This window comes from Delphinus delphis, chromosome 13 (genome assembly GCF_949987515.2).
Source record: "Delphinus delphis chromosome 13, mDelDel1.2, whole genome shotgun sequence".
NCBI classification, from domain to species: Eukaryota; Metazoa; Chordata; class Mammalia; order Artiodactyla; family Delphinidae; genus Delphinus; species Delphinus delphis.
Window position 1 is genome coordinate 79,023,415 of NC_082695.1, and position 144,179 is coordinate 79,167,593.

The 144,179-nt window shown below is 34.0% G+C and overlaps 1 protein-coding gene, 1 long non-coding RNA gene and 1 pseudogene across 2 annotated transcripts; 1 reads left to right on the forward strand and 2 right to left on the reverse strand.

The window, feature by feature from the left end:
* Positions 1 to 1,005: 1,005 nt before the first annotated feature.
* On the reverse strand, positions 1,006 to 81,731 carry CDH19 (cadherin 19). Its single transcript, XM_060029565.1, has 13 exons — positions 81,651 to 81,731; positions 73,214 to 73,263; positions 51,282 to 51,581; positions 47,764 to 48,058; positions 41,106 to 41,225; positions 37,894 to 38,058; positions 36,003 to 36,184; positions 34,996 to 35,249; positions 29,912 to 30,033; positions 27,012 to 27,133; positions 7,880 to 7,994; positions 5,361 to 5,612; positions 1,006 to 2,453 (listed from the first exon to the last, which is right to left on the reverse strand). Exons 3-13 carry the CDS (start codon positions 51,474 to 51,476, stop codon positions 1,963 to 1,965), a joined length of 2,313 nt encoding a protein of 770 aa, XP_059885548.1. The 5' UTR covers positions 51,477 to 51,581; positions 73,214 to 73,263; positions 81,651 to 81,731; the 3' UTR covers positions 1,006 to 1,962.
* Positions 63,020 to 63,419, reverse strand: LOC132435774 (cytochrome b-c1 complex subunit 7 pseudogene; annotated as a pseudogene).
* Positions 81,732 to 121,685: 39,954 nt separating the features above from the next.
* Positions 121,686 to 140,468, forward strand: LOC132436660 (uncharacterized). The gene is made up of 3 exons (XR_009521828.1): positions 121,686 to 121,751; positions 137,876 to 137,946; positions 140,456 to 140,468. It is a non-coding gene; the product is annotated as an uncharacterized lncRNA (long non-coding RNA).
* The last annotated feature ends 3,711 nt before the right edge of the window (positions 140,469 to 144,179 follow it).

Sequence of the window (144,179 nt, forward strand, 5' to 3'; positions counted from 1 at the left end):
AGCACTATTTTCTAAATACAGGGTACAGCCATTCATGGAATAATTCATGAAAATTTCCCTAACTATACTCTTTCAATTTTTATGTCCATATGATAGGAATATAAATGTTCTCTCAACCCATACATTTTTTTACCTGCAAGTTTTTACTTTGTTTTTGAATTTTGTTTTGTTTACTGTTCCTACTTTTCCCTAAGTAAATAACGATGTGAATATACCAGGAGTTACTACAGCTTATGTCCTCTCTACTACATTTAATATCTTCCTAAATTGTTGTATTTCAAGTCTGATTTTCTCAGGCTTTCGTAAAATGGTGATATCTGTGTTGCTGACATAATGGTACCTGATTGATACTGATGAAAGAATTCTCTTCTATTACATGGTATGGATGGTATTGTCTTAAAGTACAGAGAAAAAATATATTGTAGCTATTGAACTACTCCAACTTTAGCTCAAAATTATTTGAAGTACTTGATTAGAACATATATGGTCAATTTGGTTCAGCTCAGTTTCACATGCTATTAATAAAAAATGAACAGATAAAGCTATTTTGAGGACACAGTATTCACTACTTTCTTTCTGTTCAACCTGTGAATTTTGAATTCCACTTTGATTTGGATAGAATAATTGAGAATCATTCTTACAAGGTTGATTAAAATTAAAGTGTTTTATTATCTTACTATCTAATGTTACCTTAAAGCTTTATGTCCAGCAGCTTAGCATACTTCCTTCATAATGTTACCATAAAAGTAACTATTGTACCTAATTTTATATTCCATAATAAAAAAAATGACACAGAAGAATCAGTTATAGTCTAATCTCTTAATAAAAAAGGAAATGCTGAGAATTTTATCATGTTTTATTTTATGCATGGTAAGAGCAGGGCAGCTGATCGTAACATTTAGGATGAATAATAACTCCAGTTTGAATCCAGTACTCCTTTCATTTATATTATTTTTAGTAGCAAAATTAGAAATCAAAAACTAAAATTTAACAAATTTCACACTTTCTACCATTTTCTTAAAGTTCAAATTTAATGTTCAGTAAATGTTGATATATGTTTTATCATAGTATTGTGACATGATAAAGATGTATTTTGGATACATAAGAAAATAACATATGAAAATCTCCTAAACAAAGTCTATGTCTCTTTTTTTATATAAAGCTGTAATATCAAAGAGAATACAAATTTACACTATATCTTTGAGTAATTAACAGATACAAAGCATCTGTCTAAATTTGAAATCAGTTTTAAAATGTGGTCTTGATGACATTTTTAAAATATCAAACTAGAATGAATCATAGACTCTCAGTCAGAAGCTTGCTTATTCATAGAAAAGAAACAGTTTTTAAAAGATATATATATCTTTTAAAAGATATATATATATTTTAAAAGATATATATACTTTTTTTTAAAGATATATATATACTTTTTCTTTAAAGATATATATATCTTTTAAAAGATATATATAGTGATATATATATATATATCAGTATATAACCACTGAGATTCTCCTAGGTGTTTATCTCTGTAGAGTATCGGGAGCTTAACACACATAAACTCTTCACTCTTACTTTGTAAGATTTTAAAAATAGATAAATGAAATAATATTAAGACAATCTAGATCAGGGCCCTTTTCACATTAAACTTTCAAAAATTTTGAGAATTTGTATTGGATGGTATTGGAAAAATGTCAGAGGAGTATTTCAGGGGCACACTAGAGCTGGCCTGCCTAGACACCCGAGAGCTGACTGTTAGCTTCACTGCCCCATACCTGCAGTCAGTGACAATGGATGGGTAGCTTGAAATAACCATGGGATACTTACCCCAAGAATATCAGAAAACATTATAAATTGGGTCTTTTCCTTTTTCCCAAGAACCGGAGTATACAACTCTTTACCAAGAGACTACCAGTTTGCCCAAATACACATTAGCATTTAAAAAAATTTATTAATAAAAAAGCCCTAATTATTTGACTGCATAGCCGAACCAAACATGCATGCTAATCTTTTAAAGCGAGGTCCCAATTCATTAAGGTAATCATAGTTTTCATCCTCATCAAAGACTGCTGACCCTAAAGAGCTCAGGGATCCAGCTAAGGACCCTGTCCCCTCAAAAGCATAGGTCTGGAGGGAGTCAAAAGGAGGGGCACTGGGATCAGTGTTAGCCTCTTCGAGCTTTTCTAGAATGAATTTCCTGAATACGGCACTATCTGGGCCAACCTGCAAAGACTGCCTGTACAGGCTCCGAATCTCTACCCTGGTGGCTCTCCGAGTCTTGCGTTCCCGCATGACTGTGCCACCCTGCAGCTCCACTATGTCAAATGCCTCTGTATCCTCCTCTCCGCCACCTTCATCATCATATCTGAATATATTCTCTCTGAAATCTTCACCTTTCTCAGGAAATAGAGTCTGTTTCCTTCGTTGTTTCAGACCTAGGTTCAAAAAAATAAACCCTGTCAAAGAGAGCATACAAGAACATTAATTAACACAAATATAATACAATATTATATATTATAAATACATATGCTTCATATTACCAGTAATATTACTATTATATTATAAATATATAATAAATATCATATATTAGTATGTTATATATTTATACTAAACACATTATTAAATATTGTATGTTACAATATTTTATATTATATATTATACATAAAAATATAATGTACTATTTAATAAATATTATGTCATAATATATAAGATATTGTTAAATATTGTTATTTATAATAAACTATATAATTCTTGCTTCTGTTACAAGCTCAAGACATAAGCTTCGATTTTCTGATTATAAGACAAAAAGATATATTTGCTATTGAAAATTTACTGAAGGGACTTGCAGAATGACAAGGAAGTATAACAATCTTTCTGGCTGATGGTTTAAAGTAGAAAAACATCATAAAAATATAGTGAATTGGGCTTCCCTGGTGGCGCAGTGGTTGAGAGTCCACCTGCTGGTGCAGGGGGCGCGGGTTCGTGCCCCGGTCCGGGAGGATCCCGCGTGCCGCGGAGCGGCTGGGCCCGTGAGCCGTGGCCACTAGGCCTGCGCGTCCGGAGCCTGTGCTCCGCGACGGGAGAGGTCGCGGCGGTGAGAGGCCCGTGTACCGCAAAAAAAAAAAATAATAATAATAATAATAATATATATATATATATAGTGAATTGTTTATGATGATCAATTTAAGATTAAAAATTTTATATTTTTCTTATATATTGAAAACGGAACAAAGCAGAATCTATATGCATCTGCCAATCTCAGTAACCAATGATCCATGTTAGTGGAAGTTAAGCACACAGAACTGATTTGTTTTTCGCCATTGAGACAAATTCTGTGGCATAATTATTTTCTAAGTTAATATTTATCGACTACAAAGTATGTACCAGTCATTTTTCTGAAAGCTTTACATTTATTCATTGATTAGTTATGATACCCGTATTTTATTATAATTCTCTATTAAAGATAAGGAAACTGAAGTGCAGAGAGATTAAGTCACATACCCAGAGTCACACAGCTAGGAAACAAAAAGCTGGCATTCAAAACCAGAAAGTTGGTTCAGAATCCGTGCTTTGTTATACCATATTAATTTCAGAAATTCCAAACCTATCAGGTTTCTGAATCATAACACTGGTATGTCCACATCGATCAATTATATAAGATAATTTTAGCATTGTGTAGAAATAGAACAATTTCAGAATGTCTTTTTAAATTTTTAAATTTTAAAGAAAAGTGCGTGTGTATATGTGTGTGTTTGTGTGTGTTTCATGGATAGCCAATCCTTACACAATCTTGGATCTTATGTAGCTGTTCAGCATTTCATCTATAAGAATTGAAACAGGAAGTAATGTTATTAATATTATCACAAAGAGAAATACATTAGAATATATTTTATATAAATTTTACATTTAAAGAAATTGAAATAGTGTTCTTGAAATAAGGCCATCGTGTTTGAATCCTGGCACTGTACTTTAATACAGCAGAGGTATATGGTTGAAATAGAAAGGAATCTAATAAATAATTTTTCAATCTATGAAAATTGAAGAGCGTATTCTTGAAACTTTCACAGGAAACTGCTGACTACTGGTTTACCCTGATTTCCCACCTTCTCAGTATTACTCGTGCCCTTGACTGTGAGGCTGCCCTTGGTATTTACCTGCAGGGTTTCGGGACTAGGTTTAGCTCTGTACCAGTGAGTAACTTAGTACTTGCATCCTGCAAACATTGTACTGTTTTTACTACTTCTTGCTTCTGATATCTAGCTATGTAGCTCTAAATTCAGTTTTGTGATCAAAGATCATTAAAAATAATTTTGAAAAACTGAAGCTAGGTAGAAATGAAGGGTAACTTTGAATGGTAAAAGAGGAAAGCTTTGAGACAGACGAGAAGAGTGAAGGCAAAGCAAATCCTGAAACATTTTGTATGTCCCTTTGAGCAGTGAGTTTGGGATTCCAGAACCCATGGCTGATACTATTGCTGTCAACACTCTGTAAAGTTGTGTTGGCTTTGATATGAAGCTATGAGGGAAAGCAAGAGAAGGGTTTAGATTATATATACTGGTATGTTAAAGAAAGGGAAAATGTTTTGCTAGATGCGTGTAGTTTTGAAAGCCTGGCTAAAACATTTGGGGCCTCATTTGCCTCATCCGTAAAATGAGAATAACTTATCTCCTTGTGAAAACAACAGCAGCAACAAAAACAAACAAAAACAGGTGGAGCTATTTTACTATTTCTTTTGTGTTTAGCACTTTAAGTAAGACCCTCTCTTTTACATTTTTTCATCTTAACATTTACTTCCTCAATGATCCTAGGCTTCAGTGAGCTGCAGTATCAGGTTGGATAGAGGTGTGTTATGGAATATTAGCACTTCATTTACTAGCTGCATGACCCTTTGTAAACCATATAACTCTTGGAATTTCACTTTCTTCATCTACACAATGAAGGTGATAATAGTCGCCACTTCTTAAGGTTATCTTGAGGATCAAACTGCATAATTTCTGTAAAGCACTTAGGACAGTCTCCTGGAGTATAATAAGCACTCAATGGAATCTCACCATTATTATTACTAATTTTTATATTGCTACATATGTTACAATGTGTGTGTCCAAAACACTCTTAAAAGGATGGGCACAAGTATACTCATATACTCATAGAATTCAAGGATCATCTATTTTCAACCTGAAGTGCATATTCACTCTATTTTTCATTCAGTCCACTTGATTTTAGAATTGTACCACATTAAGAAGAGCAATTAAATGCAGACACACACACAAGCCCACACATACCATTATAATGGAATTAACTCTTTTCTATATTTATCATGTTACTGTCAATAAATGAAGATATGCTCAGTTCACACAACTTACCACATATTATCATAATGCATATCAGAATAGCAATTATGACTTCTGTCTTGAATCCCATGGAAAGCATAAGATCCTTATTATTGCAGGTCTGCGTGCTACCAGTGTCATCACAGGCACAGACGTGTATGGTAAGGGTGTTTGTGCTTGTAAGTGATGGGATTCCATTGTCAGCAATTAGGATGGATACGTAGAAGACAGGCTCTTCTTGAAGGCTGAAACCAGTTCTATTAGTCAAAATTACAGCTGTGTTATCTAAAACAAAAATCCATGTGCATGATTTTTTCAATAATACAAAAGAAATTCATACCAGTTAAATGTACTAGAGGCAGCAGTGTAGAGATCAAATAAGTTCAAATAGGGAAGAGCAAATTTCTGATAAAAAAGACAAGAGATCAACTCAAAAAGTCATTATTGATTTTGACATTGCCTAAATCCCAATTTAAAAATTAGATAAAGTATATGAATCAGTTCCACAATGTTTTTTGATAAATATATGAAATGTACATGTGGAACACAGAAAAGAAAACAGCATTTTAATTAGATATCAATAGTAAATAGGGGGTACTAGCATTAAATTTATAATGACAGTATCAGTTTCATTTGGGTTAAATACTCATGACAGTGCTTTTTCTAGTAGAAACTCATTATTTTCACAAATACTATAAATACACGAGATTTTCAAGTCATCTCCTTATCACAGCAAGTGATCTCAAATAATGTATTTACTAATAAGACAAAAGAATTCATTTTACTTGGTGTAAAAGATTCTATTAGAATGTTTCATTTCACTTTGACATTATTAACCCATTTTCTACTTAAATTTCAGAGAATCGTTAAACCTTGGTAGTACTGATTAATTCACCTAGACAGAAGATTCAAAAAATTAACAAAAATAAACAATATATACTTCAACACATTTGAAATTGCTTTTCCCTCAATCCCAAATTATTCTAAATAGTCTTTTCCAGGGCAGTTTATTGTGTCTCAGTACTAGTGTTTCCCCCCGACTTGACTTTGATTTTTTTTTTTTTTTTTTTTCGGTACGTGGGCCTCTCACTGTTCTGGCCTCTCCCGTTGCGGAGCACAGGCTCCGGACGCGCAGGCTCAGTGGCCATGGCTCACGGGCCCAGCCGCTCCGCGGCATGTGGGATCTTCCCGGACCGGGGCACGAACCCGTGTCCCCTGCATCGGCAGGCGGACTCTCAACCACTGCACCACCAGGGAAGCCCTTGACTTTGATTTTTGGTATTGGCATTCCCTGAAATATTTTCTGTGGCAATCAAACAAATTTTAGAAGACACAAACAAATAAATGGAAATATATAAATGGAAGACTTTGAAACAGGCAAATGCAAATAAATGGAAGTCTTTTGAAATGTGTGCCTACTTATGACTTTTCCCAAATCACCTTTTAAAAACTAATTCTCCATCATGCACTTGAAGTCTATAAAACTCTTGTGATTTTATTCACTAGGCAGATTGAAGAGGTGAGAGAGTTTATATATTTTTGGTATGTATTTCATTAAATTCCTTGTAATCGCAAACATTAAATCAAATCAATTATTCTCTTTATGTTTCAATATATTTATTTTGTCCCACTAACTTATTTTATATTTACATAAACAAATCTAACCCACAGCTTACTTCTTATATTGATATTTGCATTTTTTTAAATCCTAAATCTATTTGAGTTTCCTTCACTGGGGAATTTGACAAAGGCAAAAGGAAAAGAACGTGTCTGCATTTATTCTCCCATAACAGATCTCCCCTCATATGGAGCTTAAACTCAGTTGTAAGGAAGGACAGCTGCAGGTGTTTGGTTATAGATGCTTGAGTAATGAATCCTATGGTGTTTCATATCTTTGAGATATGAAGCAAAATTAGAATAGAAATCCATGTAGTGACAAAAAAATATTTTACTGAAGTGAAGGAAAAAAGAACAGAGTGGCTTTGTAAAAAGTTATTTCCCTTCTATATGGAAGGAAAAGGAATTCTGTCCCTCTGTACAAAATCCTTTAGAACATTTTGTTCTCAGGCTGATATAATCACTTCGTTTTGAAGGAAAAAGCATAGTCTTAAGCCAATTCCAAATATTTATAGCTCCTAATTAATGACTCCAAATATCTTTCAATCAATCAAGCTAACATGATTATATATCATTTTCTTCCCCAGACATGGGTTGAAGTTTGAGTTATGTGAAGGCGTGAAAGGAACCATGGTGTCAGAACTGCAATTATATTTGCAAGGTCATTCAGACTTTACAGGGGCCTATAGCCAATAATGACTTGAAAAAGTGCTTCTAATTTAAAGAAATCCAGTGGGAAATGGGGAAATGATATTCCTAGGACACTACTTTGAGTTTTGTTTCCAATTTCCATTGCCACTCCTTACCTTGCTTTATTTCTCAACATTATCATATTTCAGGTATAGTATAAAAAGTAATGTTACAAATTTCCTTAAAATTAAACAAGATTCTCGAAGAAGAATGGATAGAAAGTTATTATGAGTGAATGGCATTACCTTGATTATCTATGATTGTAAAACTTGAGTTATTTTCTACCACAGATACATTAAAGTAAAAGTGGTGATCTTCTATGGATTCATCTCTATCCACTGCACTGATGGTCTGAATCACCTAGAAAAAAATAGGGATAAGTTTTTTATATTATTATTCAGAAAAATGATCATTATCATTATTATATTCTTCTTATTATTAGCTTTTATTAAAATTGCTTTACCAAAATCTTTATGGATATTGCAGAGGATATCTCAAACTGGTGGAGAATATGAAAATATTTTTTCAAGTTAAAAATATGTTTACTTGGGGCTTCCCTGGTGGCGAAGTGATTGAGAGTCCGCCAGCCGATGCAGGGCACATGGGTTCGTGCCCCGGTCCGGGAAGACCCCACATGCCGCGGAGCGGCTGGGCCCGTGAGCCATGGCCGCTGAGCCTGCGCATCAACGTGAGAGGCCACAGCAGTGAGAGGCCCGCGTACAGAAAAAAAAAAAAAAATATATATATATATATGTTTACTTGCTCCTTTCAAAAGAACATTTTAATATTACATAATAAATAAACTCTTGTTAACAGAGGAGAAGATTTCCATAAGCTAAGTTCGTTAGAAAACATCCTCCCATCCTTCCTGCCTGGATTTCTCCCTTCCTTCCTTTTTTCCTTCTCCCTTTCTTATCTGAATACCAACCATTATGATTTGCTGAAGTTATATATTTCCTGCTTATATTGACAGCATAGCTGTGGTAAGCTTATTGTCTTACTAGAGTATTTGCTAAAGTAATGAGCTTTTAAATTGATTTGAGGAAGTAACGCATTTAAAGCTTAGGGGCAATGTACATGATTTCCTTGACCCACAAAGATTATAGGAAAAATGTTCCACGTCAAATAAATCCCTCTCTGTATCTCAGATCATAAAAAAGTGAAATAATGCAACTATGAACAAACGACAATTAGTTCTTTGCTTTCAAGACATGAAAGTGTCAGTCAAGTAGTTAATTATTGTCAAAAAAGAGATGTGCTGTCAAGATCAAATAATGAGATTGTGATTAATTCTGGAAATTAAAGTAAATTGACTATAGAAGTTATTGTTTTGAATTTTCTAGAATGAAAGTGCTTTTAACAATGTGTCAAACAAAAATATCCTTAGTTACAAGATGACAGACTCATAATTTATAACGTTACACTTCAAAGGGTATCTCCCCACATGCATAAAGAACCTTGTGAAACTAATGCAATTTGTACATTATTTCTCTACATTGATTTATCTTTTCCCTCATAACACGTTCTTAATTAAATCATAATCATGTAATGTTAATTAAATAATCTAATAAAAGAAAACATTTTTATTCAATTCATGCCTACAATAATAAATGTTCATCGTATGAGGATAATTATTTTATTCTGGGTTATTATAAGATTTTGTATAGCCAGGGCGAAGGGCAAGGACTTGGAAGTCTGATACTCTGAATTCTGCCTTTACCACTTAATTTTCTAAGCTTAAAAACTGGAGATACTTTTTTTTTTTAACTTTTTAATTTTTTTGTCCGCATTGCACGGCTTGCATGTGGGATCTTAGATCGCTAACCAGGGATCGAACCTGTGCCCCCTCCACTGGAAGCACAAATTCTTAACCACTGGACCGCCAGACAATTCACTTTGCTGTACACCTGAAACTAACACAACATTGTAAATCAACTATGCTCCAATAACATTTTTTTTTAAATGGAGATACTAATACTTAACTTTTAGGATTCATTTTTAGGATTCAATGTCTTAGCTTGTCAAAGTGCTTGTCATATAAGCAGTACACATTTTTACGTGTTTTCTTCGGGAAAACATTGTCTTGTTGGGATTTGCATAGGATAGTGTCCTGAATACTGTGAGTAATCTTGTTATATATATATTTGCTCAATTAAGATGGATAGCAAATTGTAAAAAAAGTCACGTTTATCTTGTTGGCATATGCAGCCTTGATGTTTAGACAAGGAATAATTTATCTTACTACCTGACTTTCTGTTTTAGACACATGCCTCTGACTAAATGTTGAAAATGTTTTCCTTTCCTGTATGAAGGCTCAAGAACACTAGAGAGATTTTGACTTTGTATATATTTTAAAATACTTTAAAAACCAAACTACCAGGGTGAGCTGTGACAAAGCGAGAGAGAGGCATGGACATATATACACTACCAAACATAAGGTAGATAGCTAGTGGGAAGCAGCCGCATAACACAGGGAGATCAGCTCAGTGCTTTGTGACCGCTTGGAGGGGTGGGATAGGGAGGGTGGGAGGGAGGGAGACGCAAGAGGGAAGAGATATGGGAACATATGTATATGTATAACTGATTCACTTTCTTATAAAGCAGAAACTAACACACCATTGTAAAGCAATTATACTCCAATAAAGATGTTAAAAAAAACACCAAACTACCCTATACATATGTATAGGTAAATGGAATATGTACAGGTTTCTCCTGCCTTTTTCAATGAACATACCTCCACTTATAAATTGCTTTGTAAACTGGGTTTCCATATGTTTTATTGGGTTCCACCACTTTACAAAAATAGGAACCTACTGACATAATAGAATCAGTCACATAGTGGGTATCATTAATTCTATTGAACCAACCTCGAACACGTATATTTTTCTTGAAAACGCAAATCTCTAAAAAGGGGTCAACATTAATATACCTTCAAGTCTTTTTTTTTTTTGCGGTACACGGGCCTCTCACTGCTGTGGCCTCTCCCGTTGTGGAGCATAGGCTCCGGACGCACAGGCTTAGCAGCCATGGCTCACGGGCCCAGCCACTCCGTGGCATGTGGGATCTTCCCGGACCGGGGCATGAACCCATGTCCCCTGCATCGGCAGGCGGACTCTCAACCACTGCACCATCAGGGAAGCCCTACCTTCAAGCCTTGAGTGAGGATATTGATTTTTTATTTTAATATAACAATGGAAAGTTTTTCATTTTAATTTTCAAATAAAATTCTAAGAAAAATCCCTATTTGTTGCATTGGTTAGATTTCTAAACTATATACTTATATCTACTTACCTGGAGCCTATCTCTGGCCTTATACATTTATGAGAGAAGCAAAGAAATCAAAATGCAAAGCTCATACAAAGAACAGCTGTGTTTGACAAATTCTGAAACTGTAGCTTTTTCATTTCTCTTTGCTCTCTGGGCAGAATTTTGTCCAATTTCCCTCTGACACAGTACATGTGATTTCCTGTCTATACTACTTTGAAGTCTACAATGGAAATATATTTTGTAAGCATAGAGAACCTAACAATAACCACCTTTCACTGAGAACTTACCTATTGGCCGGGGTTTGTTCTATATATTACCATAGCTGATCTTTGCAACAATCTTGTGGAATAAACCTTATCATTGTCCCAACTTTATATTTTCTTATATTAAGCTTCAAGTCAGTTATATATCTTAGGTAGGTAAAATTGCAGGGTCAGAATTTGAATGTAAGCTGATGCAACAGCTGGTGTGAAATATGAGTAGTATATGTGCCCCCCAGAGCCCTTTTTTCAACTTTATTTAGATATAATTGACAAATAAAATTGTAAGATATTTAAAGATAATCAAGGAAGACATATAACTATTTTCCTTCTATTAATTACCTTTCATTACGGCTTTTTTTTTTAAAGAGGCACCCATGGACCAGCTTACTAAAATGTCATTCCCAGATTAAATAGCCTGATTTTAAATCAGTCCAATACTCATTTCTCCACAAACTATAGGTATGGCCTTTGTTAAACATGCAATTTTTTGAAAGCTAGTCAATAAGCAAGTGTTATATACTGTGATTTGGAGCAAACAACTCAATTGACTCTGTTCCCTTATCTCTAATGGCAGATATCAGTGAAATCTACTTCCAAGGTTAGTTGAGGAACACATTTTTGAATTATTATGAACTATAAATTGAATTATAAACTATAAATCAATACACAGGTATTGAGTATCAATTGATGTAAATTATTAATTCCCTGAAATGTGCTTAATAAATAATTTCTCTCAATGCAAGCTATATTAATTAACCAAAAAATGGGAGTTGCAGTAAAGGAATATGTGGAAGGATTTTTAAAAATCTTATCAAAATTGCTTATCTAGTTAAGACCGTCACTTCTTATAGTACTTCCAAATCAGATTCCAAATCAGATCTGTTTGACAAAATAAATCTATGGAATTCAAAAAGGTTGTTGAACACCTGTTCAAAGGGTCAAAGTGCTAATTAATAAAATAATAGAGCCACAAGATAACTGAGTCTGTAGTCTGTTTTCTTTCTTTGTTTAGAATGTTTTTAGGGGAAAAATGTTGAGATGCTCATGATATTCTAATATTTTGGTCCTAGACAGAGGCAGAGCTACTCTGTTTTAAAAAAATAAGTTTTCACAAAATTTTATTAGATGTATTTAAAAGCCGTAGATATTGCAATGTTTTGCCATTAACTTGTAGAAATCTACCCATATTCTGTTATAAATTATACATTATTAGATTTTTATCTCAATATATTTATTTTTTATTTTCCTTTGACAAATTAAATTTTAATCATTCTTTATAAATTCACATAACATCATATATAAATTAAAAGTTAAATTATAAAAATATCTAATTAATATCCCAAATGTATCCATTTAACAAATATTTCATTGACACTTGGAACATGCCATGTCATCTCAGGTCTGGGTGTCCCATGGTGGCTGGGGTCAAGAGTGTCTCTCTCACCACTGTTTACATTCTAGTGGAATAGAGGTAGAAGCAGGACTGCAAACTTAGAGTGTTGAGTAAGGACCTAATACCTAAAGTACAGAATAAAAGCATATAATAAAACACCTAAAGTACATAATACTTAAACTTTTGGGGTCAGAGGACCTGGCATCTAAACTGAAATTAGATTTTACTTCAGAGTTGATTGGTGGCCACACAAACATTTATTTAAGGAGGGCATTTTACAGAGTTTGGACTTCACACCAATGGCCACTCACAAGTTTTAAACTGGGAAAGACAAAAGTATTTTTATTTAGAATCCCAAATTATTGGGGGAAGTTTTGCATTTTAAAAGGCTCATTCTATGGACATCCTTAGTGTGGGTATGAAAATAGAAGACCTAGTTAGCAAGCTTGGGAGCAACCGGTTGGTAAACAAAACTCCTGGATGTGCTATACAAAAAGACAGCAACAATCAGTGATAGGATGTAAGTTATTTTAAATGAGAAAGTACATATGAATTACTGAAGTGTTTGCATAAACTGAAGATGGTACAACATGCTTCCAGATGGAGATACAGTTTCCCAGGTGCCCAATTTTCTCTAAGGGTAGGTCGATGTCACCAAAGTAAGGTCTTTTTATCATTTCTAAGAAGGCACACAATATATTCTTCTGACCATTGCCGCAAAACTTAAAACTGACTGTCATAGAAGCGGTTTACGTGCCTACAGGCTTACCTAACGATAACTAATGAACAACCGTAGTATATCTCTGCATGTCGGCTGTGAGATCGGGTAATTCAACATTTGATTTTACAGGAACGTCCCTCAGCAGAGCTAAGGTTCACTGCGCAAGTGTTGCTGGCCCTTGTGAGCTTAGTAAGAGTGGGGATAGGGTACGATGACAGATGACAGAAAAATTTAGGAGATGGAATCAACTGAACTTAATGATTGATTGGATATAAAGAATAAAAGCCTAGAAAGAATTAACGATAATATCCATTTGTCTTTCTTGCACGACTTGGTGAACTGTAGTAATTTTGCTGGGGACACTGTAAAAAAAAGGCGGGAACAAATCTGGTGTGACCATAGGACACCCGAGTATTTTATCTAATTAGTTGGACCTATAGCTTAAAATACAAGAGAAAGAACTGGCATAAAGATCTAGAAGTCACTTGAATATGAACTGTATTTAAGACATATTTGTGGAGGATAGCAGGAAGAGTGAGTCTGAAAAAAATGAAAAGTATAGGACACAAGAGAGAAAGGAAGATGAAGAGAAACCAGGGATCACACTGTGGGATCACAGAAATTTAGTCAAAAGAATACTTTTACATGGAAACAATGTAAATGTTTTTACATTAGACAGTGTATTGGTATGAAAGAATCTAAAAATCACTGCTATTACACTTTACTTCTGGAAAAGAGATTTGGTATAAGTCAAGATAATGGGAATCATTAATTTGAAAAATAACTATTTACACCAAACAGAAAAGACAAATTGCCCTAATGTCAGCTCATTTATTATATTCACATTTTGCAAACCAATGAAAAATTTTCTCCTTCCTCTCCTCCCCATTCTGGCCATTTACACACTAAGAAGAGAAATAAAACTTCTGTTTACCCACATAGGTCATTAAGGAAATGTCTGATTTCCTCCAGAATACAGTGCAGCTATTCTGGTATTTTGATTTTCTATAATGAATGTTATTATCTACCCAAAGCAGATAGATATAGGAGACCTTTTAACTTGTCATCTTGTCCAGCTGTTTGAGCCCGTGGGAAATGGGATGGGAGTGATTTTCATAGTATGAGAAAACATATAAAATATATCCCTTTTGATTTTTAATTCATTACATGTGAAAATCACAATATTCTGTATATATTGTGTCAAATAAATATTAAAATTAATTTCATCAGTTTCTCTTTGACATACTAAAAACTTTACTTGTGATAAGAGCACTTGACATGAGATCGACCCTCTTAACACATTTTTAAGTATCGCTAACTACAGAGACAATGTCGCATGCAGATTTCTAGAGCTTATTCACCCAGCTTAATGGAAACCTTATGCCTGTTGGATAGCAACCTCTCCTCTTTTAAAAATATTTTTAAATGTGCCTTTAAGAAAATTTAAAATTCTGTCATATTTATTTGTCAGTATTTCACTAGATAATCTTATCTTCTCAAATAAATTTTCTTCTTTCCAGTAACTCTGTTTTGTATGTATTTTATATATTATTGTGTGGACCTAAGCTTCAGAACACTATGCATTGATAGTGTGGAAAGCAGGAATTCCTTTCTCATTACTGTTTTAAATTATGCTACCATGTGTGTTTCAGTATTAAGTGAGATTTTGACTATTGATTTGAGTACACTATTTCATTCTTACTATTTATATTATGTCTGCATTTTGATTCATTTTATTTGTAATCCAAAATTTAAGTTTTTCTCAAAGGACTTCTTAGCATCAAATGAAAAGTTTACACATATTTTTACATTACGTGTATACTATATCACTATATCTAAGGAAAATATTAATAGGTTTTAAAATATTGTTTTGTTATTCTCCTAAAAATACTGAATATGTTTTCTCTTATGGATTGGGCTTTTGGTGACATATTTAAGAACTCTTTGCGTAGCCATAGAAGAGAATTTCTTCTCCTCTGCTTCTAAAAGTTTTGTTGCTTTAGGTTGACATTTAAATATATGATACATTTTGAAATAATCTTTGTATAAGGTGTGAGGTTAAGGTAGAGTTTTCCATTTCCTCCCTATGAATACCCATTTGCAACAGTAAAATTTGTTGAAAAGACTTGAGAATTTAAATGTATTTGTGTATCTTCTCCCCAATACTGCTCATATCATCCAGATTTTCAAATTATTTGAACACACAAATATCATATTATAAAACAGGGATTTAATTTTTACTCCTATTTATCTAATTATTCTTTCTTTTTCTTGATTTGCATTCTCAAAGGTATCATTTCATTGTCTTTCAAACAATAGTTTTGAAATAAAATAATTTGGTAAACAAATATTAACTTAAAGAAAGAAAAATGATAAATGCAATTTATTGAATTATTACTCCAGAGATTTAAAAAAAGCTTAATGTTTCAAACCAATCAAAATAAATCAAGAATCTGACCAAAAAAACTCCAAAAAAAAAAAAAAACCAACATCAATAATATGTTTATATTGGTTTTTGTAACTTTCAATTTTTATTTTATAAGTAATGGTTTCCTTTAAGCATTGAATGAGAGACATTGACCTGCTTCCACCCTCATCTGCATACACAGTGACAGTGTTGTTTCTATGCACTATCCAGTGTGCACAGACGACTCATAGCTCATCAGAATCTCTTTAGAAGGTATGGGCCCCATGTTAAGAACTTGTAATGTATGACACTACTCTTAAATGTTTGCTGCTGTTAGTATTTACAAAATTACTTTGAATAAAGTTCAATCCTACCAATTTTCTCATTTAATAGTATTTTTAAAGTATTTTATCTTTACTAACCCTTTTGTAGAGCAAAAGTTGTATCATTCTTTTTCATATGAGGAGACCAGTATTCAGCATGGTTAGATTATCACTGAAATCAGTTAGTGTGGATGAGTTTAGTCAAGTTCTCTTGCTATCACGCCAGGCAATCTTTCTATTATTGCTGCTTAACTGTCGTTATTGATGTTTCATTCCCACAGGAGGGGAAACATATTTGAATTACATAACTGATTTTTAGACAATAAAAAATACCAATCAGTCCATACCATGCCCCAAATTAACACTAGAAAACAAACGTTCATTGCAATCCTCTCTAAAGGACCACTTTGTCTCTCAAAAACATGAAACAAAACAAGACACAACAAATAAAAAACAAAGGACAACAGGTAGAGAATAAAGGGAAGAAAAATTATTTTGCTATCCTTTTCATTTTTTCTCAAATGCTAAGAGAAGCAAATCCATCAAACTTACACAAATACACACAGTTATCATTGGAAAGCTGTGTACATGTATTGCTTAAGACTAAATTAAAAGTGTAGTAGAGGGCTTCCCTGGTGGTGCAGTGGTTGGGAGTCCGCCGGCCGGTGCGGGGAACGTTGGTTCGTGCCCCAGTCCGGGAGGATCCCACATGCCGCGGAGCGGCTGGGCCCGTGGGCCATGGCCTCTGGGCCTGCGTGTCCGGAGCCTGTGCTCCGCAACAGGAGAGGCCGCAGCGGTGGGAGGCCCGTGTACCGAAAAAAACAAAAAAAATGTAGTAGACAATGCCACTCAAAAAAAAGAAAAAAAACCTAGAGAAGCCTGAGTTAATAAATACTTCTTTTTTTGACTCTGTGGTCACTTTGATGCCAAGAATGATAATTAGCTGGAAAGAAAATGGCTTGTTGTTTCGTTTTCTGACGTTCTAGCACAGTTAAGCAATCTTCAGTATCTCAAAATAAATTCATTAACAAATTACCAATGTTTGTAAAACAATCAAATCCCGATTTGAGATAATCAAGAAAATATTGTATATATAATAGAACATGGTTTTAAGAAATAGATATATTGGTTGAAATTTGTTTGGAAAATTTTTAATAATTTTAAAATGCGATACTTTTGCCCTTCCTACCTATTCATAGATCTGCACTACAAAAAACGAACCAGCAAAGCTCATGGAAAATCTCATGAATTCTTATACACATAGTCACATTATAAGCTTTAAAAAACAAGTTTCACAATTCAAAGCATTTTTCCCTAATTGTTTTTGAACCCAAGTTTTAAAAATTTGATAATCTTGATGTCAAAATAAAGATAAGGGAAAATGTTGCTTTTACAGGATGACACTGATTGTTCTGGAATCTAATTGTTTCAAATTGTGCTACTTCAAGACTCATTAGTCTGGTTGTTCTAATAATCTAAGAGCTAATTAGAACGAATGCTTTTCTTTTATTGCTTTTAAGGTGATTTATTAGGTAATTGGTATTCCAAAACATCTTTCATTTTGTTTGTTTTTCCTAAATTAAGTAAAATTATCTATATGCTTAAATTATATTTTATACTCATTTTTATATACTCACTTGGTATTTCTATAGTCATAAGTAATTTACAAATATGTTTTCTATAAATCAATTTATTAAAAATGTTCACTTCCTATGAATATTAGTAGTAGATTCTATTATAAAAGACTATACAGTAAAATGTGGTTTTGATAAAAATGAAAAATAGATTAATTTATAGTAATACATATTATAGAAAATGATTTGGATAAACTTCAATAGGACCACTATATTCTAGAGAAAACATTCACATTGACAAATCATTAACATGTCATCTGTTTTGGATACAAAGTACCTGGATATTTATTTATTGACAAATTTATTCATAGTATTTCCAAAAGACAGTTACTACAGCAGTATCAAGGAACCAGCTTTTAATAAGAAGATTTCTTATCAATCAGCATGCCCTCTTATATGTTAATAACAGAAGCACTTTTTTTTTCAGTTTTTGCAAATAATTATTTTCCCTCTATCTTTTGCCTTTATTTTTAATTAAAATTTATTGATATACCAAAAATGTATAGGATTTGTGAATATATTTACTTGTAATGGAAAACATTTACTAAATTTGACACTGTTTTCAATCATTTTATTTTTTAAATAGAATTTGCTTCTTCATCCTTTGTCTTTTAAGTTTCTGAGAGTGTGTGTTATGCAAAATTGATTTTTTATCTTTTGGGTATCATCATCTTATAATATTTTTCATATTAATTCTATTACATTTAAGAATAGAGAGTCTTGTACTAGTCCTAGGATTCAAGTCTCTATTAGACATTTAGATGAAGTATTTTGGTCAAAAAGCCCACGTTATTTGCCATAGCTGTATACATATATATTGTACACACATTTATGGCAGAACTATCCTAACTAGTGCTGAAATATAAGTGGGATTATCTTTTGCAATTTGAGAAAAAATTATTTACCTCTAAATATTTATAAGTGTTCTAATTAAAGAGGACCTCTGAAAATTATCATACGTATCTTTCTCTAAAATATATTAATTGTACATAACTGAAGAAAATAAAGAAACTTGCAAAGAAATAACAAAATGAGATGGAGTTTTCCTTACAGTGGTCTTCAATACTATTAAAAATATGAGAGAGAGAGAAGGAGAGCTAAGATAGTAGGGTAAGAGAAAGAGAGAGCAGGGTTTTCCTTGGTTTACATGGACAGATATCCCAATTTTATTTAGATATTGCATCTACATTTTCTATAATTCTCCACTAAAAATATCACAGAATCTTGGAAAAATAACTGATTTGAGATCTTGAACAGGAAATATAAAATGATCCTATGTATCAGTCTATTTCCAATTGAGAGAGACAGTAATTTAAATGAAGGAAGTTTACTATAAAGAATTATTAAGCTATAATAGGGGAGTAACTATAAAGATGTAATGAGAACTCCAAAGGGTACTCTGGGGTTCAGTGAGATCACCTAAGGACAGAAAAATGTGGAAGGGAGACAAGCTTCAGATGTCCTTGGAGGAGGTGTGGTTGCGGCATCTTGCACGCAGGGCAAAGGAATTTACTGGGCTAGAACCAGTCCACATTCTCCAGGCAAACATGGATAATCCTCCAGGGTACAAGTGGGCTGGTGGTTGGAAATGTAGAGGGAATTGGGAGACCACTGCAGGTGCAAGGCCTGGAGCACACAGTGACGACACTGGCAGGGCTGTAAGACCTCCTCTGGCCTGGGCTGGAGTCCTACGGTTGCCAAGGGAATGTACATTTGGGACTTTGGGAACCATACTTGTGGCTAGGCAAAGCAATACATGTATTTCCACACATCCAGTTAGCTGGTCAACCGTTCAGCATGAGAAAGGGAAAAGCAAAAATGCTACACACATAGAACCAGGAAGAGGAGCCCTTTTCCTCCTGCAATGTGCATTCAGTGCCCTTTATTGACAAGACTCAACCTTGCACTCACAATAAAAGATGCTCTAATGGGCCAATCCATTATCATAGTTTCACAGTGCCAGTTCTTTTTAAGCAGGTAGTGAAGGATGAATGTGCAGCTAGGAAGCAATAAATTGGTAAGTGGCAGAGCCTAGAACATATTGCTGTACCAAAAACGATGAAAGCAATCAAAGACTAATAGGTCGTGTCTAAAGTACACAGAAACGGATACAAATTCTCAAGATAAATTTTTCTTAACATTGCCCATTTATAAATCTGTGATATAGATTGCTTACATTCTTTTCTTTTGTTTTTACTTGAGTGTATGTATGTGTACCCATGCAAACACACATGTATTTATTTTTTAAACTAGCATGGCTCTGGGTTTTTTGAACATCAAAGAGGACTTTTCTTTGTGTGTGTGGTGTGGGGAAGGAGAGTGTGTGGGAGAAAAAAGAGTGAACTTCACTTTGGGATTCTTAGTATAAACAAATTCACACCAAGTCTATTGTCCTTGGCACAAAGTCTCCCCTCAGATTTTACTATTAAGAAGTTTTATGTTTCTTACTCCAATATTTTCTAAATTACATATTCTCTATATTTTATTCTTAGCAATTAACTTTGGGGAACCTCAGGCTGAGAGGTGTATTGCAAAAGGTTCCTCTTTCTCATTACATTCCCTTTCTCAACTGCAATCAAAAGGTGAGATTCTTTCCTCTCTGCTTTCACCACCCAATGTTTGCCATCTGGGGAAGTATATGCTGTTTCTTCATCTTCTCTCGGCTTAAGCCAGAATTTACACTATGTGACATGTACAGTTCTCATTTTATGTTTTGATGGTGCAGCCACTTCCTTATTTTATTGATTATTTATTCTTTATTTTTAATAAAAAAAAATTCCCTCTGAAAAATTTTAAACAGAATGCTCTTAACAATATTTCACTTATCAGCACCATTTGGTTTTGTTGTCAAGATTATGATAAACAAGTAACTTTTACTACCCTTTGTAATGTTTTTATGAAACTTATTTATATAGATATAAAACTTAAACTAATTATGGTTTCTACATAAAAACCATTCAGTTACACAAGATATGCTTTACTATCTTTTAAAGCAAATATTTTCTGAGAGCTTAATCCATTAAGTTTTAACATTCACACATTACTATCAAACTTTTAGGAATGAGTAAGAAATTAACAGCACTTTTGAAAGTTTGTATTGGTACCCTGGGAGGTATGTATTAATATTTGGTGCTTTGTTTTAGTTGTACTTGAAGGAAGCCTACCCAGTAAATTTCAGACCAGAAATATGAGTGTAAGTTAGTCTGATTCCACATGTAACATCTAAGAAAACATGGGGGAAACCGTGACAATCCAGGAGCCATGATAGCCCTAATGCCCATAGTATTTTTTCTTTTTCCATGTTATTAAAATAAGGTCATTGCCATGTGCTAGGAAGAAAGTACGTATGGTAATGTTGCACATATTGGCAGAACTCAAATTGTCCGTCCATTGAACTGATTTCAATTCATAAATCATAGTGTATGTAGCAGTGCCAGTGGGAATTTTTGGAGTCCATTTGAATTTGAGTGGAAGAACATTATAGGTACCCATGCTATGTACCATTCTTTCAGGTACATATAGACCTGGGAAAAACTCCTAGGTTTGACAGTGACATCTATGAGCCCTCTAAGAACTATTTGATGATTTCTGGCCTTCCTCCTTAAAGGAAACTGATTGTAATATAGGGCTGATCAATGTGACTTATTCTGAATTTGAGCAGTACACATTCCAGGAAGGAGGTGAGGATCAGCTGTATTGACCTTATTTTAATTTTTGTCCTTAAACTTGTAAATGTAATTACTTATGAGTACAGAAAGAGAAAAACGTTTTTCCTATTTCTCTTTGGATTGAGCAAGTAATCTAAGGATAGCTAGTCTTTATGATTAGAAGGGCATAGTTAAAATGAGCATCATTCTTGGAGATTGACACAAATAATTCCTGCTTAACCACTTATAAGCTATATGATGCTGAAAGAGTTACCTAAATTTTTGAAGCATAATATACACATCTCTAAAATTATAAAAATATAGAATTTCATAGATCTTCAATGTTGGTTTACATGTAAACTCTTAGCAAGTCACAAGAGAACTCTATGCCACTGCATCCAATGGACATTTTTCCTCCACAGCAGAGTTTAACTCTCAGTATAGTTTTAGAGTTCATTGAACCAAAAATTAGTATTTGTGTTACTTTTTGAGCAGTTTTACTTATTTCTAAACATTGGTATTTCATTTTTTTAATTCTTAGAAGTGTCCAAATAATAAAGAAATATCAATTTATCTTTAAATAAATAAATTAACCCTATCTTCAATTACTGAATGGTCACACTGGATACTTTTATAGATCTAGGATACATTATAAGAACTTAGTGATATGATTCTTTTTATGCCTATTTCATCATCCTACAAATTTCACCATTACTCATAAAGTCTTCCCAATGTGCTTTTCAAAACTTATATAAAACTTGTATGATGAATGGTCTAGAAGGTTGATGCAACAGTAAAATAAATTTTCCCATTGCACCATTCTTTTCTTTGTAAATGTATTGCTCAAAGTATTGCATCATCTTTCAAAAAAGATATAAAAGCAATGATACACTAACTTTTTAGTCTGATATTGTTCTTCATTAAAAACAGTAGAAAATTCAAATTTAAAATTTTACATCCATAATGACAAAGAAAATAAAATTGCCAGAGGAAGATATTTCACAGTTCTTAGGTGAATTAGAAGATGAATACCAAAAGCAGAAGCCAGCACTATAGACTCAAGAAGATGGTGAAACTGATCATGTAAACAAAGCTTTAGACTGTGAGTCCTCAGATGAAGACAGAACACATGAATATTTTCAAAATCAAGAATCAATGAGTGAACAATATGATTCTAAGGATAAAGTAATCATCCTTTTAGTCATTCAATAGGAAGGACTTCCTTACAGAATATTTTTTAATGAGAATCTGGGCTGTTCTGTTTTGCTAAAATTAAATGTGACAGTGTTTTTTCATCTATATAAAAATTTTGCAGCAAAATATATTTGATTTATCCTGAAAATTGGTGAAGACAGAATGTATCCAAATGTAACTGGAAGGAAAACGATGCAATAGAATATTTCTTTTTAAGTAGATTGATTATGCTATTTGCTTTCTATAAATCTAAAGATTAAATGCTCTGCAATCATGGAACAAAGAAGATAGCCATTCTCCAGCAAAAATATGAGCTGTAAAAGATTTTTTAAAACTTCTCAAAGTATTATATATTGACAAATATGTATTTGCCATGTTTGCATTTTATTAACATTTGATCAGGAGGGTCATAACATTCCCCTCAGCTTGACTCAGTTTCAGACAAATTTCTTCCTGACTAGAGACTCCTGATGTACATTTTCTTAGAACAATTACACTAGAAAACTTCTAATCACAAAACCTTTCTCTGTCCCTTTGGAATAGAGATAAATCTTCTCCCAGCCTTTTCTCACTTTATAATGCCAGATGGTCTTTCTCAAGGACCTGGAAACCACTCCTCTGAAATGTAATCATCAAGAAAGACAGGGCCCCTATCTCCCGGTCTCTATGGGAGATCGGGAGCCTAACTTCTGCAAGAGTCAATCAGCAAACGTAGATGGTCTAATCACATTGACCAACCTCTCTGCTGACGTGCCCTCCAGGACGTATTCACTAGCTCACACCAGTGTTTAAAAACTCTCCTGCTTTTGGTTTCAATAGATTTAAGTTCTCTCTCCCCTACTGCAATAGTCTCAACCTTTTGTAATAATCTTGAATAACATCTTCCTTGGCATCCTTAACAAGCGTCCGGTTCAATTTTGGTTTGCCACATTTTAATAAAGTTGTTTGGCACTGTCTCTTTATATAGCTGTGAATTGTTTATAAAATACATTTTTTTAAGTAAATGACCAAATGGTGAACTGTGAGAGCTGTTTTTTCCCCTGAAATAGTGGGAATGGAGGCTATTGATACTTCTTCCTTCAAAAACTATCACCTCTATGCATGTCCACATCAAAAATCTTTTTGTTTCCTTTTTACCTCACTGGTCACACCTACTTAGTATCTTTTGCAGGCTTCTCTTCCTTTAGCAAATCCTTAAATATTGCTGTTCCCAAAGGCTCTGCCCTATGTTCTTTCATATTCTCACTTTATATTTTCTTCCTGGGTGACATCATATACTTTCTTACCTACAAATATTCTAGTAAGTCCCAAATTGTTGAATTCGAATGGACCTTTTCTTTTTCTGCTTTTACCTGACTGTAAGCAGTAAATAAAAAAGGTAATAACTCCCTCCACCTTGGAACACTTTCTTTATTTGGTTTCTAGGCTCCCATACTCTCCTGGTTTGCTTCTTACAACTCCCAGTACTTACTACGGAGTATCTGGGTCTCAGTCTTTAGACTTAGTCTTTTCTCTGTCTACCCTCTCTCCTTAAGGGATCTCAACACACTAAAAGTTTTAAATATCACAAATAGGCTAATAAATTCAAATGTATATCTACAGAGAATTGTAGAGAAAAATACCGTATCATTGTTTCAAGAAACATAGTCTTCATGCTCTGTTCATATATTCAGCTAATTATTATTATCAAGAATATCAAAATAAACTTGCTCATTTATCACAAATATCTTATAATCTAGAAAACATGCAAAACTAGAGACAACTTGTTTGACAAATGTATAAGATCTATTCAAACTAGGTATAGATAGGGAGCAAAAACATGATGGCGAAATGCGTGGATTCTGATGCCAGCACTTGTTATAAAATATCTCTCTGTTTTTTCTTAGGAAGTAACTTCTCTGGGCCTCAGTTTCTTCACCTGGAAAATGAGGCATGTAATATATTTTCCTCATATATTTCTTGAGAATTAAATGGGTTAATGCTATAGTGTTTGCTAGAATCATGTGTGGGACATTGTCAACATTATTTATTTGTTTAAAATTGGTTAGATTGCTTATGGTAAATTTGAGTTCAGTTTGCAATATAGTTAAAATTTAAACAGAATTAGATAAAGACATTTCAGAAAGGAGAGTTGATATGAACAAAACTACAAATTAGAAAGTGTTATCTATGCTTTAAAAAACAAGCAGTTCAGAGTATGAACAAGATTTTTTTTTTAAATCAAGGTAGATCAAATTGTGACCAAATCAAAGACAGTGATAAATATGAGGCCAGGGAGTTTTGCACTTTTATGTGCTAGTTTTGGAAAAACCACTGAAGTTTTTTTTAACACTGAAGTCAGAAAACTGTGCTGTAGGAAATTTCATCTCTCTGCCTTCTGCCATTATTTCCTCTGTACCTAATGTCCAAAGATTCTTATGATCATGCTTTCACTGTCAGTGAGCAATGAGTAGAAAAAACAAACACTCATTTCTCAAAAAAGGTGATTATTCTGCTATATTATAAATGTACTGACTTCTGAGTTCTTGCCTAAGAGTCAGGGTCTGTGAAAAGAATGAAAGGTCCACTGAGTCAGTAAATACATGAATGGATTCTAATGCAATAGTGAAGGGAGCTAGCTCCTACTAGGAATGTATATCTCCATCTTGCCACATGATGAAAAGTTGCAAAAGGTTATTATAAACATTTTAAATTATGATTGTTATTATAAATGACAATTGAGGAGTTAGGATAAAAGTTCCAGTGTAGTCATTGGACATAGGTAGCATTATTCTAGAAGCATTTATCACCATGAGCTAGAGCTCTGGTCTAAGTCTTTCACTGTGTAAATCATGTTGCATTCCCAAATCTTCTGCCCAACTCAGCCTGGTCAAGACTACTGAACATGCAATTTTGTTGGGTAAGTGGACTTACCACCAAGGACATTTACAGAAAGAAATGTATAGCGTATGAAGTAAATTAAGCCTATTTTTTTTTAAGTTTAAGTCTACATTGTCCCATCAATGGGGTACTCTGAATATATTCATATTTACGTAAAGTATGTAAAACAACAAACCACACTAGTTTTATACTTTAAATTTGACATATACAACTATAAAATATAGTACTACTTATAATAATTGTAAAAATATAATTTACCTGACATATGTAAAGATGTATAGGTTAGAAAATTGTAAGATAAATTGACTATTCCCCAAATTATGTGACTTTTAAGGAAACTGAGTTACTACATTTAAAGTATCATTTATTAGATTTACATGAATTATTTACGTGATTTTTTTAAAAAGTTGCCTATTTGTTGATGTGTCCAGGTAACCAGGTATGTTTGAAATGCTTGAGAAACTTAGATATATCAAATTTTTAAGCATAGATCTATTTGTAACACCAAGTTTAAAGAGATGTCTAAGCCCAGTGTCTATAGAAGCGATGGGTCCCAGTTCACTTGCATTCTGTTTTTGAATCTTTCTATCCTATGTTGTATGTTCACAGGTTTCTAAATCAGTTTGCTTTTGGATCTAGAGGACAGTGTGCTGCATTGTGGAGAGTCTCTGAAAGTTTTATGTTAACCTTTCACTTTATCAAAAACCCTGGGTACAAATCCATTTAAAATAGTTATTTTAAGTTTAAATTCATTTGTATATTTATAATCATTTTTTATTATTTTTAAAAATATTTAGGAAATACTTATAGGCAAGATTTGAAAATTCTTTCCAGAATAAAATGTATTCTAGCATAAACTTAGCTGAATAAATTTCACAAGACATTTTAAGACCCATGTAAAATCCAAATTGTCTTCAGCTAGCTTTATTGATAAATTCAAGCCTACTTAGAATAATTAATTTTATAGTATATATACTTATTCAGTATTTTGAAAACTAGTTTATAAGTTTTTAAAATGTTTTATGACATTTAATAGGATACCTAAAAAAATGTAAAGTTATTGTGTACTGGAACTGAGACACTCAAAGAAGAATCTAATTTAAACTCTACATTTTACAAATGAAAAAAGGGAAGCTCCACATGAGAAAATGTGTGGAAAAAATTGTGAAGTAATGATAATTTATTTCAAAATGAGTATGCTTTCATAAGTCTTTACATACTTAGTAATTCATTTGAAACTGAGTTTCATTTGTGTTGATGTCTGATATATTTTATATATCATTTTATCTTTATCTTCATGATGAATGGAAAAATAAAAGTTAAGTAAAATTATTTATTCTATGGAATCACAAAAAATAATTTTTCTTTATTGAACTGACAAAGTACAAAGGATTTACTCTTGAATCCTGACTGTTAGCAGATTTTTCAAACATTTGAGGAATTTGGAAGTAGAAAATGTGAAGTTTACATATTTTTTTAAAAGAAAGAAATTTAAATTATACAGAATTTACAGCATTAAAGCATGAAATTAATATAGCTAAATAACGCTTATTTTTATCATTTCAAAGTGGGAGGAATACATAGCAAAAGTTATTCTATATAATACAAGGCAATGTTTTGACGCCGGCAATTTATTATGGATTCTTACCTGACCAGAGACTGCATTTTCACAAACGTAAGTCTCATAGTATTCGGAGAACTCAGGAGCATGATCATTGATATCGAGAACTTGCACATACACAGGGACTGCAGAACTCTGTTCTATACTGTCTGCAAATTGAATAAACGGAATGAAAATAAAGAATGTTATTGCTGTCTTTAGGGGAAAAATGGTCATGAAAACTGCATTAGAGGCTACGTGGTACATTTTTATTTTACTTGAATAAAAGCTGAGGACAGGATAGGTATATAATTCATCTATTTATCAACAATACGGCCTAGAAAAAATGTTCTCGACACATTCAGCTCAACCAGTGTTAATCCGATGCCTTGTATCTGCCATGGACTGTAGGAGCTGTTGAGGAAAAGTAGTAAAAGTAAAGGAGATAGTCAGGTACATGAGCACCCTCCACTCTAGTTGTGATGATCTAAATTGTCTTCAGACATGGTCAAATGTACTAGGAGGCAAAAGTGCCTGCAGTTGAGATGTGTTGCTCTATCATAACTTTCACAAAGGCGCTTGCTCACCAGAAATGAGGAGAATGATGATTTAGTCCTTGTGTTAAATATGAAACACAGAGCCAGTGATGGTGGAAGGATTAAAAATAGTGGGATGTTAGCTCTTTCTAGAACCTAATCTGGCAATGGATAGTAAAAGTTAAACTACACATATCTTTGACCCAGTCATTAGTTTGGGAAACCTATGCTACAGTCCAAGGCACCAATACATAAGATTATGTAATCCAATTTATTTATTCCAGAATTGTTTGCATCCCAACCAAACAACTGGAAGTAACCCAAAAGGGATTGGGGAAATAAATTACCACCAAACTATGAAATTGTGTATGCTTATTAAAAATGAATGCATCAATGTAACACATGTAGTAATATCATGAACTTTAAAAATGTATTTTAATCTTGGTTCTCAATGTGAGAAAAATGCTTACCACTGTTTGTCTCAGTTGGTTTTCTGTAAAATGGAAATGATACTAGTAACAAGCTTATAGAGCTGTTATAAAGATTAAATGAATTAATACATATGAAACATTTAGAAGATCACTTATATAAATAAGCAATAAACACTAAATACTATTATTTTATTTATCTACTAACTAGAAATGATATACATGATGTTTTGTGAAGTGCTAAAAAACAATTTGCAGCATAAGGTATTGTATATTTGTATATCATTATTTTAAATCTTTCTTTTTTATTTTAAAAAGCCATGGGAAGGTACATACATTGAAGAGTGGGGAGAGGGAGTTTCTTTTGTTGGTCTCAGTGTTTTTATTTATAATCTTACATGCTCTTTCCTTTAAAATCACAAAGCATTATATTTGCAATTGTAATTCATAAGGGCAAATACAAACTTAAAAAAAAAAGAGGCTTAACTCTACCTGTTGAAAATTAGGGAAAAGTCTTTCCTTCCTTCCTCTTAGAGAAGAGGACACAATATTTATGTCTAACAATACAAATAACACATTTTAAAGACTCTGCTTTTTAATAACTTAAATTGTAGTACTTCTAATTTAACAGAAGTTAATGATATAGTCTTACAAAAAATTCCCCTTATATATAAAATAAGATTACAGTGGCTAATTATTTACATAAATTCATTAAAACATGCTCTTTCAATAGTTGAAGGCTACTTTACATAGAAACACATTTTTCAAAGATGTCCAGTCCTCCTTTGAACTGATTTGAATTCCTTTCTCAGCAGTCTTGTAAGTAATGATATAAATAATTTGTTCTCAGAAATATGCAATGAATAAAAGTTTCTTGCTTTTAGACAAACATCTTTGTGTTTTCTGACACCAAAAGCCTTGGCGTTTCTTCTGTGCAGCAGGCATTTACTCCCCTGCAACATTTGCTCCCCATCATTTATCGTTTAGTTAAACAGAAAATTCAAAACCCAGACCCAGTCCTTCTGCAGTTTCCAAAGAGCTATTCAATGTATGACAAAAAGTATGCAAGAGATGCTTTGTACTCCACCGTCTCATCAGCCTACTGCTCAATAAGGTGAGTAGTAAGATATATGTTCAAAGACTTTCAAAGAACAAGCCAAGAAAGTAAACATGATTAATAAAATTCTATGCAAAATCAGTTTTGAAAGGATGCAATCTAAAACATTGAAAACTCACAAATTGAATCCTTTACTGTACTATATTAAAACCATTGACTAAGTAATAGGGAAGATTTTGATAATCCTTTCCATTGTGTTCTATCTATTCTTTTGAGCCTGAATGAATATGGTTGATCTAATTCTGATTGAGAATTCTGAAGACACAATCTAAGTGTTAAACTGGGATGATTTTATCTATGTTTTGCAACCTGAAAATGGAATCATCTGCTTCTCTGTGAAAAAAAACTGGTCACTACTGATTATTAAAGATGTGACTATCAGCACTGCTGACACAATGAGTTTAATTTGAACACATTTTACTGGGCAATATTTTATATGTCCAGTTAGAAAAAACTTACAAAATTTATATTCAATTTTTAAAAATTGACTTAAAAATGCATTCATGAAAAATATGGTAAGAACATATAATTATATAATTAAAAGTTCTTAGAATTTCAAGGGATTTTTTGTTTATTTCTTGTGTTTTTCTGAATTTTCCATGATTTATTTCTTGCATTAAACATTATTTATTGCCATAATAAAAAATGAAGATATTTAGTGGTAAGTATATAAATAAGATGTAGTAAGAATCTGCAGACATTTTGAATTTAAAATAATAAATTAAATACACATGTATGAATTGACATATAAAATACCATTTAATTCTAATTTCAGCAACACTTTAGCTTTTGTCTCTATGTTTAGAGATTACTGAATGGTTTAAAAAATATGGGGAACCAATATATGGTTCCCAAATGAGTACTTACATTTTTCTGTGGCTGTAACACTTAGGTTATACCAAGCACTAATCTCTCGATCAAGAGGGTTAGTTGTGAAGACTGTACCATTGTCATCAATACTGAACACTTTGCTTCTGGTAATAGAATACCTGCACACACAAAAATAATTCCTTAATTTAATTATTTTCCCCATATAATACTCTTTAAAGAGTGTATAACACTCTTTTTAAGCAATAAAATATTATCAGGTCCACACTCTACACAGCTAATGCAATGCTGAACAATTTTCAGAAAGGTACATTCTACATTTAAGATTCAACTCAATGGAGACAGAAACAAAAAACACCAAAAACCTAAAACAGTTCTAGATTTCAATTGACACGTGTGAGATCTAGACACATGTCACTCATTCTTATTCCCAGAAGAGAATTTTCATAAGTGAATGACTTGGTTAAAAAGAAATGGCAAATGTCTTTTGCAAAATGAAGAGAAGTACAAATAAACGGGGGTAAAAATGAGAGCTTGTGAACCTATTTTTTCCCGTGAAGCAATGTAAAACAAATTCTCAGTTTAGGCTGCTGAGTCTCCTTGTTACACCACATAGTTACTTTCTAAATCTGTGCATCATATTATAGTTAATTGATTGCTGACATATGAGAAATGTTTGTTTTTATTTAAGGAAATAATTAGATAATATCTAATAAATATAAAGTATGTATTTATTACATATATTTATATACGTATATATGTGTGTGTATACACATATAAACATATCTATATATATACATATATAAACATATATACATATATAAACATATCTCCTAAAAGTGAGGAAGTAAGGATAGTAGGTGTAATGTGCTATTATTAGATCATGCATGGAAAGAAGCCAGATAATAGAATTCTCTCATGCAAAAGCCCGGAAAATAATCTCAAATTCCACAATGAAAGAAGACTTTGAAGTACTCAGCATGTCTTATCTGCTTGCAAATGATCAATAATTAAAATTAAAGAAGAGTAATAACTAGGGTTCAGTGATGCCTTCTCATTGCATATATATTCCTAAAGATTTTGATAAGACATCAATGAGATTTACCATAATTATGTGGCAAAAGATGAGAATATTTTAATCTTGAATTGACAGTTCTCTAAAAATATCACACTAATTTGTAGGTTGGTGTTGAGGGGAAAATTAAAACAGAAACTACAAAGAATTAAGCTTTAAAAGAATTCAGTTTTAGCTCTACTCATTTTTAAACCTTTATAAGCAATTTGCTTACATATCCACAAGTGGTCACATTTCCTACTTAGATTTGTTGACAAAACGAAACAGTAGTTTAATATTTTGTAGTAAGGGTACAGAATATTCTGTTTCTATAATACACCATTCCAAATAAAACCAACCAAAAGTTTGAGATTATTTCCTTATAAAAGCTTTTAAAAATTATGACCCTGAGTCATCAGTAACATTTAAAATAATAGTGAATACACACCATTTAAGAAAGGAAAGAAGTGTGTAATACATATTAGAAAGAGCTTGAACTAAAAAGCTTAAAAAATAAAGTTTTAATCTTTGGTTTGCTTCACAGTTCCTTTTTTAAAGACTCTTCATTCCTCTAAAAATGTTGAGTGAATAGAATGTGGCTATGTAATGTTTTCTCATTGCTAAGAGCTCTTGACAGAATGATAGAAACAAAAGATTCTTCCATACATATAAGGATGTCTTTATATCAGGTTCTTAATCTTTGTACGCCTCTACTATTCCCACTTCCCAGAAGAAAAACTGAGGCACATAATAGCCAAGCCCATATACAAAGCCTAGAGATTCCCAAGTAGGTGCAACTCCACCAGATCTTTCAAGAATTTTTAAGTACTTTTATAATGCACTGGTGAAAGATGTTTAAAGACAGCCTCTTCCACTTGTGAAAGATGCCATGATACTATACATAGAGAATCCTAAAGATGTCACCAGAAAACTACTAGAGCTAGTCAATGAATTTGGTAAAGTTGCAGGATACAAAATTAATGCACAGAAATCTCTGGCATTCCTATACACTAATGATGAAAAATCTGAGAGAGAAATTAAGGAAACACTCCCATTTACCATTGCAACAAAAAGAATCAAATACCTAGGAATAAACCTACCTAGGGAGACCAAAGACCTGTATGCACAAAACTATAAGACACTGATGAAAGAAACTAAAGATGATACCAGTAGATGGAGAGATATACCATGTTCTTGCATTGGAAGAATCAATATTGTGAAAATGACTATACTACCCAGAGCAATCTACAGATTCAATGCTATCCCTATCAAATTACCAATGGCATTTTTCACAGAACTAGAACAAAAAATCTTAAAATCTGTATGTAGACACAAAAGACCCTGAAAAGCCAAAGCTGTATTGAGGCAAGAAAACGGAGCTGGAGGAATCAGACTCCCTGACTTCAGAGTATACTACAAATCTACAGTAATCAAGACAATATGGTACTGGCACAAAAACAGAAATATAGATCAATAGAACAAGATAGAAAGCCAAGAGGTAAACCCACACACCTATGGTCAACTAATCTATGACAAAGGAGGCAAGGATATACAGTGGAGAAAAGACAGTCTGTTCAGTAAGTGGTGCTGGGAAAACTGGACAGCTACATGTAAAAGAATGAAATTAGAACAGTCCCTAACACCATACACAAAAATAAACTCAAAATGGATTAGAGACCTAAATGTGAGATCAGGCACTATAAAACTCTTAGAGGAAAACATAGGAAGAACACTCTTTGACATAAATCACAGCAAGATCTTTTTTGATCCACCTCCTAGAGTAATGGAAATAAAAACAAAAATAAACAAATGGGACCTAAAGAAACTTCAAAGCTTTTGCACAGCAAAGGAAACCGTAAAAAAACAAAAAGACAACCCTCAGAATTGGAGAAAATATTTGCAAATGAATCAACAGACAAAGGATTAATCTCCAAAATATATAAACAGCTCATGCAGCTCAATATTAAAAAAACAAACAACCCATTCCATAAATGGGCAGAAGACCTAAATAGAAATTTCTCCAAAGAAGACATACATATGGCCAAGAAGCACATGAAAAGCTGCTCAACATCACTAGTTATTAGAGAAATGCAAATCAAAACTACAATGAGGTATCACCTCACACTGCTTAGAATGGGCATCATCAGAAAATCTACAAACAACAAATGCTGGAGAGGATGTGGAGAAAAGGGAACCCTCTTGCACTGTTGGTGGGAATGTAAATTGATACAGCCAGTATGGAGAACAGTAAGGAGGTTCCTTAAAAAACTGAAAATAGAATTACCGTATGACCCAGCAATCCCACTACTGGGCATATACCCAGAGAAAACCACAATTCAAAAAGACACAGGCACCCCAATGTTCATTGCAGCACTATTTACAATAGCCAGGTCATGGAAACAACCTAAATGCCCATCAACAGACGAATGGATAAAGAATATGTGGTACATATATACAATGGAATATTACTCAGCCATAAAAAGGAATGAAACTGGGTCATTTGTAGAGATGCGGATGGACATAGAGACTGTCATACAGAGTGAAGTAAGTCAGAAAGAGAAAAACAAATATCGTATATTAACGCATGTATGTGGAACCTAGAAAAATGGTACAGATGAACCAGTTTGTAGGGCAGAAATTGAGACACAGATGTAGAGAACAAACATATGGACACCAAGGAGGGAAAGTGGCGGGCAGGTGGCTGTGGTGGTGTGATGAATTGGGAGATTGGGATTGACATGTATACACTGATGTGTATAAAATTGATGATTAATAAGAACCTGCTGTATAAAAAATAAATTAAATTTAAAAAAAACAAAACCAAAAAAACACCACCTCTGTTAATATTTGCGTGTGCTCACTTATTTTTCTCATTTATTTTACATAATATTTTACTTGTAGTAAACATACAACTCTGATGATTTTGTATTATTATTATTATTTTTGATTTTGTATTATTTTTAAAGAATCATGCCATGTATTTATGTTCATAAGCATCATTAGAAAGCATTCATCATTCATTACCTTATTTACACCACTGAGATTAGATATTTAAATTGTTTCTACAATTTTATTATTATAAAGAATAATATAATGAAAGATTCAATCATGAAAGCATTTTTTTTACAATTATGTATTCTTTAGTATTGTCAGAAAAACAAACAGGTTAATATACTCTTTAAAATCTAAACAATTAATTTACTGACTTGTATATACACACACATATATACTTATATTCATTATTGAAGTTCCTGCTAATAAATAGGAACTGTATCTACATATTAGAAGGCAGCATTTTATAATTAGGAATTACAGGGGAAAAGTGGGAGCATCGTCTCTCTCAGAAATTTAAAGAAGCTCTTCTTTGTGTCAGTAGCCCTTCCAAAGAGCAAAGCAGTACCCAGCACCTTAATAAATATATGGAAGTTTGTGTAAGTCCCTGGTCTGTAAAGTATGGAAAATGGATGAGCAAGGGAAGGTGGTGGAAGGAAACATGTAAAAGGTTTTGCTTTTATTTTTAACCAGAACTATGATGCAAATACAAAAAGAACAGAAAGAAAATATACTACCTGAATATAACAGACTAATTTAATAGATGGTAAATATTGTTTAATTGCAACACAGAAATTTATTTCTAAGTGACTGGACTTACTTCATTTTTACTCCTTTAGCAGTACCCTATAAAAGCTTAGTTTATTTTTGAATATCATTTTAATTAAACAGTGTTTAGATGAACCACATTGTGATCAGCTTTGTTTCTGCTCTGATTTGGCATAATCAAGGGTTTCTTTTCCCTCACCCTCTTACCCCAATTAATAGAGAGATGACTGTATCTAATTTTAGTTGGTGATTGCCTCTTTCTTGCACGTTTTCAAGTTCTTATTTCACTGCATCTTAACCAATAGTGAGGCTTCCTGTTTCAACTTGTTTAAACTGTTGCAAATTTTATAAGTACCTTAGAGAGAAATACAGATCTAGATATATCCTTGTTACATTAATATGAAATTTTATTTTCAAGCTAATCTGTGTTCCCTCATTTACTAATGCAAAGCTGGCCTTCCAGACATACCTGATAGGAGATTTCCTCTGATCTGGATCTGTGGCAGAAACGGTGCCTACAAATGATCCGTACGGGCTTCCTTCAAAGATTTCAAATAAGTAATACGGGAGGAGGAAAACAGGAGGTTCATCAACATCTTCCACCTGGATCTTGATGAAAGTGGTGGAAGCTTCAGTATGGTATTTCCTGAGCTGCTCATCAACTCGGCGGTTTTTAACTTTTGCTCTAATACGATAGTGGTTCTGGTGCTCAAAGTCTACTCTCTGCAAAGAAATGCAGTGTACACAGAAAACTGGTATCAGTGACCCGAGGAATTACTTAAGAAAAAAAAGTTTTTGTTGTTAAATTAAGTCTCAGTTGCTTTCCAGTTAGGTTTTACTATTTATGTTCTTGGATCCCTCTGATATTTTCATTAAGTAGTTGTGTAGCAAATCCCTATGTGTATTTTGTTATTTATGTCTATTATAAAATGTTTTGGGTTAATAATTATATTTTTTATCTAGGATTAAAAGTATACTTTTCTGAGTGTAAATATGGAGTTGAGAATTAATTTCCTGTTATTTAAGATAATTTCAAAAAGTTTCTCCTGTGTATTAAAATCTTTTAAAAAAAACTACTCTACAATATAATTCAAAAGATCTCGGTAACAATTAACTCTCTCATCAATTATATTTGAAATATATAGATATAAAATATAAATAACTGAGCTTTTTTCTTTATGTTTTCAGAAGTATCTTGCATAAAACAGATAATTAGCTATTTGTATATTATTATTTGTAATTAATACTAAAATGTAGGTAATAATCATATATGTTAATATTCTAAAAAATGAAATATCTTAGAATTTTTTGTAAAAGCACATATAATATATCTTTTCTTTTGCTCCCTAAACTAAATCACAGGGTCTTATTTTAATTACGTAACAAAGCAAAAACTAACTGGTTACACAAAATATATATGTATTTCTGATTTGATTTTGCATTATTATGCAAAACAAATAATTTTAATGCATCTACCTTTTTTAATATAATTATTCCTTCTTGGGTCTCATTATTAGTAATGACATCGAACGTTTTTGAATCATCTTCTATGCTGTAATCCATTTCTGCATTCTCTCCTATGTCATTATCATATGCCATGATTTTTCCAATTGACATCCCAACAGATGCAGATTCAGAGACAGTCAAGCGATATAAACCTTTAAAAACAAAATTCAGGATATTTTGCACAGATAATTAACATAAAAAACTCCTAAATATAACACCCTCCCTTTATTATGGGCTGTCGGGAAAACCATACCCACCCTTTTCACCAATTACTTGTTCTAAATACCTCTCTCTGTTGCTCTCTCTCTCCCTTTATTATTTTGCAATCTGAACATTTCCCTCATATCTTTTTGAGTATCTATTATTTTCTCTTAAATATATCTTAGGAAGTCCTTTCACCAGTACATATAATTTCCAAATTTCTATTCATATGTATACCTTCTCAATATTCTTAGGTTTATTTTTATTGTATCCTTCCACCATGCCAAATTAAATTTAATTAAAAGAGTTTTTCAATTTCACTCAAGAATTCTCTGATACCTAAAATAACCAATAAATATTGAGTTGGCCAAAAGGTTCGTTTGGGTTTTTCCATAAGATGTTACAAAAAAGCCTGAACGAACTTTTTGGCCAACCCAATATAAGTATGAATTAAAGATGGTAGAGTCCAAAAACAAATAGTTGAGTTCTAAGGGTAACAGTTTGACTTTGAGAATCTGAGCCTGGATTGCATTAATTCCATTCCATTAGTGGAAATGGAAAAGAAAGATATGGAATATTATGCAACCATAAAAAAGAATGAAATAATGCCATTTGCAGCAACATGGATGAACCTAGAGATTATCATACTAACTGAAGTAACTCAGAAAGAGAAAGACAAATACCATAAGATATCACTTATATGTGGAATTTAAAATGTGACACAAATGAACTTACCTATGAAACAGAAACAGACTCAGAGACATAGAGAACAGACTTGTGGTTGTCAGGAGGATGGGGGTGGGGGAGGGATGGATTGGGAGTTTGAGGCTAGCTGATGCAAACTATTGTATATAGAATGGATAAACAACAATGTCCTACTGAATAGTACAGGGAACTATATTCAGTATCCTCTGATAAACCATAAAGGAAAAGAATATCAAAAAGAATTATATATATGTATAACTCAATCACTTTTCTGTACAGTAGAAATTAACACAACATTGTAAATTGACTATATCTCAATAAAATAAATTTTAAAAAGAGAGAAAGATGAAGTCAGATGACCCCATTGTTTTGGTCACAAGAAAATACTGGCAGTTATATTTGAAATACATAGATATAAATATAAATAAGGTTTTTTCTCTTTACTTTTCAGAAGTAACTTGCATAAAACTTACAAAGAACTAGTCATTCATATATCATTTGTAATTTATGCTAAAATGTACAAAATAATCACAGGTGTTAATATCCTAAAGAATAAATCTTTTTAGAATTAAAAAAAGGAGCATGTTCAGTATAATTTTTCTTTAAAGGGATTCTTGACTTCCTTAGTAGCATATAGCAGGTCATTCCACAGACTGCTTTGTGAGATTTTCCTTTTTTAAGTGGGAGAAATATTACTTTAAAGTTGGTAATATTTTGCTGTTTTCAGGAAGTAATAGTGTAACTGTGCTACTGTGTCTCTTTCATTGTGGGAAAATTAAAAGAACCGTTCATTTGATTGTACAAATTAAAAATTGCCAACAAGTTAATCTGGAGGAAAGAGTGACACTACCCTAAATCTGAAAGCAGATGCTTTAAGCACTTTGCTAAATCAAGACTTAGTTTGTGCTATTTCCCATACTTTCAAAAATTATTTATTAGAATCCTTTTTACTTACTGTCTTTAAATATAGGCTTATTGTCATTAACATCAGAAAGTTTGATTAATACACTCGTTGTTCCAGACAGTGCTCCAGGCAGACCAATCATGTCTTTGGCTTGAATAATCACCCAATACTCATCTTGCAGTTCTCTATCCATTTTAGAAGATATTCTTATGACTCCTTTAAAGACATAATAAACTATAATTATTATTTCATTATTAACCATGGCATCTTCCTAATTAATTTCTTAAGAATTCAAACATAAAATCATTCTTTTGACACATTTTGAACGACTACAATGTGCTAGATGCTGCCCTGGAGAAAAAAATACAACAATAATCAGTCAGTCACCACCTCTGCCTAAAGTTTAGAGTGGCCATCACAATACTAATAGTAGTGGAATCTTAATAAAATACTATGTTAAGATAAACCACAGGGAGAGAAGAAGAATGTCTTATCTTTACCTCAACTTATTTTCTGCTTTCTTCTCTAACATAATATTAGGGCTCTACAATTAACTTTTCCCCTAAACTTAGAAGAAGTTAGTTTATTATGGATACATGTAAAACTATAATACCAAATTTATGCAAAAATATTGTGCACCTGTGATGTTAAGTTTATTTTGAGTCATAATATATGAAGAAGAGCTGATTTTTGACTCACAGTTATTCATAATCCACCAATAGAGATATTCATATACATATTGGACCATGGAAATGTTGTAATAAGTGTCCACTTTCTATAAAATTATTTAGTAAAAAGTTAATCATCACTGAAAACAACCTAGGAAAAATTTAAGGTGGTGAATAGAAGGGTTGTAATCCTAAAGATTTGGGGAACACATAATACAAATATAAGAAAGAGAATGGCTAATCTTCAAATATGTCTGGGGAAAAAGTGTTAATTAAAAAATTGTGATACCTGTAAAAAAATAAAAGAAGGACAAATTGGACCACATTATGATGAGATTTTAATTGTGGACTGAAGTGTTTCACAACTATATTATATGAATCAGTATGGAAACCATGGAATATATGAAACACATGCTCCTAATATCTCCCTGTGTGTGACTCAACAGAGAATTGTGTTTCCTATTAGCAAAGGAGAATAGTATTAGAGTATTAGGTGTAGAGATTAGTCAGCGAGTGAGACGAACACAGAGGCCTTCACTTCTCATGTATGGAGGCTTCAATTAACTTTGCTGACTTTATTTTCAACCTGTCTTCTTACCTTCAGAATGGATAAAGGACATATATTCCTAGATCCTCTTACACACTCGAAAACTTACCACTTCTGTGCTTCGGCTTCCAATTGTCTTGCTCTCTTGCTGTCGGCTCTACTGCTCCTCCATTAATACAATTAATTGCTTTAGCTAATTTGCTCAATATGTTCAGCTAATTTGCTCAGCCCTCCAGTGAGGGCTGGAGGAACAGACAGTGATCAAAATGGTTGTGAAGATCCAGTGTCACCCAGCACACATCTACTACACAGATAGCCCATTTTCTAGTCTCCTCCTCGGTGCTTTTTCACATTGGTGTCTAGTTAGTCTAAGAGCTTAAACACTCTCCTTTCTCAGGAATTTCCTATACATTCTTCCCATAACCTAGAATGCCTTCCATGCTCTCCTCACCTTGGTCACGTCACAGCTCAGCATTCTGGTTTCAGTGTATTCTGCCTTGGCCACACAATATGAAGGAGTTCTTACTTTCTTCTATTGAACCTTGTTTATTTCACTTCATAATATTCACAAACTTAGTGCATGTATTTATTAATACACAAATGTTTAATATTTATTTGTAAGTTCCAAGAGAAAAGAGTCCCTGTTGCTTTCCTTTTATTATTATTATTATTTGTTTTTGTTTTTTGCGGTACGCGGGCCTCTCACTGTTGTGGCCTCTCCCATTGCGGAGCACAGGCTCTGGACGCGCAGGCTCAGCGGCCATGGCCCACGGGCCCAGCCGCTCCGTGGCATGTGGGATCTTCTCGGACCGGAGCACGAACCCGTGTCCCCTGCATCGGCAGGCGGACTCTCAACGACTGTGCCACCAGGGAAGCCCTATTATTATTTTTTTAATGTTGCAATGGTGTCCTGCTGTAAACCTAGTATACTGTACAATGCTTGTTGCATATTCAACCCTTCTCAACCAAAATTGTGTAAGGGAATGTCTTAAGGCATCCATTGCATGTATTAAAATAACTTTAATCTGTACTTTCAGAATAATAGAAACTAGGTATTATCCTGGGGAGAATTAAGAATATAGTCACTCAAATCATATTTTTCAGAATCTGATTCTCAAAAGAAACTTGACTGATAAAGGCTGACCTATTTAATACTTGCTAAATGAACGAATCAATAACAAATGCTTAAAGACCCAACACATGCTTTAATTTTTTAAAGCTTTTCATGTCATCAAGATGGAAATAATATTTGTCTCATTAACAATCACAGAATTTTATTGCTTTTGGAACTTGCCACATTCTTTGTTGGTTAGTCAGGTATTTTTTTTTTCTCATCTTTAGAGACTATAAATAAGCTCATTTATATGGGTTTAATCTTTGTAGTGACCAAAGCAATCAATATTTGTCCATCAATCAATGGCACATAATTCTTAACTGTTTAATAGATGTAAATAAATAAGAGCAATTTTAAAATTTATTTTATAAAGTATTCAATTGATTAACAGAAATTGGAGAAGGACAGAAAAAGCAAATGTTGTATTCATGTGAATCAAAAAGACATACAATACAGAACTTTTTTTTTAAGTTCCTACACCCAGCCATAAACTCAGCTTAATCTCATTCTGGCTGGGTGTACAGGTGGAACTCTGTGATTTTAATTTGCATTTCCATGATGACTAATGAGGTTGAGCAATTTTAATATGCTTGCAGGCTTTTTGTTTGTCGATTTTTTGCCAATTGTTTGTAAATGTCTTTTCCCCATATATTTAAATTGGGTTGTCTGTAGTTCTGTAATTAATTTGTAATAATCCTTAAGTATGTTTTATATCCCATACACAAATCATTTGTGGTATGGGTGAGAAAAATCCAATCTCCCAACCTTAGAAAAACCAGCTAAAAGATTAAAAATAATTAAATGCTTAACATTACAACCCATTTATTTATTGAAACATCACGTCTACTTTACAACATGTTTGTAGGCAGAGAACTTTTGCTCTGACTTTGCCTTAGAATCATGTTGAATTGCACTTCGTTTCTTCCAGGAATACCTGTTGTTGGTTCAATGGAGAAATATGGTTGGCCTTGTCGTAAGCTGTACAGGAGACGAGCATTATTGCCACTTGAAGGATCATCAGCATCACTTGCTGTCACCTGGATGACAAATGTTCCTGAAGAGAAAATACATAGTTACAAGAAATTAAGTCTATGGTCTTCTTGAAAAATGGATTCCAGTTCTGTAAGGTATTCTTTCTTTAGCAAGAAGGATGATGATATGCAATAAAAGACTAGTCCTCCCTGTCCTGAATTATAAAACAAGTATCTTTCTGTATAGACAAGAAAATAAAACCTTATACAAAATAACCCTAATTTCCATACACCATATAGAGTTTTAAATATGTGAATCCATGATCTAATGAAATATAACTATTAACCCGTTACAATACGTAATTAAGGATCATTTAAAGATGTGTTATTAGCAGAGGAATCAAAGGGAAATTAGAAACAGTTTTCTTCAAAAAACTATGTTGTGACCTGTACCTCAAAAAATTACAGAATATTAGTAAAATATTAATAAAGATTATTGAAATGATCTCGACATAGTGTGAAGATAAGCATAATTATTTGGCTTGCTTCATCCCCTTCTGTAAAATGCCTACTTTCTTTAAAGATTTTTTTTTAAGTGCAAAACAAAATCTACCAGATTGATAACGTAAGTATTCTCATTAAAATTCAGTAACAATCAATAAAACTCATGGGAAATAAGTATTTGTATGTTTAAAATTAATGGTCAAATTAAAAATATTTCTTTAATGAGCTTTTAAATTATTTTTATGTAAACATGGAATCTAGCATTATGGGTCTTGCTGGAAATCCACATCTTTTGAAACACTATGTTCTATGTCAATAAGAATGGCAACACAAATGGCACTAAATCAAATAGGCTTGTGATTTTATATGAAATTAGCATTATGAAGTTTTTCATTACAATCTAATTTTATAAACTGACACATTCTAACATGAAGCCATTCTATGCTTCAGTAATAAAAATGTTGAAACTTTTACTGTGGTCCTCAATTGCATGTATTGATAGTATTTGCTGTTTTGTTTTAGAATTGTTATGTTAGTTATTTAACGCTTGTTTTATACGGTCCTCCACTCAACATGTAGACACTCATTAGTTTCAGGTGTTTTATATACATTCCTGCCATTTGAGACAACATGGTTGGACCTTGAGGGCATTATGCTAAGTCAAAGGCAGAGTATGCAATGAATTATATGAGGAATCTTAAAAAAAAAAAAAAAAAAAGCAGAACTTACAGAGACAGTGGATTACTGGTTACCAGGGTCTTGGTTGTAGGGGAATTGGGATGTTTGTCAAAGGGTACAAACTTACAGTTAGAATATGAATAAGCTCTGGGGAGATTATGTACCTTATAGTGATTATAGTCAGCAATACTGTATTATATACTTCAAAGTTGCTAAGAGACTAGATCTGAAATGTTTTCACCACGGAAATGATAATCATGTGACATGATGGAAATGATAGCTAAGGCTATAGTGGTAACCACATTGCAATATATAAATGTATGAAATCAGCACATTGTATGCCTTAAACTTACACAATATTATCAATTATATCACAATAATACAAATACTAAATAAATGAATAGATAGATATATCCCTGTAGGAATCGTAAAGAATTATTCCAACAAAAGGCTTCTTAGAGACCATTTCTATCAGTTTGTAATAGGGAAGTCTTGTTCTTTTAACTATGCTTCTATGCACTCATCCATTTCCTTCCCCTACATTTCCTCATGATGTCTCCATTTCATTTATTTCTATCAGGGTTTCCTGTCTCTAGTTTGCAGAACTAGACCACCTGTATTTGGCTTCAGTAACAATAGTCAAAATCATTGTACTGTTAGTTGTTGACCAAGAGAAATTCTTAATTAGGACTTTAGATTTCTTAGTACCGTACAAATAAGAATCAGGAAGACCAAGAAAATGCACTGACTCATAGACCACCCATACTTCATTTCTAGAGACAAGAGCTATGGAGTTAGGTTGTTCTTCCCAGTTCAGTTTATTTTAAAGCCCATTTTAATCAACGCTTCATTTACTTCTAACCAAAACATACCTCTTCAATGTCCTAATATGTCATGACCTTTTTCTCTACTAAATGGAAAACTTAATGTAATATATTAATGTCACAAAAAATAATTTCTTTGCGTGTGGGGTAAGTCCAAAAAAGTCAAACTCAGAAAATTTAGTGGATAAAAATATGATATTATAAATATTCAGAATAACTCTCTCATGTGAATTTGTTAGGGAGTTCAATTTCTAGGAAAATAATTATTGTTCTCCCATATAAGACTCACTGCACTTTTAAATTAAAAGTAGCAATCCTACAGAACTGGCATAATTCTACAATGTTTCAATGTTTCAAACAGTGCTTGATAATGAACGATTGATGACTAACCAGTGATTCACTTTTTATGTTTGTGAGTGAGTGAGTGTGTGTGTGCGTGCGTGTGTGTGTGAAATCATGTGTCTGTGAATCTTACTATAAACTTACCATGGAAAAAAGAAATGTAAAATAAATTAAGATGATACAAATATGCAGCAGAATTTCCAAAAGTTCATTGCATAAAGTCTTGCTTTATTTTTACGCATAATTTGTAAATGTCGCCTATTAAGTTCAGAAGGACTTTAGCAATGTTCAACTCTTACATCACTCTGATGATCTGATTTTATTTTCTTCAGTTGTTTCAGTCTTTCCTTTTTTCCTGTTTCAGTTTTATTGACATTACAATTCATTAAATACAGATTAAGCAACTTTAAACCCTCTAAATATTTTCTAAATGTTTTTTCTAAAAAAGTCAATAGAGAGAAGTAAGCCTGTATACTTTCCTAATCAGTAATTTAAATACTGTAGAAATCTTCAAAAAATAGTCAAACGTAAATAAATAGTAATAATAAATAAACATCAAAGCAATTAAGAAATACAAAAATATTTGATAATATTTTGTATATTTATGTTTTCCATGAGGACTTGCTATGTGTAAGAGGAATTGTGCATTCACTCGCAGTTAGGTATGCTATACTATAGTGCATACAAAGTTGAAAAAATCACTATGAGGCCAATAATGTGTCTTTCATGGAAATAATCAATAATTGTTTCACAGTACCCCCTTCCTTGTGTCACCAGTTAAATAAAGGCAACAGACACTTAGTTGTTGCGTATCATCTTTAATGTGCATTACTGACTCGATCAATGTATGAAGCATGGTACATGTCACATATATAATCTAACCTGTTTAGTCTCTCTTTATTCATTTTACTGTGCTCTCACTAAAAGTGACAAAGTTGGGTTTATTACATTAATGGATCAAAAATTAAATTCTCTCTAAATTATATTAGAAATAAATGTATTTCTAAAGGATAAATGGTCTATATGTACATTAATGAAAGATATCTTATGCAGACTATTTTAACCTGAAATATATCATCAGAAGGATATTCTTCATACATATTTACATTATTTAATAGGTTTCTTAGCTTAACTGTGTTTTATCATATAGTGTACTGGGTTATAACTAGCCCTCTTTCAGATTTAACCATGTCTTAAAACAACTTTATTCACTGCCCACATGTCTCACACACTTTTTCTCACACACCATGAAAGAAACTGCAACTAAAGAAAGTAGATGTCTACCAAATTAACTCTGGCTTGTTGTAATGCAGATACTAATAAAATTTTTAAAAAATTAAAAATCAGGGACAAATGCTTCTAGGACAAGATGCCAGAAAAAAGAAAAATAGGGTTTAGTAGGGCTGTCATAGGTAGAACTGGAAATCTGATCGCCCTACTTTAGAACACCGGTGACAATGCAAAATGATCACAATGATTATGTGTAAAGGGAAGGGCCAATAACCCAGAACGAATATGTGTATACTGAATCCTCTCACCCTTAACTCCTATTATTCCACCTTAAGACACCATCCTGTAATTAGAATTGAATAACTAACGGCAACTCCTAAAAATTTAAATTGACTAGATTCATGAAATTGAATTAGCAAGGAATGTAGACCAGAGAGTGGGAAAAGCCTTCTCTTGGTGACTGAAGGATCCAAAGGTCATTGTGAGCCTCTGAGTTGAGTCAGCATAGCTTGATCACAGATGGCCTAACTATTTGGAAATGCAAAGAGCCAGTGATGGACTCTTGCAGCCTGAAGATCTCTTAAATCAGTTGGTATGTACCCTGTTAAGTGAACAAAAGTTTAATTCTAAAAAATTATTGTCTCAGAATTAGATTTTAATAAAAGTAGTTTCTCAGTTTACTTGTTCCTATAATAAACTTCAACATAATATGTTGTAATATATCAATTCTGCATTCTATCCATTACATTGATAGTTGATATTGTTTGCCTATATTACCCTTGAGAGATTTTCTTCAAACATGCAAAATTTAAATCAGTTGTGTCTTTCTAGACAGCTTTCTAGAATCTTAAATCTAGTTTTTGCAAAGGACTTTATAAAAATAAATTTAAGACGATATTTGACTATGCCCACTTTATCAGACATATCATATTGCAAAAACTTATTTTACATAGGTGATGCAGCATGTAAACTTGTACCAAATGCTTGAGAAATAATAACGTTGATTTTATTCAACCTCAAAGCAGCTTCCACAGAGTTGGAGGATCTCTTCTTGTGCAACGTCTCTCCTCGTGTCTTTCTTTGCTTACATGACTGACCAATCTCATTGATTCTAATTCAGCAGTCAACTAAGTTCTAACACTTTGGTCACCCTGTATGTTTGCCTTTTCTCTACCTAAATTCTCTACTTAGGGGATCTCATCCTTTGTCATGCCCTCCATGCCAGCAATATGCCAATAACTCCAATACTGATATATGCAATTCTCCTCACCCTGCAATGGAATTTTTTTTTTCCCAGAACATGGCATGGCTGGCCCCTTTGTATCATTTCCTTCAAATGTCACCTCCTAAATGTCCCCATTTCCTCCAGTCAATTAATCATCATCATACTTTACCCATACTTAACACTTTAATAACATACAATGTCAAATATTACCTGGCTTATTTAAAAGAGTTATTTACTGTTCGTGTGCTATAACTATAAGTTCCATACTAGCTGTTACTTCATATATTTCCTTTACAACTGAATCCCCAGTCTTACAAAAAGTTCCTAGAACATGTGAGGCCCATAACATATGCTAGTTGAAGAAGAAGGAGGAAGAGGAGGAGAGAAAGGAGGAGGAGGAGAAGAATGGAAAGGGGAAAAAGAAATATCACTGCAGGACTTCCCTGTGGCTCAGTGGTTAAGAACCCGCCTGCCAATGCATGGGACACGGGTTCAAGCCCTGGTCCGGGAAGATCCCACATGCCGCGGAGCAACTAAGCACGTGTGCCACAACTACTGAGCCTGTGCTCTAGAACCCGTGAGCCACAACTACTGAGGCTGTGTGCCACAACTACTGAAGCCCATGCACCTAAAGCCTGTGCTCTGCAACAAGAGAAGCCACCGCAATGAGAAACCTGCACACCCCAATGAAGAACGGTCCCCGCTTGCCACAGCTAGAGAAAGCCTGCGCACAGCAAAGAAGACCCAGTGCAGCCAAAAATAAATAAATAAATAAATTTATTTTAAAAAAGAAGAAATATATCACTGCCTAGCTATAGGACAATATTAATGTGTCAATTATATCTAAGGACAGTTTGTCTTGATACATGCTACACAGCTAAATTTGTTTAGGCTGTTGTTAAAAACCTATGTTCTGAATACATGTAGAAATAGGTCTTTAAATTGTTACCTGGAATGTTAAAAAAAATGAAGAATCAGGAAAATATATAATGGAATATACATTTTCAGACTTCCTGGCTAATGAATCAAATGTTTAAGTGAGGCAGTTTTAAAGCACATTAGCATAATTTAAAAATGGCAATTATTAAATCACATTGAAGTTTATCATACTTAAGTAAATTTTGTGAATTAAATTTTACTATCTGTTGTATTATTAAACTTTTCTGACAAAGAATGAGTGGACAAATTTTGTATAACCATACCATGATTTTCCCCCTATTGGAAAGACATGTCTGATTTACATCTCATGGAAAGCATTCTCTTCTACAAGTATTATATTTAAAATATTTATTAAAGTGACATTGGGTTTGAAAAAGAACTTAAAAATGGATATGGCTAAACAGAGGTCTGCAACCATTTTGTTCTGTTTTTAGTTTTCATGTTCCGTTGTTTAGATGCATCTAGGATTCTAGTCTTATAAATTGGTTTCTCCTGTTTTTATGTGTGACTCTTTCAGGATGATCTTATGTATTTTTTGAGATACAAAAGGATAGTTTGTTTTGGAAACTAAATTATTTTATTGAAGAAACCAATAAGTGAACAAGCTAAAGAATTTTATGTATACTCAAATAAACGTTTCTTTCTATTGAAGACTGAAATTATATTTTAACAAGACAAATTACTTATTAATATATAGTATGATTATTTACAAGATTTTAATCATTAGTCTAATTTTTCAAATATTTTACTTAACACATTTGCAGAAGGAAGTACCCGTGTAGAACGGTAAATAATTCATTTCCAAAACATATGTTCGAAATTTTAAATCTGCTTTCATTGTTAATAGGTACATCTTTGACGTAAATTAATATGCAATACCTTCTGGAGACATCTCTGGTACAATGGCCTCATAAGGTTCATCTAGGAATTTTGGTTCATTGTCATTGATATCCGACACTCTGATGACAAACTCAGACTCAGGTTCCATAGCCCTTCCAGTAGTGGTGTCTATTACCTGGGCTCTTAGAGTGTAGAGGGACCGTTCCTCTCTATCAAGCTTCTGTACAGCATATATGTCACCTGTTCTTTCATCAATGACAAAAATACTTCCAGCTCCAGCTCCCAAAAGCTTGTACTGGAAAGAGTTGTTTCCATTGTCTAAATCAGATCTTAGCTGCAAGTGCAAAGAGAGATAATTTACTTTCCAAACATGTTAAGACAAATTTTAATCATTGCATCTTCATGTCTGTTCATTATTCCCTAAGTTAAAAATTCCATATAATTCCCATATTATATTAAGTGAGGTAAAATGTTAAGTTTAAGATTAAAATCTATCACCAGGCAGAGAAGTCTTTGAATTTTCAACGTAAAGCGCTATACAAATTTCATTACTCTAAACAGATGATTCTAATTAGAAACTATAATGATTGAAAAACAAAGCCCCTTTTATACATTATGCACAAAAAAGTTGGTTTGTGTTTACTCTATATGATTACATTTTTAGTCACTAAAACCATACTTTCAAATATTTATATTAGATGGGGGCCTAGAGACAGAGAGATAATGATCTAAAATAAATTTAAACAGTGATGTTCTATCTCTAGGCTAAAAACACATAGAAAACATGGAAATATTAGTGAGAAAATTAGGGAGCATGTTGAGAAGATGATAATAATCTCAATCATCCATAAAATCTACAAATTGCTTTATATTAGTTTTCTCAATTAATCCTCATGCATTCATTGTAAAATACACATAATTGATATAATAAATTCTTTCAATAGAGAAGGAAAATGAGACTGAAAATTTTAAAAACTTTCACAGCGTCACATGGTTTTGGGGTAGAATTATGATTTACAACAAAAGGCCTGTTTGATCTCAGATCCTCCCCTGCAAACCAGTACCTAACATGGTCTTTTAGTCCTTGAGTTTTAGCCAAATTAACCCTAACTCTTCCTTTCCAACATAGGTCACTCAGTTATCAAATGTACTTCTTTTGTCCTCACTATTTTATTTATTTAAGAGCAAAGTAAATTTGTTCATTATTCATAGTGTGAATGGAATTTTGAATTTTATATATAAAAAAGATGTCATGATATAGGTAACATTGTATGATTTTTCATATCCAACTTATTTTTACATAAAGAAAGGAAGCATTAGAGAATAATCTCTTAATTATTGTGAATCCATGGTTTTCTTGATTCACCATTTATGAATATACCCTTCTGCAAAGTAAGAGCTTCTCTGAAAATTTACAAAGTTAGCCAAAAAATACAACCTTAATTTCATAATTTTTCTGATAGCTTGAAGTACAATATATTATTCTGGACTAATTAATAATTTTTTCTATGTGATTGTGGAGAATATCTAAAGATATCTAAAACAACTAATTTTAATAATGTGTTGAACATCACTGCTCTACAATGAAAGAACCAAATTGGAGATAATAAAAAGATAATAAAAAAGAGTTACAGCTTTTAAAATTTGAAAGTCCTTCATTACTCATAAAAGTGAAATCCCCATGCCCCAGTGATAAGAAATTGTGGAAAACAAATGTATTCTCCAATAAGTATACCAAATGAAAGCAATGCATAGCCCCTGGTTTCCAAATATTATTTCAATGTAGTTTGAAAATTTGAATGTTAGAATGAAGACAAGTCAAATTCAGTCATGAATAAATGTATTTCAAGTACATTCATGTTAATTTTCATAGATCAGTGACCTTGATCTTTTTAAGGACCCATATTTAATTAAAAAAAAATTGAACATCTTCCTCTTGTCACAAAATGCATAAGTTAAACACATTTCAATTTTGTGGATTCTAGTGTTATAAAATTTTCTGTATTTCCATTCAAAAATATTTTTTCAATTACATAGTTACTATCAATTTGGCAAATCAATATGACTAAATTTTTACCTAATTGTGCTTTCCAAATTTAATCTCTTTTAACAAACAGATCAAAAAGAAAGTTATTTTGGACACATCAACTACATTTTATTTTTACCAGCTCTATTACTATAAGCATGTACGTATTCATTATTACTCTATTTTAAACCAGTTACCTGCATGTGGTTTAAGCTTAATGAGGCTGTTTAGAGGAAACGAATCTGTTAGAATATTTTCATAAATATTTTTACAGAATGAAAAAGAAGCAAAATAAACCGCTATATGAAAGGAGGTAATGGGAGATATGTGTAGGGAGCAGAAAAACAAAACCCAGAAAATGTGAGTTATTCAGTGACTAGTCCCTGTTCTGACTGCATTGATGCACTTCCCTGTAGAGCCTTACCACTAACATTCGCCTGCCAATAGTAGCATATCTCCTTATTCAGTGGTGGGAGAGCCTATGGGGGTCTGTGGAGTCCACTGTAAATATGGCTAGAGACTCAGGTAACTAGCAGACACTTAACAACGGACCTCACACTGTTCTGCCTGTGCTTTACCTGGAGTTATCTTAGAAAATAAAAAGGGATGAGAAATATTACTTATAGCAGGCAGGCACACGCGCGTGCGGGTGCATACGCGCGCGCGCAATTGAAATCTGTTTGCCTAAAACCCTAATCTAGGCCTTTGGATGAATGTACTCATATATTTGGCTGATGGGACAGATGAACCCATATGGAATCCAGACAACACACTAACACTGCAGCTCTCCTAAAAGGGCTAGAAAAAGAGAGTTAATAAATTTTGAGTGTTTCACACTTTGGGCCCAATTAAATTTTAGTGTCAGTTAATTAGTGGTTAAACTTATTTCAGTACATTCATCCAGAGAAAGAGCCTTACAGAGAAGGACATGATATTATAACTACCTCTGTTTGAAGAAAATCAAATAATAGTAAAACCCAAAAACATAAATAGGAAATGTTTTGTCTCATTAAGGAAATTTTCTTAAAATGTATTCTTATAAGAAAATGAAATAATTATTTGTTTTACGTCAACTTCACTAATCAAATGAAGTGTGTAGGCTCTTGAAGCTACATAACTGTAAAAGGACTTGGTATTAATCTGCTTCATTAAAAATTAATGAGGGGTAAATCAACACCTACTTAGCATAATGGAAAATCAAGCTAAATACCGTTGGTAAACATTACTGTTCTCCGTGTGGTGGCTTTGATCCATTACCAAAAACAACATCATCACATTTCCAGATGTTGATAAATGCTGCAATTTTGTATGAGGTTAAAGTGAAATTTAAAAACCAGAGCTTTCCCTCTTCTTCAAGTTTTTGCGACTATTTTAGGTGCTTGCAAATATAACAATCAATTATGCTGGTGTTTGAAGCTTTCTAATGGTTCCACTAAGAAAAACGGAGAATTCATCAAATACCAAAGCCTCCTCCATTCTTCCGATCAGATTTACAAGGTTATTTCCTGTAGCACTTTCAGAAAATCAGTACCTGGCCAATGTGATGTCTAGTCTTATTCATTTCTTCTGGTACAAAAAACTGGTTCCACATCCAGCCCCGCCTCACTCTCAAATGAGATCCCGCTGGGTGCTTAACTTCCTCTGTTTTAGAGTTTTCTGTTGCTATAAGGCAAGGCAATAGGAGAGGAATTCCCAACATAAAAGGCAGCAATAAGCAGCAATTCATTCTGATCTTGATTCCAACTGGTACTCTTCAGAGAAACAGTATGTTGCAAACAAAAATCTTATGTTCCCTTGTAAGATTTTTAACTCTTAGGTATCTTTCATATTCCTAGAGAACAAAAAACAAAACAAAATTCTCGACATTTAAAAAATAACATTTTCTCGCATAATTGTTAAAGACATGAAACAACTTTTGCATCTGTAAAAATGGAACAGAAATACACACTCATCTTCCAGTTAAGCTACTTAATTATGTTTTGTAACTCAGCAATAATTTGAATGGCACAGTTACAAATTTCTGCTCATTGTAGTCATATATTTGCCTGACGGTTGAAAAGTTGCTCTAGCAATCTCCTTGATTGATAACTGACACTGAGATATTTTTAAAAATTTAACCTGCTTACTTCTTCCTTTCTATCTCAGTAAAATTCAAACTATCCAATTAAATCAACCATCAAGCCAGGGAAAAATGTGACATTTTTCCTCTTTTTCAATAGATACGCTTTGGCATCCAGTTTCCCATGTTATGGTATTTTACATAGCTAATTAAATAGACAAAATGGCAATTCAACTTAAAACCTGGGGGATTTAAACATTTACACCGATTTATACTGATGTTATACAACATCATGTGAATAGAAATCCTGTTAAGATATTTTTATATTGCAAAAGATATGAAAGAAATGTTTTTCATCTTAACAAAGAAATAAAGCGATTTTAAAAAAAATAAATGAAAAATTACAGTGCTTGGGTAAAATGGCTGAATGTTTATAATACGTAAAATGGAGATGAAAGGTATCTTTTAGTATGTAAATATTAAGACAAAAAACTCAAGCTACTGACTTTTCCATTTAAAATTTTCCATTAACCTGATACTGATCATACCAGCTCTCCATGATATGATTCGTAATTCTCACCCTTATATGAAACTGAATAACTTTGCAATTTCCACATCTATATAGAGCCTCCTTATAACCAAATTGGATTTGTTTGTTTGGGATTAATAAAGAAAAATAATTTTGTCCAATCTACAATGCCATAATCAGCAGAAAAGTCATAGAATCTCTTTCTGCTAGGAGTTTTTCATATGACCTTGTTTTGAATTTTCTCCACATATTTTTGATTGTCCCTGACAGGTTTTTTAGGTCTTCGGTTCGTTAGGAAGAGTTGTTAAAAACACCTAATTAAGAAAGAACACATTGTCATAAACGGGGATCCTGTGGTCCCGCTGTAATTCTTTCAAGCAGATGTATTCTTTGTTATAAGTTTACTTAATGAAAGTCATGAAGAAATTCAGCTGAGGTGAAAATTAAAGATGAATTTCACCCTATGTTAAATATTTGAAATTCTTATGTCTGTTGCTTAGAAATAGCTAAAATATATATTTTGATAGCTAGTGAATAATGAAGACATTTGGAACAAGTACAGTTTTCTTTATGAGAAGATATTTTATATACATTTGTAAAACTATCACTAACAGTGATATGAATTATGCTTAAAATGTTGGGTAAATAACATCTATGTTAACTTTATATTATGGTATCTTCATACATCTAAACAGAGTATAATGAACACCTATATACCATTACTTAGGTTCAAAATTATCAAAACACGGTCAGTCTTGTTTAATCTATATACATATCCACTTCCTGATATTAAAACAAATTTTAAATGTCGTTATCATTTTAACCATTCATTACACACACACACACACACACACACACACACACACAAACACACTTGGGCACAAATGCTACATGACCTTTTTAAAGATCAAAATTGAATACTAAAAATTAAGAGTAAGTCTTCAATATAATCAAATATCCAACCAATACTCAAATTAAAATTCTTTAGACATCTTTGAGTCAGGATTCAGCTATGTCCACACAATGCAGTTTGTTGAGACATTCGTTAAGTCTCAGTTAATCCACAAGATTCATGACTCTAAATTTAATTTTTCTTTCCATTTATGTCTTGAACAAACAAGGTCATTGATCCTATAGAGTTTCCCACGTTATGGACTTTTCTGACTGCATGCCCATAGTGTGGTTTAATATAGTTCTTTATTCCCTTTAAATTAGTAGAGTCTTGATTAGATACAATTTTAAATATTTGTCAACAATACTCATAGCTGATGCTGTATATTTCATATTCCATGATATCTGGAGGCACAAAATACTTAGTTTTGTCACATTTTGTTTCCTGTCCTGAAGTTGTTGCTCTTGTTCCTAAGATTCATTAGGAATTCATTCATTCATCACTGTCATTTGAATCATTTATTATGAATTTCCTAGTCATTCTTTCTTTTAAAGTTTTACCAGTTATTGATGACAATTGTCTAAATCAAATATTTCAGTGACCATGTGATGAAACACAGCAAAAAAAGAAAAACTCAAAAAATGAAACTCCTAGAACTGAATGATATAATATCTGAAATCCAAAATTGTTTTATCAAAAGGTTGAACATTACAGAAGAAAATGTCATTGGCTTAAAGATTGCTTTATGGAAATGATTCAAATTAAAGTAGAAAGATAACATCGACAGTAGAAAAAATAATTTTTTAAAATAGAGAGAATTTCAATAATTATGGGACAATCTCAAATAGTATAACATATATATATATAACTGGAACCCCAAAAAGAAAGAAGAGAAAATAATAGTGGCCAATGGTTTTTCAAACGTGCAGAACAATTACTCACCCAAAAAGACACTCAACAAACACTAAGCAAGAATAAAACAAAACAAACAAAAATCATGTTATTGTAAAATTACTAAAAATAAAATATAAAGAAAAAATATTAAACACTAACCAGAGGAAAAAGGGAAATAATAAGAATATCCATTAAATGTTCATCAGAAATAATGTAAGACTGATGGCAATAGAATGACATGCATAAAGTTCTGAGACAAAAACTTTTAACATGTAATTACATATCCTTCAAAACAAGAGTAATATAAAGCAAATTAGAAGAATTAATCAATAGCACAATTGCACTATAAAAATATTAAGTAGAAACTCTTCAGAATGAAGGACATATGACCCAACATAAAGTAATGAAATTAGAAGGCAATATTAAATATATAGATAAATATAGATATATTAAATATATAGATAAAAGGCTTTTTTATTAATATTTTAAAAATACTTTACTATTTATAAATTAATAACAATATTATGGGATATATAACATGCAGAATATAATGGCACAAATAATGGGATGTGGGAAATTAAACTATCTGGTGGTCAGCTTCTTATATTATAGATAAAGTGATATAGCAATTATTCAAGTAGACTGCTGTGAGAAGTGAAGGATGCACATCGAAATCACTAGAGCACTCACTGAAAACAAACAAAAGGCCATATTAAGTGACTAAGAAAGGGAAAAAAGATTCCAAAAATTACCTGCTATTAGTACAATAATAAACAGGAGAATAAGGGGGAAGAAGTAAACTCAAGAGTGTATAGCAAATTTAACCAAATGAATCATTGCATTAAAAAGAGATTAATAAAACACAACAACTAATATGCACTGTTTGTCAGTTTTGGATTTAAAAACTTAACCCAACTATGTACTAAAGAAATCATTTAATTATAAATACACACATAGGTTGTAAGGACAAGGATGAGAAAAGATATACCATAAAATAATAATCATAAGTTAGCTGAAATGCTGTATTAATATCTCAGAAACAAGACCTCAAGACAAGAAGTATTACCTGCCATAACAAGTACATTTATAAAGATAAAAAAGTAAATTGATCAAAAAGGCCTAACAGTCCTATGTGACTGAAGTTAATATCAGAGCTTTAGAATACATGAAATAAATATCAACAGCGCTAAGAAGAAGTAGACAGTTACTTCTACTGGAGTGGAGTAGGTAACAATGGTCTCCTCTATTGAAATGCCAATAGGACAAAAAAAATCACTGACGTATAACAAATGTTAAAAGTACCATCAATCAACATAAAATAATTAAGACTATAGATTGCTGCACCAAATGGAATATAGTTTCTTTTCATGCACTGCTGGTGGGAATGGAACCCGGCACAACCATTGTAGAAAACAGATGCGGAGTTTGTTAAAAACTTAAACATATGCTGACCGTATGATCCAGCCATTCTGTTCTCAGATATTTGCCCTAGAGAAATAAAATTATTTGCCCATACAAAGACGTTTACAAGAATGTTTAAAGCAACTTTATTTATAATAGCCCAAACTGGATACAAATCAAATACCCACCAACAAGTTAATGTATTAACAAAGTGTGGTATGTCCATGTGGTGTAATAATGCTCAGTAGTAAAAAGAAATGAACTATTGATGCACAAAGTGACATCTCCAATAGTTATGCTGAGTGAAAGAAGCTTGACAAAAAGTAGTTCAGATTGCATGTTTCCATTTATATGTAATTCTAGAAAATTCAAAGCTATTACAGTGACAGAAAACAGATAAGTTCTTGAGAGAGAATAGAGATGGAGAGGAGTAGGAAGAAGGTATTACCAAGGGTCACAAGAGAAAATTTGGGGGTGATGGCTATGTTCATTATCTTGATTGTGATGATGGTCTTACAGAAGTATAAGTATGTCCAAAAAATGAAACCAAAATAACCAAAGAAGTCCAAATTGTTAATCTTTCTATGGATTTTCTACCCACCTTGTGATCTGTGGAACAGCAGCATCTTATTAAAAATGCTGAATCTTGAGCTACTCCAGATATACTGACACTGAATTTGCATTTATCACACTATGTGTGAGATCGTATACACAATGAATTTTAAATAGCATTTGTCTGTCAAAAAACTGATATAGTTTCTTCATGTCAGTAGTTTGAGAAAAAAAGTGAGGGGTTTTAAAGAAGATAATATACTAGATTAAAAGATGTTTAAGACACAAAACAAGTGTAAAATGGAGATATTATCTAGATCTTGATATGTATAAGCCTATTTTTATCTTTACATTTTTATGAATCTGTAATATTTAATATAAGTTGGTTATTAGATGATAAAGAGAAAATATTGTTAATTTTGTTAGTTATAAAAGTTTCTTTGTGGTCATACTGGTAATTAATATCCTTGAAATTGGTTAATAAGTATTTGCACAGCTATTTTTTTATTCTTCACTTGTGTTTAAAACATATATATTCAACAACAACAAAAATAAAAATGATTTATTTTTCATTTTTAAAATCACTATGATGGACCAAAATTATTAAATATTTTAGTACCAGCCATTGATGAAAATATACAGAAAATAGAACTCCTATACAATGTTAAGGAAGCTGAAAATTTGGACAATCATTGTGGAGATAATTTGTCCAAATTTAGTATATTTAAAAGTGAGCTTAATCTATAAACTAAGAGCTTCTTTTTTACTGCTTTACACCTAGAAAAATTTATCCACTTAGAGGCAAATGTCAATTGGATTAACTAGAAAAAATGTATATAAAAAAAGTTCAAATTAGGGCACCACGTGATACCAGATAAAAATGTTTCAGAGTTGTAAGATGATGCCATATGAGACTATTCTCATAAGTTGATTTTGTAAAATAAGCTTAGGAAAAGAAAAACAACACACAAAATTTATTATGGTAATTAACATGATAGGAGAAAGAGAAACTGGTTTGAAGTTTAGAAGTATCTGTCACATTTTCCTCCCTCTAAAATAATCTAAAGGTGTCAAATCATAATATTCATTAAACCTGGGTAATTTTTCTACCATATGTTATTTTTTTTCAGTTTAAGTGTATGATTGAAATATTTAAAAATTAAACTATCACTATTTCATATTCCTATATCATAACAAAACAGATATGAATACCCTTTCATTTGAACCTCAATATAAAAATAGAGGAATGAAACGGTGGCAGTAAGCATGCCCAAATGATGATCTATTGTGACTTCGTTTACACTCTTGCATATTCCAAATATTCTATAATGGTCATACATTTCAGGGGAAGGGAAAAACGTTTCAAATAATAGTCCACTTCTGATTGAAGAGTGTTGACAGCTGTCAGCAGTGCCAGACTGAGAAATATTCAGGGCTGAGTTCAGGCTAATAAGGAAAACTGTTATCAGTTAGTATGTCTGAAATGGGCCCTAGAGAATCTATTCAGAAATTTTAAGTGACCTGCATAGTACCAAATAGAGGTAGGACTGGAAATCTAATTTTAAGGGCATGGAGTGTACAATATATATTGTGTTTTACTGAATGGAAGAAAGAAAATGCATATATATCTAACACTGTGTATGACATCTTTTGCTGATAGTTCATGTTATTGAAGTTGAATAAAGATCTATAAATTGCATTTTAACATTTGGACCAGTCTTGAACTAGATATAATAAAATGTTTTCTATTATCTCCTTTTGGACCGTCATTTTCTCTCTTACTCTAAAGATTCTTGGGGTCACAAAAAAAACAAAGGGAAAGAATAAGTCAGAATGATGGATTTGGTGGCTGTGTGTGGGGAGATAAAAGTTGGAGCTGGGGAAATGTGGATGGGATAAATATAGAAACTTAATCCTATTTGTGATCTCAAAAATCAAGGGAAACTTGGCAGTCTCTTATAGTGATATTATAAATAAAGGCTTTTACATGGCTTTCTTAGAACTGCTAATAAGAATATAACAAGAAATGAGTGGATATAGCTTGCAGATATAAGTGAGAAGGAAGAAAGACAATTTTTGAACCAAAAATTATAATTAACCATGTGCTAGTTCTTTATTAATAAATCTAGAATGTTAAAGACCTTTTCTTTGTCCCATTTATAAACTCTCGTTAGACTTACATTTTGAGTATTTACTGTGGAATTAAAAGAGTATGCCACACATGAAGCAATATAGTGTCAGAACACCTGTATGAGAATCTCCTAAGCCCTCTTTGAACTTACAGCCTTCCCCATTCACTATGTGTGTAGTGTCCTAAAATATGGAGTCGTTCCATTCCTGGTCTGGCTGTTGTGAACTCTGTTCTGGAGTAGTGGGGAGGGCTGTGGATTAATGAGCCCCATATTTGGAGTGCTATGTGTTGACAAGATTGAACCTGACCATGCAAAATATTCTAGAATGAGAAGAGACAGATTCCAGTTGATGAAATACACACTGGCAAAATCTCATTTTTAAAAGTCTCATATTCTACCTTTTATTCCCCTTCCACAAGCTACCAAAATATGATTTATTCTTATAATTTCAAGGCTAAATCTTGGTATGCTTCTGAGCTGAAGATTGGCCTAAACTACTTTTGGACTATATTCCTCACTACATGTTGCCAATGCAATTAATATGTAAAGAACTTAATTATGTCTTTACTATTTTTGTAATCTAATTTTAATTTAGCCATTGCATGTCCATAGGCTATTTCTCACACTTATTTTCTTGTGTGACTGCTGTGAAAATACTTTCTGTTTTTGAAATCTTTTAATGTTCTTGTGAAAGTATATAACATGGACAAATAAAACAGTGCTTTATTTCTAACACCTAAGAAGGTATTCTAATATATTATTTCTGGAGGTAAACCCATATGTATTTGTCTATATTTTTCTATCATTGTATAATTTTAAAACACTGGAAAATCACTGAATACCCTATATATCATTTGGAGAAGATATACAAAATTGCTCTCAGAGTTGACAAAGAAACAACTGAATAAAAACAAATTTCAAAATTCATGTTAACATAATGTTATTCAGTTATTATGTTGCTGTAAAGGTTGTGCTGTAAAGTCATTTAATGAAACAGAAATATGCTGCTACACTTTTTTAGGTGAAAGAAATAAATTAAATACACAGAAAATGATTCCATTAATTTGACAATAAATGTAGACAAATTCAGAGAAGAAAGCCTGGAAGACTATGCCCTCAAATGCAGATAGAAATTAACTGTGAATTGAGGAATTATAAATGGAGTAAAATTAATATGTATTTCTATTTTTTAGTTTTAATATTTATTTCATTAATACATATATACACAGAGCTTTATAATGAATTATATAACTATTTTACATAGATTAAGGTTATGTAGCACCATAATGAAGATCAAGAGTTTACTATTTACTGACTGAAGTTATTCTGTTCTAAAGGCTGCTTGATGGAGTGAAGAGCGCCACCTGTGGGGCAAGTATGACTATTACTAGACCAGCCCCACCAACCAATAACTGTGTGACTTTGGGCAACTGGCTTAACCTCTGGGTGCCTCAGTTTTGTCACATGAAAAATGAGGATGATAATAGGGCCTATCCCTTTAGGTTGTTATCTTGATTATATGAGTTGATGTACCCAGAATATTATCTGACACATTGTATGTGCTATGTATTTTATTTATTTTTAAAAAATTTTTCCATGACATTAAAATTTTATTTTTTTAACTTTTTATTTTATATTGGAGTATAGTTGATTAACAATGTTGTGATAATTTCAGGTGTACAGCAAAGTGATTCAGTTATACATATATATATATATATATATATATATTTCAAATTATTTTCCCATTTAGGTTGTTACATAATATTGAGCAGAGTTCCCTGTGCTATATGTGTTATGTAAGTATTTTAAACTAGCTCTATAAGAATAGCTACCTATACATGGGTAATAAAGATCTAATGATTTCTTTATTTCTAAACTTTGAAGTAGTCAGCTATTGTGATTTCTGCAAACTTCATGCACATATAAAAATTTTATATATGACTATTGCAAACATAGTGTAGGATATATTGTCCCTAATGTATATGCTCTGCATGTATTTTCAAAGGATTTGAATGTCATTATATTTTTTCCAAGCATGCTAAGTGACTATGACAAATAAACATTGTCATGCTTGAAGAAATATGTGATATAGCATGGACATATATAGGCTGAAAATGATCCCAGTGTGACTCAAAACAATTATGTTTTCAAAGAAGACTAATTATGACTTAAGGGATGAAAAATATTATAATATATGCACTTACACAGTTTGTAACTGAATCTAATTAGAAATTGTCTTTTCTATGCCCTCTTCTTGGTTACATAAAGATAATTATTCCATCTGTGAAAACTTATAAAAATACAATGTATTCTGAAAGGCTTGTGGAAGGCTGAAACTAAGCTCAACTAAGCCAGCTTCTCATAGAGAAAAGCAGATGGCAATTAATATAATGTCTCTGTCTTCAGAAAACCATTGAGTAGGCTTGGCAAAATAATATATCAAAAGACACATTTTGCAATGATCAGGAAGTTCCAAAGCTCAAAAAAATCTGAAAATCATGGTTTCTAAAATACTACTTCAAAAATAAGATAAAATGTTTCTCTTTATCAGTTTAAAGAAGCATGTCTAACTTCTTATACTGGGATCTAAATGTTTGAAGAAAGTAAATTTTATAAAACCTCAGTGTGAAACTAATAGTAAAATGAGGCTCTTGGGGCTGTGAGTGGTAATATTACCAGAGAAGAAGTAGTTAGAGATTATTTTCCTTTTTCTATTTTAATTTGACTGATTATTTGTGAAAGAAAAGAAAATGAATGCCTCTTAACAGTCCCCCTTATTCCATAAGCATCTTTATAATTCTTTATAGAGTAGTAACATAGGTGGTTGGGGGAAGGTTATGGACTGCACCTTGAAGTTTACTTTTTTTATGTTGTATACACTGCCTCAACATTCATTTCAAAAAAGATACTCTATATTTGTGTGAATCTATTTAAAACCTTATCTACTTACTTAAATGCAGAAGCAAGGATATTAATAATAGAAAAATGTTAAGTTCTTGAACAGTTCTAGCTGAAATATCTTGGGGACTCTATTGCTTACATTTCCCATCTCAATGTCTACCTTCATATTTCATTTATATTTATTTTTATTTTAAACATTAGTTAATATGATGTTAGTTTTCAATGAAATAATTTGAATTTTCTAATCAGTGCTAAAAAAGCATCTGCAATTCTAGGACTTTGAAATGGTTGTTCTGTTTCTCCCATCTATTGTAACAGTTTATTGCCCACTTGAAGGTTCCAGTGCATCCCAGCACTCAGATTAATCACGGTGCCCAGAAAGGGATAATATGAGTAACAGCAGCAATGTATAATATGGAAACAGAATTGACAAAACTTGATGGCTAATTGGATTTCAAGAGAGATTTCCTGTGTAGGGGATGTCAAAGGTAGGTTTGGAAATACTGAGGTTGAGATACCTGCAAAAATTACAGGCGAAGATTCCAAGTGGGCACTTGGTGATTCCAGACGCAGCAAAACCTGTAATTGTTATCATGGTATCTTCTCTTCCACCCAACTGCTCTAAGAAAAGCCTAGCTTTAATTCTGTAGGATTTCATTAACTATCTCTAACTTCTGGATAATTAGTAAGCTGAAATGACTGTGACTGGGATATGACATAAGAGAGTAAAAAAGGAACTAAAATCTTTTGACCACTGTGGTAGACATATCATGGTTTACCAATAACCCTACTACAACTGGGAAGGGTTATGAGATTAATTTTTTTAATGAAATATAAGTAAAAGTTATATGCCTATTTTTTCAGACCAGAAGCAGTAAAAGACCTGTGAATAATTCTTTTATCTTTCTTTTTTTAGGCAACCAGATGCTGTAGTTATGAGATGGTGGAGTCTCAATCAAGCTTGAGTCACTGAGGGACTGCATCCCCACTGACTCTTAAGTATTTGTGGTATGAGATTGCTGAGAACTTGGTTCATAAATTAGCACCCTGATAAAATCACCAAATTTATTCTTGACACTATAGTAGGTCGTCCATGTATTTTCCTGTTAATCTTCCTTGTAATTCAAGGAGATATTAATTATTAACTTCCATTTAAAAAAAGAAGAAAGATCGAAGTGAGCTTATATAAACTAATGAGAGAAAGGGGATCACAAAGCCCAGCTATAGATAACAGCTGAAATAAAGACTTGTCAGAGTAATAGAAGAGATAAAAATGCCTAACCTGAAAGAATACAAGAAGTCGAATAGGGTCAGAGTTGGGGAGAAATATGATGTGCCCAAGGACAAGTACATTTGCATATTAATTTCAAAAACATTATTTCAAACAGCTGCCCAAGTTAAGTATTTTCAAGTTAAGATATGAAGCATGGTTTAATAGGCTACAAATCTCTGTAGATTGTATAATTCAGTTAACTTTTTCTTGTGTATATGTCAAGTCTTGGTTTCTCTAGTTCAATTCAGTCCTGATTTTTCTGGGATATTTTCTCCACAATATTAGGTACTGAATTATTTCTTCTGCCATTTCTGCAGTATTTTTAAAGCAAATGGTTAAAATCTTTTATCTTGAGTTTTATTTTTCTTTGTGATTTCCTCATTTGTTGGGTACATTCAATTTTGGGTACATTTCTCAAGCATTTAATACCAGGATATTCTACATGCATGTCAACAATCTATGAAATACTAAAATCAGTTTTGGATACGACACTAAAAATAAAAACTTGAAAGAAATCTTCATTTCATCAGAGTTATAATGAACAACTTTTATTTATTTATTTTTAAAATTATAATAGAGATTTATTTAAAGTAATACATTTACAGCCCAGATAGTTCTACATTGTACATTTCAGGTTTAACCAACTTCATAAAAATACTTTACGATAGCTGCATCCAGATTTAGAATACATGATTTTTTTTTTGCCCATTCTTCTCTCTCTTTTCTTTCCCGAATAACCTCTTTCAGATGTGGTTCAAGGTAGAATTTATCCTCCTCATATTTTGTCCACTGCTCTTTAGGCAAGATCTGCTGCCTCACGGTCAAGTCCAGGGCTCTCTTAATGCGAAACACCCTGTCATTATAAAGGTTCTCAGGAAGTCTTCTTATGGCTTCTTTTACATCGTCATTCTCATATATTGTATCATCTCGCATTAAGCCCAGTTTATTGAACCTGGCAGCATTGTAATACCATTTTCGAATACCCTGCAGCCATTTGCTTGATGCTGCAACGGCAGGCCTACCCGCCATTTTAACCCGAGACAGGAGCGTTGCCTGCTGGGTAAGTCCTAGAGGTCACGCAAGGCACAATGCGCAGGCGTGTTAAGTCAACGTCGCGAGGAGGGGCGGGGGTTGGAGGGAGAGAGGGAGAGAGAGAGAGAGAGAGAGAGAGAGAACGAGAGAACGTGCAGGTGCAATTCTGGCGGCCGGCATGAACAACTTTTAAAATTAAGGTTAGCTGGGATAATGAATTTCCTGGAAAATAACCGATTTTAATCCTTCCCCTCCACCAAGGTGCATAACCTATTTCTTTTCTTTCTCAGGTAATTAGTTAAGGTATTAATTTTTTTGTTTGGAGTTATGCTTGAACATAGATAGATAGACCTTCAATCTGGTAGCATTCCCATGACTTGAGGTGGCAAGCATAAAATATTTTTATGTTAGCTGTTTTTAGTCTGTGGTGTTATTTAAAATTTAAAACAATAGCACTTAATAGTTCGAAAAAAGAAAAGTAGATGTTAAATTTTTACTGTAAATAAAGAAATGCTTTACTATATTTTTATCCAAATTATTTAATTTATTTTTTTAACATCTTTATTGGAGTATAATAGCTTTACAATGGTGTGTTGGTTTCTGCTTTATAACAAAGTGAATCAGTTATACATATGTTACCATATCTCTTCCCTCTTGCGTCTCCCTCCCTCCCACCCTCCCTATACCACCCCTCTAGGTGGTCACAAACCACAGAGCTGATCTCTGTGTGCTATGCGGCTGCTTCCCACTAGCTACCTATTTTACGTTTGGTAGTGTATATATGTCCAAGCCACTCTCTCACTTTGTCACAGCTTACCCTTTCCCCTCCCCATATCCTCAAGTCCATTCTCTAGTAGGTCTGTGTCTTTATTCCCGTCTTACCCCTAGGTTATTCATTTTATTTTGCTTAGATTCCATATATATGTGTTAGCATATGGTATTTGTCTTTCTCATTCTGACTTACTTCACTCTGTATGACAGACTCTAGATCCATCCACCTCACTACAAATAACTCAATTTCGTTTCTTTATATGGCTGAGTAATATTCCATTGTATATATGTGCCACATCTTCTTTATCCATTCTTCCGATGATGGACACTTAGGTTGTTTCCATCTTCGGGCTATTATAAATAGAGCTGCAATGAACATTTTGGTACATGACTCTTTTTGAATTATGGTTTTCTCAGGGTATATGCCCAGTAGTGGGATTGCTGGGTCATATGGTAGTTCTATTTGTAGTTTTTTAAGGAACCTCCATACTGTTCTCCACAGTGGCTGTATCAATTTACATTCCCACCAACAGTGCAAGAGGGTTTCCTTTTCTGCACACCCTCTCCAGCATTTATTATTTCTAGATTTTTTGATGATGGCAATTCTGACTGGTGTGAGATGATATCTCATTGTAGTTTTGATTTGCATTTCTCTAACGATTAATGATGTTGAGCATTCTTTCATGTGTTTGTTGGCAATCTGTATATCTTCTTTGGAGAAATGTCTATTTAGGTCTTCTGCCCATTTTTGGATTGGGTTGTTTGATTTTTTGTTATTGAGCTGCATGAGCAGCACGTAAATTTTGGAGATTAATCTTTGTCAGTTGCTTCATTTACAAATATTTTCTCCCATTCTGAGGGTTGTCTTTTGGTCTTGTTTATGGTTTCCTTTGCTGTGCAAAAGCTTTGAAGCTTCATTAAGTCCCATTTGTTTATTTTTGTTTTTATTTCCATTTCTCTAGGAGTAGGTCAAAAAGGATCTTGCTGTGATTTATGTCATAGTGTTCTGCCTATGTTTTCCTCTAAGAGTTTGATAGTTTCTGGCCTTACATTTAGGTTTTAATACATTTTGAGCTTATTTTTGTGTATGGTGTTAGGGAATGTTCTAATCTCATAATTTTACATGTACTTGTCCAGTTTTCCCAGTACCACTTATTGAAGAGGCTGTCTTTTCTCCACTGTGTATTCTTGCCTCCTTTATCAAAGATAAGGTGACCATATGTGTGTGAGTTTACCTCTGGGTTTTCTATCCTGTTCCATTGATCTATATTTCTGTTTTTGTGCCAGTACCATACTGTCTTGATTACTGTAGCTTTGTAGTATAGTCTGAAGTCAGGGAGTCTGATTCCTCCAGCTCCGTTTTTCATTCTCAAGATTGCTTTGGCTATTCGGGGTGTTTTGTGTTTCCATACAAATTGTGAAATTTTTTGTTCTAGTCCTGTGAAAAATGCCAGTGGTAGTTTGATAGGGATTGCATTGAATATGTAGATTGCTTTGGGTAGTAGAGTCATTTTCACAATGTTGATTCTTCCAATCCAAGAACATGGTATATCTCTCCATCTATTTGTATCATCTTGAATTTCTTTCATCAGTGTCTTATAATTTTCTGCATACAGGTCTTTTGTCTCCTTAGGAAGATTTATTCCTAGATATTTTATTCTTTTTGTTGCAATGGTAAATGGGAGTGTTTTCTTGATTTCACTTTCAGATTTTTTGTCATTAGTGTATAGGAATGCCAGAGATTTCTGTGCATTGATTTTGTATCCTGCTACTTTACCAACTTCATTGATTAGCTCTAGTAGTTTTCTGGTAGCATCCTTAGGATTCTCTATGTATAGTATCATGTCATCTGCAAACAGTGACAGCTTTACTTCTCCTTTTCTGATTTGGATTCCTTTTATTTCCTTTTCTTCTCTGATTGCTGTGGCTAAAATTTCCAAAACTATGTTGAATAAGAGTGGTCAGAGTGGGCAACCTTGTCTTGTTGCTATAAACTTCCCCCTTAGAACTGCTTTTGCTGCATCCCATAGGTTTTGGGTCATCGTGTCTCCATTGTCATTTGTTTCTAGGTATTTTTTGATTTCCTCTTTGATTTCTTCAGTGATCACTTCATTATTAAGTAGTGTATTGTTTAGCCTCCATGTGTTTGTATTTTTACAGATCTTTTCCTGTAATTGATATCTAGTCTCATGGCGTTGTGGTCAGAAAAGATACTTGATAAAATTTCAATTTTCTTAAATTTACCAAGGGTTGATTTGTGACCCAAGATATGATCTATCCTGGAGAATGTTCCATGAGCACTTGAGAAAAATGTGTGTTCTGTTGTTTTTGGATGGAATGTCTTATAAATATCAATTAAGTCCATCTTGTTTAGTGTATCATTTAAAGCTTGTGTTTCCTTATTTATTTTCATTTTGGATGATCTGTCCATTGGTGAAAGTGGGGTGTTAAAGTCCCCTACTATGAATGCGTTACACTTTTTTTTTGTTTTTTTGCTTTACACGGGCCACTCACACTTGTGGCCTCTCCCGTTGTGGAGCACAGGCTCTGGACGCGCAGGATCAGGGGCCATGGCTCACGGGCCCAGCCACTCCACGGCATGTGGGATCTTCCCAGATTGGGGCACGAACCCATGTCCCCTGCATCAGCAGGTCGACTCTCAACCACTGCGCCACCAGGAAAGCCCTGTGTTACACTTTTTTGGTCTATTTCCCCTTTTATGGCTGTTATTTCCCTTTTTATGGCTGTTAGTATTTGCCATATATATTTTTTTCTTTTCTTTTTTTTTTTTTTTTTTGCGGTGCGCGGGCCTCTCACTGTTGTGGCCTCTCCCATTGCAGAGCACAGGCTCTGGACGTGCAGGCTCAGTGGCCATGGCTCACAGACCCAATTGCTCCGTGGCATGTGGGATCCTCCCGGACCGGAGCACAAACCCGTGTCCCCAGCATCGGCAGGCATACTCTCAACCAATGCACCACCAGGGAAGCCCCTGCCTTATATATTGAGGTGCTCCTATGTTGGGTGCATAAATGTTTACAGTTGTTATATCTTCTTCTTGGATCGATCCCTTGATCATTATGTAGTGTCCTTCTTTGTCTCTTGTAATAGTCTATTTTAAAGTCTATTTCATCTGATATAAGAATTACTATTCCAGCTTCCTTTTGATTTCCATTTGCATGGAATATCTTTTTCCACCCCGTCACTTCAGTCTGTATGTGTCCCTAGGTCTGAAGTGGGTGTCTTGTGCACAGCATATATATGGGTCTTGTTTTTGTATCCATTCAGACAGTCTGTGTCTTTTATGGGAGCATTTAATCCATTTACATTTAAGGTAGTTTTCGATATGTATGTTCCTATTCCCATTTTCTTAATTGTTTTGGGTTCGTTATTGTAGGTCTTTTCCTTCTCTTGTGTTTCTTGCCTTGAGAAGTTCCTTTAGCAGTTGTTGTAAAGCTGGTTTGGTGGTGCTGAACTCTCTCAACTTTTGCTTGTCTGTAAAGCTTTTAATTTATCCATCAAATCTGAATGAGATCCTGCTGGGTAGAATAATCTTGGTTGTAGGTTTTCTCCTTCATCACTTTAAATATGTCCTGTCAGTCCCTTCTGGCTTGCAGAGTTTCTGCTGAAAGATCAGCTGCTAACCTTATGGGGATTCCCTTGTGTGTTATTTGTTGTTTTTCCCTTGCTGCTTTTAATATGTTTTCTTTGTATTTATCTTTTGATAGTTGGATTAATATGTGTCTTGGCGTATTTCTCCTTGGATTTATCCTGTATGGGACTCTCTGTACTTCCTGGACTTGATTAACTATTTCCTTTCCCATATTAGGAAAGTTTTCAACTATAATCTCTTCAAATATTTTCTCAGTCCCTTTCTTTTTCTCTTCTTCTTCTTCTTCTGGGACCCCTATAATTCTAATGTTGGTGTGTTTAATGTTGTCTCAGAGGTCTCTGAGACTGTCCTCAGTTCTTTTCATTCTTTTTTCTTTATTCTGCCCTACAGTAGTTATTTCCACTATTCTATCTTCTAGGTAACTTATCTGTTCTTCTGCCTTAGTTATTCTGCTATTGATCCCTTCTAGAGTGTTTTTAATTTCATTTATTGTGTTGCTCATAGTTGCTTGTTTCCTCTTTAGTTCTTCTAGGTCCTTGTTAAATGTTTCTTGCATTTTGTCTATTCTATTTCCAAGATTTTGGATCATCTTTACTATCATTATTCTGAATTCTTTGCGGCTCGCAGGCTGTAGAGTGCAGGCTCAGTAGTGGCGCAAGGGCTTAGTTGCTCTGCAGCATGTGGGATCTTCCCAGACCAGGCCTTGAGCCTGTGTCCCCTGCTTTGGCAGGTGGATTCTTAACCACTGCACAAGCAGGGAAGTCCCGGCCTCATTTATTTTTGCTAAATTTTAATTGCTTGTCTTTTTCTAACTGATTTTTAAGCATTATTTACAGAAGCTAAAAAAAATTTAAAAATTGCTGGTTAGGCACATACATTTAAAATTTCTTCCAATTTAGGGATGTTTTTCACTTTCTTTATGGTGCTTTTTCTCATGCAGAAAATTTTTGAATTTTTACAAGAGTCTAAATTGTCAGGTTTTTCCTTATCAGTTGCCATTTCTATGCTATTTTAAAGAAATCCTTTCCTACTCAAACATTTTAAACATTTTCTACTCTATGTTTCTGAAAAAAAGTCCTGTTTTGTGTCTCACACTTAGTACTTTTCATTAATTCACATGGAAATTTTTATTTTTGTTTTATTTGAGTTAAGGAATCAACTTTACCTTTGATCATATAAATGGTAATTCTCAGAACATTATTTTTGTTAACCGATAATTGCCTAATAAATTTATAATGTCACATTTGTTATGGACTAAGTTAAAGGCTCTCTTTTCTTTGTAGACTAATGACACTTTTAAATATTATATTTATATGTATTACTATATTATATCTATCTAGATCTACTGGTACTAATATTTTTTTTTCTTCAAATGGTTCTTTAGCATTTTGTATACACTTTAAAATTAGCTTCTAAAGTTATATGAAAAAATCTGAATATGTGGTTGAAATTTTCTTGATTTTATAGATTCATTAAGGAAAAGTTTGTCTCTATCTTTTACATGTTGAATATTTTCTCCATTTTTAAGCAACTCATCATTTATTCAGGTTTTTAAAAAATATTTCAATACGGTTTTTCTTTTATATTTTTCCATTAAGACTTTGACCATTTATATGATAGTCATTCCTTAATACTTTAGAGTTTCTTTTGCCATTTAGGTTACACCAATTTAACAATTAACCTTTTTGGCCTGATGATAATATTTTTCTTCTTTTGAATCTAGCATATTTTTTGAACTCTCCTATTAGTTTTAATTGTTCTTTTATTCTGTATGAGTAATAGTAATGCTATTTCTTCCTTTCTAACCACACTTCCTCTGAGCACTAACCCAACTCCTAAATCATAACCTCCTAATGATTACCTTACTGATGGATTCAATTCAGCTTATTTGGTTCAAAAAGAATGAGTAGAATTATTATGAATGGACACTTGTATGTTCAGTCCTATAGATTTCCACTTTCAATTTCAATCCCAGAGCCTGTAACCACATGCTTAAGTTGAGTGCAGGAGAGGAAAATTTAAAAAATTAGGGCCACACAGGATGCAATGGGCAGCAAAGGCTCACCTATTTCAACAATGCCAAATAAGAAATAATTTAAAAGTATGTAACATGCACACATACACACAGACACAAAATTCTCACTTTTTTCCCTGTCTTCACATGGGAAAGCTGTTAGTGTTTAAACATTAAGTGGTTATATATTGTTGAATTTGTTGTATATATCTTAGAAGGCTAAATAAGTTACTTTCCATTTCTATTTTTCAAAGAAATTTTGTTATGAATATGCATCTTTTTAAAATTGAGATTATGAATTGAGATTAACACATGGTTTCTTTCTTTTAGTCTGATCTGATAATTCACAGAATAAATAGATTCAGTAATATTGAGGCACTCTTGTATCGCTAATATATACAAACAACTTTGTATATATATGTGTATATTTATAATATATATAGAAAGCAATATGTAATGTAAATTTGTATTATATAAAATATTATACATGACAATATTATGTACTGTAGGTAGTATAAATATTTTATATAGAATATACATTAAAAGATATATAGGATATATAGCATATGATATTTTCCAGGTAATATCATATGCAAAATTATTCTATTTCTTCTCTAGACAGTCCTGGTTTGGTATTGGAATATCTTATCTATATAAATTGAGGAACTCTTATGATTTGGATGACTATCTTAGGTTGTTTGAGAGTGGACTTGTTAATTGGTCCCAAGTAGACACTCTCTTTACAATTCTTTGGATTTAACTGATTTTTCATTTTTATGACTAGAACTAATCAAAGTTGCATTACGCACACACACACACAAATTGTATCTAAACAAATAGAACGTTGTGTTTATTGCCAGGCTCCAGCTGTGTGTGTGTGTGTGTGTGTGTGTGTGTCTGCATGTGTGTATGGAATTTATACAGGGTGAAAACTAAAGTGTAATGCATGCAGATAAACCACTGAAATATTGATTAGAAAATATAACATATATTCCAGGTTTCCTTTATTATCTAATCCTAATGAATTCACAGCTTTCAGATAGTATATAACTAACAAAGAGTGATTTTCAATGCTAAGAAAAACTAAAAGACAAATTTAGAAAAGTAAAAATTTTAAACAACCATTGATGAATAAGGTACACTTTTGAAGATTTCATGAACCATGAAATAAATCATAGCAGTTTTACAAAACCATCAGTTAACATATATTTTGAGTCAAAAATTCCACAATCTTAGAATGACACAAAGTTATTGTTTTAGGCATTTTTCACCTAAAACATTGTTTTGCATGATTATAAAACATTATCAGTTAATTATTTTCATCACATAAATGATATCTGTTAAATTGAACATATATGTCACTATAAAGAAAAGACAAAGGAAAAAAATATTTTTCTTCTTACGAACAATATATTCTACTCTCCAAAGAATTTGTTACAGTTATTTATTTTGTCCTCAATTTCCATTATAAAGATATTATTTTGGTTTTCACTTGTTGAAAATCTTTTTAGCCACTTCTTATTATAGTATTGTAAATAAAGACACAGTTGTACTCTATTTGACAATTTTTGCTGATGTTGTATTAGTAGCTCAATAAAGCCTAGTCAAATATATCCAAAAATGTTTCTTTCTCCAATTATCAATTGTTTTCAGTACATCTTTACAACTACAATATCTATAAATTTATTCTACCATCAAAAGCAATACTTCGTAAGCACCACTTCTAAATGGTGTGGAAAATATGATTCTGTTATTGAAAAAGGCATAATATAAACATGATTTTTTTAAAGGCCCAAATCATAGTGAATGAAAAAAAGAGTTTAAAGTCATATACCCTGTATTTTGCTTGTGTGAGTGTGTCTGTGTGTGTCTCTGTGTGTATAGGATCAATGCAAAATTTTAAAATTCATAAAATAGTATCATAGAATCATATAGTGTCAGATTCTCAGGAACTGGGTGAAATATTAAAAGCATTTCAGCAAAAACACTTTTTTGACAATAGTAGTAATAATGATTAGTTTAAACTCTGAACACGTGACAATACTGTTATTATTTTATGTTGGAGCTGATTACATTTTTTCTACTTTAAAATTTTTACTATGCATGAAGAGAATCCCTTGATCCTTAAATGTATAAAGTAAACAGTAACTTGGTTAGTTCCATCCCTCTATTTGTGGGAAATGATTTACACATCTTATTCTACTCTGGATAAAATGTAGATTTTCCACTCCATAGCTTCTGATTCACCAGTTAGGTATTTTTAACAAGCACTATAGGTGATTCTAAGGCAAATAGTCTGAGGACACTACCATCATCATTATCATTATCATCATCATCATCATCTTGTCTAACAAGTATTGAGGACTTACTCCATGATTATAACTATACAAAGAGTATGCCATTCTTTAATTAATTTGTCTTACAACAATTCTATGGTATATTTTCTTTTAATGTTGCTATTTTATAAATGCAGACAATGAACATATGTAGGTTAACTAGCTTTGCTTAGCCATGTAATAATTGGTGGGATTGGAGTTAAATCCAGAGAGCTTGTTTCTTTCTGAGTGGGTACATTTAACCAATGTGGTTGCAGGATTCTGGAATATGGATGTTATTTTGGAAATGAAATATGTGTGCAGATATTGGCCAAGATTTATTTTTAGAGCAGTGGTTTCTGAACTTTAATATTTTATACTCCTATCAGAAAAAAATTGCTGAAGGTGGACTCCAATATTTGTTGTATATTTATATACTAATCATTTACTTCTACAACTTTTACCACTATATAGATATTTTATAAATCACACTGAAAATTGAAATGCAAAAGAATGAGATAAAACATCAATACAAATAGAATTTCTTATATTTTCCCACAGCTCAGTTGACGGTCTTGTGTATGCCCTATGTTACATAAACACCTATTTGGAGACTGTTCTGTAAGGTAGAGGAGCACCAAATGGCCATGTTGGATGTTCCAAATCCACATCCCCCACTTTATCCTGCTTCCCTTCTCTTCAAGAGAATAGTCTGCTCTGGTTCTCAGACTGACTTTTACCGTAAAGCCCTGATCATGTAGTAGTAACTTTCTGGTTGCCAAATTATATCTAGAATGGATGGTTATTATAAATAATAAAGGTTGAGGATACATAATAGTACATAAATGTATGACATGAAGTAAAGAATTAAATCAAATAAACCATATAATATCCATCTGGTTCTTTTTCTTAATTATATTACTTATTTAAGTCTTCATTTAATATTAAATTAATGCTAACTATTAAGGAAAATCTGTATAAAATGTAAAGATTTGTACATATATAGATACAAGAGTTGCATGGTACTAATCAGGGTGCTTAAACACTCTCAGATTGAGTTTCTCCAATTGTAAAATGAGATAACATACCTGACTTCTATGTATGTTGTGATGTCATTTAAAAAGAACTGGAACTGCACCTGGAACATATTAAATGTGCAATAAAATTAGTTATTATTATGCCATAAACATGGCATTTATTTAAATGTTTATAATCACAGATTTCTTCATAACCCTCTAATTAATCCATCCTTAGGGTGCATAAGAGAATCACTAGTAAGTCCCCATTACCACAGGAATAAAAAATCAAAGGAGTAACTGTCAACATTAATGTTGTTTAAATCATAGAGGAAAGAACTCCTTTCAAGACAGGGCAACAAAAAATAGGAAATATTTGCTGCAGACTGTATACAAATGATTTCAGGTTTATACACCCAAAGCTAACGAATGCAGTTTCTATTATGTGAAAAGTCAGGTTTTGAAGTAGAAACGTACTATAAATAGTGACAAGACCTAACACACTTTAGAGATAGAATCAGAAGGCTAAAACCATCACCTTATAGTACCATTGTCACATCTAAATATAGATTTAGAAAAGTTGATTCCATGAACTTGTAAACTGAAATCTATCTACTTACCTATCAACTTTCTTTAATAAAGAAACATATATCCTCAAGTACAAAGCTGTAATGATAGTTGGGGATATCTAAATCAATCACCTGAGTCATTGCCAAAAAAATCTAGTGAAATCCAATTTCATGACTAGTTTTTTAAAAGGTGGAGGGTGGTTAAAAGATAAATTTGAGAAAATCTCTTAGGAAGTAGAATAACAAGGCATAGATCTAGAAACTTGGATAGAAAAGATCAGGAAATTAGAGGGTTAATTCAAAAGGCACAGCATCCACAAGTAAATCTCAAAGAAAATGGAGGGGAAATACTATTACAGGATAAATGTCCATTTACTGTCTTCATGGTCTCTCATTCAGTCTACAGAAAAATGCAGTCTGTTTTTTTCCGCCAATACTACTGTACAATGCAACCAATCCACTGAGGTCAAAAGGGATCACCTTTATTTCTTTCTATAAATTTAATAAATACTTTTATTTATTTTTTTTAAATTAACTTCACAGTGGCATGGCACATTGTTGCCTGCACCATAACCACACATCCTTTTCAAAAATCTCCCTTTTTTTGGTTTGCAAAACTCCATACACGTTTGTGGTTCTCTTTTGTCTGAGGAATCTCTATTTCATTTTACTGTCCTATTTCTTAAATTATGGAGTTGCATTCTTAAGGAATTTTTTGTTCATTTGATTCATGTTTATCTCCTGGTTTTATAGGCTTCAATTAATATTTATATCCTGAAGCATCACAAAGCAATCTCAATAGTCCATATATATCACTTTCCTGATCTACAAACCTATTTTCCAAGAGGCATTTCAATGTCCATGTCTCACACAGAAATAATTATCTTTTATCCCCCATTCCACATCATCACTATGTTGTTTCTTTCACTGAATGAAACCAGGTTCCACTCAGAAACTCTCAGTTGAATAAAAATTCCCCTTTAATATTTTCTTCACTTTACCTCTCATATATATTCAGGCTTCATCTATGGTCAATTCTACCTGTTAAATCTTTCAAAGATATGCACTAATCTCCTACAATCTCTAAATTCCTAAACCACAATTTCTTGTTATTAGTTGCTTCTCATACCAGCAAAATAAATTGGAATGATATTTTGAAATTAGAAAATATCTTTCAGGAGTGTTAAAGATTTCAGACCATTTAATCTACTAAACTCAGGTCTGAAACTATCCTACAGAAAGAAACTGACATTTAGAAAATTCTGGTGCAATGCATTTGTTTATTGTGTGAAGAATTTGGAAACCTAATTGTTGAAGCTAGTTGAGTAATTTTTGACATCTACACTCAGTCAAATGTTTAAAGAGGTTGGACAGAATTATGACAATGACAGTGCATAGTTTTGTAGTAGAAAAACTATATGCTATCAGGAAAGTAGAGTTTGATAGTGAGTTGTATTTAATTAGAAAAATCAGTATTAACAAATGAGCATGAAAAATAGATATCTTTCCTAAAGTGCCACTAAAAGAGACCATTACAATATCAGCAAAAATTTACCTGTTACCAGCATTAATATGCACCCTAAGTGTCCAGATTTTGTTTCTTATACCATTCATTAATTAAAAACAAAAACTGGTGCATCTTGATGAATAGCTCAAGAGAAGTTTTACAAGTGATTCTCAACAGTTAGAAAAGAGTGGATTGAAGAGTGACTAAAGGTCAAGAATTGAGTCCCAAGAGTAGATGTGTCTCTCAGAGTAGTTGCAAATAGATGGAAAGCAGAGATATGTCTCTGCCCTAGGGGGCTTAGAGTTAATGAAGAATTTTTTAAGATAGAAATTACAGTGTTTGAGAGCCCATTTGTAGGACAATTAAATGAGCAATAATAAGCAAAGATGCTGCAAAGAAAAAAATAAACCAAGCACCAAAGTAACCACTCAATAAATTCTGTTTATTATTAAGAATGATAATATATAAGTAAATAATAATAATGAATTACCACTGTTTATGCTTTGCTATGACTTTAGAGTTAAACAATAAATTCAGGAACTTCAAATAATCTCTCAGAATATTCCATGTGTTAAGATAACACTTACTCAAATCAACTTCAAAACTGAAATAAAAAAGTTTATAAAGAGTTTACTATTACAATATTTACTCACAAAAAGTTGGATAAAAATTATAAGAAATTCTGGGTCCTAATATGGAATGTACATTTCAAAGGACATGTTTTTAAAGGAAGTGAGAATATATCTATATTTTAGTACAAAATTTTTTTTTTTTTTTTTTTTTTTTTGCGGTACACGGGCCTCTCACTGTTGTGGCCTCTCCCATTGCGGAGCACAGGCTCTGGACACGCAGGCTCAGCGGCCATGGCTCGCGGGCCCAGCCGCTCCGTGGCATGTGGGATCTTTCCAGACCGAGGCACGAACCCATGTCCCCTGCATCAGCAGGCGGACTCTCAACCACTGCGCCACCAGGGAAGCCCAGTACAAAATATTTTTAAACAAACACTCCTTCAAGATAAGTAATAGATGTTTTAAAATATATAAAACAGTAAATGTACCTCCAAGAGATGGGATGGGTTAAAAATACATAGACTTAAGGAAGGAAAATCATCATGAATATAGTTCATTTGAGATGCAAAATTGATTTAAAAAGTAAAATAGGATATCTTACTTAAATTTTTTATTCCTTTGTAATTGATACCAGGGAAGATAAAGATGCTTTTTTTTAGTGCTTAATGTAGAAGCATTCAGTATAACTTTTTTTTTACGATTTTTTTATGTGGACGATTTTTAAAGTCTTTATTGAATTTGTTACAATATTGCTTCTGTTTTGGTTTTTTGGCTGCAAGACATGTGGGATCTTAGCTCCCCAGCCAGGGATTGAACCCACAACCCCTGCATTGGAAGGCAAAGTCTTAACCACTGGACTGCCAGGGAATTCCCTCATTCAGTATAATATTAATGTAGAAGCTGAATGACTGAATTATTGAGGGAATAAGTGTCTCTGTTTTTCCTAAAAATTTAAGTTATGTGCACTATGAGACACTCCAACCTGTCAACGGGTAGGGAGAGTTCATGTATTCTGTGGAAAGGGATGATGTTCTTACATGAAATAATTCCTTACCTAATTTTTTAAAAACCCTGGCAACCCTTATAATTGTTTTGTAATATGTAGAAAGGAACTAATTAATATCTTACTAAGATTTGTAATGTTTAACTCATATACATATAGCCTTAAACATGTATTGCTTGTCCTTTTTTCCCTACAAAACAAAAGCTTAGTGGTATCATTATAATACAATGTCACATACCTCATGAAAATTATTCTTATGAGTTAAGAACTGTGTGTTTTAAACGTTGGTTTAAAAAAATCCTATGTATATATGGAATATACATATATGCACACGTGTATACACACACAATGACAGCACTGTTTTACACCTTTAAAATAATTTAAATTTGCAGCAACATGGGTGGACTTGGAGGACATTATGCTAAGTGAAATAAGTCAGGCAGAGAAAGACAATTACTCTATGATATCATTTATATGTGAAATCTAAAAATTATACACAACTAGTGAAATTAACAAAAAAGAAGCAGACTCACAGATATAGAGAACAAACTAGTAGTTACCACTGGGGAGAGGGAAGGGGGGAGGGAAAATATAGGGTCAGGAGATTAAATGGTACAAACTATTAGGCATAAAATAAGCTCTAAGGATATATTGTACAAAATGGGGAATATAGCCAATATTTTATAATAACTATAAATGGAGTATAACCTTTAAAAGTTGTGAATCGCTATATTGTACACCTGTAACTTATGTAATATTGCACAGAAACTATAATTTAAAAAGCCAGTTTAAATTTCATATAAGTGACTTTATTAAATCTGCACTCTAACATGGCACAGTATTTTAACAAATAATTTGTGTGGGCTTAAAATTATTAAATGAGTATATATGTAAATTTGAAATTTGACCATAGATAAATATATATACACACATATGTGTGTATATATGGGTATGCATGTATAGAAACACATATGCTTATTTATTATTAACCAATAAATTTGGAGTCAAATTCTGATATGCCTGTAGAATTGGCATAGTTAGTAGACATTGGTTAAGGACAGAAAATGACCAAAGAGCAACCGATGTTTTAAAAAGCCCCAAGACAAAAGTCCAAATTAGAAGAAGGGGATTTACATCCAATTAAAAAATTACAGCGTGGCCCTTTTATTTTTCATCTAACACTTTGGGGAAAGAGTTATATTTTGCTTCACTAATTCAAGAGCAACTCCAAGAACTGTCAAGAAGTATTTGCTTAATGACAAAAAATACCATTAAAATTTCAAACAGAAGATTCATCCCTATCTTTTTCTTTTCTATCTTTTATAGTGTTCTAGTTATAGTTTATATCTGTGTCTGAATTTGGTGGTATTATCTCTTTATCAAAGGAGGTCATACAAATACCATATGATATCACTTACATGTGGCATCTAAAATATGACACAAATGAACTTATCTACAAAACAGAAACAGACTCAAAGATACAGAGAGCAGACTTGTTGCCAAGGGGGAGGATTGGTCCGGGAGGGATGGATTGGGAATTTGGGATTAGCAGATGCAAACTATTATATAGAGAATAGCTAAACAACAAGGTCCTACTGTACAGCACAGAGAACTATATTCAATATCCTGTGATAAACCATAAAGGAAAATAATATGAAAAAGAGTTAATCACTTTGCTGTACAGTACTTCAATAAAAAAATTTTTTTTATAAAAGGAGGTCATAGATACTCCACTTGAGATTTTTAAAAATAAAATAGATGGCAAACTCTCGAAAACAATTTAGCTTTAATCCAACTTAAAGGCAGAAAAATGGTGACATTTTCCGTTCCCATGATTTATGCATAATTTTCTCATTTCCACAGGAACATTTCTAAATTTTGCACTTAGAGAAAATTACCTAGGTTATTTTTAGCCATAACTAATGTGTCAAAATTACTCCCACTTTAATATATTACACTGCTAATTTACAAAATTCATTTATCAAGTAAGTTCTTAGAAGGAAGGAACAGATAAAATGTAAATGTACTGATCTTGTATGTTGATAAGTCACTGTTCTATAATAACATCTCAAACTTGACTTCATATGCCAAAGCAGAGTCCCTGAAAAATTATGTTTTGCTTTAAGACATTTTTTGATGATTCTGAATGTCTTTTATTGAGTACTAATTAATGCGACAAATTTCTGACAAAAACATTTCTACTTTACTAATTCTAGAGGCGTTTTTAATGTGAGACAAGAGTTGTCTTACTGAATCACATCAGAATATTCAAGAGGACATGCAACATTTCAAAAAGAAATTGATTTGCTGTAAGTTGTGAAAAGGTGGGTTTTAGAGCATTTTAGCTGAATTCTTTTAATTGAGTGGTGGCAACAAAACTCTCTAGTGGTATAGGTCTTTAAAAAAAGGGTCAAACATGTTTCTTGTCACTATGGAAAAAGTAACTCATTCATTTGTCAAATTTGCGAGCTGTCACCAGCACGGCAAGAAGGAAAGGATTCATATGCTTTATTAAGTTCCATATTTGTTTATGTTTCATCCTTCATCTGTTATGCCAAAGCAAAGATACAGGTATTCGAAGATCATGGTTATTAAAGAAAGTCATCATGACAACAAAATATAAAAGTTCCATTTTCCCATGTTCATCAGCATGGTTCTCAAATATTAGGTCAGTAGCAATAAATCCCAATCTAAATAAAGATATATGAAAAGCTCAATATGTTCTTTTAAACTGTGTAATACATTTATTCCTATTGCATTAGTATTCAATAACATGTTAAATACTATACTATAAGACTTTAAATATAACATACTATTTAAAGGGTACATGTTAAGAGCATGACTGGCAAAAAATTTACTACCAATTTATATTTAGCTACTGATTATTATTTATCAAATTATATGTACTACATTATGACAAATTTCTGAAAGATGGGTCAGGTTTCTTAAGAATGCATGGGAGGAATTTGTGCACATCATTTTAAAACATCTTCAACTTATGATAATTTAATTGAATTATTTTTTAAAATTTCCTGGAGATAAGTACCTTAGAAATATTTCAAAGGGGGAAACAAAATAAAAAAATATATACTTATGTAATATATGCTTTAAGACTTCTACAAATTGTGTGAAAGCGTGTGTGTGGGTTTAAGCATAAAAGGGCACAAGTAAAGAAAATACTAAAATTGAAACCATAGTACTTCCCTGGAGGTCCAGTAGTTGAGACTCTGTGCTTCCACTGCAGGGGATATGGGTTCAGTCCCTGGTGGGGGAACTAAGATCCCACAGGCCATGCAGTGCAGCCAAAAAAAAAAAAAAAAAAAATTGAAAACGTAGAAGGAAGATATAATTTACAGAATAATCTGATTCATTTCAGTCATTGTTAAACACTTTGGTAAAGTAGAAAACACATATAAAAAATAAGAGGTCAAATGATTTCTAGATTTCACAAACTGGCTATTTTAAAAGATTAAATAATTCTAGACTTCTAATTTTGTAATGTTTATTCCTTTTGGGAAATATTTTTACTGGTTACAAAATTTGGTAAACAGAAATGTTCAGATTATATTGAAATTTAAATATTTTCAAATTAAAAATTTTAAGTATATATATTTGCATGCTAGTGATATTTAGACATTTAAAGTATTTAGAATTTGAAATAAACAATATTATATAAATTTATATTATTTTATTACATTACTTCATATTGCAAACACATCCAAAATATAAATATATATTAATATATAAATTTTTATATATTATATATTATAATTATATAAAGTTGCAAATATTTTAAATAAATAATGTTTTCTCTCTGGGTATATTAATTAAAAAATAAACTTATCGAGCTAAACTATAAATTTATATAATCTAAAGAAGAGTTTGCCATTCTATTTATGTATCTTTGTTGTTAATCTCTTCAGGTGTTATTTCATATGCTAGTTACTGATTTACTAAATCCCTTTGGCAAATTTACATTGAAATATTTTATTAAAATTAGTAACCCGATTAAAATTATTTGTAATGAACTAGAATTGAAACAATAATAAATGCCTTTCACAGTTTGCATTGCTTAATTTATAGTTTTGTGTAATTTCATATTTGATGAATTAGCCTTCTTACTTCATGTAATAGATATAATAGATTACAAATTAATATGTGTACATGTAATAGATATAGTAGATCACAAATTAATATGTGTTTGTATTCATAATATGCTCAATAGTTTACTTTTTTTAGTAGTATTTTTGTAACATTCTTAATTACTTAAACTTTTTCACTCTAAGAAATTTTGAAAGTCAATAGAAAGTTTGATAGCCAAAAAAACCTGGCAAAGAGGAAGAAAATAAAATAATTATGTCAACTTTAATAATAGATTGTCCTTCAAAGAAACATATAGTTTTATTGACATATGTGAAAAGCTCCATACAGAATATCATTTACTAAGAAATAAATAATTTATTATTTTAAAAATATTTACTCTATAAATATTTTTCTCATATCTTTAAGGTTGATAACTTTACTGCTCATAGCATCTGACAGTAGAGAGGTAAATACAGAAAAAAACTCGAGAAACAAAATCCTGGAGAAAGAAAAAAAAGCAGTAATGCTACATTCCTCCCAAGAAACTTGTTTTAAATTTTCTAGATATAAGCAACTTTTATTTTCCTCAATCTGAACTGTAGAGATGGCAAACTGATTTTTGTTTTAGAGAATGTTCAATGCACATGTCAAGTTTTAAAATTTTTAGGAAATTTTCCTTATGAAGTGCAAATTAGCAGAGTTTTTCAAGTACTTTTTGGCCCTATTTTCATTGAGTTAATTTATATAATCAATACATGCCTGATTATCACATTCTTACCTGTGTATCTTCAAGTTCAATAAGCTCTGCAGAAACAAATTCAAAATTCACATGAAACACATGAGGAATAGTAGGAGAGTTTGTCCCGATTTTGTTTCACAGGCTTCTCATCAAACCTTATATGTGCCACATTGCTCTGAGTTACAGACGCTTGTGCTTTTAGTACCAAGACCTTCAGTATGTCACTGCTTACTGAATGCTATTTTGGGTTCTCTGAGCAGAGCCATGAACACTGAGCCTTTGTGCAAAATATCATAAGGGCATTCTGATGTCCGTCCATAGTCTGGGATTAATATGCAGACAGCTCCAGCAAGTAGCATGAGCTGATTTTTTTCACCCTTTTTTGCTAACAACAACCAAAAAGAAAATAAAGTACTTATTGGCTTGAGGTGATAAGGAGGGAATTCAACTTATGTAAGAGAATTCTGCAAGTGGAAAGGACATGCCCTCTACTTGGGGATTAGCTGATGAAACAAATGATCAATTTAAACCGGGCACAGAAGTTACTACAAAGAGAAAAGCTTTTTAACTGTGAGTCTATGCCTTCTGGCTGCTCCTTAATTCAGTCTTTCTATTCAGGAATAAAGTAAAATACAGAAAGAGAGGGCAATGTCTAAATTATAATCCTCTTCTTTTCCTTGGTTTATGCATTACCTAAATATAGTTATTGTATTAAATTTATAATTAGAATTTGTTATAGTTATTTATTATGAAATATATAATATTATACTCCACTGTTTACTCAAGTTGTTTTTAGTTAAAAATCATCTTTTAACCAAATCAGAGAGAGGTTAAAAAAATGTGAACAGTGTCTAACACTATGATTGATGTATATAAAATTTAATATTTTTATGGTTTACATATGCAATTATTGTGAGGAGACAGCTTCAAATTTCAGAAATATACTTGAGTCCTACAATATCGGGAGTATATACATGTTCATTGTATTTTTTATCATAACAGTGGAAGGAAAGTAGGAAAAAGATTACAACCAACGTTAGTGAGAACTAAATAGATTACATGACGTCTGATTCATGCTTACTCCGTTTTTCAATTCATAAAAACCAAATTTCATTTGTTACCATTTGCTAAATAAATAGACGTTAGATACCTCTCTACCATGTGGCAAAACCAAACAAGAATAAGTTAAATAAGTTTTTTCCCAAGAGCTATTTTTTAAATTTTAATTGTGGTAAGAACACTTAACATGAGAGTTACCCTCTTGACAAATTGTAAAGTGCACAGTACAGTCTTGTAAACTAGCAGCACAACATTGTACAGCAGATCTCTAGAACTTTCTCATCTTGTATAACGGAAACTTTATACCCATTGAACAACGGCTCCCCATTTCCACCTGCCCCCAGGCCCCATCAACTTCCATTCTACCCTCTGCTTCTGAGTTTGACAAATTAAGACACCTCATATAAGTGGACTCATGCAATATAGCCTTCTGTGAATGCCTCATTTCACTTGCATAATGTTCTCTAGATTCATCCATGTTCTAGTGTTTGGGTAAGGATCTAACATCTTATGGAGTATTGTTTCCTGCCTTGATACAGTATCCAGATCCACTCTGAACTGCAATTACACTTTTTCAACCTGACAGCCTGGTGCCACAAGATGTCCTGAGGGCTTATCTTAAGGCAAAAGAGAACAAGTGTGGATCAGCATTTTCTACACCGATTGTTATAACACCACTAAAAGGACAATCAGGACTGTAGGAAATCCACTGAGACAGTATTAAACTTTCTAAAGAAGGTACAGTTTGAAACTATATATTTTACGTAGAATACCATTAACAGCAAGTTTTGATTTCATTAAGGGAAGAGCTGTCATAAAACACATGTAAAGTGACCAACTAGATTTGATTTTAATATAGCACAAAGTACTATAAATTACTAAAAAATGCTTGTCCTCCCTGTGGGACAGATAGGCTGGAATCCAGCAAGTCTCTACAGGTATGCCAAAACCAAGAATGTAGACTTGGCTGGACTGAGGGGACTCAAATAAGCTCAAATAAGCTTAGTCATCAAATAAGCTTAGGGATTACTTCTAGTGCGTTTTCCTCATATCAGGAGAAAAGTCTTTTTCAGGAGTGTGAGGGAAAAGAAGTAGTGCACGGAACATGACTGTATAAGAATGGAGAGTCTCAGAATTAAGTACAGCACTATCCATAGGAGAGCCAAAGCCATTACACTACGGGTTATTGGAGGTCTCCACACCATAGAACAAACGTAAGGCAGGGTGGACAATTCCTGTGACACAGACGCTGTTTCATAACTACACAGAAACATTCTAGTAAACAACTGTCAGCTTTCACATGCAATCTGGGGGAATTCTACAAATGTCATCTGCCAGCAGGCTGATGAAAAGAGCATGAAGTTTTAGAAGCATTCAAGCCAGGATTGAATTGAGTCAATCTAAATAAAGATTTAAATTAAAATAGTACAATTCATCAATGCTCTGATGAGCCATCAGTTTCTTTTTTAAAAGAAGATAATTAAGGAATGTAAATCCATTGACTAGCTGCAGACTGGACCAGCTAATGAAGTTCAGATCTAACAGCAGGCAGAGGACAAAAGCCAAATGTTATTCAAGTTCTGACCTATCCCTTGAGATAAAACTTCATTCATAAAGTTTAGGTCTACCTACATCACAGCATAGATGATCAAGGTGACTTTAATTAGATATAAAGGCTCTAATCAGCTGTGGTCTGGATGGTAGAATTTAAGGTCTACATCCTGATCATCACAGTCTTGGAGCATACTATTATTTATTATTTATTATAATAATATATTAGTATTATAATAAAATTATATTCATGAACGGTTTTGGAAAGACTCATAATGTATTAAGATAGAAATAATTGAGAAATGTATTAACTGTATGTCACAGTATCAATTAGGATTCTTTTGGCTGCCATAGAAACAACAATACAAATTAAAGTTTAAATAATGGATTAAACCTTGGAGAAATGTGGAACATACATAGAAAAATGAAATAGGCTTAGGTTTAGTTGGATCCAGTGGTTTCACACTGCAATCAGTTTTCCAGGTCTGTTTGCTCTCCTCTGGTGCTTAAGAGTAAGTAAGTGTTTCCCCAAGAGTGTCCCAAACACTCCACTTTTACCTTATTGACTAATATAATCATTTGTCCATATCTGAACAAATTATGCCAAAGAGAAAAGCTTAGAACCATTAAGCCATTCCTGCACCTGGGAGTAAGAACTACCTGGTAATAGATTAATGTCAGCTAATCAAGGTTAGATTGTTGAATCTAGTTGGCAATCAACAGTATTCACTATAGACATGTATGTAAAATAGCTTTTTAAAAAGCTGAAAATAAAAATTTTTTTTCTGTGAATGACTTTTAGATGGTATTCTTTTCTAATTGTCCAATTTAATGTATTTTCTTTTCTTTTTTTTTGAAATTGTGAGCATATATCACAATGATAAATAGAAGATAAAATAAAATGAATAACAATAAAAATGACAGTAAAACACTAGTTAATCCATATATTTCAAACAATGGCAAAATTCTTTTTTGTTAAACTCAGAAAACTTGGCTCCTAGTAAAGAAACATTCTATTGAATACGGCAACATTTTGTATGGTCTTAGAAGATTTACCTTTTGAAGTCTAGTTGCAGTAGCCATTGATTTGCTCTAATTAAAATGTTTCTGTTCATATATCTATATTTTCTTCTTTTATTTTCTGTTTTGTTTTGTTATTTTTTTTTATTTCCTGTGGGCAGAACTTACTCTGTAGCTCTGCATCTAAGAAATAATTTTGTTTGGTTACACTACACAAACCCCACGATAGAGGAAATTGACATTGAATAATACATAAATAACAAAAGTCCCATTCTATAAAAAAAGTATTTTAGTAACTGGTAATACATAAAAACTTTATAATAATGGAATTCAGAAGTACAACCCCAGAAAGGTAAAATTATCCCTCTTGACCCCTGGCTCTTCAGCTATCTATCTATCCATCTATCTACCTATCAGTCATCTATCATTTTTCCTTTTGCAAGACATTGTGTTCAAGGTTATAGTTACATAAAGACAAATAAGACTCTGACCAACCATCTCTTGAAAATGTAAAGCACACATCATTTTTAAGCATAAAACAAGATGCTTAACAAAATGAAATTTAAAAAAAAAAGAAAATCCAATAAAATCACTTTGAAAGAGAGGAATGTTAACCTCCACTGACTATGTGATGAGATGTGAAATACGTGTTATTTAATCAAGAGAGAATTTAATCATGAGAGAATTTTAGAACATAACAGCTGTTTGCAGACTGAGCTGTACTGTACGAGATGTCCTGACTATTGTTTAAGTTCCCTGAAATATAATGGTACCTCTAAGACATTTCTGCATTTTATGAAAGATTTTGCATATATCTATATAAAGAAAAATCCTGTTTAAGTGGCATATATTTAAATTAATGAAAATTAGTCACTGGAAACTAGTAGTGTTTTAATGTTAATTAAAGGACAATCTTTCTCCACATCAGGATCTGCAAACTAAGACGCCAATGGCCAAATACACCCAGCTTTCTGTTTTTATAAACAAAAAAAGTTTTATTGAAACACAATCATTCTCCTTTGTTTACGTATTGTCTAAATTGTCTGTGGCTGTTTTCATACTCTAAGGGCAGAGTTGAGTAGTTGCAGCAGAGATTCTTGACCTACAAAATCTAAACTATTTACCCTGGGACTTCCCTGGTGGTGCAGTGGTTGCGAATCCGCCTGCCAATGCAGGGAACACGGGTTCGATCCCTGGTCCAGGAAGATCCCACATGCTGGAGCAACTAAGTTCGTAGTCCACAGCTACTGAGCCTACATGCCACAACTACTGAAGCCCGTGTACCTACAGCCCATGCTCTGCAATGAGAGGCGACCACAATGAGAAACCTGCGCACTGCAATGAAGAGTAGCGCCCACTCGGTGCAACTAGAGAAAGCCTGTGCGTAGCAATGAAGACCCAATGCAGCCAAAAATAAATAAATTTCAAAAATATAAAATTAAATAAAATAAAATATTTACCCTGGCCATTTACAGGAAAAGTTTACCACCTTCTGATTTATATTCATGTGATGTAGTGATTTTAAGTTCATATTTATAGCATAGTTTACTTAAAAATTAAATTACATGCATTTGATCAATAGATAAATAAGCACACATAAATAAACAAAAATCTACACAGCAGCAATCATCTTGCCTGTCGGTGGGTCAATGAATTAATATGGTTGAATAAAATGTTAGCTTTTATAAATATAGCTTAAATATTTTATATTTACCTAAAATATATACATTCAGGTTAATTTTATACATATATTTTGCCCTAGGGTGTCAAGGCATTTTCTTTGAGATATTATCCTCGGAATGAGTCTCTGCATATTTTTCTATAAAACACATTCATCATATGTCTATGTTTTCCAGTTTGTTTAAGAATAAAGAAGGAGAAGCCTTCTGGGAAGATGGCAGAAGAGTAAGACGCGGAGATCACCTTCCTCCCCACAGATACACCAGTAATACATCTACACGTGGAACAACTCCTACAGAACACCTACTGAATGCTGGCAGAAGACCTCAGACCTCCCAAAAGGCAAGAAACCCCCCACGTACCTGGGTAGGGCAAAAGAAAAAAGAATAAACAGAGACAAAAGGATAGGGATGGGACCTGCACCAGTGGGAGGGAGCCGTGAAGGAGGAAAAGTTTCCACACACTAGGAAGCCCCTTCGCGGGCGGAGACTGCGGGTGGCAGAGGTGGAAGCTTCGGAGCCGCGGAGGAGAGCACAGCAACAGGGATGCGGAGGAAAAAGCGGAGAGATTCCCGCAGAGGGTCGCTGCCGACCGACACTCACCAGCCCGAGAGGTTTGTCTGCTCACCCGCCGGGGCGGGCAGGGCTGGGAGCTGAGGCTCGGGCTTCAGTCGGAGCGCAGGGAGAGGACTGGGGTTGGCGGCATGAACACAGCCTGAAGGGGTTAGTGTGCCACGGCGAGCCGGGAGGGAGTCCAGGAAAAAGTCTGGACCTGCCGAAGAGGCAAGAGACTTTTTCTTCCGTCTTTGTTTCCTGGTGCGCGAGGAGAGGGGATTAAGAGCGCTGCTTAAAGGAGCTCCAGAGACGGGCGCGAGCTGCAGCTAAAAGCGCAGACCACAGAGACGGGCATGAGATGCTAAGGCTGCTGCTGCCGCCACCAAGAAGCCTGTGTGCGAACACACGTCACTATCCACACCACCCGTCCCGGGAGCCTGTGCAGCCCGCCACTGCCAGGGTCCCGGGATCCAGGGACAACTCCCCTGGGAGAACGCACGACGCACCTCAGGCTGGTGCAACGTCACGCCGGCCTCTGCCGCCGCAGGCTCGCCCCGCACTCCGTGACCCTCCCTCCCCCCGGCCTGAGTGAACCAGAGACCCCGAAACAGCAGGTCCTTTAACCCTGTCCTGTCTGAGCGAAGAACAGATGCCCTACGGCAACCTACATGCACAGGCGCGTCCAAATCCAAAGCTGAGCACCTGTGAGCTGTGAGAACAAAGAAGAGAAAGGGAAATCTCTCCCAGCAGGCTCAGAAGCAGCAGATTAAAGCTCCACAATCAACTTGATGTACCTGCATCTGTGGAATACATGAATGGACAACGAATCATCCCAAATTAAGGAGGTGGACTATGAGAGCAAGATTTATGATTTTTTCCTCTTTTTGTGTGTATGTGTGTGCTTCTGTGTGAGATTTTGTCTGTATAGCTTTGCTTCCACCATTTGTCCTAGGTTTCTATCCATCCGTTTTTTTTGTGTTTTTAAAAAATTTTTTTTCTTAATAATAATTTTTTAATTTTAATAACTTTATTATATTTTATCTTACTTTATTTTATTTTACTTTATCTTCTTTCTTTTTTTCCTTCCTTTCCTCCTTCCTTCCTCCCTCCCTACTTTCTTTCTTTCTACTTCTACTAATTCTTTCTTTCTACTTTTTTTCCCTTTTATGCTGAGCCGTGTGGATGAAAGCCTCTTGGTGCTGCAGCCAGGAGTCAGTGCTGTGCCTCTGAGGTGGGAGAGCCAACGTCAGGACACTGGTCCACAAGAGACCTCCCAACTCCAGCTCCATATAATATCAAATGGCGAAAAACTCCCAGATATCTCGTCTCAACACCAGCACCCAGCTTCACTCAATGACCAGCAAGCTACAGTGCTGGACATCCTATGCCAAACACCTAACAAGACAGGAACACAACCCCACCCATTAGCAGAGAGGCTGCTTAAAATCATAATAAGTCCACAGACACCCCAAAACACACCACCATATGTGGACCTGCCCACCAGAAAGACAAGATCCAGCCTTATCCACCAGAACACAGGCACTAGTCCCCTCCACCAGGAAGCCTACACAAACCAATGAACCAACTTTAGCCACTGGGGACAGACACCAAAAACAAAGGGAACTACGAACCTGCAGCCTGCAAAAAGGAGACCCCAAACACAGTAAGATAAGCAAAATGAGAAGACAGAAAAATGCACAGCAGATGAAGGTGCAAGATAAAAACCCACCAGACCTAACAAATGAAGAGGAAATAGGCAGTCTACCTGAAAAAGAATTCAGAATAATGATAGTAAAGATGATCCAAAATCTTGGAAATAGAATAGACAAAATGCAAGAAACAGTTAACAAGGACCTAGAAGAACTAAAGATGAAACAAACAATGATGAACACAATAAATGAAATTAAAAATACTATAGATGGGATCAATAGCAGAATAACTGAGGCAGAAGAGCGGATAAGTGACCTGGAAGATAAAATAGTGGAAATAACTACTGCACAGCAGAATAAAGAAAAAAGAATGAAAAGAACTGAGGACAGTCCCAGAGACCTCTGGGACAACATTAAATGCACCAACATTCGAATTATAGGGGTTCCAGAAGAAGAGAAATAGAAAGGGACTGAGAAAATATTTGAAGAGATTATAGTTGAAAACTTCCCTAATATGGGAAAGGAAATAGTTAATCAAGTCCAGGAAGCACAGAGAGTCCGATACAGGATAAATCCAAGGAGAAATACGCCAAGACACATATTAATCAAACTGTCAAAAATTAAATACAAAGAAAACATATTAAAAGCAGCAAGGGAAAAACAACAAATAACACACAAGGGAATCCCCATAAGGTTAACAGCTGATCTTTCAGCAGAAACTCTGCAAGCTAGAAGGGACTGGCAGGACATATTTAAAGTGGTGAAGGAGAAAAACTTGCAACCAAGATTACTCTACCCAGCAAGGATCTCATTCAGATTTGATGGAGAAATTAAAACCTTTACAGACAAGCAAAAGCTGAGAGAGTTCAGCACCACCAAACCAGCTTTAAAACAACTGCTAAAGGAACTACTCGAGGCAAGAAACACAAGAGAAGGAAAAGACCTACAATAACGAACCCAAAACAATTAAGAAAATGGGGATAGGAACATACATATCGATAATTACCTTAAATGTAAATGGACTAAATGCTCCCACCAAAAGACACAGATTGGCTGAATGGATACAAAAACAAGACCCATATATTTGCTGTCCACAAGAGACCCACTTCAGACCTAGAGACACATACAGACTGAAAGTGAGGGGATGGAAAAAGATATTTCATGCAAATGGAAACCAAAAGAAAGCTGGAGTAGCAATTCTCATATCAGACAAAATGGACTTTAAAATAAAGACTATTAGAAAAGACAAAGAAGGACACTATATAATGATCAAGGGATTGATCCAAGAAGAAGATATAACAATTGTAAATATTTATGCACCCAACATAGGAGCACCTCAATACATAAGGCAAATACTAACAGCCATAAAAGGGGAAATTGACAGTAACACATTCATAGTAGGGGACTTTAACACCCCACTTTCACCAATGGACAGATCATCCAAAATGAAAATAAATAAGGAAACACAAACTTTAAATGATACATTAAACAAGATGGACTTCATTGATATTTATAGGACATTCCATCAAAAAACAACAGAATACACATTTTTCTCAAGTGCTCATGGAACATTCTCCAGGATAGATCATATCTTGGGTCACAAATCAAGCCTTGGTAAATTTAAGAAAATTGAAATTGTATCAAGTATCTTTTCTGACCACAACGCCATGAGACTAAATATCAATTACAGGAAAAGATCTGAAAAAAATACAAACACATGGAGGCTAAACAATACACTACTTAATAACAAAGTGATCGCTGAGGAAATCAAAGAGGAAATAAAAATATACCTAGAAACAAATGACAATGGAGACACAACAACCCAAAATCTATGGGATGCAGCAAAAGCAGTTCTAAGAGGGAAGTTTATACCAATATAATCCTACCTTAAGAAACAGGAAACATCTTGAATAAACAACCTAACCTTGCACCTAAAGCAATTCGAGAAAGAAGAACAAAAAAATCCCAAAGTTAGCGGAAGGAAAGAAATCATAAAAATCAGATCAGAAATAAATGAAAAGGAAATGAAGGAAAGGATAGCAGAGATCAATAAAACTAAAACTGGTTCTTTGAGAAGATAAACACAATGGATAAACCATTAGTCAGACACATCAAGAAAAAAAGGGAGAAGACTCAAATCAATAGAATTAGAAATGAAAAAGAAGTAACAACTGACACTGCAGAAATACAAAAGATCATGAGAGATTACTACAAGCAACTCTATGCCAATAAAATGGAAAACCTGGATGAAATGGACAAATTCTTGGAAATGCACAACGTGCCAAGACTGAATCAGGAAGAAATAAAAATATGAACAGAGCAATCATCAGCACTGAAATTGAAACTGTGATTAAAAATCTTCCAACAAACAAAAGCCCAGGACCAGATGGCTTCACAGGTGAATTCTATCAAACATTTGGAGAAGAGCTAACATCTATCCTTCTCAAACTCTTCCAAAATATGGCAGAGGGAGGAACACTCCCAAACTCATTCTACAAGGCCACCGTTACCCTGATACCAAAACCAGACAAGGATGTCACAAAGAAAGAAAACTACAGGCCAATATCACAGATGAACATAGATGCAAAAATCCTCAACAAAATACTAGCAAACAGAATCCAACAGCACATTAAATGGATCATACACCATGACCAACTGGGATTTATTCAGGGATGCAAGGATTCTTCAATATATGCAAATCAATCAATGTGATATACCATATTAACAAATTGAAGGAGAAAACCATATGATCATCTCAATAGATGCAGAGAAAGCTTTTGACAAAATTCATCACCCATTTATGATAAAAACCCTACAGAAAGTAGGCATAGAGGGAATTTTCCTCAACATAATAAAGGCCATATATGACAAACCCACAGCCAACATCATCCTCAATGGTGAAAAACTGAAACCATTTCCACTAAGGTCAGGAACAAGACAAGGTTGCCCACTCTCACCACTCTTATTCAACATAGTTTTGGAAATTTTAGCCACAGCAATCAGAGAAGAAAAGGAAATAAAAGGAATCCAAATCAGAAAAGAAGAAGTAAAGCTGTCACTGTTTGCAGATGACATGATACTATATATAGAGAATCCTAAAGATGCTACCAGAAAACTACTAGAGCTAATCAATGAATTTGGTAAAGTAGCAGGATACAAAATTAATGCACAGAAATCTCTGGCATTCCTACACACTAATGATGAAAAATCTGAAAGTGAAATCAAGAAAACACTCCCATTTACCATTGCAACAAAAAGAATAAAATATCTAGGAATAACCTACCTAAGGAGACAAAAGACCTGTATGCAGAAAATTATAAGACACTGATGAAAGAAACTAAAGATGTTACAAATAGATGGAGAGATATACCATGTTCTTGGATTGGAAGAATCAACATTGTGAAAATGACTCTACTACCGAAAGCAATCTACAGATTCAATGCAATCTCTATCAAACTGCCACTGGCATTTTTCACAGAACTAGAACAAAAAATTTCACAATTTGTGTGGAAACACAAAAGACCCCGAATAGCCAAAGCAATCTTGAGAACGAAAAACGGAGCTGGAGGAATCAGACTCCCTGACTTCAGACTATACTACAAAGCTACAGTAATCAAGACAGTATGGTACTGGCACAAAAACAGAAAGATAGATCAATGGAACAGGATAGAAAGCCCAGAGATAAACCCATGCAATATGGTCACCTTATCTTTGATAAAGGAGGCAGGAATGTACAGTGGAGAAAGGACAGCCTCTTCAATAAGTGGTGCTGGGAAAACTGGACAGGTACATGTAAAAGTATGAGATTATATCACTCCCTAACACCATACACAAAAATATGCTCAAAATGGGTTAAAGACCTAAATGTAAGGCCAGAAGCTATCAAACTCTTAGAGGAAAACATAGGCAGAACACTATGACATAAATCACAGCAAGATCCTTTTTGACCCACCTCCTAGAGAAATGGAAATAAAAACAAAAATAAACAAATGGGACCTAATGAAGCTTCAAAGCTTTTGCACAGCAAAGGAAACCATAAACAAGACCAAAAGACAACCCTCAGAATGGGAGAAAATATTTGCAAATGAAGCAACTGACAAAGGATTGATCTCCAAAAGTTTTAACCAGCTCATGCAGCTCAATAACAAAAAAAAAAAAAACAACCCAATCCAAAAATGGGCAGAAGACCTAAATAGACATTTCTCCAAAGAAGATATGCAGACTGCCAACAAACACATGAAAGAATGCTCAACATCATTAATCATTAGAGAAATGCAAATCAAAACTACAATGAGATATCATCTCACACCAGTCAGAGTGGCCATCATCAAAAAATCTAGAAACAACAAATGCTGGAGAGGGTGTGGAGCAAAGGGAACCCTCTTGCACTGTTGGTGGGAATGTAAATTGATACAGCCACTGTGGAGAACAGTATGGAGGTTCCTTTAAAAACTACAAATGGAACTACCATATGACCCAGCAATCCCACTACTGGGCATATACCCTGAGCAAACCATAATTCAAAGAGTCATGTACCAAAATATTCATTGCAGCTCTATTTACAATAGTCCGAAGATGGAAACAACCTAAGTGTCCATGATCGGATGAATGGATAAAGAAGATGTGGCACATATATACAATGGAATATTACTCAGCCATAAAAAGAAACGAAATTGAGCTATTTGTAATGATGTGGATGGACCTTGAGTCTGTCATACAGAGTGAAGTAAGTCAGAAAGAGAAAGACAAATACCGTATGCTAACACATATATGGAATTTAAGAAAAAAAAATATCATGAAGAACCTAGGGGTAAGACAGGAATAAAGACACAGACCTACTAGAGAATGGACTTGAGGATGGGGAGGGGGAAGGGTAAGCTGTGACAAAGCGAAAGAGAGGCATGGACATATATACACTACCAAACGTAAGGTAGATAGCTAGTGGGAAGCAGCCGCATAGCACAGGGAGATCAGCTCGGTGCTTTGTGACCGCCTGGAGGGGTGGGAAGGGAGGGTGGCAGGGACGGATACACAACAGGGAAGAGATATGGGAACATATATATATGTATAACTGATTCTCTTTGTTATAAAGCAGAAACTAACACACACACACACACACACACACACACACAAAAGAATAAAGAAGGAATTTAAAGAAAGATGTGAAGGCATACAGTTTAATAAACTATTTTTAAGGGATGTGTTAGGTGATTAATGAATCATGGTAGAAGGTACACATAGTTCCCATATTCCCCCTGCCCCACACATGCAGAGCCTCTTCTACTGTCAACATCCCCCATCAAAGTGGAGCATTTTTTACACTTGATGAACCTACAGGGATACATAATTATCACCCAAAGTCCGTAGTTTACATTAAGATTTACTATGGTGCTGTACATTCTATGAATCTGGAGAAATGTTTGGACATGTATCCACCGTTACAGATACAGAGTAATTTCATGGCCCTAAAAATCCTCTGTATTCTGCCTATTCATTCTACTCTCCCAGTTAACTCCTGGCAACTACTGATCTTTTTATTTTCTCTACAGTTTTACCTAAAGTTTTACAAAATGTCAAATATTTGGTATCATACAGTATGTAGCCTGTTCAGATTGGCTTCTTTTCCTTACAATAGGGGTTTAAGTTTCCTCTATGTTTTCTTCATGGCTTGATAACTCACTTGTTTAATCCCTGAATAATATTCTACAGTTTATCCTTTCACCTACTGAAGGACATCTTGATTGCTTCCAAGTGTTAGCAATTATGAATAAAGCTGTCATAAACATCCGTGTACAGGCTTTTGTGTGGATATAAATGTTTCCTCTTTGGTTTCAATGATTTTTTTCATATCTATTTTTTAAAATGCTTTTATTCATACCCTTCAATAGCTTTTTAACACCTTGCTTTTAATAAGCATTTCTAGAACATATATCTCAGATTTAATAGAAAAATAATGGCTTCTACTTTTCAGACATATTTCATTTGTTATATTTTATAAATCTATGTTTTCAATAATTAGAAAACCTCATATAAATATTTTGCAAACTAACATAGCTGGCTTTTTGGAAGAATATATTTGCATGGTTGGGAGAAAAAGTGTGCTCATATATCAGAGAGTATTACGGCAGGTTCAGAGTGTTCTGTTTTGCAGAAGAAATGGAAAGCTTCAGTTACTTCATTTTATGGTACATATGGAACGGCTGTGCTATGATATAAACTATTTAATACTCACTGCATTTCTGCGATGTAGTTGTTGGCCCCCTTTACATTTGAGTAAATGTGAGACAAATAGCAAAGCAAGGTCTTGAAGAGTCAAAGGATATTTTATGCCAAAGCCTATATTACACTCACTATAACACAATCCCTCTTTACTGAAGAAAACAAACAACTTTTAAAAGAAACACTTCTCTTAAAAACATGATGGGCAATCTAATTTTGTAGTATTATAGTAGGCACCACTTGTAAAGCAATAAAACTAAGCATATAAGCACTTAAACTAATGTCCTTTCTTCCTTAATTGATTCCTTTTTTGTCCTTCCCAAGAAATTTTTGACAATCTACTATTTCTCAGGCCCCTGTCTTAGTGTTGGAGGTACACTCAGGAATGTTCCAGAAAAAAAAGTCTCTATCTAGATGAAGTTCATGTCCTAGTTTAGAGCATAGTGAATAGACATGGTAAATTAGTAAAATATATAGTATATTAGATAAACAAAAGTGTTAAGTAGAAAAATAGAGGAGGTAAGGGGGGTAGTTAGTATTGTCACGGGGTAGGAAGCACAAAATTTTATACAGAAGATTCAGAAAAGGTCCAACTGAGGAGATAGCGGGTAAATACATGACTAAGATGAGGGAGTGAGCCCTGAAGTTATCAAGCTGAAGAACAGCTTAGGTCACACAAAACAATTATCCAAAAATGCTCAAGAAACATCAAGGCATCGTTCATGGCTGGAGTGCCGAGAGGTAGAAAGCAGAAGGTGATGATGATGTGTGTATGTGTGTGTGTGTGTGTGTGTGTGTGTGTGTGTGTGTGTGTGTGTGTGTGTGTGTGAGACTTGTGCACATGGGGGCAGATTTTATAAGGTCTTTCTGACAACTTTAGGTTATTTGGCTTTTACAAGGAGTGAGTTGGGAAGCATTGGACAGTTTTAAATGAAAGACGATGTCATTTTATTTACATTTTAAAGAACAAATCTAGTTTATGGTTTGAGATTACAATGTCAGGGGTCATGATGGAAAAAAGGGTAAGACATGTTAAGAGCTGTTGTAAAAATCAGATCTGTTTTCTGGATTATAGCAAACTTATGAAGCAGGTAATAATTGATCAGGCAAATCTGGTTGTAAGGAAAAGAGATTTATCTCCAGAAATGACTTGGCTACTTTCTCTCTCTGTGTTCCTTTTCCAATTAATATCAAATTACGTGATTAATCTCCTCTCTCTGTGTATGGCTTTCTTTCACTCAGAGTTTCTGTTTATTTATAATTTATCTTATTTATGGCTGATTGTCAACACAAATTCTTAGTGACAGATTTTCAACTTCTACTAGTAAATGCCTATTCTCTTCCTGTTGAAACTTCTAAGGGGACAATAGCCAGGTCATGGAAGCAACCTAAATGTTCATTGACAGACAAAAGGATAAAGAAGATGTGGTACATATATATAATGGAATATTACTCAGCCGTAAAGAGGAATGAAACTGGGTCTTTTGTAGAGACGTGGATGGACCTAGAGACTGTCATACAGAATGAAATAAGTCAGAAAGAGAAAAACGAATATCACATATTAACGCATATATGTGGAATCTAGAAAAATGGTACAGATGAACTGGTTTGCAAGGCAGAAAAAGAGACACAGCTGTAGAGAACAAACATATGGACACCAAGGGGGGAAAGTGGCAGGGGTGGTGGTGGGATAAATTGGGAGATTGGAATTGACATATATACACTAATATGTATAAAATAAATAACTAATAAGAACTTGCTGTATAAAAATAAATAAAGCTAAATTTAAAAAAAACTTCTAAGGAGACAAAGTAGTTTATGTACATCAGCAATGATCCTATACTCCCTTACTTTTTGGATTCACAACCTCTGTCATTTTCAATGGCAAAGGAAGTAGATGGTGTTGTACACAACAAATGGTAATTCTCCAGGGCATCCCTTCCAGCAGCAGTAGGATAAAGGATGCTGTGACTCTTTTGGGTGATATGGAGTTGTCAGGCATCATAATATATGCTGGTTGCTATTATTTTCATCCTCATATAAGGAGTGAGGAAACTAAAGTTCAGAGAATGCCATGCAGTTAGAATGTTTTGCAGCCATATCTCAAGCTTCTGTCATCTGATGCCAGAAATGACACAGTTTCCAGTCTATCACATTGTCTATATTTAGGAATGCAAGCGAATATACAGCATTCATTCTTTCACAGAATGTTTACTGAGTGTTACTATGTGCAATGTACTGGGCTAGAAATAGACAAAAACAAACAAATCAAAATTCCCACTACTGCCTTTCCCTACAGGAATCATGGCATCTATTAAAGAGCTCTGCATTGTACCAAATGTCCTAATGAATTTTAAACCTTTAACACATACACACTCACATGCTTTAAGTAGCTTATGTACAAACAATAACAAAATTGGACACACACATATATTATAGTTTTATATTCTATATATATTCCAATTTTAGAATTTATAATTGTTATTTGCAGGAGACTTTGCCCAACCATTAATTCTTGGGTTAAGTTACTGGAAGCCTAACACTTGAAACCTCCCTATATTTATATACTACATAATATAAGCCTATAGATATGGAAGATATAGACTAATATTTATTTTACCTCAACTTCTCATATACGTTCCTTCCATACAATTATTTTAATTAATCCTCATAACAGCCTCAGTAGGTAGATGGTTTTCCCATGTCAAGGTTGAACAGATTATAGACCAGAGAGGTCAAGTAACTTCTTCAAATTGTACAGACAGTAAATGATAGAATCAGAATTCAAGCTTATGAAGTACAATACCAGTCCCTGTAATCTTGACTACTACGTTTGGGGATTTTGTAGAGGGTGATTAAGGAGTGAGAAATGTGCTTGAGTTGACAAGAGTGAGTGGAAGACACAGGTGGTTTGCTTTCAAATGATCCTCTTACTAAATTATCAGATAAATCTGTATACAGATACTAGTAATATATGTGAATTGTGGAATAATAACAAAATGATAATAAATAGGCACTTTTTAAAACATCTTTATTAGAGTATAATTGCTTTACAATGTTAGTTGTTAGTTAGTTTCTGCTTTATAACAAAGTGAATCAGCTATACATGTTCTATATTTTTTTATCTGCATTCTATCATGACACTATCAAAGAATGAGAATGTAAGATTGAGACAGAAATGAAAGATGTCATGACAAACAAACAAACAATATTTTAAGTATATTTTGAATTAAAATGTACAAAGAAGGGACCATATGCTAACGTAAGACTTTTCAATATGGCAATAGCAAATATTAATATTTATAATGTTTTTCTCTGCCCAAAGCATGCTTCCTGTAAACTGATTTTATTCATTTAACAATTTATATGATCTATCTTATATTTGTTTTTATGATTGAATGAGGACATATGGAGGAAATGTATGTTTATTTTACCTTAAGTTATATTTTTTAAGTTCTTGCATTATTCACACAATACAATTTGGCAAGACTAATATAGAAAAAACAAATGAATTAAATGTCTTCTTGTGAAGCCCCAAAGAAATTCTTACAGATATGTATGTTAACCTCTCAATACTTTGTTTTCTTAGTGATGGTGGATTCTGTCTGTTAGGATGATTAGCCCCACAGATTCATCCTTATTGGGATAATAATGGACGCTTTTATCCAAGATACCAGAGGATTATCTAACATACATTACATTTAGGTCTAACATACATTTAGGTCACACTGTGTATACCGAAGCATTTTATGGTGAATAAAGCAATCATTTTGATCTATGCTAGCATTGTTTGGAATCAACAATAGCTAATGAGAAGTCAAGAAAAGAGTCACCTATCATATGTTTGCTGACGATATGCATAATGTATTGGTTTTCATCTTCCAAGGGGCAGATGGCAAGATGGGATTAGATGTGCAATACTGGGGGAAGTGCCTGGGAATGATGAACATGAAGAATCAGAAGTAACTAAGGAAAACAGTCAGACCACAATGCAAGCCTGATGCCTGTGAGAAGGAAGTGGAAAGGAAGGAGGATGGAATAGGAGAGATTTAAGATTACAGCATTATTCTGATAAATTGTTGGTTGAGCTCATGGGCAGTCTTTGACTCAAACCATCCTTTGAAATAGAGTTTCATAGAAATAGGCCTGTACTAGTAGCTCTGTCACAGTCAATCATTGGCTGGGAGCAGCCTCAGGGAGTCATGAATGTGGCACCAACATGGTGGTGGATCCAGAGTCCAGAGGGATATTAGCGGGGGCTGTCACTCAACCATGCTCCTCACAGCAGAAGATCATATAGAAATGTTCATGGCTATCACAATTACCATACTGAAGTGGTTTGCAGAAAGACTCTTTTTCTCCCCCTATTACAAATGTATAGAGACTCACAAACTCAATATCAAATGCCAAATATTATTTTTGGTAGATATTTGTAAAATCAAGTCACCTACCATCTGACTAACTATATGGATAGCATGGACTAAAATAGGGTAACCAGAAAGTGTTCCCATCATTTTCTATTTTACATGTATCTTCATCTGAAAGCTCCTCCAGGAGAGTGGACGCCCCCACCATTATTGTCTTTATTCTGCTGCTACTGAGCATCACTTTCCAACCAAAACTCTATTGTGTCAACTGGATTGACACTCCTTTTCTGCTGAAGCATGAGAGAAATAGGCAGTAAAGGCTATTTCCTCATAAGCCTGCTTTAAGACTAAGATAAAAGATGCATATGTTATGAATATGTCTTTACTTAAAGGAAAATTTTACTATGGAATTAAAATTTTGCAATGATAAAGAATCTAAAAATCTTGAAATTTTCCTTGAATCTTAGAAAGACAAACACTTAGACTTTCCTAAATAGGCTGTCACATGCTTCTTTCACTTCTGATGCAGCTCCGTTATTTCCAAGTTTTTGCCTGTGCTGCAATTTATTTATTGTCATTTTGTTTGATAGTGAGAATTGTCAAAAGCATTTCTCTGTAGTCAATGGTACTTTTATCAACTTAACTTACACTTCATATTAAAATGATTACAGTGAACTTCAGAAAGGTATACAAACCAAAGTTTCTGCATATGAGAATGAACGTCTTAAATCATTAGTTTAGATGTTTGCACCTGAACTGTGCAAGTAAGTAAGAAGCACTTGACTTAGTTGGAATGAAATTGCTCTAGTGGCATTAAGGATATCCAATAAACAATGAAAAGTATGAAAGCTCATAAGACATGATAAAGGCAGTTCTGTGTAACAAGTTATGACACTGCTCTTTATAAGGCTGGCATCAGACCTTGTGTGCATTCCCAGTGGGAAACATTATAGGATAATCCAACATAATGCACTCTCAGGCTAACATTATGGGCTTGTTTTCCTGTACTTCCATATTAACATTACGGGGAATGTGAATATCCAAAATCAAATATAAAATCATTCTCCAGAACATTACTTCAAAGGTATGGAGAAGAAAATAAATAACTGTAGCACATTTTTCATTAATGTTCAAATAAAACTGATGGTTAGTTTATACAAACACTGAAATTTGAGATATAATTACGTATATATGAGTGAATTTATGTAATGTTACTGGATCTCAACTTCATTCACACATAACCATTACAAAAATATACTAAATCCAAGGGCATCTGAAGAGTTTTTAATGTTAAATATCTGGTCAATTCAAATATCATTTGGCATAGGATCTTACTGGAGAAACATATAAAATCATTTGAATTAAAAGGCTGGTAGTCTCTGATAAACTAAATTTAACTTCATTGCTCATAACTGTTTTGATCTGTCTTAGTAAGTTTTTGCTTTCACTATATATTATAAAGAATAAATTCAGTTCCGAGGAAGCAACTTACTTGTAGAGACTGATTTATGTTCGAACACCTTCTTTTTTCCATTTCAATACATCTTTTAGAAATCCCAAGAAGAACGTTTAGATGTTAAGGAAATCTGTAGCAAAAGTATTTCTAACCTAAACCAATGAATAGTAGTTGTTTTCTTCACCGATAAAATTGATAGCTGATGCAAGCTGTATTTTTTTCTTCTGTACTCTCTTGGTAGGTATTTTTGCAACAAGATAACAATGGCTTCACTGATTGCTTCTCACTGGGAAACACACTTAAATGGGAAATGCACTATCTAGGTAGTTTCTGTGAGGAAAAACAACTTTGTCACTGGGTGAAAGAAGTATGTAAAATGCATTACTTCAACCTTTTTTTCAAAGTTGCACTGGCATGCAGAGGATCAGGAATGCTTGTTTGTATTTGAGTCCACAGTGCACTATGGTTTGCCTCTTTTTATAACAAAAATTTCCCCTCACTATGACTATATTTTCCTTAACATGGACTACAAAAATGGGTCCTAGGTTAACAGTTTATTCTACATGTAATTATAGTTAAAGAGGTATGTTTTGGATAAAAAATCATTATTAGACTATGACTAATGCCTAAATTAATTAACATGGTTATGTTGGATAAAAATATGCACTGTTTTCCTGTGTTAAGTGGATAATTTTCTGTGAATGGTTGTATCTGTCAGGATAGACTAACTCAGGCTGTGGTTTAAAAGAAACTGTAAAATCTGGGCTTCCCTGGTGGCGCAGTGGTTGAGAGTCCGCCTGCCGATGCAGGGGACGCCTGTTCGTGCCCTGGTCCGGGAAGATCCCACATGCCGCGGAGCAGCTGGGCCCGTGAGCCGTGGTTGCTGGGCCTGCGCGTCCGGAGCCTGCGCGTCCGGAGCCTGTGCTCCGCAACGGGAGAGGCGAGAGCAGTGAGAGGCCCGCGTACCGAAAAAAACTGTAAAATTTTAGCAGCTTAAAAAAATAAATGATTCTTTCTCTGAAACCTACATTTTCTAGAAGGTAGCTGGGACTCCACTTTGTGTATATTCGCTCCAGAACTCAAGTTATCAGGGCAGACACTATATTGAATTGATGCATGTTGTCAGGGTCTGATAATGAAAGACTGATGGTTCTTTAAATTTCCAGCTGGACCTGACAAATGTCACTTCTGCTCATGTTTTATGGGCCTTCGATGGAGTGGGGCAGTGAAATCATAATAGGCTCCTAGAAGGAGAGCCAGCAGTATTAGAGGGACTACCACAGGGCATCTATTTGTCCAAATATTGGGTTCTCTCCTTACCACATGCAGACACACTCACTCAGTCCTCTGGGCAACAATGCAAAAGTCCCATCCAGTTATTATGTTCCAGCCCATCTTCCAAAAATTCTGAGTGATATCTGTTTTTTTTTTTTTTAATCATGTCCAAATGTGATTCCTCTTGGTCTAGAGACCTACGTATTAGAAAGCCAAGTTTTCTCAAAACTCAAACAATGTGCAATGATAGAATAGGTACAGAGCCCACAATATGCTCTTGAATTTGGAAAGAATACAAAACACACAGAGCAGTGACCATATAGGTAGCAGTTTTGAACTCTCCCAGGAAAGCACGGCAAGAGCCCTTACCCCAGCATGGGAAACACTTCAGGGTTAGGTCTTAACTCTGCTCCCTAGGAAGAAATAGCCAATTAATTTTTCTCTGTAAATTTTGACATCACATTCTGGCAGTTTCTTTTTATCCTTTATTCTCCCTGACCATGTCTAAATTAGATTGGAGAATATATCCTTACCAGGGCTAAGCAACTTTCTCAGCCCATTTCCTGACTCTAGACACCTGGAGACCAAAGGGACCCTTTAAGGGACTCTCAATGAATTGGATGGTGTCCACCCTTATTGGGGAGGGCCATCTACTTTACTGAATCCACAGATTCAAATGCTAAGCTCATCCAGAAACACCCCCACTAAACATACCTAGAAATAATATTTAATCTAGGCACTCCATGGCACAGTCAAGTTGACACATAGAATTAACCTATCAACAACTTTTTGTTGTTGTTGTTAGAATTTAAAACAACTTCTTAAACAACAAAGTCTTACTGTATAGCACAGAGAACTATATTCAAGATCCTATGACAAACCATAGTGGGAAAGAATATTAAAAAAGAATATAACTATATGTATAACTGAATCTCTTTGCTGTACAGCAGAAATTAACATAACATTGTAAATCAACTATACTCCAATAAAACATAAATTAAAAAAACTTCTTAATTTCTTAATTGTGGGGTTACTTAACTTCCTATACTCAACTTCAATGTTTTCATGCCATTGCTTATTTTTTAGTATGCTATCTAATTAATCTATAACTTAAAAAATAATCTATGTATGATATTAAATGATAAATTTGCATGCTGAGGGTATGAAGGAGGAAAGAAAAAATTCCTTTGAAGGAGTTCAGAACAAGCCTCCCCAGAATGTGCCGCTTTGGCATGTGGATTATTTTAAGCTGAAGACAATCAAGGCCCAAAAGACTCAGAAAGAGATTTTTATTTCCCCCTTAACTTCCTAAAATAATTTAGAAGGGGTGCCTGGCTCAGAGAGAGAGCTATTACTAGAGATAACTTTTTATCTGAATGACCCATCTGTCTGACAGGGCAAACATCTAATAATCAAACATTTGCTCTTCTTATTGCCTTGTAAATTATCCTCCACCCCTTTGAAGCCCCAGGCCCCTATCCCAATCCTTAGCTCAGAAATACAAGATTCACCTGCACAACTTGCCCTTTGGGACTCCCATGCATTCATAATTAAATTTGTTTTTCTCCTATTGATCTGTCTTAGGTCAATTTAATTATTAGACCAGCCAAAGAGTCCAGAAGGGTAGAGGAGAAGTTTTTCTTCCTCTACACCCTCTAAACTTGTAGGTTTTTGGCTGAGACACCCCTGTAAAAAAAGGACAGATTAACAGAAAAACAAACAAAAGTTTTATAACATGTGTACTTTCTATATACGTGAGAGATAGACAGGAAAATTGAGTTACTCTCTGAGAGGGTCTACACCATCACCTTAAACATCATCTTCTTCTGAAGACAAAAGAAAGATATTGGAGGTCTGGGAGCCGCTTATGGGAGGTTAACAGGAAAGCACAGTAAATAGGATATGGTTGTTATGAAGATTTAAGACACTATCATCTCCATTGGTAACAGTTTCTAGAGATTTGGTCATCCCTCTCTGGTTATGGTAAGGGAAACACCTGTACAAATGGAGATTTCCCTTGCACGCATAAATATCTCTTACAAAAGGGTAACTTCTACTCAGTTTTCAGAGCTTCTCCTGTGTCTGCTGTCTTTTAAAAACAGCCAGCTTAAGATAATCATCACGCCAAGCATGCTTATTTTGGGGTGAAAAATTCTGCTCCCCTTCACGTGTGAGATGCACTGAAATTTCCTTTGTATCAGAAATTCATTACAAGAGAATATGTAGCAAAATACTTATTGCATATAAGTAAGGAAAATATTTGTTATGTTTCAGTAACTATGGCAACATTGTGTATATTTTGTCAAAGAAGGGAGAAAGCTGCTCTCTGTTTCCAATCTTGTTTTTTTATACCACTTTCCTGATATCTAAATTTAGCAAGAAATGTTTACCTTGATGTAATTATATTTCCAATACCTCACAAATTAAAAAAATACTAAAAGTTTACTCAAACTGAAGGCTGTTTAAATAAATAAAATTAAAAAATCTCATACTAGAGGTTTATGTTCTTACTAATTTAGTGGAAAAAAATTGCATGATAAAAATTTTAGAAAAATAAAACTTTAAAATGAGACTAGTCAAGTGTAGGGGAGCAAAATTTGTCACCCCAAAATGTGTCTCTTTGGCATGAGAAGTACTTCATATGAATTATTTTTAAGAAAGAGCAGACACAGGAAGTCTTTCTTTTCACCTTCCCTTTAACTACCTAAAAGAATTTAGATAAAGGGCCAGTTCAGGAAGGGTATTATCACTAGAGATATCTGCAAAGAATGTGGGCTGGATGGAGTGGAAGGAACTCAGAAGGGCTTGGAGACCAGTGTACACTAGGTGTCCCATTGTCTCTGCATGGTTCAGCAAACATTTGTTTACCAAACATTTGTTTTCCCATCTCCATGTGAATTGCCTCCCTTCCCTTTGAAGTCCCAAATTCCTACCCCTTCTCTTTCTTTCCATTGGCACATAAGCCTCAATTGGCTAACCTGTCCTGGAGCTCATATTCCTATGGAGCCCTGTACATATGTATTTAAACTGTTTTTTTTCTCCTGTTAATCCGTCTCACATCAATTTAATTCTTAGATCAGACAGAAGAACCCAGAAGGGTAGAGAAAAAATGTTTTTCCTTTCCCAACACAAGTTATTATGGCATGTTAATATTTTTGACATGACTAGGTGATTTGTAAACTATTTTTGTAAATTGTAGTGGTTCTGTTTTTGTTTTTAATAAATGCAATGGGATGCTTCTCACTGCTATTTAAGTAAATTATTGCTGTTGGTTGCATAAAAATATGGATCAAACTTATGCAACTACGTAAGAAACAGTAAGTAGATGGAAATTTAAATTTGCATGTAATTTTCCAAAACTTTATTCTTTTCTAAATCATCAGGCTCATATCTAAATTAAAAATATGCTTGTCATGGAGTTTATCCACACTCACAGAGATACATTTAACAAACCCAAGTAACACTTTCTTCAAGTTATAGTTCATACTACATTCAATAATCTTGTAATAACCTATAATGGAAAAGAATCTGAAAAATAATATATATATATATATATATCTGAATCATTTTGTTGTACAATGAAATGTATTGATAAATCAACTATACTTCATAAAAAAAAAAAGAGGAAAAAAATGATATAGTTCATATACTTCAACTTTTCTCCAGCACTACTAATTTCTTTGCTCAGAGGCAAATTAATATGGGAAGGAGACATGGAGAAACATGATGATCCATTCTTCAAGGGATATTAAAACATAACCATAACAGACAAAAATACATTCCAGTCTCCTCAGATTTCTACAGGCAGATGATTCTTAACTGGCAAAATATTAATTGATTTCAATTCTGCTAAAGTTAACAGCAATATCAAGAAAAACTAAAGATAAATTTATCATCAGACCTGACCTAGTTCTCCAGAGTACTTTTTTCAAGTTAGATTTTAAAGTAAAACTACATAATGTGACCCAAACCCTGACACCAGTTATCTGGGTTTTTTTTTTTTTTAAGTGTTATGTTTTTGTTTTTAATATTCTCTATAGGATGATAACCTATGCCCATGTCAGTAAAATTATTTGCACTTCCAAAACAGAATAATGCCAGGTGAAGTGACATAAACCAGTAAGTGGTAATTTATTTTATTACTTAAATTGTAAATACTTTAAACTTCTTCTGAAGGGTTTGTCTGGTTTAGAACATTTCAAATCAAACTGGAAAAGACCTACAAAATTACAGGCCCTATTTTTTGGACCTGATGGCCAGATGAAAGAATTTTATACATATTTAAGCAATATTTATAATAATATTTATCTAAGTCAGTGTGGTTTTGGTGAGTTGAATGACTAACATTATTTATGAGTGACGGGAAAGTATAAAATAAAAGAAAAATTCTAAGTATTTGAAAACTTTATGTTGGGTTCAGTACCAGAAAGAATCTCCTATTTTGAATATAAAGAATAATATAATTTGATTAGCAGAAAATGTTGTTTCATTTTAACCCACAATAATTCATGTTGAACAAACGTTTCATGGTATTGTTTTTGATGGGCATGGATTTAATAGTTTGCCCACCATACCTCCATCACTCACCTTGACTCTTATGCAACTCACTCTCATTTCATATAAAAACTATTAATAGTTGCCAAACCTATCCTCTGATTCCTCCTTTATTTCTTTCCCACACAGCCATGATGTACTTTATGACAGGGGTCCCCAACCCCCGGGCTGCAGACCAGTGTTAGGATCCGGGCCACGCAGCAGGAGGTCAGTGGCAAGTGAGCGAGCAAAGCTTCATCTGCAGCTCCCCATCGCGCCCCATCACTCACATTACCGCCTGAACCCTCCCTTCCCACCTTCCGTGGAAAAATTGTCTTCCACGAAACTGGTCCTTGGTGCCAAAAATGTTGGGGACCGCTGCTTTACGAGATTTAACATCTTCCGGTTTTACCTAGAACTAAAAGCAAAACTAGCATCTCCTCCACAGCCCTATGCTTTCTGACCGCATCCAGTTCATTGGAGGCCAGTCTGCAAGGTGTCCCTCATGTTTTCATCCTGCCCTTTGTGAGTTTCTCTAATAAGTTAGCTCTTTTCATTTCAGAGTAGTTTCATGTTCAATTACGTTAACCTAGAATGTTTGTTTCTTACACCTGCACCTTTCTTATCCTTTCCTAGTCTTCAAACATGCACATTCTTCAGACTGATTCTTACTGTGAAAGGAAAATCAAAATGGAGTCAGTATTGATAAGAAATTCTCTAAGTGGAGTCTGGAGGCCATTGAGGAAGTATGACCTTACGCAGGTCTCAGCCCAGATGGAGTCCGAACTTTGATCCCTGATTGTCTTAATTCAGGCATCCAGAACACCTGCCCAATGTTCCAGAAACTCAAGATACATATCGGATCCTTACCTAAAGTAACTCCTGGCAGTCTGTCTCTTAAGGATAAACATTGTCTTTCTTGTATCAGAGTCAAAATAATAATTTGGGCCAGGGAATTTAACAACCTCGTGGCTTTTGCCTTTATGAGTCCCTGACTCTTCCTTTTCCCTGGAACACTCTTTCAGTGTTACCCAAATCTGTGTCTCCCGAATTGCCGTTCCTAAGACCCCAAATAAAGCTCTTTGTCCTTTGCAGGCTCAATACTGACTATTCAACATTACCTACCCTGAGATTTCAGCTAAAATGTTACTGTCATACAGAAGCTTCTGTCGACCTCTCCTGTGTAAAGCTAAATATTTTCTCTTGCCCTGATTTACAGAGCCAGGTTCAATTCCTTTACTGCACTTGAGATAATGTTAAACAGATATGTTTACGAAAAACTTTTGTTTTCTCATTAGATTGTGAATGACCTAACATTAGATATGAAGTCTTTTATTTTCACCACTAATTCAAATGCCTATCATCGAGTTTGGGACTGAGAAAACATGTACAGTACATAAAAGTCACTTTGAGTAGATCATTTCCCCTGAAATTTTGGTTTTGACAGTGTAAAACGCTCAGTAGGTAATACCTTTGATCTGTTATTGATTGGGACAGAGATGTGTTACAATGTCGTGTAAACTGAAATAATTTTTTATAAATTTTGCTTTTCTTCTTCCTACTTTATTACCCCAATTTCTTTTATTTCACTAGCGCTTTCTTTACCAGGCATGAGGAGTAAAGAGAGCATGTGAGCATGGGAACATGACATAATACTAAGGAATACTGAACCCTGGAAAATACCAAGGCTAATAATTAAAGCATCCTTACTTAAGCCTCAGTTTTATGTTTTGAAAAATAAAGCTGGTAGACTAGCTAAAGTTTAAGCACCTATGAGGCTGTAAAGTCCAATTTTTCCTTTAAAAGTATGCCACATGAACTACAAAAATCACATTTATATATATGTGTTCATAGGTAGATGTATTTATATTTTGTTTAGGAGTGGAACATAGATTTCTAGTCCTTTGTGAATGATTGAAAATTAATCTCTTACAACTTTTTTAGGCTTTTTCTAAGTAAACCATTCTTTAGCAACCATTCATTTGCCCATTGGTTTATTATGATGGCATGTATTGTACAACAACTATAAGTAAATATTTCTGTTTTATGATGTGACAGAAATAGGATAAAAATGAAAAAGCCATAGAACCATTCCCCCAGTGAGTATAATGATTAACTTAAAATTTCTATCCTTAAGAAAATAATTTTATTATTCTCTCCAAGGCAAAGTGCTCATGTGAGCAGTTTCTCACAATTAAGAGAAATTTGACATTAAAGAGAGAAATCTACTTTTATAAAATGGTGATCAAACGAAAGGATATCATCAAGTAAAACTGTATCTTTTAGTTGACTTTTTATGAAACTATTCAGAATCACTAGTATGTACAACATGAAATTATAAATTGGGTTGAGATTTAAATTGTCTTTAAGAATCAGAAAAAAATGTGTGATTTTTGAAAAATGTGAGATTTTTCTCTTTGTGATACTGTCATTATTCTTATGCACCAAAAAAAGTGGTTTCATTTTGAAAAAGACCTTGAAAATCATTGAGGTGAGTTTCCCTGTGAAACTTCTGAAATGATATTCTTCCATTTTTTGGCAGTGATAATGTTTTTACACATTCTGAAAGACAACTCTATTCAGTTGTAAAGAGTTGGGGAGTGGAGACTGTATTCCACTCCACAGAGAGCTAAAATAAAATTCTTAGCACTCCACAGAGAGCTAAAATAAATTTACTTGTTTATAAAGAGAAATTTTAAAACTAAGATGTAGAAAAGGTCAGGTTACCTGTAGGTCAAGAAGCATATTAATATTCAGAAGCCATCATTACACTGGATCTTGTAGGGACCCAACTCACAACTTGAAGAGGAATCATTTAAATGCAGACAACAGCAGGTCTCTAAACTGTATTTCAAAGGCAAAAATTAAAGAGTACTAAATGCCAAAATAAAAGAGATTTGAAATGTCTTGGAGCTTAATCTTTTTCTACCTATTCCTGAGGTTTCCATCATATCACTATTGAGTATCTACGAATTACTGTGTCTTTTAAATTATAATTTTTCATGCCTAAAGGTATGCTATCCACAATCAAACACACAGTATAAAGAAAGCATTGGTGATAGCTTATAAGAAAATTAAGTTTTACAAACATTTCTTTCTGGATATAATTAAAGATTGCTGGGTTCTGAATGTCCTGTTCTGCCCTCTGTCTAGCACACTCTAGAATGCTTCTATTTCCTCCTTAAATGAAAATTGTCTTCTTCTGTGTAGGACAGGTTAACTGTGGTCATACAGGATGTTTTCCAATGCCAAGAACTAAATTTAACATTAGAACCAAAGAAGACCACAACGAGAATACAGTCTCTACTCCCTAACTCTTTACTCAGAGCCTTAAAAACCACCTTCTGATTTGAGATAATTTGAACCCCAACTTACTCTTTAATTTCTGTTCATGTAACCCTAAGAGGACTCAGGTTTTATATTTCTTCTCTTGTACTCTTAGTGCCATTCTATCTCATTCACGACCTTATCCCTTTGCTTGTCAACCCCTATTTCCTCTATCCCTTCTATACCCTGTTAATAAAGCTGTTCAGCAAGCAAAATGCCTTCTATCCAAACTCACCTGCCAAACTCCCACTTGGTTTAAGTCTAATTCTATGCCAAGTTTCTATAAGTGTCCGAACAAATTGGGAGAAAACATCTTCAAAGATGCTGATTGATCTCATTACATTTTCATGATTATAATCCCAAGGAGGCTCTTCTTGATACCCACTAATCACCCTATTTCTAGGTATATACTCTCTCACTCTCTTTTCTCTTCAAATATTCAAAACCTCTTCTCCTTGGATGTTGTTGATCTCAGTTTTATTGCTCTAAGTACTGCATATGATGAAGATTCCAGCATTTTTATGTCTAGACGGAACTTCTCCCTTGATATCCGAATATTATATACAACCAGCTAATTGACCTTTCTAGGTGGACGTCAAAAAGACATGTCAAATATCACACTTCAGTAACTGAGCCTTTGATCACACCCAACTGTTCTTCCCACAGTCTTCCGTATCTCAATTAATGGCAACTTCTTTCTCCAATTGTTTAGGCCAAAAGGTTCAAGTCATCCATGTTTCCTCTCAGTTTCTTAAACACCTAATTCATTGTGTCAGTGAGTCTGTTTCTGTTACCTTCAATATACAGCTTGAATCTGATCATTTTTCTTTATACTATAAGCCAATGTATATACTCCAGAAAACCCCTACATATGTAACAAGACACAGACATGCCCAAAATCATCAGATCTTAATAGAAACTCTGTAAGTAATATTCCTGCAATATATATGGATATTAATATACATACATCAAAATAAATGCAACTCTTCTGAATAGAAGATTAATACATTTGTTAATAATGTATTAATAGAAGATTAATACATTTGAAGATTAATTAACATTTGTTAATTCATTCAAAATATACTTACTGAGCTCAAACTCTGTATCAAGCAAAATTCTAGATATCTCAAATACATCATTAAATAAAACAAAAATGCTTGCGTTAGTGGAACATATTCTGGTAAGAAGGCACAGAAACTTTTAAAAATAAACATAATTAATATATTACTGATGTGGTATGTTAGTTATAAAAGCAATGAAAAATGGAAAAGAAATGGTAAATAAGAAGTGGGGAGAGAAACAACGGAATATTTTTTAGCAGGGAACAAAAGCTACCTTTCACATATTAATGTTGCTGAATCTTAGATATTTAATAGTAAGTTGAAAAAGCAAGATGCAGTAAGTTCAATATGTTATAATAAAAAGTATATTTATCATGGATAAACTATTTATCATAAAGCTATTAGGAAAACATGGAATGAAAAGAATTGTGGTAAGCAGAAGAATTAGAAGGAACTCCCAGTGAATATCAGTAATATACTTTCTTAATTTGTATGGTAAACTAATGAATTTTTATTTTATTATTGGTTTCAGAAAATTTTAAAAAAGATATGAATTCTGCTGCAAGTATCAAATATTCTCTTTTAAAAAATAAAAGAAAAATGTTTGTAATAGTTTGCGTAGTTTTATGTCAGCTCCTAGTGCATTATTGCACACATTCTTAAAAGGAAAAAAAGAAAAAAAATCTGAAAATATATAACTAAGTTATCGAGAGTCCTTACATTTTCTGGGTGAATGGTAGGTTACCTCGAGTTGACAAAAATTTTTGTCAAGATGTATTTGTTTTTAATAAGAAATTTTGCAAATACAAAGAAACAATATGAATTTGAAAAGAAAGATATATAACTTCATAATTAGAAGAAAATTCTGAAGAGACTCTTGATGGCTTTAGAAAAAAATATTGAGTGGTACTAGATTCTTAGACGTATGATGATTATTCAAGTGGAACCTCAAGTCTCCACTGGGTTCCTACTACCAGTGGAGAATAAACTCCAAATTCCTTTTCAAACCCTGCAAAGACGGTAGAGATTCGGTGCTTGCCTCATTCACAGCCTCTGCTCCCACCGTACTCCCTCTCACCTCACTGGTCAGTCTAGCCCCATTCCTTGCCTCCTTGCTGCTACTCAAACACCAAGCATGTTTCTACCTCAGAGCCTTTGCATTTGGAATGTTCTTTTTCTGTGTATTCACGTGGCTTAGTCTCTCCATTGTCCCCAGTCTTTTCTCAGAGTTAACTTCCTGATTGTCATGGTTGCTACAAAAGCAGGAAACATTAAAAAAAAAAAAACACACACACTATAAAAGCTGTCCTCTAAATATAAAGTGTTTGATTCTGGAAGTGTAAATTGGTACCATTTTCTGGGAATGATTTGACAATATCTGTCACATTCAGAGAGCAATTTTTGCAACAAGCAAATATGTGTTCACGATTTTCCTTGCAGCATTGTTTGTGTTAGCAAAAAAAACCTGGAACAAAGTACCTGCAAATAAGGCTATGGATGGAATAGGGAATAACTGAATATTTGGGTAGGCATATGGATATTCCATGTCTGCAATGCACAGAATGAAGAATTTTCTACTGCCCTGCACAAAATGTATAATGTCTAACAGGACATATATGATGATAATTTTTTGAGTTTTGAACTTTACTCCATTTTGTTTACAAAGACAAATTTTTTTGCATGATTTTAACCACATTGAATATATATTTTTCAGAAATACAAATCCTGTGTAAACTGCAAGATGATAATTTATTCTATTTAGAATATTTTCAGAAAATTTAAAACATTTTGCCGAGATGTGTCACAATGACAACGCTGCAGGTTTTATTATTGCAAAAACAGCATGCTTATTTTCATCTATATTTGTACTGATATTTACACTGAGTTTAAGTACTGGTGCAAAGTGATTATATGTTTTCTAGTATGGTCATAGTTGAATACTTTCATATTGAAAGCCATATTATTTTATTATAATTAACTTTTATTTCTCCTTTTTGTAATTACTATTAGGACACCTTATTGACCCCTTTAAATTTTTGCACATGTTTTGAAAGATTATTTTATCAGTGAATTCTGTTGCAGAATACAAAATATTGTTGCAAAAATTTTGTTTAAATAGTTGAACATCGTAGAGAGGAGAAGTATTTCTCTTATCCTTTGCTGTTCAAATATCAATGTTTATTAGTTAGACCAACAACATTGGCATTCACTTGGAATCTTGTTAGAAATGCATAATCCAGGGGCAGATCCACCCAATCAGTACAGATGTTAAATCTGTATTTAACATCTGCTGTGCATTCACATTCACACTGGTATTTGAGAAGCACTGCTTTAATCCATCTATTCCTTCTACTTTTCCACTGCTAATAGTTTAGTCCTTTACATTTTTTTAAGGGTTCTGCAAGAGTTTAAGTGCTTTCTACTGATGTTTCCCTCTATCCACTCTTCAAAGAGTAGAAATGATTCTTTTGTTAAAAGAAAAGCTCTAATTTGTCCGATCCTTTCAATGGCACCTGGGTATTCTTAGGAAAACACTGACAGCCTCACCATACATGACCCTTCCTCTTACCAAGAAGCCATGTGAGACCTAGTCTCAGCACACCTCAGCCAACTCATTGTGGACAAATTTGAATTGCTGTGAATACAAGTCTGAGGCTTTTCTGTTTATCCACGTTCTATGCTGTTTCTTATTTCACAGTCTGTGCAAGCACTATTCACTTCATTTCAGAAGTTCTTTTCCATCCCCTGACCCAGTTCCCTCAATTTTGCTAGTCCTTACTTTTCCTTCCAATATGAACTCAGATACATCTTCCTCAAGAAAAGCTTTCTTTAAACATTAATAGTCATTGTTTGGTATTTTGTTTCAAAAGTTGATATGTTCTAAATTATATTATTTTTTACTGAAAGATCAAACATACTAATAGATAATGGCCAGACCATATATGTGATAAAACTTCAACCCACAATCTCTGCAGCAATCAGTCAGGAAGCCGAACATCATTGGCAGTGATCTACCCAGAAGGTTAGAACTTGGTCAGTGACAGATAGCTTGCCTGATGTTTACCTCTGCTTCCAACTCAGGACCAACCAGAGAAAGCCAGATATGCTCCCTCAGCCAATTACAGAGAATGCCTCTAATTAGCCCGCCTACAGTTCCCCACATCTTCCAATCAGAGCATACCTGGAGGCTTCCCTCGATTTTACTATAAAGTTTATTCACTTCCCTGCCTGCCTTTGATTCTCTACCAAAGGCAAGGGACAGTGGCTGACTTTCTGGCTATAGCAAGCTCAGAATGAATAGCCTTTATTTTTTCTCATTTGGATCAGCTTTGTTTACTTCCACATTACTAACTTAATGATTTCAAAAATTTGTCTTTATCTTGGATGAAATTCATATAGTGTGGTAGAAATAATAAAAGGAGTAAAAGGAGATTCTATTATTCTCCGTGTTTTTCTCTCAAAACTAAGCACTCTCAGTCCAGAATTAGATTACCTCTCTTTAAGTACCAAATAAATTTTTGGTGTATGTGGCCAGAGCACAGACACATTGACATAATACTATATAAGAGCATTTAAGAATTAAGGAAAGTATCTTTTGTTCTCACCCTTCCAGCATTTTAAAAATCTGTCCGTTTTTAAAAATATTCTGCTTTGTTGTATATAGCTGGTTTGCTGAATACCAATAAACACAAGACTATTTCTAACCTGCGGGGCAATCATTTCTAGGAAATTAATTTCAGAATAGTATGCTACTGCATTGTATTTGTGTGCAAGCCGTTTTCGTAGAAAACTGTATCCCCATACATTTGACAGAGTTAAATAATGCAATTATGGAATGCAATAACAGAAGTAGAAAGAAAAAGCTACGGTTTTAGATGGAATTTGAAATGGCAGCTCTGATGATGCAGAAAGATAGAGAAAGCCTGTTCCAGATGTTAGTCACTGCTACAGAGAGGACGGGGAGGGATATTTTGCGTGAAGTGACACGCGAGAGATAAATGGACTCCATGTATTTTGGACATCAATTTTGATTATGCAATTTCAAGTTATGAACCTAAAACTGGGAGAAAAAGCAACTTCTTTTATCTGAAAATATAGTTTGATTTGGAGCTAGATTCAATTGATATTTATTGAGAATCTGCTAAGTGCTAGATAACATTCTGGAGTTTTAGATATATTGTTATTATGAGATGCTGGAGAATCCCTACTCAAAAGTTCATGGAAAAAAATAGCTATGGATGGGGCTTCCCTGGTGGTGCAGTGGTTGGGAGTCCGCCTGCCGATGCAGGGGACACGGGTTCGTGCCCCGGTCCAGGAGGATCTCACATGCCGCGGAGCGGCTGGGGCCGTAAGCCATGGTCGCTGAGCCTGCGCATCCGGAGCCTGTGCTCCGCAATGGGAGAGGCCACAACAGTGAGAGGCCCGCGTACCGCAAAAAAAAAAAAAAGCTATGGATGAATGCAAACTCAAGATGCCCAAGAACATAGCATTAATTATAATTACGTTTATCAAGTAATAATTTTATTTCTAGATTTGAGAAAAGAATATATTTTTTATATTTACTGTAAACATTTACCTTATACAGGAAAGTATAACCCCAAATCCCACCACTCATAAATAACTACTATAAATATTTATATAAAGACCTCCAGATTTTGTCTATGCATTTATACACCAATTATATGTGTGTATATCATGTTGATAAGTACACATGAATGTATTCCCAAATGGGAATGTAATATGAGAAATTTTAATATTTTCAAATGTTATCAGTGTACCTCTTTGAGATAACACAAAATTCAGAATCTCCCATTTGAAATCAGGGATATGAGTTTAAATGATTTGTTGGTACTCAACAATTCTGTGGAGTAACCATAAGTAACCAGAAGAACTAATCTCATTCAAGAGTCCCACTCCCACAGCTGGAGCCCCACGTGCCTGGTTCCACCTCCAAGGAACCTTGATGGTCAATACCCTCCGAGAAGATAATCCTCTTTTCCCTTTCTCTCAGGAATAAAGCGAATACCCACAGCTCCCTGGCTGTGCTGGGAGCCTCAGCAGTCCACAGAGGCTAGTGGTTTCGAAGGAGGGGTCCTGTGACCTCAAATTTGTATAAGAACTTTTTTTTTTTTCCCAACAGACTTGCTTTACAGCCGATGCCAGGGCTGTCATGGCTTCCCTGTGCGATGTACCTAACCCTTCTCTACCCTTATTAGAATATATTCCTAGTGTCATGACTTCAAGAATAAGATAACTCTCCCCTTTTAACCCAACCTTAATATTGCCCTCATCTCAGCTTAAATCAAATCCCACGTCTTCCATGGAGGCTCCTCAACATTGTCTCTAATTCCTCTGAACCACTGTGAAATTATCCCCTTTACCTCTCACACCAGGGCATGTACACAAATATCTTTGTAAAACAATGGCTCTAATTAGCACCTAACACCTAGAAGTCAGGCCTTATATATGTTTGTTTATCTAAGCACCCAGCAGCGTTTCTTGAATAGAACTGTACCATTCAGGATTTCCTTTGCTAGTGATTGAGAGCCAACTAGGACTAGATTAAGTAATTTGGTTTTTCATAAGAGAAGGACAGAGGTGAAGTTAGCCTTATTTGGGGAATCAAAGTTAGAACTCTCTAATGTCTGTTTCCGTGGACATTGGCCCATTTTCTTTTGTGCGGGTAGGTTTATGTGTATTTTTGTGTAAATGAGTGTATGAGAGGGTTAGCGAATATTATCACAAACAACTCCCATGCTAACCTTACAAGCTCATTGCAAGAAAGTTAAAAATGACTTTTTTAAACAGGAGAGTCCAGCCAGAAAATTCTAGAAAAGGAATGCAACTCTTGACTGAGTGGTGATGGATTTACCTCAGTGGTGATGGGTAGGGAGAGGTGTTATTATTAGCCTGTCCAGTGTCATGTGCCTACTTTGTAATCATAACAATAGGTCTATGATTCACATCTTCCAACAAAACCACGCATTTGTTTAGAGTAAAAATGGTTGCCAAAATGCAGTATTGAATTATGTTCTGATTGTAGATTAATGCCTTATCCATGTTGATTATAAAACTATATTAGTAAATATTAATAGATGATTCTAACTTTTCATAACAATAAAGGTACATTACAACAAAGCCTTCTGAGATGGGAGTGAAAAGGCTTTATACATTGGTGGTAATTTCCTTCATCATTGTTCTGCAATGGGAGAGATTTCCGCATGTGTGTTTGTTTAGAGAAAGTCCACAAATCATAAAAATAGTTCTGCCTTCAGGAAAGAAAAGAAAAGATGGCAGTAAAACATTCAAGGGCAATGAGAAACAAGTTTTTTTTTTTTTTTTTTAATTAGGTAAAGTAAAACATGGTAATTGTTAAGTGTAGATTAGCTGGGGAATATTTTTCCTACTAAAAATAGAGAAAAACATTTTCATTATTTACTGATTATCCGACAGAAGTTTTCCCTATCACTTTTTTTTTTTTTTTTTTTTTTGCGGTACGCGGGGCCTCTCACTGTTGTGGCCTCTCCCGTTGCGGAGCACAGGCTCCGGACGCGCAGGCCCAGCGGCCACGGCCCACGGGCCCAACCGCTCCGCGGCATGCGGGATCCTCCCGGACCGGGGCACGAACCCGCGTCCCCTGCATCAGCAGGCGGACTCCCAACCACTGAGCCACCAGGGAAGCCCTCGCTATCACATTTTTAATTGTATATTAGTTGACAATTAGATGCATTATCTCAATCTTATCCAAAAATAAAGTATCCTCCTGTGTAAAACTACTATTGTAATAGAAACTAAACACATTATTTTAAAATTTTTAAAAGTTTTGGCATTAATTGTGTACATTGATACTAACAAATTCTGTGAGAAACGTAGCATGGTTATTAACATTCTCAGTTTTCACATGAAGAAATTTTGACCAGAGACTTTAAACAATGTGTTCAAGAGTATATGCTTAGTGGTTTTTATAGCTGAACCCAGAATCCAAAGCTCACTGTTCATTCCACTACCCAGGATTTTATGTATGAACAGCTAATTTCCATCACATTATTTATCTGTACCTATGCCTTCTTGTATGTGCATAATTAATAAGAAAAAAATCCTGAATTAGACAGCCCTTAGACACATAATATGGTACATTTTTCAGTTCTGAGTGATTATACTTTTAAAAGTATCCTCATCTTTTTTTTAGAACTCAGGAATCAATGTTAATGGTTGATTTTTCTGTACTTCACCAGAGCAGGTTGAAGCAGAAGAAACTCCTGTGTGTTTGTCAGTGTTATGCAGGTATAATTCCACGTATCAGCTATTTTTACTGCTCATTTTCCATATTCACTCTCTGTTTTTCAATTAACTGAGAGGTAAAGAACTATAAGGAGAGAGGGAAGAGGAATAATGGTTAATATTTTCTAGTCACAATTTCCATTTTAGGATTTCTATTTGAGTTAAATAGCACCTGGAGAGTAAGGCAGGCAATAAATAAATGTACTCTTTCTTAATGAAAGATCCTCTGCCATCTCCCAAATGCTTCCATACCATAATGACCTATGTCATTTTAAAAATTACCCAGGATACTATCAAGTGAAATTACTCTCCTGAGTATTTGTATAAACCTATGCATGACATTATGTGTAAACAGCCCTAAAGATCTACGTCATCTCTCCAAATATAGTTATTAAGTTCTAATAAATTTATTGTAGTGAGTCAGTTCTTTTCCTCTGGTTCTCTTGTTCCCAGCAGAACTGAGTGTTCATGGGAAAGAAAAAGGAGGGAAATAGTAAAATCATAACTAATATATGGACATTCTCTTTATAAAATCAAACGTTAGGGCTACTGGAAGTGGGTCATTTTTGTTGCAGGTAGTGAAACCTGGAACAGCAAGGCCTCTGACGGGAGAGGATGATTAGAGTAAATATCTCTTCAGAGTCAAGTTAATGGATAAATTTAAAATACAGGGTGACGAGCACCAGTTGCTCAATCAATACCTAATACTGCCAAAGCCTGAAGGCCAGGGAATGGGGAACAGTCAGTCCCTTCATGCTGTGGTGTTTGTGCAGATGAGTCAGGAAGAATAGAATAGTCCAAACCAGAGCCTATAAGAAACAGCATAGGGTTACTTTATTTCAGCTGATCTTCCCTTATTGCTAGAATGGTTAACATATTTGGGTCTAGAAAGCTCTGTCTGCTGTTAAATTGGAAGGACTCTCATAGTTGCATTCCAAAGAGGCAATGTGGGTTCTGGGTATGGACATTTAGGTGTGGTCCATCAAACATGCCTTAAGAGAAATCAAGAAATGGTGCAACACTGTGTAATTTTTCATAAGAAATTATATATATATATATATATATATGTATATATATATATATAAAACATTTACAGCCAGTAAAACCTTTATAAAATCTACATAATTAATAGTACAAATCCAGTTAATGGTCTGAGATTGCTAATCTAATTCATTGAAATACAACAATATATTTTCCAATGAAAATTTTTAGAGCATCTGATGTGCTCCAGGTGCTTTCTCAAATATATCATATTGAATTTTTACATGATAGGAAATATTAATCCTGTTTTAAAGATGAGAAAATGAGTATCAAAGAGGTCAAACAAGTTACACACTGGCATAAGGAAGAACCCTGGTCATTGAGAACTGCTTTTGCTTCTGCCCCTGTCCTGAGAGAGCCCTGTTACCCCATCATGCTGTCCTGCACATGGCTTAGTTTTTTACAGGGATAGTTCTGGACAAACTAAAGAAGATGCTTCTGGATACTGTAGGGTACACTGAATAAGGAAGTTAACATTTATAAACACACTATCAATGACCAGAAATGAGGGATGCCAACAAGTATAACTGGGTTTTCCAGAGGCTTTTGGTGTCTTTATTTAGAGCTTAATTCTTAAATATCTGTTATTCTCAAAGAGATCTTAAATGGAGCAAGTTACTGTAGAAAAAAAATTAAATCACATTATAAAATTACTAAAAATCTCAAGAAAAACTAAGATATACTTGAATCTTCTGACATTTTGGGGAAAAGAAATTAAGGAGGAGATAAACAGAAACTGTGACCAGCTTAATTATAAGGACGTATGCTGTGCCAGCAGAGTTGGTTTATTGGGACAGTGACCCCTGAATAAGTGTCACGTTTCCTACTGATTTTAAATTTTAGCATCCCCAGCTCTGTTAGGTGAATAGCGAATAACTAGAATTCTAAAATAATTTTAGATATTTATCTGAATTTTCAAATCTTATTATGTGCTGCTTGGATGACAAAGTTGTTAAACAGAATAGTTAACTGCTTTTTTCTATCATTCCCTACTTTTCCTGAGAAAACAAAATGCTTTTCCCTCAATAAAGGATGGTATTTCTATCCTCCAACTACACTTTTACAAAAGGAAACAAAGACACCTTCTGTAGGAACACTCCTTGGAAATAAAAGTCCTCCATTTACAGCAAAAAAACAACCATTTGAAAATTTGGGGAATATAAACTTCATTAAAAATAGAAAATGAGTTGCATAGAACCCTGTGAACCTGTAGAAAATCAGTTTAAAAAACATGTGATTTAAATGCTCAGATATGTAAATCCTGTACTAGTTGATCGACTTTATCACCAGTTTATACTCTTATCATTGGCAGCAGATATCTGACTATATTCACTTTGATTTACTCTACAGAGACTTCTTCAGATTTAAACCTCTTTAACCAAGACAAATGGAGTGACAAATGCAATAAATTAGATATGCATTATACAAGCAGACACATTTTAGCCCTGTAGTTACTGAAAAATAAAAGGCAAAGGAAAACAAAGCCTCAGACCTATTCTTCATCTTTACTAAAAGGAGATGCCAAAGACCCAGTTGGGGAGAATGCAATTTTGAAGAAGTAGCAGTCATTACACAGGAGATGCTTCTGTGGATGTGGATGATACGGGTTCATTTTTTTCCTCTCCTTTCTATTTCCTTCTGCCTCCCCCACTACCCCACAAGACAGCTTGGAAAACTTTGGCAGATGTTACCCTTCCAGGGTAGTGCCAAGCAGCCATCTCTCTTCTGCTGTGACAGCTTCCACAGGAGGGAACTGCCTGTCCCACTTCGTTCAGTATGTTTGTGAATATTTGATTTTCACAGAAGACAAAAGAGGGTAAGACGTCTGGGATTCAATAGAAGGTCAGAACGGCAATCTATTTGCCTGGTCCAGCTTTCTTTTATACTCTGACATCTGGCACCCATTACCAGAACAAATTAGAGCAATTCCAAGCAGCAGCAGAGGAGGACTTCCTGTTCTCAGGCAGCACAGTTATCAACGTGAACACAGGAACTGAGGCTCAAAACAATGCAGCCTTAGAAATAGATTTGCGGCAATTGCTTTGCTGACTTAAAGCACAGCTCGTGGTAAGTGTAATTAAGAAGAAGATGTATTCTATCACAGAGTCGCAGTTATATTGATGAGTTTCTGCTAAATTTTCATGTTGTTATAATATATGAAATCCAGCTATGTGGAATCCCACTATCAAAATCTAAACATTATATTATCAACTTTTGTTTATCTAGAGAGAAGATGATCACCAGAAATAGTATAAAACCCAAGAATTTAACTGTGCTCTTAGAATGCTACGGTGTGTTTACGTAGGTCATTCATAAAATTCATCGTTTAATAGGTCTTTCTTCTATTTAATTATTCCCATTTTCTTTATTACACATATTGGCTGTCTTCCCAAAATACCCCTGGGATTTTTCATGCCTAAATATTCAATGGGAGTAGCTAAACTCCTTTAATATTTGTTTTTCCTCTTTGGAAATAATTTTCAGCATCCTTTAAAAAATTCTTATTTATTCAAAAGAAAAAAAACTCTTCTAGGGAATTGCTACAGACAAAAGTAGCAAGCAACACTATTCAAACAGAATATAGAAATGAAATTTCTGGGTAACTAACTCAATGACCATGCTAGGTTTTCATCTAATATTTTGTGATATTAAATATACAAATCACAGGGCTAAGTCACTAAATGGTGGCTTAGGATGGCATACTGTCTCATAAAACAATTTTGTGATTTATTTTTAAAATGTTTAAAATAAATTTATAGTCATGAGGGTGTATTTGAATTATATTTTAAATCACAAGAATAGGTGTTACTCTAATCAGTGGACAGAATGAAATGTATTCTCAGAGCTTTAATTTTTCATTATTGATTATATATATTTAAGATATATTTATACATATTCATATATGTATAAATACATAAACACATGTATACATATTCCTCATTTATTATCACAATTTCTACTTCTTTTCTATACAGGTTTCTTCTCTCTCTGCCTCATAATAGATTTATTTACGTTATCATTTATATAAACTTCTGACATCAGAGGTTTTTTTCCTATATATATTTGTGTTCTATATAGTAGGATGGGAATTTATTAAACACTAAATAACAAATTATCTCTTTTCTACTCAAACATACAGTTATTTAATTTACATGTAGGAAGCTAAATGCTGACACTTTACCTGTACTTAAGCAAAAGCCTGATGTCAAGAGGCAGAAAAAAATTTGGTGACTCACCAAAAATTGTTCTCTTACTTTTTATTTATTAATTTTTTTAATGCAGCATCGTCAATTTGTTGGCTGAACAGAGAGGGATACCTACACAATAGAGGAATGATACATTGTCCAGCTGCTCCATTTGCTGTGAATCCTATGGGCAGTTGTCCTGGACAGCTAGGACATGGGTGCATAGTGATTGAGTGGTTGAGGTTTTGACTGTTCTGCATTGTCTTCCTAGAGTCTATTTGTTTCTGGTAATTAAAAAAAAAACATTTTGTCTCTTTTTGTTGTTATTTATATCTGTCTATTAAATGCTTGACTAGTTGGGTCTATGATAGCAGTAAGATGGAAAAATCCTCTTGTATCCTTTTATAATTTCTCTACATAATCCACAAAGAAAATGAAAACTTAATCTCTCAAAATAAGAAATACATTCAGGGCTTCCCTGGTGGCGCAGTGGTTGAGAGTCTGCCTGCTGATGCAGGGGACACGGGTTCGTGCCCTGGTCCGGGAGGATCCCACATGCTGTGGAGAGGCTAGGCCCGTGAGCCACGGCCGCTGAGCCTGCGCGTCTGGAGCCTGTGCTCTGCGACGGGAGAGGCCACAACAGTGAGAGGCCTGTGTACCGCAAAAAAAAAAAAAAAAAAAATATATATATATATATATATATATATACATATATATATATACATATATTCAGTTATTTAAACAGGAAATTCATATTCTAATGTGGAAAAATGGTCAGATGTTTCTATTCAATTTTCAAATATTCTATATAATAATGTTTTCTCATTACATGAAGTTTAGATTATTTTGTCCAGTTAAAACAATTTAGATTTTATCTAAATCTACCGTGGAATTTACTAATTTGTAGTAGATCAATGTTAAAATTCATGTGTTGAAACCAATCTTTAAGTGTGAAATATAACGTTTAATTTTTATTGCTATTTTACCATATAACTGTATGCATAACATTTTTTACACATATCCTTATGTCAGAGATTCACACATTCTACAAATGTCTATAGATCATAAATTCAATTTCAAAGAATTTAAGGAAAGCATGATATTATTTTAATTCATTAAGTTGCCAAGATATTAAAGCTTATAATTAACCATAAAGGTCTGACCAATATTCAATTTTACAGGAACAATTTTTAAAAATTGATAAAACAATCATGAGATATTACTAAATCATGTTGTTGAAATAAGCAGTGATTTCACTTTGAGTGTATGAGAAATACAATTGGAAAGGTCTTGAGCCACTAATAACAGCAAAAGCTAATTTGTGAGAATTCCCATGTTACACCTTTAAAATCTCATATAGTTCCCAATTATCAGTGCAGTGATAATAAATACAAGATCAAAGAAAGTGACACCTTTAATAGACTTTTGCTGATAGTTATGTAATTAAATATTTCTTCTTGGCTTACGTAAAATGACGGCTCAAAATTAATTCTAAATTTACACCACCCTTAATATTTCCATAGAATAATATTTTCCATAACTGCTGAAAACTTCAATTTTATATGTGCTATTTTCCAAGTTTATTAGAATTCTTTTTCCCTACATTTCAAGTAATGAAATTTTTAGATTGAATTAAAATTATTTTGATTACATATTCATCAGATATCTTGAGTATAAAACTTTTGCCCAGTACTGAAGTAGCTATAAGGTAGGATTGAAAACAAAGGAAATGTAAAATTTAAAAAGTTCCAATGGGGCTTCCCTCGTGGCACAGTGGTTGAAGGTCCGCCTGCCGATGCAGGGGACACACGTTCGTGCCCCGGTCTGGGAAGATCCCACATGCCGCGGAGCGGCTGGGCCCGTGAGCCATGGCCGCTGAGCCTGTGCGTCCGGAGCCTGTGCTCCGCAATGGGAGGGGCCACAACAGTGAGAGCCCGCGTACCGCAAAAACAAAACCAAACAAACAAACAAACAAAAAGTTCCTATGGCTTGGAAGCAGGGAGAGGAGTAACACATAAACAAATATAAAGTATAATAAAGCCTAAGTAATTGAAAGGCAAAAGAAGACACAACCACTTTTTAGTAAGCAGGGACACCTTCTTTGAACCATTTGAAAAAACAGACAATTGTTTATATAGATGATTCATTTATTCTTTGAGATTTTGTAATTTTTCTTAGAAATTCTCTTTGGTAATTCAACTTGGCAACCCTAGCTTTATAGTGAACAAAAAATTTCTATGAAATTTCTATGAAAAGGAAAATTATCAACATAATAGAACTAGCTTCCATGTTTCTCCAACTTCTTAGACTGACTTAATGCTCTTTATACTCAATATTATCTACAGTCCTGTCTCTGTTTTATATCTATCTACATCTGTATCTATATTCTATGTCTAGTCCTAAACATATCTATCACTATGCCTTTATCTATATCTACATCTGTAGTTTTATATACACATTTATTGTTTCCCTACTTAAAATGTTATTTATTGTGGCTGGCTTCATACAGCCGGTGCCTAAAATTTTGTCCCTAGCATCTAGTAAGCATACAATAAATGAATGAAATATTAAGCACGGAGCAATATTTGATCGCACTTCACTTATTTCAGCAATGTATGTTTGTCAGTCACAAAGTAGTAAACATGACCCTGCTCTTCTCTGAAACTAGGATATTAAATGTATTCCTCTCATAAAAGATATTTAGTGCAGACTTATTTTGATGGTTTACACTTAGGCTACATGAAGTCCAACAATAAATGTTGTTATCACCAGCTAACTACAACATCAAACAGGAAAGAGATGTCTATCTCTTTACAAACACCAGTAATTTTGCACATTTTCACAAAAAAAGTCTTCACAATTGATATCCTATCTAACACAAAAAGGGGAGGGGAAATAAAAATTGGTTATAAATAGGTACCTGTCTTTTTTCTTTTTTTCTAGTTTTATTATTGACATATATCACTGTATAAGTTTAAGGTGTACAGCATAATGGGTCGACTTATATATATTGGGAAATGATTACCACAATAAGTTTAGCTAGCATACATCATCTCACATACAATAAAAAGAAAAATACGAGAAATACAAAGATAGATACAATAAAAAAAAGGAAAAACAATTTTTTGTGATGATAACTCTTAGGGTTTACTCTCTTAACATTCATATATACCATACAGCAGTGTTAACTGTAATCATAATGTTGTACATTACATCCCTAAGTACTTATTTATCTTACAACTGAAAATTGGTACTTTTCGACCACCTTCCTCTAATTCCCCCCCCCATTTCCCTGGCACCTGCCATTTTCAAGGAGAGTTTTGTTTGTTTTATTTTTGTTTTTTTAAGCTCTGCAGCTGTAGCTTAGTTAAAAAGTGTGTTTGGAAAGATGCAACCAGGTATTAAAACACATTGTAGAACTTCTGGGATGAAAAATGCATCGGTTTGGGCTTCCCTGGTGGCGCAGTGGTTGAGAGTCCGCCTGCCGGTGCAGAGGACACGGGTTCGTGCCCCGGTCCGGGAAGATCCCACATGCCGCGGAGCAGCTGGGCCCGTGAGCTGTGGCCGCTGAGCCTGCGTGTCCGGAGCCTGTGCTCCGCAACGGGAGAGGCCACAACAGTGAGAGGCCCGCGTAGCAGAAAAAAAAAAAAAAAAAAAAATGCATCGGCTATGTATGAGAAAAGAAAAGGTTTGCTGTATTTATCTTACACATGTCTTACATTATGTACAAGCCATATATGACTGTGTATGGTCCAGTTTTGTCCTCATTGTGCCTTGTTTAGTACAATCAGTTAAAGGAAATTTAGTTAAAGGGAGCTAATTCTAAGGTCTGGAAAATGTTATTAGAAAAGAAAAAACTTGCTTTTAGCTGGAAAAAACATCATCTAGCTGGGGGATTCAGGACTGTGAAAAATGATCTCTTAAGAAACAATATTACTCTATGCAGTCTTAAAAGAGCTTCTGGCCTTTCTAGGAATTTCAAAGATTCCTGGCATTTAGCAGATAGAAGGTAGTTTTACTTGAAGCTAAAGCTAAGAAATACTTTGTTGCTTTCACCAATTTTGCAGCATAAAGGTCTATGACATATACTATGAGTTTGATAGATTCTAAATTCATGACTGTTTCAAGTAGAAGGGATGACCAAGTGCTATTTTAAGGTTTTGTATGATCAAGTGTTTATATAAATTCCTGTTAGCTTCATATAGGATTAACATAATGCTTCCTGACTCAACTTGGTGCACGGGCTTGCTCCAGTAATTGACTTCTAGTTGGAAAGATAAAGGTTAAGTTGGTTCAAGGTCTACTGCAGAGTGTACTCAAGAATATTAATTCTTATCATCAGAAAATCTGCCTAAATAAATATTTCCATCATCCTTGCCAACCAATGATTATACAGTTAAGTTACTGTAAAACTCATTGCTGATAGGTGTGGTTGGGATTGTCATTGTTACCCTTTAATTGTAACACACTCCAAAATGCCCTGGCTTCAGGGATGAATTATATATTTACCCTACTTTAAGTCCATCTAGCAACAGCTAGTATATGTGAGTTTGGCAATAATGAAACTGCAGAGGGAGCAGAGTGGTGATATTGGTCATTGTAGAAAATTAGAGGTGTAATTTATCAAAGAGTAAAAATTATATTTTTACATGTAGTTTCCCTAAGCAGTCATAAGAAATAGGCAACAAAGAAGAGAATCTGTATGCCTAACGCTAATGTCCAAATATTTGCTCTGTTTCTATGTGCTGATTTTCTGTTCTCTGCTTTGGTTTTGCTTTGCTGGCATAAATTGTTCATACCATTACCTTATAATCCTTTTGTATCTTTGTAAGTTCCATAGTGATTCCCCTCTTTTATTCCTGATTTTAGTAATTTGAGTCTCCTCTCTTTCTTTCTTGGTCAATCTCCCTAAGAATTTTCAATCTGTTGATTTTTATAAAATTGAGCTTTTGGTTTAATTCATTTCCTCTATTGCTTTTCTATGCTTTATTTCATTTATTTTCTTCCTTCTGCTTCCTTTGAGTTTAGTTTGATTTTTGTTTTTTTTATTTTCTTAGATTGGAAGGTTAATTCACTGATTTGTAGTTTTTCTTCTTTTTTAATGTAATGTTCAGAGCTATAAATCCCTCTTAAGGTCAATAACCTTTATGCTATAATTTTTGGTATGTTGTGTTTTTATTTCCATTTGCTTCAAAATATTGTTTAATTTTCCTTATGATTTCTTCTTTGGCCCACTGGTTATTTAGAAGTGAGTTTAATTTCCACATATATGTGAATTTCCCAAATATTCATCTGTTATTGATTTCTAACTTATTTCCATTTTGGCCAGAGAACATATTTTGTGAAATTCAATCTCTTTATATACATTTATACTTTTTTTTTAAAGTTCTAGTATATGGTATGTATTGGAGGATGTTCAGTTAGCTCTTCTGAAGAATGAGTATTTTGCTGTTGTTGGAAGGTGAATTCTATAGATGTCTTTCTGGTCTTATTTGTTTATAATGTTGTCAAGACTTTTATTTCCTTGTTAATCTTCTACCACATTGCCTTATTTATTATTAAAAGTGGGTGTTTTGATGTCTGTAATGATGATTTTTGAATGTGTACATCTTCCTTCACTTCTTTCAAGGAAGTGAATTCAATATGCAGGAATTTTTTGATTCCTGCATATTGGGGTTCCGTTTTTAGGTGCATGTATGTTTATAATTGCTGCTACTTCTTGATGAATGGACACATTTATCATTATGAAATGTCCTCTGTTGCCTCTAACAAAAGTTTTGTTTTAAAATCTATTTTGTGAGGTTGAAAAAAAAATGGAAATACAATCTTTTTGACCATGTTTGACTGCCATAGAGTTCTGTGTCATGGGGCTGGGTGGATGAGAAAAGTAGGTAGCCTGTCCTTCATAAAGTAAACCAGTCTCAGACTGAAAGCTGGAGGAAAATGAGACCTCAACTTCTTGGTCATGCATGCCCAAAATAAAGCACCGAGGCAGAGCTCGGAGAAGGATGATAAAGCTTCTTATTCTGCCATTCTGGAAACCTTTCCCTGCCCCCTTCTTTTTTTTTAATTTATAGGAGAGATTTATCTGAAGAAATACGACCATGTATAAAAAGCACATGAAGTCTTAATTTCCACTCATACAGTGGTAGATTTTACACAATGTGTAATAAAAAACTTTTAAAATCCAGAATGCACGAAGTACTGCACAGTTTGATCACTAAGTCATTAGTTGATAAGAAAATGTTCACAGCAAAATTGAGTGGAAGTACGGAGTTTCCATCTACTGCCTGCCCACATGCACCCAGACTCCTCCATCATCAACATCCCACACCAGAGTGGTATATTTATTACAACCCATGAACCTATACTGACACATCATTAATACCCAAAGTCCACAGTTTACATTAGGGTTCACTGTTGGTGCTGTACCTGCTATAAATTCAGACAAATGTATAACGACATGTATCCTCTATTATAATACCATAGAGAGTAGTTTCACTGCCCTAAAAATCCTCTGTGTTCTACCTATTCATTCCTCCCTACCCCTTAACACTTAGCAGCTACTGATCTTTTATTGTGTCTATAGTTTTGTCTTTTCCAGAATGTCATATAGTTGGAACCATACATGTGTAGCCTTTTCAGATTATGTTTTCACTTGGTGATATACGTTTAGGGTTCCTCCAAGTCTCCTCATGGCTTGATAGCTTAGTTCTTATTCTGTATAATTTTAGATATCTTCTTTTGCATAACAAGAAAATGAGGATTATTCCAAAGATGTATTTATATCTTATAAGTCAAAATATATTTTTCATATAATATGGTTTTCTCTGTTTTGAAAAATATTTCATGTTACCCTAATTTAGCAAGATTTTCTAGCAGTTAATTATGCTTGTGCTTCCAACCATTAGAAATCTCAGACTTTTGATGGATCCACTGAATTCACATCATGCAGTCAGGTTCTTGTGGAAAATTACAGCACATTTATTTCTTATCAGTGCTGAAGTTACTTTCTGGTTAAGTACTTAAAAAACAGAAACACTTTTCAATCTTTGAAGCCATTCAGTACTACTGAGAGACAGTAAAATGTAAATGTTTTTAAAGTAATACCTATATAGGTATATATGTGTGTATATGTATAATCTGACATATATTATCCACTAATGAAGTTTATTACATAACATTGCCGCTTCGTGGCATGTGGAATCTTCCTGGACCGGGGCACGAACCTGTGTCCCCTGCATCGGCAGGCGGACTCTTAACCACTGCGCCACCAGGGAAGCCCATTGCTGTAATTTTAATAATGGTCTTGATTACTAACACAGTGAATTTCACTACCTTAAAGAAGAAACAGCATTACATCAACTGTTAAAATAAAGCAAAAAATACGCTAGTTACTTATTATCTGTCATATCTTTCATGATATTAAGTACTATTATCTATTAAAAATACATTTTTGCATCTATTTTTTTCTGATAATACACTCTTTAATGTTAAATAGTAATTGTACATCATAACTATCTTGACAGACCACTAATAAGACTCAAGCATCGTGGTAAAATGATGAGTTAAAATTGTCACTTCTTGGGCTTCCCTGGTGGCGCAGTGATTGAGAATCTGCGTGCTAATGCAGGGGACATGGGTTCGAGTCCTGGTCTGGGAAGATCCCACATGCCGCGGAGCGGCTAGGCCCGTGAGCCACAATTACTGAGCCTGCGCATTTGGAGCCTGTGCTCCGCAACAAGAGAGGCCGCGATAGTGAGAGGCCCACGCACCGCAGTGAAGAGTGGCCCCTGCTTGCCACAACTAGAGAAAGCCCTCACACAAAAAAGAAGATCCAACACAGCCATAAATAAATAAAAATAAAAAAAGAGTTCCAATTTCAATGGTCAGCTACTCTTACAAATTCCCACAATCAGAAAATGCAAACTTTAAAAAAAAAAAATTGTCACTCCTCTGCCTTCTTTTTTCTTACTAAGAGCATTCAGAAAATATCTGATTGCTATAAAATGCTTACATGGCAATATCTCTCTATGATATAGTTTAAAAGCACTACCAGTTAAACATGACCCATGTGATGAATACCTACTACATTATTAGTAGTTGGAAACCTTTTTATTTCTATTCAGCTTTCTATTTTTTATTCCTTAAATTTGAATTTGGAGTAATTAATTTTTAGTTCCCCTGAGCAAACAATAACAATATTGGGGACCAAATAATAAATGATCTCAGGTAACTAAACCATGTCACGAGATTGTCTTACTGCAGTTTGATGTTTCTTGTATCATTATAACAAAGACCAGGCTGTTTTATGCACATAAAACTACACTGACATCCAGACAACCAATTATTCTACATTCTTCAGGCTTCTGTACTACGTATTTTTGTTGTGCTTTAGCTAGAATGTCTTTTTCCAATGCTGAATAGCTCACCCTTTGAATACCCAAAAATATCTTTGTAAATTTTCATACCAATGAAATAAGAAATAGTCATGAAATTTCAATTATACATGTCACAATGATTCAGTATTTAGGTTTCCATGTATCCCTAAAAATTTCTTCCACAAATATATAAATAACATTCTGTCTTTACTTTTTCCTCTCAGAATGTACTTCTATGTGAGTCTTAAAGAGAAGAATAGTGGTCTTGATTTTCCTAATTCATACAGCAGCAGACAGGGGTGTGCAAGGATAAATAGGCAATGTAATCTTCCATCCAGAACAGCACAGAATAGTGGAAGAGATAGACATGTGAACAATTATGACAATTGGACAACTGAAGTAAGAGATAGCTACAAAGTACCATGCAAACACAAAATAAGAAGCACCTCAGCATCACTAAGGAGATAAATAACATCTTCAGATTGGTACATTTGAGTAATTGTGAATAATGAGTGGAATTTTTCCAGAAAGGTAGTCACTTTAAAAGGAGACTGAAAAAATACATATTCTCAATCAAATCCAAAATTATCAGTTTTATAAGAAGACATATACTAAACCAGAATGTCAGAAACAGTGTGGGTAAATACTTTATTTTGCTGCAGAAGCTAGTTCCTTTACTCTATGACCCATGCAGGACTGGGGAAATATGCAGTTTCTACAAATAACTCCTCAGAGTGAAAGGCATAATCATTCTTGCATTGAATATGAAAACTATCAACTCATGTACTCTGCTCTTTCACAGATATATGCTTCAGGATATATTGAACTGTGATATGGAGGCAAAAGTTTAACATGGTTAAGACATGAAAAACCAACTGGGGGGCTTCCCTGGTGGCGCAGTGGCTGGGAGTCCGCCTGCCGATGCAGGGGACACGGGTTCGTGCCCCGGTCCGGGAGGATCCCACATGCTGCGGAGCGGCTGGGCCCGTGAGCCATGGCCGCTGGGCCTGCTCGTCCGGAGCCTGTGCTCCGCGGCAGGAGAGGCCACAGCAGTGAGAGGCCCGTGTACAGCAAAAAAAACAAAAAACAAAAAAAACAACTGGGAACAAATGAGTAAGGTGGCACTCCAGAATCAGGGAGCAAGTGTATCCTGCACGATGTCATATAAGAAGGTCTAGCTTTGGGGGTGGCAGAGGGTTGAGGTGCATGAGAGTTGAAGGCAATATTATTCTTTTTTAATAAATTTATTTATTTATTTCGGCTGTGTTGGGTCTTCGTTGCTGTGTGTGGGTTTTCTCCAGTTGTGGCGAGCAGGGGCTACTCTTCATTGCGGTGCATGGGCTTCTCATTGCGGTGGCTTCTCTTGCTGCGGAGCAGGGTCTCTAGGTGTGCAGTCTTCAGTAGCTGTGGCACGTGGGCTCAGTAGTTGTGGTTCATGGGCTCTAGAGCACAGGTTCAGCAGCTGTGGCACATGGGCTTAGTTGTTCCACTGCATGTGGAATCTTCCCCGACCAGGGCTTGAACCCTTGACTCCTGCATTGGCTGGCGGATTCCTAACCACTGTGCCACCAGGGAAGTCTGAAGGCAATTTTTAAAAAGTCAAAATTCATAATATATATGTATAAATGAAGGCACCTGGAAATCCTGAGAATCCAATAAGCAAAACCTTAAACTTTAATATGAACTATTAGGAATGATTATTCCCATTAAATATTTTCTTCTATCTTTCTACACTTAAAAATAATGACTCAAAGGGGGTTACTTTCTTGGGCATGCTCTCTGGTCTTTTTGCACTTATTTTCTAAAGAGTAGCTATCTTATGGTAATTATTGGACTGATATTCCACCTCATACACCAGTATAGCCTGTTTACCAGTCTTCTCTGATTGGTTCATGTGTCCATGTTAATTGGATGGTAGATTGATTCTTATTGGTTGATGCCATTGCAGGCTACTTGTTGAATACTTTCAATACCTCTCTTGGTTCTGATGGGCATTAAAAATATTAATAATACCATTCATTTTGTTTCATTTAAAAGGTTAACAATTAACTTTGCCCACTTTTACAGCATCTACTTACATTTCTCCAGTCATTTAAACAGAGTGACTTAATGTATTTTCTTTAAATAAAATCTAAAGTTTTGAAGTGTTTAATTTTGTTTCTTTGCTACAGTTTACAAGGGAAGTAATGAGAAATATAGGACCAACATTTTTCAGATAAGGGAAATCATAAATGTTTAGTCATAAAAATACATACATTGATACTACTATATGCAGGCATACACATTTCTAATTAGAAACAGATATAAAGCCCATTGGTAAATTGAAATAATGTTAATTTTTTTCTCTTTTTTTTTTGTGTTTTTTGTTTTTGTTTTTGTTTTTGGCGGTACGCAGGCCTCTCACCATTGTGGCCTCTCCCGTTGCGGAGCACAGGCTCCGGACGCGCAGGCCCAGCAGCCATGGCCCACGGGCCCAGCTGCTCCGTGGCATGTGGGATCTTCCCGGACCGGGGCACGAACCCATGTCCCCTACATTGGCAGGCAGACTCTCAACCACTGCGCCACCAGAGAAGCCCAATGTTAATTTTTTAAAAATAATCTTTCTTTCATCAAGTAAGCAATTATGGCTTAAAATTTCATTTATGTTTTCTACTCTCTAATGTAAGGGACTTTCTTCCTTTTCATACATTTGTAAGAAAGATTTTTTTTTTTTTTTTTGCATATTACATCAACCAGTATGTGGGCTTGTTAAAAGCTGACAACTATATACATATTTGTATGTTATATAAAGTTGGATGTATACGCATCAAACTTGAATAATATTCTCCAAACTTAAGCATATATACCACCTCATAAAATTAACTTCTAGATTATAAAACTATGACTGTATGTTTTATTTAATATATTTAGTATTTGAAATACAATAAAATGTTATTCATGAGTTTAAATCAAATGTGTTATCTCTCTCTCACATAGAAATTTATATACAATTTTTACAATAGCTGACCTTGAAAGAAAAAAAGTATAGAAACCTATTTCCCTCTCTATTTTAAAGACAAGATTGCAAAGTATCCAAGGAAAATGACAACAGACAAATTAGGTAACCTAATTTAAAACGTCAAAAAAATCATTTAATCTTTTCCATCAAAATATGTTCTGAATTGTACTTTTGAAGCTTTTCAATTTGTACATCAGTGTGTAACTTTCTCAAAGCAAATTACTTTGGTTTTATTTGAAAATAATGCTTCTCCCACAAAGTCCTCTTTTCTTTCCTACTAAAGGCAATTACATCAGAGTAAGGTCTTTGTTGCTTAAGGATTAAAATGCTTTAGCTACTTAGTCAGACAGTGTGATCGTAATTTCCATGTCATGCAGTCAGTTAGTCATTGGGAATTATAACAGTACATTTTCTGGAATATTGGAATATTGGGTAAAAATGCAGTTGAAAGAAAGAGAGGATAATTAGTCCTGATTATCCAGCTCTCTCTCCGGTATCATCAGGACTAATCCTTACATATCTTCAAGAATCCTACTCTTCTCTGATGACCCAAACCCTTCAACTCATCACCTCTTCAACACTAGTGTGGATTATGATCTTTACCAGCAAAAGTCCTAGGACACTGCTTTCAGAGGATTTTTAGAGTGGTTGTTGTATATTTCTAGCATTTTTCACACACTATAGTTTCTGGAAGTGAGATAAGTGACTTTCAATGGAAGCCAACCAGAGGATGATCCAGATACTGGAATTAGCAGATAAAACCTTACAGTAACTTTTTAAAAAATGTCTAAACAGTTAAAAAAAAAAAAACAACATTATGATTGTGGAACAGATGAGGTATCTCAGCAGAGTAATAGAAAAAAAAAAAAGAACAAATGAACATTTTAGAGCTAAAATTTACAACATCTGAACTAAAAAAATCACTGAAGGGACTTAAGATCAGGCTAAGTATGGCAAAAGGTAGGATCAGTGAACATGAAGATAGAATAATGGACATCATTTAATTCACAGAAAAGATAGAAAAATAAAAGCTTGAAAAGAAAAGTGAGGAGAGTCTCAGTGAACGTTCAGACAGTATTAACGGAGGTCCAGAAAAGAGAAAATGCGGCAAAACAGTTTTTCAAGAATTAATGACTGAAAATCTTCTGGATAGTAAATACTATCCAGAAGACATATTCTTCAAAAATAAGGCAAAATGCCATTTTAGAGATAAAAATTGAGAAACATTTTTACCAATAGACCTGTACTTCAGGAAACATTAAAAGAATTCCTTCAGTATGAGCAGTGTTGACACCAGATGAAAACTCAGATTTGTAGCAAGGAATAAAGAGCACCAGAAAGGGAAATGTGGGAAAATATTTTTAATACACATTTTTGTCTTAATTTATTTAACACATATAATTGTTTAAAGCAAATATTATAACTCTGTATGACAGCGGTTAATACACACACACACACACACACACACACACACACAAATACTGGGAGAGGAGTGAATACTCTGTTTCAAGTTTCTTTTATTTTATATGAAATAGTATAATAGAAACTTTAAGTGGACTATGATAAGTTAATAATGTACAATTCCTAGAGCAATCACTGAAGAAATGAAATAAGAAAGTGAATGCAGTCATAGCTAAAAGTCAATAAAAATTAAAATGGAATGCTAAAGTTAATTCAAATAAATTTCTAAAAATTCCTTGCCCCTACAAGGACATTCAATCCATTGAGGTCCTGCCCATCTACTCCCTCATATATTCTCATTCCTCCTTTTCCATATAGGATTCCAAGACTTCTAAAATCAATCATTCCTTTGCACACACCTTCAACTCCCTTGTCTGTCTGTCTGTCTCTCTCTCTCTGTTACATTTCTCTTGAAAGCTACCTCTACTTACTCATGTCTGTTTTTCAGCATTTCAAGATGAAGTGTTGACCATTCTGACTTATCTGAGTTAAATTTATCACCACAACTTCTCATTATGGGTGAATGAATCTTCTAATTTTCTCTAGTAAAAACACTCTTCCTTTTTCAAAAAGGATTTGTCTCTTTACATCTCCATCACAGTCTCTTCCTTTCATACTCACAGATGATGCCCTTGACTTATGTCACTAAGGAAGGAGAAGCAACCAAAGGAAATGGTTCATCTTGCCATCATTAGATCTTTCATTCTGCCTGGATCCATAACTGTACCCATATGCCCTCTTGTAAAAATGAATGCCTGTCCTGCCTATGTAAGGTTAACCACTCCACTTTTGCAATAGATCTCAAATAATTCTCACCTATATGAGAAAAATATTCCAGAAATGAGCTACAGTTTTTTTCTTTATCATTTACTAGAACACTTATATCACAATACATTTTAATAATGAAAACCAATTAAATAAACAAGTAGCCAGTATTATAAACAAAAAAAAAATCAAACTCAAATTGAAATAATGTGATTTTATTCAGGATCTCAGAATTCTTACTGAAATATAGAACTGTACTTCTTTTTAACAGAACACAGAAAGAATGAGGGATAATCTCAACTGTGAAGACTAAATTGTTTCAAATTTTCCTAAAGATTATAGGAAAAAGTATTAATCATATCATTGATAAGATTTTGGCAAGAAAACAGGTGCAACATGAGATGCTTCAAACCGAATTAGGTAAAGATGTATGTGTCTATGTGTGTGTCAGTTTTTCGGGGTGAAATAAATGACTATGTAAATTTGTGTGCTTTACAGTCACAGAAAAAGAAGAGACAGGAGAAGCTTATTTAATTGCAGGAATAGATTCATAATTATTCATAACTCATAAATATATCTTCTATATCTTTGAAATGTCAGTAAAACAGAAAAGAAAATATCAGATTTTATAATTCATGTTTTACAATCAACATAAGGGAATTGCATTTACCTTCTATAAATTACTTCATATCACAGCATCTTTTAAAATTTTCATTAGGCATCATACCAAATTATTAATAAAAGTTCTCTGATTTCTTTTCAGTATTTCTTAAATGCTGCAACATCTTTGTTTTACCAGAACTTGAACATCATTACTGAGAGTAAATTTTCATAAGTATGAAAGAAATGTGTTCAGAAATGAGTTCTGTCTCATATCTAAGAAGTTTAAACTTTTTCCTGCTTTAGAATGTATAAAATGGCTTCTCATTGCCTGTCTGTTAAATCTGAGCTCTTTTCATTTTTTCTGAGACACTCTCTGATTTAGTTCCACTCGATTATGACTTGCTTGTCTTGTCTGTTGCTTCAGTCAGACAAGTCATCTCTCAGCCTCCTCACAGGCCACTGCCAGTGAGTTTTACGCACGGGTAAAGAGTCTCAGAGAAAATGAGTGATTCTTTAGTTGAGGGAACAAAGGCCAGAGCACCAAAGGCAGCAGAGGCCAGGAACAGAATTCAATGAAGAGAAAGAAAATGGAAAAAAATGGTTGAGTGGAGGACAGTAAAATAAGGGAAAGATTTGTTAAATGTAAAAGGAAAAAATAATGTTTTTTTCCTTAAATAAAATGTTTGGCACAATTAATGCTTTGAAATAATCTATTTCATATATTTTTTAGCAAATATTAGACACACTTCAAAAGAGAATTACAAACTAATGATTTAAATTTTAAAATATCTTTCCTAGAGCTGACAGTCCATAGACATGAAGAAAAGAACATTTGGATTTTCACCATGCTTCGCCCTGCCTTTACCCAGGTATGGTCTGAAACAGCAGTTTACAAATGGCAGAAGAGATTAACAAAGAGTTGACTCCAATCATGCTGTCTTTAACTGACCAACCAAAACCCAGAGATACTAAAGGGGGAAATATATCTTACCTGTTTATCTTGTTTTGGGCTGTAAATTCACAGAGCTTGCCGATATTTCATCTGAGGCAGGATAAATGTTTCCTCCCCTAAGTAAGTACAATGAGAGACAAATAAATTTGCATTTTTATTGCATTACACAAGCCATACTTGTTTGGTCTTATTCCCCATCAGTTGCACTAGTTTGCCTTGATGAGTGCCGTATCTCCAATCTGCTCATTATATGAAATATTAGCATTCAAGACGAGCATTTTCTGAATTTACACCTGAGAAAGATTGCTGATTTCAACAACAGTTTCACACTTTTAAGTATGCTCATGGTGACTAACGTTGATGCTTCAGATGGCATAGAGGTTGGATTTACTTCAGTCCTTTAGGATAGTAGGAATTTCAGTCTGAAAGGTGAGTGACACTGGAGAAAATGGAAAGTTATGAGAGTCCTAGGAAGTATGACCACGCATAATTCAGGAAGGGGACTCTAGCAGGGACTGGGAAATAGCAGGGTATAGGGGAGTGAGTCTAGCAGGGGTCCGGGAGGCTTCTCTGCACCCTATGAGAATCTTTTACACTATCTCTAAATTGCAAAATGAAATGGAAGTATGATTGCACTGTATCTCTGCTACAAACTTAACAAAGTAGCAACTAATTGGAAAGAGCTAGTATTTGCTACCTTAAAGAGTAACTCTGGCTGTTTTGTTTGTTTGCTTGCTTGTTTTTAAAGCCCATTAATTATTTTTTTCTCAGCCTCAGGTTATATTGTCAATAGATATCAGACTCTTTATGAGGGAGACATCTTTTCCAATGTCATTTTATTCAAAACACTTAAAAATATAACGATTATCTTCATTGAAAACTCCCCCTTCTCCCTCAAAAAACATTACCGTATGAGATAAGCAATGTATTTTAGGAAACATTATAAACTCACTACAATCGCTCATATTTTTCCCCAAATGAGTGAGTTTAACAATGATATTAAAAACGAGGTGAGAAAGAAACACAATTTCAGAAGGCAGAGCATAGCATATATACGGGCGTCGCTTGTGAATGAAGCTATGTTTATGTCACTGATAGTCAGTTTCAGCATGTGCTGTCCTGAAGCCTACAAGCTGGACAGAAAACTGAAAAACAAGATCAAGCTATGTGGTGTGATTGTTAAATGCTGGGAATCAATAAGAGGAGATAGCTCATGCTGGCGCATCTCAATCAGAAGTGGAGTGAAAACACAGGAGGTGGGTGTACCAAAGGTAGGCAGCTTTGCAAGCAAAGCCCCAGGAGCCGCTCATTCACTGCGCTCAGAGATCTGCCTTTTGCACAGCTGTTTACTGTAAAACTTGGGGGTTTTACAGTAGAATTTTTCTCACTAAAGCACAGAGTTGTCACTGATTTTGGAAATAATGTATAGAAATCACAACCAAAAATTAAAATTGAGAGGACCCTCTGAAATACGAGTAGGATGGATGATTCTGTCTAAATTTATTCCAGGTATAGTTAGTACAAGCTTTTTAGGGTACTTGGTATGTGAAAGGCATTGGGCTTGGTGTTAAAATTAAAAGGATGGATGAAACTAATTATTGTTCTCAAAAACAGCCTACTTTGCAAAGGAAAGAAATTCAGATCAATTAACATTTTGATATGTTTTGGTAAATAACACAGTTGGCTTACACAAAGGGTCCTGTGGGAAGAATATCTACTATGTCAGACCAGTAGGAGAGCTTTGAGGGTCACCCCCTGTGCAATATTTTGCTACACAAATGGGTTTTAAAAAGGTGCCTGTGTTTTAAGGCATAATAATGAAATTAGGCACTGTTATGACAAAAACATTCATAAGAGTAAGTGGGGGAAGCTGAGGTCCTCATCAGAGCGGGGTGATGTAATCTGATGTACATGAAGGCGCCTGGTGCCCATGAATCACAGCCCTTTGTAGGTAGATCAGGGCTAGGTAAACACTTCCAGGTGGTTTACCAAACCAAAGATGACTGACAAAGATGGACTGTTAGCTTAATCAATTTAGTCTAAAATTTTATTTATGTATTTATTTTAGGATGGTGGTTCACAGGTGGAACATAATAACTTCGATGACCTTGGGACTCAAACGATAATTCGAAGTAGATAGTTGGAAATATTGCCTCGAGCAAATCAGGAACGCCTCCTAAGAACTTCTGCGGTAGTTTTTGTATCCAGGAGTAGGATACATCAGGAGATTTATGGGGGAATAGAGCAGAAGTGTCAAACGCTTCTGAGATAGATATTCAAGGCAAAGGTGTGATGAATAAGAGGGTGGCAGTGGGATTCCTTTTTCCCCAGGGCATGTACAATACTATTCTACTGTATTTTTGTTGTTGTTCTTTTGTTTTGTTTTATCCCCTAACCTATCTATATTTTTGTCTTTTCTTTCCTAGATTTGAGTTCTCGGAAGCCAAGGTCCTCTTCTAAATGTCCGTCTTTTCCCAACACAGTGTTATGAAATGTTATGCTAAGGGAAATGAAGGGCAAAGCCTTCTGTATCTGACTGGAGGTAAACCTTGGTCACAGTTTCACTAACACTTGGACATTGCAGGTAAGTGGAGCACTCATCTGTGCAATACATGCGTGATAACCATGCACACAGCCAATAGGCTGTCCGCTGTTGATCAAGTTCAAACATGCAGCACATTGAACAAACCATATATTCTGAAGCACACATTCACAATGATTGAGGAAAAATGACAAGACAAAATATTGAAAAGTTGGGCTTCCCTGGTGGCGCAGTGGTTGAGAGTCCGCCTGCCAATGCAGGGGACACGGGTTCGCGCCCTAGTCCGGGAAGATCCCACATGCCGCGGAGCAGCTGGGCCCGTGAGCCATGGCCGCTGAGCCTGCGCGTCCGGAGCCTGTGCTCCACAGCAGGAGAGGCCACAACAGTGAGAGGCCCACGCACCACACACACACACACACACACACACACACACACACACACAAAATATATATATATATAAGTTAAATTTGATATAAATTGTAGATTTCTGATTCTCTCAACTGAAGTAAATACCTATACACAGAATAATACAAAATGATAGATTTATACTTGCAAATCAGGGAAAGGTACTGGCTTGAAGTCTAACAGACCATGTTCAAAACCACGTTCTGCCTTTGCTGGCCTCTGACCTCCAGCCACTTACTTAACCAAAGCCTCGCTCACTTCACACGACAACTGGACATCCTCACACAAGTTGACATTCAATGAATCTTGACTATTATTATTTTTCTGCAAGTGGTACAGATAAGGTGTTTCACTATATGCTTCTGAGGATGAACTCACAAGTTAAGTTTCAGAGATTAGAAGCCCTTTTGGAAAAGTAAGATAAACACATGAGAAATTTAATTTGGGAAGCAACAAAAATGTGTATGTGTGTGTCTTTTGTTTGTATATATTACTCTAAGTATATTAGAGGTAAAGATAGTACATGGTTAGTGTAGCCATAAGAATAAAAATATAACAATAAAATACAAGGAATACATGACAATGGAGAAAACTCAATATGCAATCTAACCTTGAAAAAGGTGTAGCAAATTTCACCAACTTCACAGATATTGTGGTATGTTAGAGACCGAGAATAATCTGATTTTTCAGCCCAGATTGGGGTAAGTCAAAAATAATACCAAAGCTTACTGAAAATTAAAGAATCTGATAGCAGATGGGGCCTAATCATTCCCTACCATAGAGGTCAAGACAATATTGAAGGACACTTTAACGGAAGAGCTGGGAGTCCACCTATATGAAGGTATCCTAAGGACAATGATGATTTCTAGTCCCTACTTCAGAGCAGGAACTGGATATAGAAATGAGTGCAGTTTGGCAGTATGTGGGCTGGACAATGGGATAGTATTGAACAGTTGTTCTTGCCTTTGACAGTCTTAAGCTACACCACTAACTGAACTTATGATGAAGCACCTTCTGTGTTTTTATTATATTCAAGCTTATTTTCCTGTAACAAGTATTTTTTCAGACATATTTTCTTAAAGGATTTGAATACTATTTCATAGAGAACAACTAATGACCATGTAGTTGGTGTTGACATCTTTATAAATGTCTCAGTATTTCAAAATAGAACATTTTATCATATATATGATGTTCAAAATATGTCCAGACTCGATATGCCGTAAATATTTGTCACACTCAAGAAATCAAGCACAGCTAATGAATACAAAAAATAAAATTTTTCTTCATTTTCAGAAAAATTTTAGTCAGCAGTATTCATTTTTATTTGTCTAGTTTTACAATAGAATCATTTATGAGATTCTTTTTTTTTTTTTTTTTTCCGCAGTATGAGGGCCTCTCACTGCTGTGGCCTCTCCCATTGCGGAGCACAGGCTCCAGACGTGCAGGCTCAGTGGCCATGGCTCACGGGCCTAGCCACTTCGCGGCATGTGTGATCTTCCCGGACCGGGGCACAAACCCGTGCCCCCTGCATTGGCAGGAGAACTCTCAACCACTGCACCACCAGGGATGCCCCCATTTAGGAGATTCTTATCTCAACCCATCCATCAGTCTGTGTAATTTGTGAGCAAAATTTTATATAAGGGAAATGTATGGCATCAGGGTTACTTTTTCTAGCATTATTTGTTCTTCTCTTTTATTTATTCTTAGGCCACCTCTCTAGTCTCTGTAAGGTCTTAAATCATTTCTGATTAAAATTTACTATCTTGAGAGTATAATTTAGATTTCACCTCTGTTTTTCCTCTCAGCAACATTTAAATAAGGGAAACAAGAGAGGGATGTCTGTTTATCACCTAGTTTATCATTTTAGAGATTCCTTACTAGTTTTGATTAGAATTTGTACTGTTTTCCATAATATGCATCACACTTCATATCAATGTCAATCCATAGAGTTATTTGAAAACTTTATAAAATATTTCACTAGATGGAAATTCAGGGACCATAAGTGTAACAGATGAAAAAACTGAAGTTGATGGATGTTATACAATTTGCCCAAGAGTTAGTTGGCATAAGAACTAGAAATAAGACCATTATATTCTGAGTTAATCTATCAAACAGTCAGTAGGTAAATATGGACAACCTACCAAAATTACTCTAGTTTTTCATTTTATTCTCTATGAGTTTTGCATTTTTCCACTTTAGCTGCAATTTCATGTTGCCTTTTTTCCCCTATATTTGATAACATAAGTTTGGCACTGATTTAGAGGAGAACAGCCAGGACAAGTAAGAGGGATAGAAAAAAGTAGAGGGTGTAACTCAGAGATGGTAAACGTACAGTTTGGGGAATTCATGAGGAAACCTCCTCACCAGGACCCTACCCCAGTTGTGATTTCTTTTCTTCTGCCTTTTGCTACATCATTTCTCAACCATCAGTTTTGTTACATTATTCTCCTTAAAGTATCATAGTTATTAACATTTGGGGGTATATCCCAATCTATATGTTTATACAATACACTGATAGAAAAGAGTAACCATAAAACATGCTATAAGCAATGTGTTGATGCTTTTTTTCATGCACATCTTCCTATCATTCCACTCATTTCATATTTTGTTTTCCATCATGTGATGAACATTTCCCTTATTTTGTAATGTTGCTTGGAAAATGATTCATAGCTCAAGGCTATGACCAGAGAGTATAAAGGCAAATTTGTTTCAAAATGCCATTTTTGTGATCTAAACCCCTAATGTTTCCAAAGCAGCAACTTGGGAACATTGGAGCTATTCAGTTTTGGTTCACAACAGTCAGTCTCCTCAAAGGTTGCATTGTGCTCTGCTTTTATGAATTACTTGCCTAGTAATGTTACCTTCTCCAAACTCATAGCCACATTCATGTCCAAACTTCAGTATCATTCTACTCAATTCTCCTAACAAACAATAAAATGCAATTTTTTTTTGCCTGTTCAGACAGTAATTATCAACTTTAAGTTAAATAAGAATCAATATTCCTTACAGAATGAAATGCAAAAGCCAATTTGAGCATATTTCTTAAATCTATAACATGTGAAATCTGGACCACTTGCTGAATAGGATCCTGATTTCTCAGGAAGGTTATTATACTTTTACCATTCAACCATGGCAGGAATCAACTTCATCTTTGTGAAATATAAAATAAAATAGGATAATTATGAATCATGTTTCTAAAACAG

Excerpts from the sequence above, each read along its gene's own strand:
- CDH19 (XM_060029565.1), bottom strand. The coding sequence starts at position 51,476 with ATGAATTGCTGCTTATTGCTGCCTTTTATGTTGGGAATTCCTCTCCTA. Across the intron at positions 41,226-47,763 it reads ACCAGAGATGTCTCCAGAAG|GAACATTTGTCATCCAGGTG; the intron begins GTATTGCATATT and ends TTTTCTCTTCAG. Across the intron at positions 30,034-34,995 it reads CAGAGGAAATCTCCTATCAG|GTATTCTATTACCAGAAGCA; the intron begins GTATGTCTGGAA and ends TTGTGTGTGCAG.